The sequence below is a fragment of the Equus caballus genome, chromosome 10, assembly GCF_041296265.1.
Source record: "Equus caballus isolate H_3958 breed thoroughbred chromosome 10, TB-T2T, whole genome shotgun sequence".
Taxonomy (NCBI): domain Eukaryota; kingdom Metazoa; phylum Chordata; class Mammalia; order Perissodactyla; family Equidae; genus Equus; species Equus caballus.
The window spans coordinates 33,612,260-33,747,753 of record NC_091693.1 but is presented as its reverse complement, the minus strand read 5'-3'; positions in this window follow the sequence as shown (position 1 = coordinate 33,747,753).

The window sequence follows — 135,494 nt, the reverse complement described above, 5'->3', positions numbered from 1 at the left end:
TCTGGCGTAGCCGGCAGGTGATTTTGCGTGTCCGGCAATGGTTCCGGCGAGTCGAGCCGGTGGTTCCGGCGTGTCCGGCAGGTGGATCTGGCGTACCCGACAGGTGATTTTGGCGTGTCCGGCAGGTGTTTCTGGCGAGTCGAGCAGGTGGGTCCGGCATGCTCGGCAGGTGCTTCCGGCGTGTCCGGCACGTGGTTCTGGTGTGTCTGAGAGCTGGTTCTGGCATGTCCGGCAGATGATTCCGGAGTGTCCACCAAGTGGTTCTGGTATACACGGCAGGTGATTTTGGCGTGTCAGGAAGGTGGTTCCGGCTAGTTGAGCAGGTGGATCAGGCGTGCTCGCCAGGGGGTTCAGGCGGGTCTGGCAGGTAGTTTCAGTGTGTTCGGGGAGTGGTTCCGGCATCTCAGGCACATGATTCTGACACTTCTGATAGGTGGTTCCGGCTGTCCCAACAGGTGTTTCCGGAGTGTCCGCCAAGTGGTTCTGGCGTAGCTGGCAGGTGATGTTGGCGTGACCGGCAGGTGGTTCCAGCAAGCCCGGCAGGTGATTGCGGAGTGTCTGCCGAGTGGTTCTGGCGTAGCCGGCAGGTGATTTTGGCGTGTCCAGCAGGTGGTTTTGGCGAGTCGAGCATGTGGTTCTGGCGTGCTCGGCAGGTGCTTCCGGTGTCATTGGCATGCGGTTCCGGCATGTCTGAGAGGTGGTTCCGCCATGCCCGGCAGGTGATTCCGGAGTGTTCGCCAAGTGGTTCTGGCGTAGCCGGCAGGTGATTTTGCGTGTCCGGCAATGGTTCCGGCAAGTCGAGCCAGTGGTTCCGGCGTGTCCGGCAGGTGGTTCCGGCATGTCCAGCAGGTGGTTCCTGCGAGCTCAGCAGGTGCTTCCGGTCTGTCTGGCATGTGGTTGTGGCACGTCTGAGAGATGGTTCCGGCATGCCCGGCAGGTGATTCCGGAGTGTCCGGCATGTGGTTCTGGCACCTCTGAGAGGTGGTTCCGGCATGCCCGGCAGGTGATTCAGGAGTCTCCGGCATGTGGTTCTGGCACCTCTGAGAGGTAGTTCCGGAACGCCTGGCATGTGATTCCGGAGTGTCTGCCGAGTGGTTCTGGCATAGCCGGCAGTTGATTTTGGCGTGTCAACTAGGTGGTTCTGGGGAGTGGATCAGCTGGTTCCGGTATACTCGACAGGTGGTACCGGCGTGAACAGAACATGGTTCTGGCAAGTCTGAGAGGTGGTTCCGGCATGCCCGACAGGTGATTCCGGAGTGTCCGCCAAGTGTTTCTGGCGTACCCGGCAGGTGATTTTGGCATGTCCGACAGGTGTTTCTTGCGAGTCGAGCAGGTGGCTCAGGCATGCTCAGCTGGTGCTTGCGGCGTCTCAGGCACGTGGTTCTGGTGTGTCTGAGAGCTGGTTCTGGCATGTCCGGCAGATGATTCCGGAGTGTCCACCAAGTGGTTCTGGTATACACGGCAGGTGATTTTGGCGTGTCAGGAAGGTGGTTCCGGCTAGTTGAGCAGGTGGATCAGGCGTGCTCGCCAGGGGGTTCAGGCGGGTCTGGCAGGTAGTTTCAGTGTGTTCGGGGAGTGGTTCCGGCATCTCAGGCACATGATTCTGACACTTCTGATAGGTGGTTCCGGCTGTCCCAACAGGTGTTTCCGGAGTGTCCGCCAAGTGGTTCTGGCGTAGCTGGCAGGTGATGTTGGCGTGACCGGCAGGTGGTTCCAGCAAGCCCGGCAGGTGATTGCGGAGTGTCTGCCGAGTGGTTCTGGCGTAGCCGGCAGGTGATTTTGGCGTGTCCAGCAGGTGGTTTTGGCGAGTCGAGCATGTGGTTCTGGCGTGCTCGGCAGGTGCTTCCGGTGTCATTGGCATGCGGTTCCGGCATGTCTGAGAGGTGGTTCCGCCATGCCCGGCAGGTGATTCCGGAGTGTTCGCCAAGTGGTTCTGGCGTAGCCGGCAGGTGATTTTGCGTGTCCGGCAATGGTTCCGGCAAGTCGAGCCAGTGGTTCCGGCGTGTCCGGCAGGTGGTTCCGGCATGTCCAGCAGGTGGTTCAGGCGAGCTCAGCAGTTGCTTCCGGTCTGTCTGGCATGTGGTTGTGGCACGTCTGAGAGATGGTTCCGGCATGCCCGGCAGGTGATTCCGGAGTGTCCGGCATGTGGTTCTGGCACCTCTGAGAGGTGGTTCCGGCATGCCCGGCAGGTGATTCAGGAGTCTCCGGCATGTGGTTCTGGCACCTCTGAGAGGTAGTTCCGGAACGCCTGGCATGTGATTCCGGAGTGTCTGCCGAGTGGTTCTGGCATAGCCGGCAGTTGATTTTGGCGTGTCAACTAGGTGGTTCTGGGGAGTGGATCAGCTGGTTCCGGTATACTCGGCAGGTGGTACCGGCGTGAACAGAACATGGTTCTGGCAAGTCTGAGAGGTGGTTCCGGCATGCCCGACAGGTGATTCCGGAGTGTCCGCCAAGTGTTTCTGGCGTACCCGGCAGGTGATTTTGGCATGTCCGACAGGTGTTTCTTGCGAGTCGAGCAGGTGGCTCAGGCATGCTCAGCTGGTGCTTCCGGCGTCTCAGGCACGTGGTTCTGGTGTGTCTGAGAGCTGGTTCTGGCATGTCCGGCAGATGATTCCGGAGTGTCCACCAAGTGGTTCTGGTATACCTGGCAGGTGATTTTGGCGTGTCAGGAAGGTGGTTCCGGCTAGTTGAGCAGGTGGATCAGGCGTGCTCGCCAGGGGGTTCAGGCGGGTCTGGCAGGTGGTTTCGGTGTGTTCTGGGTGTGGTTCAGGAATCTCAGGCACATGGTAATGGCACGTTTGAGAGGTGGTTCCGGCCGGCCCGACAGGTGTTTCCGGACTGTCTGCCAAGTGGTTCTGGTGTAGCTGGCAGGTGATGTTGGCGTGACCGGCAGGTGGTTCCAGCAAGCCCGGCAGGTGATTGCGGAGTGTCTGCCGAGTGGTTCTGGCGTAGCCGGCAGGTGATTTTGCATGTCCGGCGGTGGTTCCGGCGAGTCGAGCCGGTGGTTCCGGCGTGTCCGGCAGGTGGTTCCGGTCTGTCCGGCAGGTGGTTCTGGCGTGTCCGGCACGAGGTTCTGGCACGTCTGAGAGGTGGTTCCGGCATGGCCGACAGGTGATTCCGGAGTGTCCGCCACGTGGTTCTGGCGTACCCGGCAGGTGATTTTGGCGTTTCTGGCAGGTGTTTCTTGCAAGTCGAGCATGTGGCTCAGGCATGCTCAGCTGGTGCTTCCGGCGTGTCCGGCACGTGGTTCTGGTGTGTCTGAGAGCTGGTTCTGGCATGTCTGGCAGATGATTCTGGAGTGTCCACCAAGTGGTTCTGGCATACCCGGCAGGTGATTTTGTCCTGTCAGGTACTTGGTTCCGGCGAGTCGAACAGGTGGTTCCGGCGTGCTCGAGTGGAGCTTCCGGTGTCATTGTCACGTGGTTCTGGCATGTCTGAGAGGTGGTTCCGGCATGCCGGGCAGGTGATTCAGGAGTGTCGTGTAAGTGGTTCTGGTGTAGCCGGCAGTTCCTTTTGGCGTGTCCGGCACGTGGGTCCAGCGAGTCGAGCAGGTGGTTCCGGCGTGCTCGGCAGGTGGTCCAGGCGTGTCCGGCAGGTGGTTCCAGTCTGTCCAGGACGTGGTTCCAGCGTCTCTGGCACGTGGTTCTGGTGTGTCTGAGAGCTGGTTCTGGCATGTCCGGCAGAGATTCCGGAGTGTCCGTCAAGTGCTTCTGGCATGCCCGGCAGGTGATTTTGGCGTGTGAGGTACGTGATTCGGGCGAGTCGAGCAGGTGGTTCCGGCATGTCTGGTAGGTGGTTTCGGTGTGTTCGGGCTGTGGTTCCGGCATCTCATGCACATGGTTCTGTCACGTCTCAGATATCGTTCCGGCCGGCCCGACAGGTGTTTCTGCAGTGTCCGCCAAGTGGTTCCGGCGTAGTTGGCAGGTGATTTTGGCATGACCGGCAGGTGGTTCCAGCAAGCCCGGCAGGTGATTGCGAAGTGTTCACCAACTGGTTGTGGCGTAGACGGCAGGTGATTTTTGCGTCTCCGGCAGGTGGTTCTGGTGAGTCGAGCAGGAGGTTCCTGCGTGCTCGGCAGGTGCTTCCGGTGTCATTGGCACGTGGTTCTGGCATGTCCGAGAGGTGGTTCCGGCATGCCCGGCCGGTGATTACAGAGTGTTCGCCAAGTGGTTCTGGCGTAGCCGGCAGGTGATTTTGCCATGTCCGGCATGTGGTTCCAGAGAGTCGAGCATGTGGTTCCGGCGTGCTCGACAATTGGTTCAGGCAGGTCCGGCAGAGGGTTCCGGTCTGTCCGGGAGGTGGTTCCGGCGTGTCCGGCATTGGTTCCGGCACGTCTGAGAGGTGGTTCTATCATGCCCGGCAGGTGATTCAGAGAGTCCACCACGTGGTTTTGGCGTAGCCGGCAGGTGATTTTGGCGTGTCCGGCAGGTTTTTCAGGCGAGTTGAGCAGGTGCTTCCGGCATGCCCAAAAGCTGATTCCGGTGTGTCCGGTAGGTGGTTCCGGCGTGTACGGCACGTGGTTCTGGTACGTCTCAGAGGTGGTTGCGCATGCCCAACAGGCGATTCTGGACAGTCCGCCACGTGGTTCTGGCACGTCTGAGAGGTGGTTCCAGCATGCCCGGCAGGTCATCCCGGAGAGTCCTCCAAGTGGTTCTGGCATAGCCCGCAGGTGTTTTTGGCGAGTCCGGCAGGTGGTTCCGTCGTGCTCGGCAGGTGGTTCAGGCGTGGCCGGCAGGTGGTTCCAGTCTGTCCAGGACGTGTTTCCAGCTTGTGCGGCACGTGATTCTGGTACGTCTGAGAGGTGGTTATTGCATGCCCGGCAGGTGATTCCGGACTGTCCGCCAGGTGGTTCTCGCATAGCCAGCTGTTGATTTTGACCTGTCTGGCAGGTGGTTCCGGCGAGTCGAGCAGGTGGCTCCGGCGTGCTCGGCAGGTGTTTCCGGCATGTCTGGCTGGTGGTTCTGGTCTGTCCAGTAGGTCGTTCCGGCATGTCCGGCACGTGCTTCTGGCACTTCTGAGAGGTGGTTCCGCCACGGCTGGCAGGTGATTCCGGACTGTCCCCCAGGTGGTTCTGGCATAGCCAGCAGTTGATATTGGCCTGTCCGGCATGTGGTTCCGGCGAGTCGAGCAGCTGGCTGTGGCGTGTTCGGCAGGTGGTTCCGGCGTGTCTGGCAGGTGGTTCCGTTCTGTCCGATAGTTCGTTCCGGCATGTCCGGCACGTGCTTCTGGCACGTGTGAGAGGTGGTTCTGGCATGCCAGGCAGGTGATTCCGGAGTGTCGGGTAAGTGGTTCTGGCGTAGCCGGCAGCTCATTTTGGCGTGTCAGGCATGTGGGTCCTGCGAGTCAAGCAGGTGGTTCTGGTGTGCTCAGCAGGTGGTCCAGGCGTGCCCGGCAGGTGGTTCCGGTCTTACGGGGAGGGGCATCCGGCATGTCCGGCACGTTGTTCCGGCACGTCTGAGAGGTGGTTCTATGATGCCCGGCAGGTGATTCCAGAGAGTCCACCAAGTGGTTTTGGCGTAGCCGGCAGGTGATTTTGGCATGTCTGGCAGGTGGTTCAGACGAGTTGAGCAGGTGGTTCCGGCGTGCTCGCCAAGTGGTTCTGGCGTAGCCGGCAGGTGATTTTGGCATGTCTGGCAGGTGGTTCAGACGAGTTGAGCAGGTGCTTCCGGAGTGCTCGCCATGTGGTTCTGGCGTAGCCGGCAGGTGATTTCGCATGTCCGGTGGTGTTTCCGGCGTGTCGAGCCGGTGGTTCCGGCGTGTCCGTCAGGTGTTTGCCGTGTGTCCGGCAGGTGGTTCCGTCGAGTCGAGCAGCTGGCTGTGGTGTGTTCGGCAGGTGGTTCCGGCGTGTCTGGCAGGTGGTTCTGTTCTGTCCGATAGGTCGTTCCGGCATGTCTGGCACGTGCTCCTGGCACGTCTGAGAGGTGGTTCTGGCATGCCAGGCAGGAGATTCCGGAGTGTCGGGTAAGTGGTTCTGCTGTAGCCGGCAGTTCATTTTGGCGTGTCCGGCACGTGGGTCCTGCGAGTCGAGCAGGTGGTTCCGGCGTGCTCGGCAGGTGGTCCAGGCGTGTCCGGAAGGTGGTTCCAGACTCTCCAGGACGTGGTTCCAGCGTGTCCGGCACACGGTTTTGTTACGTTTGAGAGGTGGCTTCTGCACGCACGGCAGGTCATTCCGGACTGTAGGCCAGGTGGTTCCCGCATAGCCAGCTGTTGATTTTGGCCTGTCTGGCGGGTGGTTCCTACGAGTCGAGCAGGTGGTTCCGGCTTGTCTGTCAGGTGGTTCAGGTCTGTCCGGTATGTGTTTCCGGCGTGTCCGGCACGTGCTTCCGGCACGTCTGAGTGGTGGTTCCGGCATGCGCGGCAGGTGGTTCCGGTCTGTCCAGCAGGTGCTTCCGGCGTGTCAGGCACGTGATTCTGGTGTGTCTGAGATCTGGTTCTGGCATGTCCGGCAGATGATTCCGGAGTGTTCGCCAAGTGGTTCTGGCGTAGCCGGCAGGTGATTTTGCGTGTCCGGCAATGGTTCCGGCGAGTCGAGCCGGTGGTTCCGGCGTGTCCGGCAGGTGGATCTGGCGTACCCGACAGGTGATTTTGGCGTGTCCGGCAGGTGTTTCTGGCGAGTCGAGCAGGTGGGTCCGGCATGCTCGGCAGGTGCTTCCGGCGTGTCCGGCACGTGGTTCTGGTGTGTCTGAGAGCTGGTTCTGGCATGTCCGGCAGATGATTCCGGAGTGTCCACCAAGTGGTTCTGGTATACACGGCAGGTGATTTTGGCGTGTCAGGAAGGTGGTTCCGGCTAGTTGAGCAGGTGGATCAGGCGTGCTCGCCAGGGGGTTCAGGCGGGTCTGGCAGGTAGTTTCAGTGTGTTCGGGGAGTGGTTCCGGCATCTCAGGCACATGATTCTGACACTTCTGATAGGTGGTTCCGGCTGTCCCAACAGGTGTTTCCGGAGTGTCCGCCAAGTGGTTCTGGCGTAGCTGGCAGGTGATGTTGGCGTGACCGGCAGGTGGTTCCAGCAAGCCCGGCAGGTGATTGCGGAGTGTCTGCCGAGTGGTTCTGGCGTAGCCGGCAGGTGATTTTGGCGTGTCCAGCAGGTGGTTTTGGCGAGTCGAGCATGTGGTTCTGGCGTGCTCGGCAGGTGCTTCCGGTGTCATTGGCATGCGGTTCCGGCATGTCTGAGAGGTGGTTCCGCCATGCCCGGCAGGTGATTCCGGAGTGTTCGCCAAGTGGTTCTGGCGTAGCCGGCAGGTGATTTTGCGTGTCCGGCAATGGTTCCGGCAAGTCGAGCCAGTGGTTCCGGCGTGTCCGGCAGGTGGTTCCGGCATGTCCAGCAGGTGGTTCCTGCGAGCTCAGCAGGTGCTTCCGGTCTGTCTGGCATGTGGTTGTGGCACGTCTGAGAGATGGTTCCGGCATGCCCGGCAGGTGATTCCGGAGTGTCCGGCATGTGGTTCTGGCACCTCTGAGAGGTGGTTCCGGCATGCCCGGCAGGTGATTCAGGAGTCTCCGGCATGTGGTTCTGGCACCTCTGAGAGGTAGTTCCGGAACGCCTGGCATGTGATTCCGGAGTGTCTGCCGAGTGGTTCTGGCATAGCCGGCAGTTGATTTTGGCGTGTCAACTAGGTGGTTCTGGGGAGTGGATCAGCTGGTTCCGGTATACTCGGCAGGTGGTACCGGCGTGAACAGAACATGGTTCTGGCAAGTCTGAGAGGTGGTTCCGGCATGCCCGACAGGTGATTCCGGAGTGTCCGCCAAGTGTTTCTGGCGTACCCGGCAGGTGATTTTGGCATGTCCGACAGGTGTTTCTTGCGAGTCGAGCAGGTGGCTCAGGCATGCTCAGCTGGTGCTTGCGGCGTCTCAGGCACGTGGTTCTGGTGTGTCTGAGAGCTGGTTCTGGCATGTCCGGCAGATGATTCCGGAGTGTCCACCAAGTGGTTCTGGTATACCTGGCAGGTGATTTTGGCGTGTCAGGAAGGTGGTTCCGGCTAGTTGAGCAGGTGGATCAGGCGTGCTCGCCAGGGGGTTCAGGCGGGTCTGGCAGGTGGTTTCGGTGTGTTCTGGGTGTGGTTCAGGAATCTCAGGCACATGGTAATGGCACGTTTGAGAGGTGGTTCAGGCCGGCCCGACAGGTGTTTCCGGACTGTCTGCCAAGTGGTTCTGGTGTAGCTGGCAGGTGATGTTGGCGTGACCGGCAGCTGGTTCCAGCAAGCCCGGCAGGTGATTGCGGAGTGTCTGCCGAGTGGTTCTGGCGTAGCCGGCAGGTGATTTTGCATGTCCGGCGGTGGTTCCGGCGAGTCGAGCCGGTGGTTCCGGCGTGTCCGGCAGGTGGTTCCGGTCTGTCCGGCAGGTGGTTCTGGCGTGTCCGGCACGAGGTTCTGGCACGTCTGAGAGGTGGTTCCGGCATGGCCGACAGGTGATTCCGGAGTGTCCGCCACGTGGTTCTGGCGTACCCGGCAGGTGATTTTGGCGTTTCTGGCAGGTGTTTCTTGCAAGTCGAGCATGTGGCTCAGGCATGCTCAGCTGGTGCTTCCGGCGTGTCCGGCACGTGGTTCTGGTGTGTCTGAGAGCTGGTTCTGGCATGTCTGGCAGATGATTCTGGAGTGTCCACCAAGTGGTTCTGGCATACCCGGCAGGTGATTTTGTCCTGTCAGGTACTTGGTTCCGGCGAGTCGAACAGGTGGTTCCGGCGTGCTCGAGTGGAGCTTCCGGTGTCATTGTCACGTGGTTCTGGCATGTCTGAGAGGTGGTTCCGGCATGCCGGGCAGGTGATTCAGGAGTGTCGTGTAAGTGGTTCTGGTGTAGCCGGCAGTTCCTTTTGGCGTGTCCGGCACGTGGGTCCAGCGAGTCGAGCAGGTGGTTCCGGCGTGCTCGGCAGGTGGTCCAGGCGTGTCCGGCAGGTGGTTCCAGTCTGTCCAGGACGTGGTTCCAGCGTCTCTGGCACGTGGTTCTGGTGTGTCTGAGAGCTGGTTCTGGCATGTCCGGCAGAGATTCCGGAGTGTCCGTCAAGTGCTTCTGGCATGCCCGGCAGGTGATTTTGGCGTGTGAGGTACGTGATTCGGGCGAGTCGAGCAGGTGGTTCCGGCATGTCTGGTAGGTGGTTTCGGTGTGTTCGGGCTGTGGTTCCGGCATCTCATGCACATGGTTCTGTCACGTCTCAGATATCGTTCCGGCCGGCCCGACAGGTGTTTCTGCAGTGTCCGCCAAGTGGTTCCGGCGTAGTTGGCAGGTGATTTTGGCATGACCGGCAGGTGGTTCCAGCAAGCCCGGCAGGTGATTGCGAAGTGTTCACCAACTGGTTGTGGCGTAGACGGCAGGTGATTTTTGCGTCTCCGGCAGGTGGTTCTGGTGAGTCGAGCAGGAGGTTCCTGCGTGCTCGGCAGGTGCTTCCGGTGTCATTGGCACGTGGTTCTGGCATGTCCGAGAGGTGGTTCCGGCATGCCCGGCCGGTGATTACAGAGTGTTCGCCAAGTGGTTCTGGCGTAGCCGGCAGGTGATTTTGCCATGTCCGGCATGTGGTTCCAGAGAGTCGAGCATGTGGTTCCGGCGTGCTCGACAATTGGTTCAGGCAGGTCCGGCAGAGGGTTCCGGTCTGTCCGGGAGGTGGTTCCGGCGTGTCCGGCATTGGTTCCGGCACGTCTGAGAGGTGGTTCTATCATGCCCGGCAGGTGATTCAGAGAGTCCACCACGTGGTTTTGGCGTAGCCGGCAGGTGATTTTGGCGTGTCCGGCAGGTTTTTCAGGCGAGTTGAGCAGGTGCTTCCGGCATGCCCAAAAGCTGATTCCGGTGTGTCCGGTAGGTGGTTCCGGCGTGTACGGCACGTGGTTCTGGTACGTCTCAGAGGTGGTTGCGCATGCCCAACAGGCGATTCTGGACAGTCCGCCACGTGGTTCTGGCACGTCTGAGAGGTGGTTCCAGCATGCCCGGCAGGTCATCCCGGAGAGTCCTCCAAGTGGTTCTGGCATAGCCCGCAGGTGTTTTTGGCGAGTCCGGCAGGTGGTTCCGTCGTGCTCGGCAGGTGGTTCAGGCGTGGCCGGCAGGTGGTTCCAGTCTGTCCAGGACGTGTTTCCAGCTTGTGCGGCACGTGATTCTGGTACGTCTGAGAGGTGGTTATTGCATGCCCGGCAGGTGATTCCGGACTGTCCGCCAGGTGGTTCTCGCATAGCCAGCTGTTGATTTTGACCTGTCTGGCAGGTGGTTCCGGCGAGTCGAGCAGGTGGCTCCGGCGTGCTCGGCAGGTGTTTCCGGCATGTCTGGCTGGTGGTTCTGGTCTGTCCAGTAGGTCGTTCCGGCATGTCCGGCACGTGCTTCTGGCACTTCTGAGAGGTGGTTCCGCCACGGCTGGCAGGTGATTCCGGACTGTCCCCCAGGTGGTTCTGGCATAGCCAGCAGTTGATATTGGCCTGTCCGGCATGTGGTTCCGGCGAGTCGAGCAGCTGGCTGTGGCGTGTTCGGCAGGTGGTTCCGGCGTGTCTGGCAGGTGGTTCCGTTCTGTCCGATAGTTCGTTCCGGCATGTCCGGCACGTGCTTCTGGCACGTGTGAGAGGTGGTTCTGGCATGCCAGGCAGGTGATTCCGGAGTGTCGGGTAAGTGGTTCTGGCGTAGCCGGCAGCTCATTTTGGCGTGTCAGGCATGTGGGTCCTGCGAGTCAAGCAGGTGGTTCTGGTGTGCTCAGCAGGTGGTCCAGGCGTGCCCGGCAGGTGGTTCCGGTCTTACGGGGAGGGGCATCCGGCATGTCCGGCACGTTGTTCCGGCACGTCTGAGAGGTGGTTCTATGATGCCCGGCAGGTGATTCCAGAGCGTCCACCAAGTGGTTTTGGCGTAGCCGGCAGGTGATTTTGGCATGTCTGGCAGGTGGTTCAGACGAGTTGAGCAGGTGGTTCCGGCGTGCTCGCCAAGTGGTTCTGGCGTAGCCGGCAGGTGATTTTGGCATGTCTGGCAGGTGGTTCAGACGAGTTGAGCAGGTGCTTCCGGAGTGCTCGCCATGTGGTTCTGGCGTAGCCGGCAGGTGATTTCGCATGTCCGGTGGTGTTTCCGGCGTGTCGAGCCGGTGGTTCCGGCGTGTCCGTCAGGTGTTTGCCGTGTGTCCGGCAGGTGGTTCCGTCGAGTCGAGCAGCTGGCTGTGGTGTGTTCGGCAGGTGGTTCCGGCGTGTCTGGCAGGTGGTTCTGTTCTGTCCGATAGGTCGTTCCGGCATGTCTGGCACGTGCTCCTGGCACGTCTGAGAGGTGGTTCTGGCATGCCAGGCAGGAGATTCCGGAGTGTCGGGTAAGTGGTTCTGCTGTAGCCGGCAGTTCATTTTGGCGTGTCCGGCACGTGGGTCCTGCGAGTCGAGCAGGTGGTTCCGGCGTGCTCGGCAGGTGGTCCAGGCGTGTCCGGAAGGTGGTTCCAGACTCTCCAGGACGTGGTTCCAGCGTGTCCGGCACACGGTTTTGTTACGTTTGAGAGGTGGCTTCTGCACGCACGGCAGGTCATTCCGGACTGTAGGCCAGGTGGTTCCCGCATAGCCAGCTGTTGATTTTGGCCTGTCTGGCGGGTGGTTCCTACGAGTCGAGCAGGTGGTTCCGGCTTGTCTGTCAGGTGGTTCAGGTCTGTCCGGTATGTGTTTCCGGCGTGTCCGGCACGTGCTTCCGGCACGTCTGAGTGGTGGTTCCGGCATGCGCGGCAGGTGGTTCCGGTCTGTCCAGCAGGTGCTTCCGGCGTGTCAGGCACGTGATTCTGGTGTGTCTGAGATCTGGTTCTGGCATGTCCGGCAGATGATTCCGGAGTGTTCGCCAAGTGGTTCTGGCGTAGCCGGCAGGTGATTTTGCGTGTCCGGCAATGGTTCCGGCGAGTCGAGCCGGTGGTTCCGGCGTGTCCGGCAGGTGGATCTGGCGTACCCGACAGGTGATTTTGGCGTGTCCGGCAGGTGTTTCTGGCGAGTCGAGCAGGTGGGTCCGGCATGCTCGGCAGGTGCTTCCGGCGTGTCCGGCACGTGGTTCTGGTGTGTCTGAGAGCTGGTTCTGGCATGTCCGGCAGATGATTCCGGAGTGTCCACCAAGTGGTTCTGGTATACACGGCAGGTGATTTTGGCGTGTCAGGAAGGTGGTTCCGGCTAGTTGAGCAGGTGGATCAGGCGTGCTCGCCAGGGGGTTCAGGCGGGTCTGGCAGGTAGTTTCAGTGTGTTCGGGGAGTGGTTCCGGCATCTCAGGCACATGATTCTGACACTTCTGATAGGTGGTTCCGGCTGTCCCAACAGGTGTTTCCGGAGTGTCCGCCAAGTGGTTCTGGCGTAGCTGGCAGGTGATGTTGGCGTGACCGGCAGGTGGTTCCAGCAAGCCCGGCAGGTGATTGCGGAGTGTCTGCCGAGTGGTTCTGGCGTAGCCGGCAGGTGATTTTGGCGTGTCCAGCAGGTGGTTTTGGCGAGTCGAGCATGTGGTTCTGGCGTGCTCGGCAGGTGCTTCCGGTGTCATTGGCATGCGGTTCCGGCATGTCTGAGAGGTGGTTCCGCCATGCCCGGCAGGTGATTCCGGAGTGTTCGCCAAGTGGTTCTGGCGTAGCCGGCAGGTGATTTTGCGTGTCCGGCAATGGTTCCGGCAAGTCGAGCCAGTGGTTCCGGCGTGTCCGGCAGGTGGTTCCGGCATGTCCAGCAGGTGGTTCCTGCGAGCTCAGCAGGTGCTTCCGGTCTGTCTGGCATGTGGTTGTGGCACGTCTGAGAGATGGTTCCGGCATGCCCGGCAGGTGATTCCGGAGTGTCCGGCATGTGGTTCTGGCACCTCTGAGAGGTGGTTCCGGCATGCCCGGCAGGTGATTCAGGAGTCTCCGGCATGTGGTTCTGGCACCTCTGAGAGGTAGTTCCGGAACGCCTGGCATGTGATTCCGGAGTGTCTGCCGAGTGGTTCTGGCATAGCCGGCAGTTGATTTTGGCGTGTCAACTAGGTGGTTCTGGGGAGTGGATCAGCTGGTTCCGGTATACTCGGCAGGTGGTACCGGCGTGAACAGAACATGGTTCTGGCAAGTCTGAGAGGTGGTTCCGGCATGCCCGACAGGTGATTCCGGAGTGTCCGCCAAGTGTTTCTGGCGTACCCGGCAGGTGATTTTGGCATGTCCGACAGGTGTTTCTTGCGAGTCGAGCAGGTGGCTCAGGCATGCTCAGCTGGTGCTTGCGGCGTCTCAGGCACGTGGTTCTGGTGTGTCTGAGAGCTGGTTCTGGCATGTCCGGCAGATGATTCCGGAGTGTCCACCAAGTGGTTCTGGTATACCTGGCAGGTGATTTTGGCGTGTCAGGAAGGTGGTTCCGGCTAGTTGAGCAGGTGGATCAGGCGTGCTCGCCAGGGGGTTCAGGCGGGTCTGGCAGGTGGTTTCGGTGTGTTCTGGGTGTGGTTCAGGAATCTCAGGCACATGGTAATGGCACGTTTGAGAGGTGGTTCCGGCCGGCCCGACAGGTGTTTCCGGACTGTCTGCCAAGTGGTTCTGGTGTAGCTGGCAGGTGATGTTGGCGTGACCGGCAGGTGGTTCCAGCAAGCCCGGCAGGTGATTGCGGAGTGTCTGCCGAGTGGTTCTGGCGTAGCCGGCAGGTGATTTTGCATGTCCGGCGGTGGTTCCGGCGAGTCGAGCCGGTGGTTCCGGCGTGTCCGGCAGGTGGTTCCGGTCTGTCCGGCAGGTGGTTCTGGCGTGTCCGGCACGAGGTTCTGGCACGTCTGAGAGGTGGTTCCGGCATGGCCGACAGGTGATTCCGGAGTGTCCGCCACGTGGTTCTGGCGTACCCGGCAGGTGATTTTGGCGTTTCTGGCAGGTGTTTCTTGCAAGTCGAGCATGTGGCTCAGGCATGCTCAGCTGGTGCTTCCGGCGTGTCCGGCACGTGGTTCTGGTGTGTCTGAGAGCTGGTTCTGGCATGTCTGGCAGATGATTCTGGAGTGTCCACCAAGTGGTTCTGGCATACCCGGCAGGTGATTTTGTCCTGTCAGGTACTTGGTTCCGGCGAGTCGAACAGGTGGTTCCGGCGTGCTCGAGTGGTGCTTCCGGTGTCATTGTCACGTGGTTCTGGCATGTCTGAGAGGTGGTTCCGGCATGCCGGGCAGGTGATTCAGGAGTGTCGTGTAAGTGGTTCTGGTGTAGCCGGCAGTTCCTTTTGGCGTGTCCGGCACGTGGGTCCAGCGAGTCGAGCAGGTGGTTCCGGCGTGCTCGGCAGGTGGTCCAGGCGTGTCCGGCAGGTGGTTCCAGTCTGTCCAGGACGTGGTTCCAGCGTCTCTGGCACGTGGTTCTGGTGTGTCTGAGAGCTGGTTCTGGCATGTCCGGCAGAGATTCCGGAGTGTCCGTCAAGTGCTTCTGGCATGCCCGGCAGGTGATTTTGGCGTGTGAGGTACGTGATTCGGGCGAGTCGAGCAGGTGGATCCGGCATGTCTGGTAGGTGGTTTCGGTGTGTTCGGGCTGTGGTTCCGGCATCTCATGCACATGGTTCTGTCACGTCTCAGATGTCGTTCCGGCCGGCCCGACAGGTGTTTCTGCAGTGTCCGCCAAGTGGTTCCGGCGTAGTTGGCAGGTGATTTTGGCATGACCGGCAGGTGGTTCCAGCAAGCCCGGCAGGTGATTGCGAAGTGTTCACCAACTGGTTGTGGCGTAGACGGCAGGTGATTTTTGCGTCTCCGGCAGGTGGTTCTGGTGAGTCGAGCAGGAGGTTCCTGCGTGCTCGGCAGGTGCTTCCGGTGTCATTGGCACGTGGTTCTGGCATGTCCGAGAGGTGGTTCCGGCATGCCCGGCCGGGGATTACAGAGTGTTCGCCAAGTGGTTCTGGCGTAGCCGGCAGGTGATTTTGCCATGTCCGGCATGTGGTTCCGGCGTGCTCGACAATTGGTTCAGGCAGGTCCGGCAGAGGGTTCCGGTCTGTCCGGGAGGTGGTTCCGGCGTGTCCGGCATTGGTTCCGGCACGTCTGAGAGGTGGTTCTATCATGCCCGGCAGGTGATTCAGAGAGTCCACCACGTGGTTTTGGCGTAGCCGGCAGGTGATTTTGGCGTGTCCGGCAGGTTTTTCAGGCGAGTTGAGCAGGTGCTTCCGGCATGCCCGAAAGCTGATTCCGGTGTGTCCGGTAGGTGGTTCCGGCGTGTACGGCACGTGGTTCTGGTACGTCTCAGAGGTGGTTGCGCATGCCCAACAGGCGATTCTGGACAGTCCGCCACGTGGTTCTGGCACGTCTGAGAGGTGGTTCCAGCATGCCCGGCAGGTCATCCCGGAGAGTCCTCCAAGTGGTTCTGGCATAGCCCGCAGGTGTTTTTGGCGAGTCCGGCAGGTGGTTCCGTCGTGCTCGGCAGGTGGTTCAGGCGTGGCCGGCAGGTGGTTCCAGTCTGTCCAGGACGTGTTTCCAGCTTGTGCGGCACGTGATTCTGGTACGTCTGAGAGGTGGTTATTGCATGCCCGGCAGGTGATTCCGGACTGTCCGCCAGGTGGTTCTCGCATAGCCAGCTGTTGATTTTGACCTGTCTGGCAGGTGGTTCCGGCGAGTCGAGCAGGTGGCTCCGGCGTGCTCGGCAGGTGTTTCCGGCATGTCTGGCTGGTGGTTCTGGTCTGTCCAGTAGGTCGTTCCGGCATGTCCGGCACGTGCTTCTGGCACTTCTGAGAGGTGGTTCCGCCACGGCTGGCAGGTGATTCCGGACTGTCCCCCAGGTGGTTCTGGCATAGCCAGCAGTTGATATTGGCCTGTCCGGCATGTGGTTCCGGCGAGTCGAGCAGCTGGCTGTGGCGTGTTCGGCAGGTGGTTCCGGTCTTACGGGGAGGGGGATCCGGCGTGTCCGGCACGTTGTTCCGGCACGTCTGAGAGGTGGTTCTATGATGCCCGGCAGGTGATTCCAGAGAGTCCACCAAGTGGTTCTGGTGTAGCCGGCAGGTGATTTTTGCATGTCCAGCAGTTGGGACTGGTGAGTCAAGCACGTGGTTCTGGTGAGTGTTTCCTGTGTTTCCGGTCTGTCCAGGAGATGGTTCCGGCCTGTCCGGCACGTGCTTCTGGCACTTCTGAGAGGTTGTGCTGGCATGCCCGGCAGGGGATTCCGGAGTGTCCGCCAATTGGTTCTGGCGTAGCCGGCAGGTGATTTTGGCGTGTCCAGCAGGTGGTTTTGGCGAGTCGAGCAGGTGGTTCTGGCGTGCTCGGCAGGTGCTTCCGGTGTCATTGGCATGCGGTTCCGGCATGTCTGAGAGGTGGTTCCGCCATGCCCGGCAGGTGATTCCGGAGTGTTCGCCAAGTGGTTCTGGCATAGCCGGCAGGTGATTTTGCGTGTCCGGCAATGGTTCAGGCGAGTCGAGCCGGTGGTTCCGGCGTGTCCGGCAGGTGGTTCCGGCATGTCCAGCAGGTGGTTCCGGCGAGCTCAGCAGGTGCTTCCGGTCTCTCCGGCACGTGGTTGTGGCACGTCTGAGAGATGGTTCCGGCATGCCCGGCAGGTGATTCCGGAGTGTCCGGCATGTGGTTCTGGCACCTCTGAGAGGTGGTTCCGGCATGCACGGCAGGTCGTTCCGGAGTGTCTGCCGAGTGGTTCTGGCGTAGCCGGCAGGTGATTCTGGCGTGTCCAGCAGGTGGTTCTGGGGAGTGGATCAGGTGGTTCCGGCATACTCGGCAGGTGGTACCGGCGTGTCTGGAACATGGTTCTGGCAAGTCTGAGAGGTGGTTCCGGCATGCCCGGCAGGAGATTCCGGAGTGTTCGCCAAGTGGTTCTGGCGTAGCCGGCAGGTGATTTTGCATGTCCGGCGTTGGTTCCGGCGAGTCGAGCCGGTGGTTCCGGCGTGTCCGGCAGGTGGTTCCGGCATGTCCAGCAGGTGGTTCCGGCGAGCTCGGCAGGTGCTTCCGGTCTCTCCGGCACGTGGTTGTGGCACGTCTGAGAGATGGTTCCGGCATGCCCGGCAGGTGATTCCGGAGTTTCCGGCATGTGGTTCTGGCACCTCTGAGAGGTGGTTCCGGCATGCCCAGCAGGTGGTTCCGGAGTGTCTGCCGAGTGGTTCTGGCGTAGCCGGCAGGTGATTCTGGCGTGTCCAGCACGTGGTTCTGGGGAGTAGATAAGGTGGTTCCGGCATACTCGGCAGGTGGTACCGGCGTGTCTGGAGCATGGTTCTGGCAAGTCTGAGAGGTGGTTCCGGCATGCCCGGCAGGTGATTCCGGAGTGTTCGCCAAGTGGTTCTGGCGTAGCCGGCAGGTGATTTTGCATGTCCGGCGGTGGTTCCGGCGAGTCGAGCCGGTGGTTCCGGCATGTTCGGCAGGTGGTTCCGGTCTGTCCAGCAGGTGGTTCTGGTGTGTCCGGCACGAGGTTCTGACACGTCTGAGAGGTTGTGTCGCCATTCACTTCACGTGATTCCGGCTTGTCCGCCAAGTGGTTCTAGTGTAGCGGGCAGGTGATTTTGGCGTGTCCGGCAGGTGGGACCGGTGAGTCAAGCAGGTGGTTCCGGCGAGTGTTTCCTGTGTTTCCGGTCTGTCCGGGAGATGGTTCCGGCCTGTCCGGCACGTGCTTCTGGCACTTCTGAGAGGTTGTGCTGGCATGCCCGGCAGGTGATTCTGGAGTGTCCGCCAAGTGGTTCTGGCGTAGCCGGCAGGTGATATCGGTGTGTCCGGCAGGTGGTTCTGGGGAGTGGATCAGGAACTTCCGGCATTCTCGGCATGTGCTTCCGCCGTCTCCAGCATGTGGTTTTGGCACCTCTGAGAGGTGGTTCCAGCATGCCCGGCAGGTGATTCCGGAGTGTCCGACAGGTGGTTGTGGCGTAACCCGCAGGTGTTTCTGGTGTGTCCGGCAGGTGGCTCTGGTGAGTCGAGCAGGTGGTTCCGGCGTGCTCGGCAGGTGGTTCCGGCAGGTCCGGCAGGTGTTTGCCGTCTGTCCATGACGTGGTTCCGGCATGCCCGCAAGGTGATTCTGGAGTGTCCACCAAGTGGTTTTGGCGTAGCCGGCATATGATTTTGGCCTGTGAGGCAGGTGGTTCCGGCATGTCCAGCAGGTGGTTCCGGCGAGCTCGGCAGGTGCTTCCGGTCTCTCCGGCACGTGGTTGTGGCACGTCTGAGAGATGGTTCCGGCATGCCCGGCAGGTGATTCCGGAGTGTCCGGCATGTGGTTCTGGCACCTCTGAGAGGTGGTTCCGGCATGCCCGGCAGGTGATTCAGGAGTCTCCGGCATGTGGTTCTGGCACCTCTGAGAGGTAGTTCCGGAACGCCTGGCATGTGATTCCGGAGTGTCTGCCGAGTGGTTCTGGCATAGCCGGCAGTTGATTTTGGCGTGTCAACTAGGTGGTTCTGGGGAGTGGATCAGCTGGTTCCGGTATACTCGGCAGGTGGTACCGGCGTGAACAGAACATGGTTCTGGCAAGTCTGAGAGGTGGTTCCGGCATGCCCGACAGGTGATTCCGGAGTGTCCGCCAAGTGTTTCTGGCGTACCCGGCAGGTGATTTTGGCATGTCCGACAGGTGTTTCTTGCGAGTCGAGCAGGTGGCTCAGGCATGCTCAGCTGGTGCTTCCGGCGTCTCAGGCACGTGGTTCTGGTGTGTCTGAGAGCTGGTTCTGGCATGTCCGGCAGATGATTCCGGAGTGTCCACCAAGTGGTTCTGGTATACCTGGCAGGTGATTTTGGCGTGTCAGGAAGGTGGTTCCGGCTAGTTGAGCAGGTGGATCAGGCGTGCTCGCCAGGGGGTTCAGGCGGGTCTGGCAGGTGGTTTCGGTGTGTTCTGGGTGTGGTTCAGGAATCTCAGGCACATGGTAATGGCACGTTTGAGAGGTGGTTCCGGCCGGCCCGACAGGTGTTTCCGGACTGTCTGCCAAGTGGTTCTGGTGTAGCTGGCAGGTGATGTTGGCGTGACCGGCAGCTGGTTCCAGCAAGCCCGGCAGGTGATTGCGGAGTGTCTGCCGAGTGGTTCTGGCGTAGCCGGCAGGTGATTTTGCATGTCCGGCGGTGGTTCCGGCGAGTCGAGCCGGTGGTTCCGGCGTGTCCGGCAGGTGGTTCCGGTCTGTCCGGCAGGTGGTTCTGGCGTGTCCGGCACGAGGTTCTGGCACGTCTGAGAGGTGGTTCTGGCATGCCCGACAGGTGATTCCGGAGTGTCCGCCACGTGGTTCTGGCGTTCCCGGCAGGTGATTTTGGCGTTTCTGGCAGGTGTTTCTTGCAAGTCGAGCATGTGGCTCAGGCATGCTCAGCGGTTGCTTCCGGCGTGTCCGGCACGTGGTTCTGGTGTGTCTGAGAGCTGGTTCTGGCATGTCTGGCAGATGATTCTGGAGTGTCCACCAAGTGGTTCTGGCATACGCGGCAGGTGATTTTGTCCTGTCAAGTACTTGGTTCCGACGAGTCGAACAGGTGGTTCCGGCGTGCTCGAGTGGTGCTTCCGGTGTCATTGTCACGTGGTTCTGGCATGTCTGAGAGGTGGTTCCGGCATGCCGGGCAGGTGATTCAGGAGTGTCGTGTAAGTGGTTCTGGTGTAGCCGGCAGTTCCTTTTGGCGTGTCCGGCACGTGGGTACTGAAAGTCGAGCAGGTGGTTCCGGCGTGCTCGGCAGCTGGTCCAGGCGTGTCCGGCAGGTGGTTCCAGTCTGTCCAGGACGTGGTTCCAGCGTCTCTGGCACGTGGTTCTGGTGTGTCTGAGAGCTCGTTCTGGCATGTCCGGCAGAGATTCCGGAGTGTCCGTCAAGTGCTTCTGGCATGCCCGGCAGGTGATTTTGGCGTGTGAGGTGTGTGATTCGGGCGAGTCGAGCAGGTGGTTCCGGCATGTCTGGTAGGTGGTTTCGGTGTGTTCGGGCTGTGGTTCCGGCATCTCATGCACATGGTTCTGTCACGTCTCAGATGTCGTTCCGGCCGGCCCGACAGGTGTTTCTGCAGTGTCCGCCAAGTGGTTCCGGCGTAGTTGGCAGGTGATTTTGGCATGACCGGCAGGTGGTTCCAGCAAGCCCGGCAGGTGATTGCGAAGTGTTCACCAACTGGTTGTGGCGTAGACGGCAGGTGATTTTTGCGTCTCCGGCAGGTGGTTCTGGTGAGTCGAGCAGGAGGTTCCTGCGTGCTCGGCAGGTGCTTCCGGTGTCATTGGCACGTGGTTCTGGCATGTCCGAGAGGTGGTTCCGGCATGCCCGGCCGGTGATTACAGAGTGTTCGCCAAGTGGTTCTGGCGTATCCGGCAGGTGATTTTGCCATGTCCGGCATGTGGTTCCAGAGAGTCGAGCATGTGGTTCCAGCGTGCTCAACAATTGGTTCAGGCAGGTCCGGCAGAGGGTTCCGGTCTGTCCGGGAGGTGGTTCCGGCGTGTCCGGCATTGGTTCCGGCACGTCTGAGAGGTGGTTCTATCATGCGCGGCAGGTGATTCAGAGAGTCCACCACGTGGTTTTGGCGTAGCCGGCAGGTGATTTTGGCGTGTCCGGCAGTTTTTTCAGGCGAGTTGAGCAGGTGCTTCCGGCATGCCCGAAAGCTGATTCCGGTGTGTCCGGTAGGTGGTTCCGGCGTGTACGGCACGTGGTTCTGGTACGTCTCAGAGGTGGTTGCGCATGCCCAACAGGCGATTCTGGACAGTCCGCCACGTGGTTCTGGCACGTCTGAGAGGTGGTTCCAGCATGCCCGGCAGGTCATCCCGGAGAGTCCTCCAAGTGGTTCTGGCATAGCCCGCAGGTGTTTTTGGCGAGTCCGGCAGGTGGTTCCGTCGTGCTCGGCAGGTGGTTCAGGCGTGGCCGGCAGGTGGTTCCAGTCTGTCCAGGACGTGTTTCCAGCTTGTGCGGCACGTGATTCTGGTACGTCTGAGAGGTGGTTATTGCATGCCCGGCAGGTGATTCCGGACTGTCCGCCAGGTGGTTCTCGCATAGCCAGCTGTTGATTTTGACCTGTCTGGCAGGTGGTTCCGGCGAGTCGAGCAGGTGGCTCCGGCGTGCTCGGCAGGTGTTTCCGGCATGTCTGGCTGGTGGTTCTGGTCTGTCCAGTAGGTCGTTCCGGCATGTCCGGCACGTGCTTCTGGCACTTCTGAGAGGTGGTTCCGCCACGGCTGGCAGGTGATTCCGGACTGTCCCCCAGGTGGTTCTGGCATAGCCAGCAGTTGATATTGGCCTGTCCGGCATGTGGTTCCAGCGAGTCGAGCAGCTGGCTGTGGCGTGTTCGGCAGGTGGTTCCGGCGTGTCTGGCAGGTGGTTCCGTTCTGTCCGATAGTTCGTTCCGGCATGTCCGGCACGTGCTTCTGGCACGTGTGAGAGGTGGTTCTGGCATGCCAGGCAGGTGATTCCGGAGTGTCGGGTAAGTGGTTCTGGCGTAGCCGGCAGCTCATTTTGGCGTGTCAGGCATGTGGGTCCTGCGAGTCAAGCAGGTGGTTCTGGTGTGCTCGGCAGGTGGTCCAGGCGTGCCCGGCAGGTGGTTCCGGTCTTACGGGGAGGGGGATCCGGCGTGTCCGGCACGTTGTTCCGGCACGTCTGAGAGGTGGTTCTATGATGCCCGGCAGGTGATTCCAGAGAGTCCACCAAGTGGTTCTGGTGTAGCCGGCAGGTGATTTTTGCATGTCCAGCAGTTGGGACTGGTGAGTCAAGCACGTGGTTCTGGCGAGTGTTTCCTGTGTTTCCGGTCTGTCCAGGAGATGGTTCCGGCCTGTCCGGCACGTGCTTCTGGCACTTCTGAGAGGTTGTGCTGGCATGCCCGGCAGGGGATTCCGGAGTGTCCGCCAATTGGTTCTGGCGTGGCCGGCAGGTGATTTTGGCGTGTCCAGCAGGTGGTTTTGGCGAGTCGAGCAGGTGGTTCTGGCGTGCTCGGCAGGTGCTTCCGGTGTCATTGGCATGCGGTTCCGGCATGTCTGAGAGGTGGTTCCGCCATGCCCGGCAGGTGATTCCGGAGTGTTCGCCAAGTGGTTCTGGCGTAGCTGGCAGGTGATTTTGCGTGTCCGGCAATGGTTCCGGCGAGTCGAGCCGGTGGTTCCGGCGTGTCCGGCAGGTGGTTCCGGCATGTCCAGCAGGTGGTTCCGGCGAGCTCAGCAGGTGCTCCCGGTCTCTCCGGCACGTGGTTGTGGCACGTCTGAGAGATGGTTCCGGCATGCCCGGCAGGTGATTCCGGAGTGTCCGGCATGTGGTTCTGGCACCTCTGAGAGGTGGTTCCGGCATGCACGGCAGGTCGTTCCGGAGTGTCTGCCGAGTGGTTCTGGCGTAGCCGGCAGGTGATTCTGGCGTGTCCAGCAGGTGGTTCTGGGGAGTGGATCAGGTGGTTCCGGCATACTCGGCAGGTGGTACCGGCGTGTCTGGAACATGGTTCTGGCAAGTCTGAGAGGTGGTTCCGGCATGCCCGGCAGGTGATTCCGGAGTGTTCGCCAAGTGGTTCTGGCGTAGCCGGCAGGTGATTTTGCATGTCCGGCGGTGGTTCCGGCGAGTCGAGCCGGTGGTTCCGGCATGTCCGGCAGGTGGTTCCGGTCTGTCCAGCAGGTGGTTCTGGTGTGTCCGGCACGAGGTTCTGACACGTCTGAGAGGTTGTGTCGCCATTCACTTAAAGGGATTCCGGCTTGTCCGCCAAGTGGTTCTAGTGTAGCGGGCAGGTGATTTTGGCGTGTCCGGCAGGTGGGACCGGTGAGTCAAGCAGGTGGTTCCGGCGAGTGTTTCCTGTGTTTCCGGTCTGTCCAGGAGATGGTTCCGGCCTGTCCGGCACGTGCTTCTGGCACTTCTGAAAGGTTGTGCTGGCGTGCCCGGCAGGTGATTCTGGAGTGTCCGCCAAGTGGTTCTGGCGTAGCCGGCAGGTGATATCGGTGTGTCCGGCAGGTGGTTCTGGGGAGTGGATCAGGAACTTCCGGCATTCTCAGCATGTGCTTCCGCCGTCTCCAGCATGTGTTGTGGCACCTCTGAGAGGCGGTTCCAGCATGCCCGGCAGGTGATTCCGGAGTGTCCGACAGGTGGTTGTGGCGTAACCCGCAGGTGTTTCTGGTGTGTCCGGCAGGTGGCTCTGGTGAGTCGAGCAGGTGGTTCCGGCGTGCTCGGCAGGTGGTTCCGGCAGGTCCGGCAGGTGTTTGCCGTCTGTCCATGACGTGGTTCCGGCATGCCCGCAAGGTGATTCTGGAGTGTCCACCAAGTGGTTTTGGCGTAGCCGGCATATGATTTTGGCCTGTGAGGCAGTTGGTTCCGGCATGTCCAGCAGGTGGTTCCGGCGAGCTCGGCAGGTGCTTCCGGTCTCTCCGGCACGTGGTTGTGGCACGTCTGAGAGATGGTTCCGGCATGCCCGGCAGGTGATTCCGGAGTGTCCGGCATGTGGTTCTGGCACCTCTGAGAGGTGGTTCCGGCATGCCCGGCAGGTGATTCAGGAGTCTCCGGCATGTGGTTCTGGCACCTCTGAGAGGTAGTTCCGGAACGCCTGGCATGTGATTCCGGAGTGTCTGCCGAGTGGTTCTGGCATAGCCGGCAGTTGATTTTGGCGTGTCAACTAGGTGGTTCTGGGGAGTGGATCAGCTGGTTCCGGTATACTCGGCAGGTGGTACCGGCGTGAACAGAACATGGTTCTGGCAAGTCTGAGAGGTGGTTCCGGCATGCCCGACAGGTGATTCCGGAGTGTCCGCCAAGTGTTTCTGGCGTACCCGGCAGGTGATTTTGGCATGTCCGACAGGTGTTTCTTGCGAGTCGAGCAGGTGGCTCAGGCATGCTCAGCTGGTGCTTGCGGCGTCTCAGGCACGTGGTTCTGGTGTGTCTGAGAGCTGGTTCTGGCATGTCCGGCAGATGATTCCGGAGTGTCCACCAAGTGGTTCTGGTATACCTGGCAGGTGATTTTGGCGTGTCAGGAAGGTGGTTCCGGCTAGTTGAGCAGGTGGATCAGGCGTGCTCGCCAGGGGGTTCAGGCGGGTCTGGCAGGTGGTTTCGGTGTGTTCTGGGTGTGGTTCAGGAATCTCAGGCACATGGTAATGGCACGTTTGAGAGGTGGTTCCGGCCGGCCCGACAGGTGTTTCCGGACTGTCTGCCAAGTGGTTCTGGTGTAGCTGGCAGGTGATGTTGGCGTGACCGGCAGGTGGTTCCAGAAAGCCCGGCAGGTGATTGCGGAGTGTCTGCCGAGTGGTTCTGGCGTAGCCGGCAGGTGATTTTCCATGTCCGGCGGTGGTTCCGGCGAGTCGAGCCGGTGGTTCCGGCGTGCTCGAGTGGTGCTTCCGGTGTCATTGTCACGTGGTTCTGGCATGTCTGAGAGGTGGTTCCGGCATGCCGGGCAGGTGATTCAGGAGTGTCATGTAAGTGGTTCTGGTGTAGCCGGCAGATCCTTTTGGCGTGTCCGGCACGTGGGTACTGAAAGTCGAGCAGGTGGTTCCGGCGTGCTCGGCAGGTGGTCCAGGCGTGTCCGGCAGGTGGTTCCAGTCTGTCCAGGATGTGGTTCCAGCGTCTCTGGCACGTCGTTCTGGTGTGTCTGAGAGCTGGTTCTGGCATGTCCGGCAGAGATTCCGGAGTGTCCCTCAAGTGCTTCTGGCATGCCCGGCAGGTGATTTTGGCGTGTGAGGTACGTGATTCGGGCGAGTCGAGCAGGTGGTTCCGGCATGTCTGGTAGGTGGTTTCGGTGTGTTCGGGCTGTGGTTCCGGCATCTCATGCACATGGTTCTGTCACGTCTCAGATGTCGTTCCGGCCGGCCCGACAGGTGTTTCTGCAGTGTCCGCCAAGTGGTTCCGGCGTAGTTGGCAGGTGATTTTGGCATGACCGGCAGGTGGTTCCAGCAAGCCCGGCAGGTGATTGCGAAGTGTTCACCAACTGGTTGTGGCGTAGACGGCAGGTGATTTTTGCGTCTCCGGCAGGTGGTTCTGGTGAGTCGAGCAGGAGGTTCCTGCGTGCTCGGCAGGTGCTTCCGGTGTCATTGGCACGTGGTTCTGGCATGTCCGAGAGGTGGTTCCGGCATGCCCGGCCGGGGATTACAGAGTGTTCGCCAAGTGGTTCTGGCGTAGCCGGCAGGTGATTTTGCCATGTCCGGCATGTGGTTCCAGAGAGTCGAGCATGTGGTTCCGGCGTGCTCGACAATTGGTTCAGGCAGGTCCGGCAGAGGGTTCCGGTCTGTCCGGGAGGTGGTTCCGGCGTGTCCGGCATTGGTTCCGGCACGTCTGAGAGGTGGTTCTATCATGCCCGGCAGGTGATTCAGAGAGTCCACCACGTGGTTTTGGCGTAGCCGGCAGGTGATTTTGGCGTGTCCGGCAGGTTTTTCAGGCGAGTTGAGCAGGTGCTTCCGGCATGCCCGAAAGCTGATTCCGGTGTGTCCGGTAGGTGGTTCCGGCGTGTACGGCACGTGGTTCTGGTACGTCTCAGAGGTGGTTGCGCATGCCCAACAGGCGATTCTGGACAGTCCGCCACGTGGTTCTGGCACGTCTGAGAGGTGGTTCCAGCATGCCCGGCAGGTCATCCCGGAGAGTCCTCCAAGTGGTTCTGGCATAGCCCGCAGGTGTTTTTGGCGAGTCCGGCAGGTGGTTCAGGCGTGGCCGGCAGGTGGTTCCAGTCTGTCCAGGACGTGTTTCCAGCTTGTGCGGCACGTGATTGTGGTACGTCTGAGAGGTGGTTATTGCATGCCCGGCAGGTGATTCCGGACTGTCCGCCAGGTGGTTCTCGCATAGCCAGCTGTTGATTTTGACCTGTCTGGCAGGTGGTTCCGGCGAGTCGAGCAGGTGGCTCCGGCGTGCTCGGCAGGTGTTTCCGGCATGTCTGGCTGGTGGTTCTGGTCTGTCCAGTAGGTCGTTCCGGCATGTCCGGCACGTGCTTCTGGCACTTCTGAGAGGTGGTTCCGCCACGGCTGGCAGGTGATTCCGGACTGTCCCCCAGGTGGTTCTGGCATAGCCAGCAGTTGATATTGGCCTGTCCGGCATGTGGTTCCGGCGAGTCGAGCAGCTGGCTGTGGCGTGCTCGGCAGGTGGTTCCGGCGTGTCTGGCAGGTGGTTCCGTTCTGTCCGATAGTTCGTTCCGGCATGTCCGGCACGTGCTTCTGGCACGTGTGAGAGGTGGTTCTGGCATGCCAGGCAGGTGATTCCGGAGTGTCGGGTAAGTGGTTCTGGCGTAGCCGGCAGCTCATTTTGGCGTGTCAGGCATGTGGGTCCTGCGAGTCAAGCAGGTGGTTCTGGTGTGCTCGGCAGGTGGTCCAGGCGTGCCCGGCAGGTGGTTCCGGTCTTACGGGGAGGGGGATCCGGCGTGTCCGGCACGTTGTTCCGGCACGTCTGAGAGGTGGTTCTATGATGCCCGGCAGGTGATTCCAGAGAGTCCACCAAGTGGTTTTGGCGTAGCCGGCAGGTGATTTTGGCATGTCTGGCAGGTGGTTCAGACGAGTTGAGCAGGTGGTTCCGGCGTGCTCGCCAAGTGGTTCTGGCGTAGCCGGCAGGTGATTTTGGCATGTCTGGCAGGTGGTTCAGACGAGTTGAGCAGGTGCTTCCGGAGTGCTCGCCATGTGGTTCTGGCGTAGCCGGCAGGTGATTTCGCATGTCCGGTGGTGTTTCCAGCGTGTCGAGCCGGTGGTTCCGGCGTGTCCGTCAGGTGTTTGCCGTGTGTCCGGCAGGTGGTTCTGTCGAGTCGAGCAGCTGGCTGTGGTGTGTTCGGCAGGTGGTTCCGGCGTGTCTGGCAGGTGGTTCTGTTCTGTCCGATAGGTCGTTCCGGCATGTCTGGCACGTGCTCCTGGCACGTCTGAGAGGTGGTTCTGGCATGCCAGGCAGGAGATTCCGGAGTGTCGGGTAAGTGGTTCTGCTGTAGCCGGCAGTTCATTTTGGCGTGTCCGGCACGTGGGTCCTGCGAGTCGAGCAGGTGGTTCCGGCGTGCTCGGCAGGTGGTCCAGGCGTGTCCGGAAGGTGGTTCCAGACTGTCCAGGACGTGGTTCCAGCGTGTCCGGCACACGGTTTTGTTACGCCTGAGAGGTGGCTTCTGCATGCACGGCAGGTGATTCCGGACTGTAGGCCAGGTGGTTCCCGCATAGCCAGCTGTTGATTTTGGCCTGTCTGGCGGGTGGTTCCTACGAGTCGAGCAGGTGGTTCCGGCTTGTCTGTCAGGTGGTTCCGGTCTGTCCGGTATGTGTTTCCGGCGTGTCCGGCACGTGCTTCTGGCACGTCTGAGTGGTGGTTCCGGCATGCGCGGCAGGTGATTCCGGAGTGTCCGCCAGGTGGATCTGGCGTACCCTACAGGTGATTTTGGCGTGTCCGGCAGGTGTTTCTGGCGAGTCGAGCAGGTGGGTCCGGCATGCTCGGCAGGTGCTTCCGGCGTGTCCGGCACGTGATTCCGGTGTGTCTGAGAGCTGGTTCTGGCATGTCCGGCAGATGATTCTGGAGTGTTCGCCAAGTGGTTCTGGCGTAGCCGGCAGGTGATTTTGCGTGTCCGGCAATGGTTCCGGGGAGTCGAGCCGGTGGTTCCGGCGTGTCTGGCAGGTGGTTCCGGCATGTCAAGCAGGTGGTTCAGGCGAGCTCAGCAGGTGCTTCCGGTCTCTCCGGCATGTGGTTGTGGCACGTCTGAGAGATGGTTCCGGCATGCCCGGCAGGTGATTCCGGAGTGTCCGGCATGTGGTTCTGGCACCTCTGAGAGGTGGTTCCGGCATGCCCAGCAGGTGATTCAGGAGTCTCCGGCATGTGGTTCTGGCACCTCTGAGAGGTAGTTCCGGAACGCCTGGCATGTGATTCCGGAGTGTCTGCCGAGTGGTTCTGGCATAGCCGGCAGTTGATTTTGGCGTGTCAACTAGGTGGTTCTGGGGAGTGGATCAGCTGGTTCCGGTATACTCGGCAGGTGGTACCGGCGTGAACAGAACATGGTTCTGGCAAGTCTGAGAGGTGGTTCCGGCATGCCCGACAGGTGATTCCGGAGTGTCCGCCAAGTGTTTCTGGCGTACCCGGCAGGTGATTTTGGCATGTCCGACAGGTGTTTCTTGCGAGTCGAGCAGGTGGCTCAGGCATGCTCAGCTGGTGCTTGCGGCGTCTCAGGCACGTGGTTCTGGTGTGTCTGAGAGCTGGTTCTGGCATGTCCGGCAGATGATTCCGGAGTGTCCACCAAGTGGTTCTGGTATACCTGGCAGGTGATTTTGGCGTGTCAGGAAGGTGGTTCCGGCTAGTTGAGCAGGTGGATCAGGCGTGCTCGCCAGGGGGTTCAGGCGGGTCTGGCAGGTGGTTTCGGTGTGTTCTGGGTGTGGTTCAGGAATCTCAGGCACATGGTAATGGCACGTTTGAGAGGTGGTTCCGGCCGGCCCGACAGGTGTTTCCGGACTGTCTGCCAAGTGGTTCTGGTGTAGCTGGCAGGTGATGTTGGCGTGACCGGCAGCTGGTTCCAGCAAGCCCGGCAGGTGATTGCGGAGTGTCTGCCGAGTGGTTCTGGCGTAGCCGGCAGGTGATTTTGCATGTCCGGCGGTGGTTCCGGCGAGTCGAGCCGGTGGTTCCGGCGTGTCCGGCAGGTGGTTCCGGTCTGTCCGGCAGGTGGTTCTGGCGTGTCCGGCACGAGGTTCTGGCACGTCTGAGAGGTGGTTCCGGCATGGCCGACAGGTGATTCCGGAGTGTCCGCCACGTGGTTCTGGCGTACCCGGCAGGTGATTTTGGCGTTTCTGGCAGGTGTTTCTTGCAAGTCGAGCATGTGGCTCAGGCATGCTCAGCTGGTGCTTCCGGCGTGTCCGGCACGTGGTTCTGGTGTGTCTGAGAGCTGGTTCTGGCATGTCTGGCAGATGATTCTGGAGTGTCCACCAAGTGGTTCTGGCATACCCGGCAGGTGATTTTGTCCTGTCAGGTACTTGGTTCCGGCGAGTCGAACAAGTGGTTCCGGCGTGCTCGAGTGGTGCTTCCGGTGTCATTGTCACGTGGTTCTGGCATGTCTGAGAGGTGGTTCCGGCATGCCGGGCAGGTGATTCAGGAGTGTCGTGTAAGTGGTTCTGGTGTAGCCGGCAGTTCCTTTTGGCGTGTCCGGCACGTGGGTACTGAAAGTCGAGCAGGTGGTTCCGGCGTGCTCGGCAGGTGGTTCCGGCATGTCAAGCAGGTGGTTCCGGCGAGCTCAGCAGGTGCTTCCGGTCTCTCCGGCACGTGGTTGTGGCACGTCTGAGAGATGGTTCCGGCATGCCCGGCAGGTGATTCAGGAGTGTCCGGCATGTGGTTCCGGCACCTCTGAGAGGTGGTTCCGGCATGCCCGGCAGGTGATTCCGGATTGTCCGGCATGTGGTTCTGGCACCTCTGAGAGTTGGTTCCAGCATGCCCGGCAGGTCGTTCCGGAGTGTCTGCCGAGTGGTTCTGGCGTAGCCGGCAGGTGATTCTGGCGTGTCCAGCAGGTGGTTCTGGGGAGGGGATCAGGTGGTTCCGGCATACTCGGCAGGTGGTACCGGCGTGTCCGGAACATGGTTCTGGCAAGTCTGAGAGGTGGTTCCGGCATGCCCTGCAGGTGATTACGGAGAGTTCGCCAAGTGGTTCTGGCGTAGCCGGCAGGTGATTTTGCATGTCCGGCGGTGGTTCCGGCGAGTCGAGCCGGTGGTTCCGGCATGTCCGGCAGGTGGTTCCGGTCTGTCCAGCAGGTGGTTCTGGTGTGTCCGGCACGAGGTTCTGACACTTCTGAGAGGTTGTGTCGCCATTCACTTAAAGGGATTCCGGCTTGTCCGCCAAGTGGTTCTAGTGTAGCGGGCAGGTGATTTTGGCGTGTCCGGCAGGTGGGACCGGTGAGTCAAGCAGGTGGTTCCGGCGAGTGTTTCCTGTGTTTCCGGTCTGTCCGGGAGATGGTTCCGGCCTGTCCGGCACGTGCTTCTGGCACTTCTGAGAGGTTGTGCTGGCATGCCCGGCAGGTGATTCTGGAGTGTCCGCCAAGTGGTTCTGGCGTAGCCGGCAGGTGATATCGGTGTGTCCGGCAGGTGGTTCTGGGGAGTGGATCAGGAACTTCCGGCATTCTCGGCATGTGCTTCCGCCGTCTCCAGCATGTGTTGTGGCACCTCTGAGAGGCGGTTCCAGCATGCCCGGCAGGTGATTCCGGAGTGTCCGACAGGTGGTTGTGGCGTAACCCGCAGGTGTTTCTGGTGTGTCCGGCAGGTGGCTCTGGTGAGTCGAGCAGGTGGTTCCGGCGTGCTCGGCAGGTGGTTCCGGCAGGTCCGGCAGGTGTTTGCCGTCTGTCCATGACGTGGTTCCGGCATGCCCGCAAGGTGATTCTGGAGTGTCCACCAAGTGGTTTTGGCGTAGCCGGCATATGATTTTGGCCTGTGAGGCAGTTGGTTCCGGCATGTCCAGCAGGTGGTTCCGGCGAGCTCGGCAGGTGCTTCCGGTCTCTCCGGCACGTGGTTGTGGCACGTCTGAGAGATGGTTCCGGCATGCCCGGCAGGTGATTCCGGAGTGTCCGGCATGTGGTTCTGGCACCTCTGAGAGGTGGTTCCGGCATGCCCGGCAGGTGATTCAGGAGTCTCCGGCATGTGGTTCTGGCACCTCTGAGAGGTAGTTCCGGAACGCCTGGCATGTGATTCCGGAGTGTCTGCCGAGTGGTTCTGGCATAGCCGGCAGTTGATTTTGGCGTGTCAACTAGGTGGTTCTGGGGAGTGGATCAGCTGGTTCCGGTATACTCGGCAGGTGGTACCGGCGTGAACAGAACATGGTTCTGGCAAGTCTGAGAGGTGGTTCCGGCATGCCCGACAGGTGATTCCGGAGTGTCCGCCAAGTGTTTCTGGCGTACCCGGCAGGTGATTTTGGCATGTCCGACAGGTGTTTCTTGCGAGTCGAGCAGGTGGCTCAGGCATGCTCAGCTGGTGCTTGCGGCGTCTCAGGCACGTGGTTCTGGTGTGTCTGAGAGCTGGTTCTGGCATGTCCGGCAGATGATTCCGGAGTGTCCACCAAGTGGTTCTGGTATACCTGGCAGGTGATTTTGGCGTGTCAGGAAGGTGGTTCCGGCTAGTTGAGCAGGTGGATCAGGCGTGCTCGCCAGGGGGTTCAGGCGGGTCTGGCAGGTGGTTTCGGTGTGTTCTGGGTGTGGTTCAGGAATCTCAGGCACATGGTAATGGCACATTTGAGAGGTGGTTCCGGCCGGCCCGACAGGTGTTTCCGGACTGTCTGCCAAGTGGTTCTGGTGTAGCTGGCAGGTGATGTTGGCGTGACCGGCAGGTGGTTCCGGAAAGCCCGGCAGGTGATTGCGGAGTGTCTGCCGAGTGGTTCTGGCGTAGCCGGCAGGTGATTTTCCATGTCCGGCGGTGGTTCCGGCGAGTCGAGCCGGTGGTTCCGGCGTGCTCGAGTGGTGCTTCCGGTGTCATTGTCACGTGGTTCTGGCATGTCTGAGAGGTGGTTCCGGCATGCCGGGCAGGTGATTCAGGAGTGTCATGTAAGTGGTTCTGGTGTAGCCGGCAGATCCTTTTGGCGTGTCCGGCACGTGGGTACTGAAAGTCGAGCAGGTGGTTCCGGCGTGCTCGGCAGGTGGTCCAGGCGTGTCCGGCAGGTGGTTCCAGTCTGTCCAGGATGTGGTTCCAGCGTCTCTGGCAAGTCGTTCTGGTGTGTCTGAGAGCTGGTTCTGGCATGTCCGGCAGAGATTCCGGAGTGTCCCTCAAGTGCTTCTGGCATGCCCGGCAGGTGATTTTGGCGTGTGAGGTACGTGATTCGGGCGAGTCGAGCAGGTGGTTCCGGCATGTCTGGTAGGTGGTTTCGGTGTGTTCGGGCTGTGGTTCCGGCATCTCATGCACATGGTTCTGTCACGTCTCAGATGTCGTTCCGGCCGGCCCGACAGGTGTTTCTGCAGTGTCCGCCAAGTGGTTCCGGCGTAGTTGGCAGGTGATTTTGGCATGACCGGCAGGTGGTTCCAGCAAGCCCGGCAGGTGATTGCGAAGTGTTCACCAACTGGTTGTGTCGTAGACGGCAGGTGATTTTTGCGTCTCCGGCAGGTGGTTCTGGTGAGTCGAGCAGGAGGTTCCTGCGTGCTCGGCAGGTGCTTCCGGTGTCATTGGCACGTGGTTCTGGCATGTCCGAGAGGTGGTTCCGGCATGCCCGGCCGGGGATTACAGAGTGTTCGCCAAGTGGTTCTGGCGTAGCCGGCAGGTGATTTTGCCATGTCCGGCATGTGGTTCCAGAGAGTCGAGCATGTGGTTCCGGCGTGCTCGACAATTGGTTCAGGCAGGTCCGGCAGAGGGTTCCGGTCTGTCCGGGAGGTGGTTCCGGCGTGTCCGGCATTGGTTCCGGCACGTCTGAGAGGTGGTTCTATCATGCCCGGCAGGTGATTCAGAGAGTCCACCACGTGGTTTTGGCGTAGCCGGCAGGTGATTTTGGCGTGTCCGGCAGGTTTTTCAGGCGAGTTGAGCAGGTGCTTCCGGCATGCCCGAAAGCTGATTCCGGTGTGTCCGGTAGGTGGTTCCGGCGTGTACGGCACGTGGTTCTGGTACGTCTCAGAGGTGGTTGCGCATGCCCAACAGGCGATTCTGGACAGTCCGCCACGTGGTTCTGGCACGTCTGAGAGGTGGTTCCAGCATGCCCGGCAGGTCATCCCGGAGAGTCCTCCAAGTGGTTCTGGCATAGCCCGCAGGTGTTTTTGGCGAGTCCGGCAGGTGGTTCCGTCGTGCTCGGCAGGTGGTTCAGGCGTGGCCGGCAGGTGGTTCCAGTCTGTCCAGGACGTGTTTCCAGCTTGTGCGGCACGTGATTCTGGTACGTCTGAGAGGTGGTTATTGCATGCCCGGCAGGTGATTCCGGACTGTCCGCCAGGTGGTTCTCGCATAGCCAGCTGTTGATTTTGACCTGTCTGGCAGGTGGTTCCGGCGAGTCGAGCAGGTGGCTCCGGCGTGCTCGGCAGGTGTTTCCGGCATGTCTGGCTGGTGGTTCTGGTCTGTCCAGTAGGTCGTTCCGGCATGTCCGGCACGTGCTTCTGGCACTTCTGAGAGGTGGTTCCGCCACGGCTGGCAGGTGATTCCGGACTGTCCCCCAGGTGGTTCTGGCATAGCCAGCAGTTGATATTGGCCTGTCCGGCATGTGGTTCCGGCGAGTCGAGCAGCTGGCTGTGGCGTGTTCGGCAGGTGGTTCCGGCGTGTCTGGCAGGTGGTTCCGTTCTCTCCGATAGTTCGTTCCGGCATGTCCGGCACGTGCTTCTGGCACGTGTGAGAGGTGGTTCTGGCATGCCAGGCAGGTGATTCCGGAGTGTCGGGTAAGTGGTTCTGGCGTAGCCGGCAGCTCATTTTGGCGTGTCAGGCATGTGGGTCCTGCGAGTCAAGCAGGTGGTTCTGGTGTGCTCAGCAGGTGGTCCAGGCGTGCCCGGCAGGTGGTTCCGGTCTTACGGGGAGGGGCATCCGGCATGTCCGGCACGTTGTTCCGGCACGTCTGAGAGGTGGTTCTATGATGCCCGGCAGGTGATTCCAGAGAGTCCACCAAGTGGTTTTGGCGTAGCCGGCAGGTGATTTTGGCATGTCTGGCAGGTGGTTCAGACGAGTTGAGCAGGTGGTTCCGGCGTGCTCGCCAAGTGGTTCTGGCGTAGCCGGCAGGTGATTTTGGCATGTCTGGCAGGTGGTTCAGACGAGTTGAGCAGGTGCTTCCGGAGTGCTCGCCATGTGGTTCTGGCGTAGCCGGCAGGTGATTTCGCATGTCCGGTGGTGTTTCCGGCGTGTCGAGCCGGTGGTTCCGGCGTGTCCGTCAGGTGTTTGCCGTGTGTCCGGCAGGTGGTTCTGTCGAGTCGAGCAGCTGGCTGTGGTGTGTTCGGCAGGTGGTTCCGGCGTGTCTGGCAGGTGGTTCTGTTCTGTCCGATAGGTCGTTCCGGCATGTCCGGCACGTGCTCCTGGCACGTCTGAGAGGTGGTTCTGGCATGCCAGGCAGGAGATTCCGGAGTGTCGGGTAAGTGGTTCTGCTGTAGCCGGCAGTTCATTTTGGCGTGTCCGGCACGTGGGTCCTGCGAGTCGAGCAGGTGGTTCCGGCGTGCTCGGCAGGTGGTCCAGGCGTGTCCGGAAGGTGGTTCCAGACTGTCCAGGACGTGGTTCCAGCGTGTCCGGCACACGGTTTTGTTACGCCTGAGAGGTGGCTTCTGCATGCACGGCAGGTGATTCCGGACTGTAGGCCAGGTGGTTCCCGCATAGCCAGCTGTTGATTTTGGCCTGTCTGGCGGGTGGTTCCTACGAGTCGAGCAGGTGGTTCCGGCTTGTCTGTCAGGTGGTTCCGGTCTGTCCGGTATGTGTTTCCGGCGTGTCCGGCACGTGCTTCCGGCACGTCTGAGTGGTGGTTCCGGCATGCGCGGCAGGTGATTCCGGAGTGTCCGCCAGGTGGATCTGGCGTACCCTACAGGTGATTTTGGCGTGTCCGGCAGGTGTTTCTGGCGAGTCGAGCAGGTGGGTCCGGCATGCTCGGCAGGTGCTTCCGGCGTGTCCGGCACGTGATTCCGGTGTGTCTGAGAGCTGGTTCTGGCATGTCCGGCAGATGATTCTGGAGTGTTCGCCAAGTGGTTCTGGCGTAGCCGGCAGGTGATTTTGCGTGTCCGGCAATGGTTCCGGGGAGTCGAGCCGGTGGTTCCGGCGTGTCTGGCAGGTGGTTCCGGCATGTCAAGCAGGTGGTTCAGGCGAGCTCAGCAGGTGCTTCCGGTCTCTCCGGCATGTGGTTGTGGCACGTCTGAGAGATGGTTCCGGCATGCCCGGCAGGTGATTCCGGAGTGTCCGGCATGTGGTTCTGGCACCTCTGAGAGGTGGTTCCGGCATGCCCAGCAGGTGATTCAGGAGTCTCCGGCATGTGGTTCTGGCACCTCTGAGAGGTAGTTCTGGAACGCCTGGCATGTGATTCTGGAGTGTCTGCCGAGTGGTTCTGGCATAGCCGGCAGTTGATTTTGGCGTGTCAACTAGGTGGTTCTGGGGAGTGGATCAGCTGGTTCCGGTATACTCGGCAGGTGGTACCGGCGTGAACAGAACATGGTTCTGGCAAGTCTGAGAGGTGGTTCCGGCATGCCCGACAGGTGATTCCGGAGTGTCCGCCAAGTGTTTCTGGCGTACCCGGCAGGTGATTTTGGCATGTCCGACAGGTGTTTCTTGCGAGTCGAGCAGGTGGCTCAGGCATGCTCAGCTGGTGCTTGCGGCGTCTCAGGCACGTGGTTCTGGTGTGTCTGAGAGCTGGTTCTGGCATGTCCGGCAGATGATTCCGGAGTGTCCACCAAGTGGTTCTGGTATACCTGGCAGGTGATTTTGGCGTGTCAGGAAGGTGGTTCCGGCTAGTTGAGCAGGTGGATCAGGCGTGCTCGCCAGGGGGTTCAGGCGGGTCTGGCAGGTGGTTTCGGTGTGTTCTGGGTGTGGTTCAGGAATCTCAGGCACATGGTAATGGCACGTTTGAGAGGTGGTTCCGGCCGGCCCGACAGGTGTTTCCGGACTGTCTGCCAAGTGGTTCTGGTGTAGCTGGCAGGTGATGTTGGCGTGACCGGCAGCTGGTTCCAGCAAGCCCGGCAGGTGATTGCGGAGTGTCTGCCGAGTGGTTCTGGCGTAGCCGGCAGGTGATTTTGCATGTCCGGCGGTGGTTCCGGCGAGTCGAGCCGGTGGTTCCGGCGTGTCCGGCAGGTGGTTCCGGTCTGTCCGGCAGGTGGTTCTGGCGTGTCCGGCACGAGGTTCTGGCACGTCTGAGAGGTGGTTCCGGCATGGCCGACAGGTGATTCCGGAGTGTCCACCAAGTGGTTCTGGTATACCTGGCAGGTGATTTTGGCGTGTCAGGAAGGTGGTTCCGGCTAGTTGAGCAGGTGGATCAGGCGTGCTCGCCAGGGGGTTCAGGCGGGTCTGGCAGGTGGTTTCGGTGTGTTCGGGCTGTGGTTCCGGCATCTCATGCACATGGTTCTGTCACGTCTCAGATGTCGTTCCGGCCGGCCCGACAGGTGTTTCTGCAGTGTCCGCCAAGTGGTTCCGGCGTAGTTGGCAGGTGATTTTGGCATGACCGGCAGGTGGTTCCAGCAAGCCCGGCAGGTGATTGCGAAGTGTTCACCAACTGGTTGTGGCGTAGACGGCAGGTGATTTTTGCGTCTCCGGCAGGTGGTTCTGGTGAGTCAAGCAGGAGGTTCCTGCGTGCTCGGCAGGTGCTTCCGGTGTCATTGGCACGTGGTTCTGGCATGTCCGAGAGGTGGTTCCGGCATGCCCGGCCGGGGATTACAGAGTGTTCGCCAAGTGGTTCTGGCGTAGCCGGCAGGTGATTTTGCCATGTCCGGCATGTGGTTCCAGAGAGTCGAGCATGTGGTTCCGGCGTGCTCGACAATTGGTTCAGGCAGGTCCGGCAGAGGGTTCCGGTCTGTCCGGGAGGTGGTTCCGGCGTGTCCGGCATTGGTTCCGGCACGTCTGAGAGGTGGTTCTATCATGCCCGGCAGGTGATTCAGAGAGTCCACCACGTGGTTTTGGCGTAGCCGGCAGGTGATTTTGGCGTGTCCGGCAGGTTTTTCAGGCGAGTTGAGCAGGTGCTTCCGGCATGCCCGAAAGCTGATTCCGGTGTGTCCGGTAGGTGGTTCCGGCGTGTACGGCACGTGGTTCTGGTACGTCTCAGAGGTGGTTGCGCATGCCCAACAGGCGATTCTGGACAGTCCGCCACGTGGTTCTGGCACGTCTGAGAGGTGGTTCCAGCATGCCCGGCAGGTCATCCCGGAGAGTCCTCCAAGTGGTTCTGGCATAGCCCGCAGGTGTTTTTGGCGAGTCCGGCAGGTGGTTCCGTCGTGCTCGGCAGGTGGTTCAGGCGTGGCCGGCAGGTGGTTCCAGTCTGTCCAGGACGTGTTTCCAGCTTGTGCGGCACGTGATTCTGGTACGTCTGAGAGGTGGTTATTGCATGCCCGGCAGGTGATTCCGGACTGTCCGCCAGGTGGTTCTCGCATAGCCAGCTGTTGATTTTGACCTGTCTGGCAGGTGGTTCCGGCGAGTCGAGCAGGTGGCTCCGGCGTGCTCGGCAGGTGTTTCCGGCATGTCTGGCTGGTGGTTCTGGTCTGTCCAGTAGGTCGTTCCGGCATGTCCGGCACGTGCTTCTGGCACTTCTGAGAGGTGGTTCCGCCACGGCTGGCAGGTGATTCCGGACTGTCCCCCAGGTGGTTCTGGCATAGCCAGCAGTTGATATTGGCCTGTCCGGCATGTGGTTCCGGCGAGTCGAGCAGCTGGCTGTGGCGTGTTCGGCAGGTGGTTCCGGCGTGTCTGGCAGGTGGTTCCGTTCTCTCCGATAGTTCGTTCCGGCATGTCCGGCACGTGCTTCTGGCACGTGTGAGAGGTGGTTCTGGCATGCCAGGCAGGTGATTCCGGAGTGTCGGGTAAGTGGTTCTGGCGTAGCCGGCAGCTCATTTTGGCGTGTCAGGCATGTGGGTCCTGCGAGTCAAGCAGGTGGTTCTGGTGTGCTCAGCAGGTGGTCCAGGCGTGCCCGGCAGGTGGTTCCGGTCTTACGGGGAGGGGCATCCGGCATGTCCGGCACGTTGTTCCGGCACGTCTGAGAGGTGGTTCTATGATGCCCGGCAGGTGATTCCAGAGAGTCCACCAAGTGGTTTTGGCGTAGCCGGCAGGTGATTTTGGCATGTCTGGCAGGTGGTTCAGACGAGTTGAGCAGGTGGTTCCGGCGTGCTCGCCAAGTGGTTCTGGCGTAGCCGGCAGGTGATTTTGGCATGTCTGGCAGGTGGTTCAGACGAGTTGAGCAGGTGCTTCTGGAGTGCTCGCCATGTGGTTCTGGGGTAGCCGGCAGGTGATTTCGCATGTCCGGTGGTGTTTCCGGCGTGTCGAGCCGGTGGTTCCGGCGTGTCCGTCAGGTGTTTGCCGTGTGTCCGGCAGGTGGTTCCGTCGAGTCGAGCAGCTGGCTGTGGTGTGTTCGGCAGGTGGTTCCGGCGTGTCTGGCAGGTGGTTCTGTTCTGTCCGATAGGTCGTTCCGGCATGTCTGGCACGTGCTCCTGGCACGTCTGAGAGGTGGTTCTGGCATGCCAGGCAGGAGATTCCGGAGTGTCGGGTAAGTGGTTCTGCTGTAGCCGGCAGTTCATTTTGGCGTGTCCGGCACGTGGGTCCTGCGAGTCGAGCAGGTGGTTCCGGCGTGCTCGGCAGGTGGTCCAGGCGTGTCCGGAAGGTGGTTCCAGACTCTCCAGGATGTGGTTCCAGCGTGTCCGGCACACGGTTTTGTTACGTTTGAGAGGTGGCTTCTGCACGCACGGCAGGTCATTCCGGACTGTAGGCCAGGTGGTTCCCGCATAGCCAGCTGTTGATTTTGGCCTGTCTGGCGGGTGGTTCCTACGAGTCGAGCAGGTGGTTCCGGCTTGTCTGTCAGGTGGTTCAGGTCTGTCCGGTATGTGTTTCCGGCGTGTCCGGCACGTGCTTCCGGCACGTCTGAGTGGTGGTTCCGGCATGCGCGGCAGGTGGTTCCGGTCTGTCCAGCAGGTGCTTCCGGCGTGTCAGGCACGTGATTCTGGTGTGTCTGAGATCTGGTTCTGGCATGTCCGGCAGATGATTCCGGAGTGTTCGCCAAGTGGTTCTGGCGTAGCCGGCAGGTGATTTTGCGTGTCCGGCAATGGTTCCGGCGAGTCGAGCCGGTGGTTCCGGCGTGTCCGGCAGGTGGATCTGGCGTACCCGACAGGTGATTTTGGCGTGTCCGGCAGGTGTTTCTGGCGAGTCGAGCAGGTGGGTCCGGCATGCTCGGCAGGTGCTTCCGGCGTGTCCGGCACGTGGTTCTGGTGTGTCTGAGAGCTGGTTCTGGCATGTCCGGCAGATGATTCCGGAGTGTCCACCAAGTGGTTCTGGTATACACGGCAGGTGATTTTGGCGTGTCAGGAAGGTGGTTCCGGCTAGTTGAGCAGGTGGATCAGGCGTGCTCGCCAGGGGGTTCAGGCGGGTCTGGCAGGTAGTTTCGGTGTGTTCGGGGAGTGGTTCCGGCATCTCAGGCACATGATTCTGACACTTCTGAGAGGTGGTTCCGGCTGTCCCAACAGGTGTTTCCGGAGTGTCCGCCAAGTGGTTCTGGCGTAGCTGGCAGGTGATGTTGGCGTGACCGGCAGGTGGTTCCAGCAAGCCCGGCAGGTGATTGCGGAGTGTCTGCCGAGTGGTTCTGGCGTAGCCGGCAGGTGATTTTGGCGTGTCCAGCAGGTGGTTTTGGCGAGTCGAGCATGTGGTTCTGGCGTGCTCGGCAGGTGCTTCCGGTGTCATTGGCATGCGGTTCCGGCATGTCTGAGAGGTGGTTCCGCCATGCCCGGCAGGTGATTCCGGAGTGTTCGCCAAGTGGTTCTGGCGTAGCCGGCAGGTGATTTTGCGTGTCCGGCAATGGTTCCGGCAAGTCGAGCCAGTGGTTCCGGCGTGTCCGGCAGGTGGTTCCGGCATGTCCAGCAGGTGGTTCCTGCGAGCTCAGCAGGTGCTTCCGGTCTGTCTGGCATGTGGTTGTGGCACGTCTGAGAGATGGTTCCGGCATGCCCGGCAGGTGATTCCGGAGTGTCCGGCATGTGGTTCTGGCACCTCTGAGAGGTGGTTCCGGCATGCCCGGCAGGTGATTCAGGAGTCTCCGGCATGTGGTTCTGGCACCTCTGAGAGGTAGTTCCGGAACGCCTGGCATGTGATTCCGGAGTGTCTGCCGAGTGGTTCTGGCATAGCCGGCAGTTGATTTTGGCGTGTCAACTAGGTGGTTCTGGGGAGTGGATCAGCTGGTTCCGGTATACTCGGCAGGTGGTACCGGCGTGAACAGAACATGGTTCTGGCAAGTCTGAGAGGTGGTTCCGGCATGCCCGACAGGTGATTCCGGAGTGTCCGCCAAGTGTTTCTGGCGTACCCGGCAGGTGATTTTGGCATGTCCGACAGGTGTTTCTTGCGAGTCGAGCAGGTGGCTCAGGCATGCTCAGCTGGTGCTTCCGGCGTCTCAGGCACGTGGTTCTGGTGTGTCTGAGAGCTGGTTCTGGCATGTCCGGCAGATGATTCCGGAGTGTCCACCAAGTGGTTCTGGTATACCTGGCAGGTGATTTTGGCGTGTCAGGAAGGTGGTTCCGGCTAGTTGAGCAGGTGGATCAGGCGTGCTCGCCAGGGGGTTCAGGCGGGTCTGGCAGGTGGTTTCGGTGTGTTCTGGGTGTGGTTCAGGAATCTCAGGCACATGGTAATGGCACGTTTGAGAGGTGGTTCCGGCCGGCCCGACAGGTGTTTCCGGACTGTCTGCCAAGTGGTTCTGGTGTAGCTGGCAGGTGATGTTGGCGTGACCGGCAGCTGGTTCCAGCAAGCCCGGCAGGTGATTGCGGAGTGTCTGCCGAGTGGTTCTGGCGTAGCCGGCAGGTGATTTTGCATGTCCGGCGGTGGTTCCGGCGAGTCGAGCCGGTGGTTCCGGCGTGTCCGGCAGGTGGTTCCGGTCTGTCCGGCAGGTGGTTCTGGCGTGTCCGGCACGAGGTTCTGGCACGTCTGAGAGGTGGTTCCGGCATGGCCGACAGGTGATTCCGGAGTGTCCGCCACGTGGTTCTGGCGTACCCGGCAGGTGATTTTGGCGTTTCTGGCAGGTGTTTCTTGCAAGTCGAGCATGTGGCTCAGGCATGCTCAGCTGGTGCTTCCGGCGTGTCCGGCACGTGGTTCTGGTGTGTCTGAGAGCTGGTTCTGGCATGTCTGGCAGATGATTCTGGAGTGTCCACCAAGTGGTTCTGGCATACCCGGCAGGTGATTTTGTCCTGTCAGGTACTTGGTTCCGGCGAGTCGAACAGGTGGTTCCGGCGTGCTCGAGTGGTGCTTCCGGTGTCATTGTCACGTGGTTCTGGCATGTCTGAGAGGTGGTTCCGGCATGCCGGGCAGGTGATTCAGGAGTGTCGTGTAAGTGGTTCTGGTGTAGCCGGCAGTTCCTTTTGGCGTGTCCGGCACGTGGGTACTGAAAGTCGAGCAGGTGGTTCCGGCGTGCTCGGCAGGTGGTTCCGGCATGTCAAGCAGGTGGTTCCGGCGAGCTCAGCAGGTGCTTCCGGTCTCTCCGGCACGTGGTTGTGGCACGTCTGAGAGATGGTTCCGGCATGCCCGGCAGGTGATTCCGGATTGTCCGGCATGTGGTTCTGGCACCTCTGAGAGGTGGTTCCGGCATGCCCGGCAGGTCGTTCCGGAGTGTCTGCCGAGTGGTTCTGGCGTAGCCGGCAGGTGATTCTGGCGTGTCCAGCAGGTGGTTCTGGGGAGTGGATCAGGTGGTTCCGGCATACTCGGCAGGTGGTACCGGCGTGTCCGGAACATGGTTCTGGCAAGTCTGAGAGGTGGTTCCGGCATGCCCGGCAGGTGATTACGGAGAGTTCGCCAAGTGGTTCTGGCGTAGCCGGCAGGTGATTTTGCATGTCCGGCGGTGGTTCCGGCGAGTCGAGCCGGTGGTTCCGGCATGTCCGGCAGGTGGTTCCGGTCTGTCCAGCAGGTGGTTCTGGTGTGTCCGGCACGAGGTTCTGACACTTCTGAGAGGTTGTGTCGCCATTCACTTCACGTGATTCCGGCTTGTCCGCCAAGTGGTTCTAGTGTAGCGGGCAGGTGATTTTGGCGTGTCCGGCAGGTGGGACCGGTGAGTCAAGCAGGTGGTTCCGGCGAGTGTTTCCTGTGTTTCCGGTCTGTCCGGGAGATGGTTCCGGCCTGTCCGGCACGTGCTTCTGGCACTTCTGAGAGGTTGTGCTGGCATGCCCGGCAGGTGATTCTGGAGTGTCCGCCAAGTGGTTCTGGCGTAGCCGGCAGGTGATATCGGTGTGTCCGGCAGGTGGTTCTGGGGAGTGGATCAGGAACTTCCGGCATTCTCGGCATGTGCTTCCGCCGTCTCCAGCATGTGTTGTGGCACCTCTGAGAGGCGGTTCCAGCATGCCCGGCAGGTGATTCCGGAGTGTCCGACAGGTGGTTGTGGCGTAACCCGCAGGTGTTTCTGGTGTGTCCGGCAGGTGGCTCTGGTGAGTCGAGCAGGTGGTTCCGGCGTGCTCGGCAGGTGGTTCCGGCAGGTCCGGCAGGTGTTTGCCGTCTGTCCATGACGTGGTTCCGGCATGCCCGCAAGGTGATTCTGGAGTGTCCACCAAGTGGTTTTGGCGTAGCCGGCATATGATTTTGGCCTGTGAGGCAGTTGGTTCCGGCATGTCCAGCAGGTGGTTCCGGCGAGCTCGGCAGGTGCTTCCGGTCTCTCCGGCACGTGGTTGTGGCACGTCTGAGAGATGGTTCCGGCATGCCCGGCAGGTGATTCCGGAGTGTCCGGCATGTGGTTCTGGCACCTCTGAGAGGTGGTTCCGGCATGCCCGGCAGGTGATTCAGGAGTCTCCGGCATGTGGTTCTGGCACCTCTGAGAGGTAGTTCCGGAACGCCTGGCATGTGATTCCGGAGTGTCTGCCGAGTGGTTCTGGCATAGCCGGCAGTTGATTTTGGCGTGTCAACTAGGTGGTTCTGGGGAGTGGATCAGCTGGTTCCGGTATACTCGGCAGGTGGTACCGGCGTGAACAGAACATGGTTCTGGCAAGTCTGAGAGGTGGTTCCGGCATGCCCGACAGGTGATTCCGGAGTGTCCGCCAAGTGTTTCTGGCGTACCCGGCAGGTGATTTTGGCATGTCCGACAGGTGTTTCTTGCGAGTCGAGCAGGTGGCTCAGGCATGCTCAGCTGGTGCTTGCGGCGTCTCAGGCACGTGGTTCTGGTGTGTCTGAGAGCTGGTTCTGGCATGTCCGGCAGATGATTCCGGAGTGTCCACCAAGTGGTTCTGGTATACCTGGCAGGTGATTTTGGCGTGTCAGGAAGGTGGTTCCGGCTAGTTGAGCAGGTGGATCAGGCGTGCTCGCCAGGGGGTTCAGGCGGGTCTGGCAGGTGGTTTCGGTGTGTTCTGGGTGTGGTTCAGGAATCTCAGGCACATGGTAATGGCACATTTGAGAGGTGGTTCCGGCCGGCCCGACAGGTGTTTCCGGACTGTCTGCCAAGTGGTTCTGGTGTAGCTGGCAGGTGATGTTGGCGTGACCGGCAGGTGGTTCCAGAAAGCCCGGCAGGTGATTGCGGAGTGTCTGCCGAGTGGTTCTGGCGTAGCCGGCAGGTGATTTTGCATGTCCGGCGGTGGTTCCGGCGAGTCGAGCCGGTGGTTCCGGCGTGCTCGAGTGGTGCTTCCGGTGTCATTGTCACGTGGTTCTGGCATGTCTGAGAGGTGGTTCCGGCATGCCGGGCAGGTGATTCAGGAGTGTCATGTAAGTGGTTCTGGTGTAGCCGGCAGATCCTTTTGGCGTGTCCGGCACGTGGGTACTGAAAGTCGAGCAGGTGGTTCCGGCGTGCTCGGCAGGTGGTCCAGGCGTGTCCGGCAGGTGGTTCCAGTCTGTCCAGGATGTGGTTCCAGCGTCTCTGGCACGTCGTTCTGGTGTGTCTGAGATCTGGTTCTGGCATGTCCGGCAGAGATTCCGGAGTGTCCCTCAAGTGCTTCTGGCATGCCCGGCAGGTGATTTTGGCGTGTGAGGTACGTGATTCGGGCGAGTCGAGCAGGTGGTTCCGGCATGTCTGGTAGGTGGTTTCGGTGTGTTCGGGCTGTGGTTCCGGCATCTCATGCACATGGTTCTGTCACGTCTCAGATGTCGTTCCGGCCGGCCCGACAGGTGTTTCTGCAGTGTCCGCCAAGTGGTTCCGGCGTAGTTGGCAGGTGATTTTGGCATGACCGGCAGGTGGTTCCAGCAAGCCCGGCAGGTGATTGCGAAGTGTTCACCAACTGGTTGTGGCGTAGACGGCAGGTGATTTTTGCGTCTCCGGCAGGTGGTTCTGGTGAGTCGAGCAGGAGGTTCCTGCGTGCTCGGCAGGTGCTTCCGGTGTCATTGGCACGTGGTTCTGGCATGTCCGAGAGGTGGTTCCGGCATGCCCGGCCGGGGATTACAGAGTGTTCGCCAAGTGGTTCTGGCGTAGCCGGCAGGTGATTTTGCCATGTCCGGCATGTGGTTCCAGAGAGTCGAGCATGTGGTTCCGGCGTGCTCGACAATTGGTTCAGGCAGGTCCGGCAGAGGGTTCCGGTCTGTCCGGGAGGTGGTTCCGGCGTGTCCGGCATTGGTTCCGGCACGTCTGAGAGGTGGTTCTATCATGCCCGGCAGGTGATTCAGAGAGTCCACCACGTGGTTTTGGCGTAGCCGGCAGGTGATTTTGGCGTGTCCGGCAGGTTTTTCAGGCGAGTTGAGCAGGTGCTTCCGGCATGCCCGAAAGCTGATTCCGGTGTGTCCGGTAGGTGGTTCCGGCGTGTACGGCACGTGGTTCTGGTACGTCTCAGAGGTGGTTGCGCATGCCCAACAGGCGATTCTGGACAGTCCGCCACGTGGTTCTGGCACGTCTGAGAGGTGGTTCCAGCATGCCCGGCAGGTCATCCCGGAGAGTCCTCCAAGTGGTTCTGGCATAGCCCGCAGGTGTTTTTGGCGAGTCCGGCAGGTGGTTCCGTCGTGCTCGGCAGGTGGTTCAGGCGTGGCCGGCAGGTGGTTCCAGTCTGTCCAGGACGTGTTTCCAGCTTGTGCGGCACGTGATTCTGGTACGTCTGAGAGGTGGTTATTGCATGCCCGGCAGGTGATTCCGGACTGTCCGCCAGGTGGTTCTCGCATAGCCAGCTGTTGATTTTGACCTGTCTGGCAGGTGGTTCCGGCGAGTCGAGCAGGTGGCTCCGGCGTGCTCGGCAGGTGTTTCCGGCATGTCTGGCTGGTGGTTCTGGTCTGTCCAGTAGGTCGTTCCGGCATGTCCGGCACGTGCTTCTGGCACTTCTGAGAGGTGGTTCCGCCACGGCTGGCAGGTGATTCCGGACTGTCCCCCAGGTGGTTCTGGCATAGCCAGCAGTTGATATTGGCCTGTCCGGCATGTGGTTCCGGCGAGTCGAGCAGCTGGCTGTGGCGTGTTCGGCAGGTGGTTCCGGCGTGTCTGGCAGGTGGTTCCGTTCTCTCCGATAGTTCGTTCCGGCATGTCCGGCACGTGCTTCTGGCACGTGTGAGAGGTGGTTCTGGCATGCCAGGCAGGTGATTCCGGAGTGTCGGGTAAGTGGTTCTGGCGTAGCCGGCAGCTCATTTTGGCGTGTCAGGCATGTGGGTCCTGCGAGTCAAGCAGGTGGTTCTGGTGTGCTCAGCAGGTGGTCCAGGCGTGCCCGGCAGGTGGTTCCGGTCTTACGGGGAGGGGCATCCGGCATGTCCGGCACGTTGTTCCGGCACGTCTGAGAGGTGGTTCTATGATGCCCGGCAGGTGATTCCAGAGAGTCCACCAAGTGGTTTTGGCGTAGCCGGCAGGTGATTTTGGCATGTCTGGCAGGTGGTTCAGACGAGTTGAGCAGGTGGTTCCGGCGTGCTCGCCAAGTGGTTCTGGCGTAGCCGGCAGGTGATTTTGGCATGTCTGGCAGGTGGTTCAGACGAGTTGAGCAGGTGCTTCCGGAGTGCTCGCCATGTGGTTCTGGCGTAGCCGGCAGGTGATTTCACATGTCCGGTGGTGTTTCCGGCGTGTCGAGCCGGTGGTTCCGGCGTGTCCGTCAGGTGTTTGCCGTGTGTCCGGCAGGTGGTTCTGTCGAGTCGAGCAGCTGGCTGTGGTGTGTTCGGCAGGTGGTTCCGGCGTGTCTGGCAGGTGGTTCTGTTCTGTCCGATAGGTCGTTCCGGCATGTCCGGCACGTGCTCCTGGCACGTCTGAGAGGTGGTTCTGGCATGCCAGGCAGGAGATTCCGGAGTGTCGGGTAAGTGGTTCTGCTGTAGCCGGCAGTTCATTTTGGCGTGTCCGGCACGTGGGTCCTGCGAGTCGAGCAGGTGGTTCCGGCGTGCTCGGCAGGTGGTCCAGGCGTGTCCGGAAGGTGGTTCCAGACTGTCCAGGACGTGGTTCCAGCGTGTCCGGCACACGGTTTTGTTACGCCTGAGAGGTGGCTTCTGCATGCACGGCAGGTGATTCCGGACTGTAGGCCAGGTGGTTCCCGCATAGCCAGCTGTTGATTTTGGCCTGTCTGGCGGGTGGTTCCTACGAGTCGAGCAGGTGGTTCCGGCTTGTCTGTCAGGTGGTTCCGGTCTGTCCGGTATGTGTTTCCGGCGTGTCCGGCACGTGCTTCCGGCACGTCTGAGTGGTGGTTCCGGCATGCGCGGCAGGTGATTCCGGAGTGTCCGCCAGGTGGATCTGGCGTACCCTACAGGTGATTTTGGCGTGTCCGGCAGGTGTTTCTGGCGAGTCGAGCAGGTGGGTCCGGCATGCTCGGCAGGTGCTTCCGGCGTGTCCGGCACGTGATTCCGGTGTGTCTGAGAGCTGGTTCTGGCATGTCCGGCAGATGATTCTGGAGTGTTCGCCAAGTGGTTCTGGCGTAGCCGGCAGGTGATTTTGCGTGTCCGGCAATGGTTCCGGGGAGTCGAGCCGGTGGTTCCGGCGTGTCTGGCAGGTGGTTCCGGCATGTCAAGCAGGAGGTTCAGGCGAGCTCAGCAGGTGCTTCCGGTCTCTGCGGCATGTGGTTGTGGCACGTCTGAGAGATGGTTCCGGCATGCCCGGCAGGTGATTCCGGAGTGTCCGGCATGTGGTTCTGGCACCTCTGAGTGGTGGTTCCGGCATGCCCAGCAGGTGATTCAGGAGTCTCCGGCATGTGGTTCTGGCACCTCTGAGAGGTAGTTCCGGAACGCCTGGCATGTGATTCCGGAGTGTCTGCCGAGTGGTTCTGGCATAGCCGGCAGTTGATTTTGGCGTGTCAACTAGGTGGTTCTGGGGAGTGGATCAGCTGGTTCCGGTATACTCGGCAGGTGGTACCGTTGTGAACAGAACATGGTTCTGGCAAGTCTGAGAGGTGGTTCCGGCATGCCCGACAGGTGATTCCGGAGTGTCCGCCAAGTGTTTCTGGCGTACCCGGCAGGTGATTTTGGCATGTCCGACAGGTGTTTCTTGCGAGTCGAGCAGGTGGCTCAGGCATGCTCAGCTGGTGCTTGCGGCGTCTCAGGCACGTGGTTCTGGTGTGTCTGAGAGCTGGTTCTGGCATGTCCGGCAGATGATTCCGGAGTGTCCACCAAGTGGTTCTGGTATACCTGGCAGGTGATTTTGGCGTGTCAGGAAGGTGGTTCCGGCTAGTTGAGCAGGTGGATCAGGCGTGCTCGCCAGGGGGTTCAGGCGGGTCTGGCAGGTGGTTTCGGTGTGTTCTGGGTGTGGTTCAGGAATCTCAGGCACATGGTAATGGCACGTTTGAGAGGTGGTTCCGGCCGGCCCGACAGGTGTTTCCGGACTGTCTGCCAAGTGGTTCTGGTGTAGCTGGCAGGTGATGTTGGCGTGACCGGCAGCTGGTTCCAGCAAGCCCGGCAGGTGATTGCGGAGTGTCTGCCGAGTGGTTCTGGCGTAGCTGGCAGGTGATTTTGCATGTCCGGCGGTGGTTCCGGCGAGTCGAGCCGGTGGTTCCGGCGTGTCCGGCAGGTGGTTCCGGTCTGTCCGGCAGGTGGTTCTGGCGTGTCCGGCACGAGGTTCTGGCACGTCTGAGAGGTGGTTCCGGCATGGCCGACAGGTGATTCCGGAGTGTCCGCCACGTGGTTCTGGCGTACCCGGCAGGTGATTTTGGCGTTTCTGGCAGGTGTTTCTTGCAAGTCGAGCATGTGGCTCAGGCATGCTCAGCTGGTGCTTCCGGCGTGTCCGGCACGTGGTTCTGGTGTGTCTGAGAGCTGGTTCTGGCATGTCTGGCAGATGATTCTGGAGTGTCCACCAAGTGGTTCTGGCATACCCGGCAGGTGATTTTGTCCTGTCAGGTACTTGGTTCCGGCGAGTCGAACAGGTGGTTCCGGCGTGCTCGAGTGGTGCTTCCGGTGTCATTGTCACGTGGTTCTGGCATGTCTGAGAGGTGGTTCCGGCATGCCGGGCAGGTGATTCAGGAGTGTCGTGTAAGTGGTTCTGGTGTAGCCGGCAGTTCCTTTTGGCGTGTCCGGCACGTGGGTACTGAAAGTCGAGCAGGTGGTTCCGGCGTGCTCGGCAGGTGGTTCCGGCATGTCAAGCAGGTGGTTCCGGCGAGCTCAGCAGGTGCTTCCGGTCTCTCCGGCACGTGGTTGTGGCACGTCTGAGAGATGGTTCCGGCATGCCCGGCAGGTGATTCCGGATTGTCCGGCATGTGGTTCTGGCACCTCTGAGAGTTGGTTCCAGCATGCCCGGCAGGTCGTTCCGGAGTGTCTGCCGAGTGGTTCTGGCGTAGCCGGCAGGTGATTCTGGCGTGTCCAGCAGGTGGTTCTGGGGAGTGGATCAGGTGGTTCCGGCATACTCGGCAGGTGGTACCGGCGTGTCCGGAACATGGTTCTGGCAAGTCTGAGAGGTGGTTCCGGCATGCCCGGCAGGTGATTACGGAGAGTTCGCCAAGTGGTTCTGGCGTAGCCGGCAGGTGATTTTGCATGTCCGGCGGTGGTTCCGGCGAGTCGAGCCGGTGGTTCCGGCATGTCCGGCAGGTGGTTCCGGTCTGTCCAGCAGGTGGTTCTGGTGTGTCCGGCACGAGGTTCTGACACTTCTGAGAGGTTGTGTCGCCATTCACTTCACGTGATTCCGGCTTGTCCGCCAAGTGGTTCTAGTGTAGCGGGCAGGTGATTTTGGCGTGTCCGGCAGGTGGGACCGGTGAGTCAAGCAGGTGGTTCCGGCGAGTGTTTCCTGTGTTTCCGGTCTGTCCGGGAGATGGTTCCGGCCTGTCCGGCACGTGCTTCTGGCACTTCTGAGAGGTTGTGCTGGCATGCCCGGCAGGTGATTCTGGAGTGTCCGCCAAGTGGTTCTGGCGTAGCCGGCAGGTGATATCGGTGTGTCCGGCAGGTGGTTCTGGGGAGTGGATCAGGAACTTCCGGCATTCTCGGCATGTGCTTCCGCCGTCTCCAGCATGTGTTGTGGCACCTCTGAGAGGCGGTTCCAGCATGCCCGGCAGGTGATTCCGGAGTGTCCGACAGGTGGTTGTGGCGTAACCCGCAGGTGTTTCTGGTGTGTCCGGCAGGTGGCTCTGGTGAGTCGAGCAGGTGGTTCCGGCGTGCTCGGCAGGTGGTTCCGGCAGGTCCGGCAGGTGTTTGCCGTCTGTCCATGACGTGGTTCCGGCATGCCCGCAAGGTGATTCTGGAGTGTCCACCAAGTGGTTTTGGCGTAGCCGGCATATGATTTTGGCCTGTGAGGCAGTTGGTTCCGGCATGTCCAGCAGGTGGTTCCGGCGAGCTCGGCAGGTGCTTCCGGTCTCTCCGGCACGTGGTTGTGGCACGTCTGAGAGATGGTTCCGGCATGCCCGGCAGGTGATTCCGGAGTGTCCGGCATGTGGTTCTGGCACCTCTGAGAGGTGGTTCCGGCATGCCCGGCAGGTGATTCAGGAGTCTCCGGCATGTGGTTCTGGCACCTCTGAGAGGTAGTTCCGGAACGCCTGGCATGTGATTCCGGAGTGTCTGCCGAGTGGTTCTGGCATAGCCGGCAGTTGATTTTGGCGTGTCAACTAGGTGGTTCTGGGGAGTGGATCAGCTGGTTCCGGTATACTCGGCAGGTGGTACCGGCGTGAACAGAACATGGTTCTGGCAAGTCTGAGAGGTGGTTCCGGCATGCCCGACAGGTGATTCCGGAGTGTCCGCCAAGTGTTTCTGGCGTACCCAGCAGGGGATTTTGGCATGTCCGACAGGTGTTTCTTGCGAGTCGAGCAGGTGGCTCAGGCATGCTCAGCTGGTGCTTGCGGCGTCTCAGGCACGTGGTTCTGGTGTGTCTGAGAGCTGGTTCTGGCATGTCCGGCAGATGATTCCGGAGTGTCCACCAAGTGGTTCTGGTATACCTGGCAGGTGATTTTGGCGTGTCAGGAAGGTGGTTCCGGCTAGTTGAGCAGGTGGATCAGGCGTGCTCGCCAGGGGGTTCAGGCGGGTCTGGCAGGTGGTTTCGGTGTGTTCTGGGTGTGGTTCAGGAATCTCAGGCACATGGTAATGGCACATTTGAGAGGTGGTTCCGGCCGGCGCGACAGGTGTTTCCGGACTGTCTGCCAAGTGGTTCTGGTGTAGCTGGCAGGTGATGTTGGCGTGACCGGCAGGTGGTTCCAGAAAGCCCGGCAGGTGATTGCGGAGTGTCTGCCGAGTGGTTCTGGCGTAGCCGGCAGGTGATTTTGCATGTCCGGCGGTGGTTCCGGCGAGTCGAGCCGGTGGTTCCGGCGTGCTCGAGTGGTGCTTCCGGTGTCATTGTCACGTGGTTCTGGCATGTCTGAGAGGTGGTTCCGGCATGCCGGGCAGGTGATTCAGGAGTGTCATGTAAGTGGTTCTGGTGTAGCCGGCAGATCCTTTTGGCGTGTCCGGCACGTGGGTACTGAAAGTCGAGCAGGTGGTTCCGGCGTGCTCGGCAGGTGGTCCAGGCGTGTCCGGCAGGTGGTTCCAGTCTGTCCAGGACGTGGTTCCAGCGTCTCTGACACGTGGTTCTGGTGTGTCTGAGAGCTGGTTCTGGCATGTCCGGCAGAGATTCCGGAGTGTCCGTCAAGTGCTTCTGGCATGCCCGGCAGGTGATTTTGGCGTGTGAGGTACGTGATTCGGGCGAGTCGAGCAGGTGGTTCCGGCATGTCTGGTAGGTGGTTTCGGTGTGTTCGGGCTGTGGTTCCGGCATCTCATGCACATGGTTCTGTCACGTCTCAGATGTCGTTCCGGCCGGCCCGACAGGTGTTTCTGCAGTGTCCGCCAAGTGGTTCCGGCGTAGTTGGCAGGTGATTTTGGCATGACCGGCAGGTGGTTCCAGCAAGCCCGGCAGGTGATTGCGAAGTGTTCACCAACTGGTTGTGGCGTAGACGGCAGGTGATTTTTGCGTCTCCGGCAGGTGGTTCTGGTGAGTCGAGCAGGAGGTTCCTGCGTGCTCGGCAGGTGCTTCCGGTGTCATTGGCACGTGGTTCTGGCATGTCCGAGAGGTGGTTCCGGCATGCCCGGCCGGTGATTACAGAGTGTTCGCCAAGTGGTTCTGGCGTAGCCGGCAGGTGATTTTGCCATGTCCGGCATGAGGTTCCAGAGAGTCGAGCATGTGGTTCCGGCGTGCTCGACAATTGGTTCAGGCAGGTCCGGCAGAGGGTTCCGGTCTGTCCGGGAGGTGGTTCCGGCGTGTCCGGCATTGGTTCCGGCACGTCTGAGAGGTGGTTCTATCATGCCCGGCAGGTGATTCAGAGAGTCCACCACGTGGTTTTGGCGTAGCCGGCAGGTGATTTTGGCGTGTCCAGCAGGTTTTTCAGGCGAGTTGAGCAGGTGCTTCCGGCATGCCCGAAAGCTGATTCCGGTGTGTCCGGTAGGTGGTTCCGGCGTGTACGGCACGTGGTTCTGGTACGTCTCAGAGGTGGTTGCGCATGCCCAACAGGCGATTCTGGACAGTCCGCCACGTGGTTCTGGCACGTCTGAGAGGTGGTTCCAGCATGCCCGGCAGGTCATCCCGGAGAGTCCTCCAAGTGGTTCTGGCATAGCCCGCAGGTGGTTTTGGCGAGTCCGGCAGGTGGTTCCGTCGTGCTCGGCAGGTGGTTCAGGCGTGGCCGGCAGGTGGTTCCAGTCTGTCCAGGACGTGTTTCCAGCTTGTGCGGCACGTGATTCTGGTACGTCTGAGAGGTGGTTATTGCATGCCCGGCAGGTGATTCCGGACTGTCCGCCAGGTGGTTCTCGCATAGCCAGCTGTTGATTTTGACCTGTCTGGCAGGTGGTTCCGGCGAGTCGAGCAGGTGACTCCGGCGTGCTCGGCAGGTGTTTCCGGCATGTCTGGCTGGTGGTTCTGGTCTGTCCAGTAGGTCGTTCCGGCATGTCCGGCACGTGCTTCTGGCACTTCTGAGAGGTGGTTCCGCCACGGCTGGCAGGTGATTCCGGACTGTCCCCCAGGTGGTTCTGGCATAGCCAGCAGTTGATATTGGCCTGTCCGGCATGTGGTTCCGGCGAGTCGAGCAGCTGGCTGTGGCGTGTTCGGCAGGTGGTTCCGGCGTGTCTGGCAGGTGGTTCCGTTCTGTCCGATAGTTCGTTCCGGCATGTCCGGCACGTGCTTCTGGCACGTGTGAGAGGTGGTTCTGGCATGCCAGGCAGGTGATTCCGGAGTGTCGGGTAAGTGGTTCTGGCGTAGCCGGCAGCTCATTTTGGCGTGTCAGGCATGTGGGTCCTGCGAGTCAAGCAGGTGGTTCTGGTGTGCTCAGCAGGTGGTCCAGGCGTGCCCGGCAGGTGGTTCCGGTCTTACGGGGAGGGGCATCCGGCATGTCCGGCACGTTGTTCCGGCACGTCTGAGAGGTGGTTCTATGATGCCCGGCAGGTGATTCCAGAGAGTCCACCAAGTGGTTTTGGCGTAGCCGGCAGGTGATTTTGGCATGTCTGGCAGGTGGTTCAGACGAGTTGAGCAGGTGGTTCCGGCGTGCTCGCCAAGTGGTTCTGGCGTAGCCGGCAGGTGATTTTGGCATGTCTGGCAGGTGGTTCAGACGAGTTGAGCAGGTGCTTCCGGAGTGCTCGCCATGTGGTTCTGGCGTAGCCGGCAGGTGATTTCGCATGTCCGGTGGTGTTTCCGGCGTGTCGAGCCGGTGGTTCCGGCGTGTCCGTCAGGTGTTTGCCGTGTGTCCAGCAGGTGGTTCTGTCGAGTCGAGCAGCTGGCTGTGGTGTGTTCGGCAGGTGGTTCCGGCGTGTCTGGCAGGTGGTTCTGTTCTGTCCGATAGGTCGTTCCGGCATGTCCGGCACGTGCTCCTGGCACGTCTGAGAGGTGGTTCTGGCATGCCAGGCAGGAGATTCCGGAGTGTCGGGTAAGTGGTTCTGCTGTAGCCGGCAGTTCATTTTGGCGTGTCCGGCACGTGGGTCCTGCGAGTCGAGCAGGTGGTTCCGGCGTGCTCGGCAGGTGGTCCAGGCGTGTCCGGAAGGTGGTTCCAGACTGTCCAGGACGTGGTTCCAGCGTGTCCGGCACACGGTTTTGTTACGCCTGAGAGGTGGCTTCTGCATGCACGGCAGGTCATTCCGGACTGTAGGCCAGGTGGTTCCCGCATAGCCAGCTGTTGATTTTGGCCTGTCTGGCGGGTGGTTCCTACAAGTCGAGCAGGTGGTTCCGGCTTGTCTGTCAGGTGGTTCCGGTCTGTCCGGTATGTGTTTCCGGCGTGTCCGGCACGTGCTTCCGGCACGTCTGAGTGGTGGTTCCGGCATGCGCGGCAGGTGATTCCGGAGTGTCCGCCAGGTGGATCTGGCGTACCCTACAGGTGATTTTGGCGTGTCCGGCAGGTGTTTCTGGCAAGTCGAGCAGGTGGGTCCGGCATGCTCGGCAGGTGCTTCCGGCGTGTCCGGCACGTGATTCCGGTGTGTCTGAGAGCTGGTTCTGGCATGTCCGGCAGATGATTCTGGAGTGTTCGCCAAGTGGTTCTGGCGTAGCCGGCAGGTGATTTTGCGTGTCCGGCAATGGTTCCGGGGAGTCGAGCCGGTGGTTCCGGCGTGTCTGGCAGGTGGTTCCGGCATGTCAAGCAGGTGGTTCAGGCGAGCTCAGCAGGTGCTTCCGGTCTCTCCGGCATGTGGTTGTGGCACGTCTGAGAGATGGTTCCGGCATGCCCGGCAGGTGATTCCGGAGTGTCCGGCATGTGGTTCTGGCACCTCTGAGAGGTGGTTCCGGCATGCCCAGCAGGTGATTCAGGAGTCTCCGGCATGTGGTTCTGGCACCTCTGAGAGGTAGTTCCGGAACGCCTGGCATGTGATTCCGGAGTGTCTGCCGAGTGGTTCTGGCATAGCCGGCAGTTGATTTTGGCGTGTCAACTAGGTGGTTCTGGGGAGTGGATCAGCTGGTTCCGGTATACTCGGCAGGTGTTACCGGCGTGAACAGAACATGGTTCTGGCAAGTCTGAGAGGTGGTTCCGGCATGCCCGACAGGTGATTCCGGAGTGTCCGCCAAGTGTTTCTGGCGTACCCGGCAGGTGATTTTGGCATGTCCGACAGGTGTTTCTTGCGAGTCGAGCAGGTGGCTCAGGCATGCTCAGCTGGTGCTTGCGGCGTCTCAGGCACGTGGTTCTGGTGTGTCTGAGAGCTGGTTCTGGCATGTCCGGCAGATGATTCCGGAGTGTCCACCAAGTGGTTCTGGTATACCTGGCAGGTGATTTTGGCGTGTCAGGAAGGTGGTTCCGGCTAGTTGAGCAGGTGGATCAGGCGTGCTCGCCAGGGGGTTCAGGCGGGTCTGGCAGGTGGTTTCGGTGTGTTCTGGGTGTGGTTCAGGAATCTCAGGCACATGGTAATGGCACGTTTGAGAGGTGGTTCCGGCCGGCCCGACAGGTGTTTCCGGACTGTCTGCCAAGTGGTTCTGGTGTAGCTGGCAGGTGATGTTGGCGTGACCGGCAGCTGGTTCCAGCAAGCCCGGCAGGTGATTGCGGAGTGTCTGCCGAGTGGTTCTGGCGTAGCCGGCAGGTGATTTTGCATGTCCGGCGGTGGTTCCGGCGAGTCGAGCCGGTGGTTCCGGCGTGTCCGGCAGGTGGTTCCGGTCTGTCCGGCAGGTGGTTCTGGCGTGTCCGGCACGAGGTTCTGGCACGTCTGAGAGGTGGTTCCGGCATGGCCGACAGGTGATTCCGGAGTGTCCGCCACGTGGTTCTGGCGTACCCGGCAGGTGATTTTGGCGTTTCTGGCAGGTGTTTCTTGCAAGTCGAGCATGTGGCTCAGGCATGCTCAGCTGGTGCTTCCGGCGTGTCCGGCACGTGGTTCTGGTGTGTCTGAGAGCTGGTTCTGGCATGTCTGGCAGATGATTCTGGAGTGTCCACCAAGTGGTTCTGGCATACCCGGCAGGTGATTTTGTCCTGTCAGGTACTTGGTTCCGGCGAGTCGAACAGGTGGTTCCGGCGTGCTCGAGTGGTGCTTCCGGTGTCATTGTCACGTGGTTCTGGCATGTCTGAGAGGTGGTTCCGGCATGCAGGGCAGGTGATTCAGGAGTGTCGTGTAGGTGGTTCTGGTGTAGCCGGCAGTTCCTTTTGGCGTGTCCGGCACGTGGGTACTGAAAGTCGAGCAGGTGGTTCCGGCGTGCTCGGCAGGTGGTTCCGGCATGTCAAGCAGGTGGTTCCGGCGAGCTCAGCAGGTGCTTCCGGTCTCTCCGGCACGTGGTTGTGGCACGTCTGAGAGATGGTTCCGGCATGCCCGGCAGGTGATTCAGGAGTGTCCGGCATGTGGTTCCGGCACCTCTGAGAGGTGGTTCCGGCATGCCCGGCCGGTGGTTCCGGAGTGTCTGCCGAGTGGTTTTGGCGTAGCCGGCAGGTGATTCTGGCATGTCCAGCAGGTGGTTCTGGGGAGGGGATCAGGTGGTTCCGGCATACTCGGCAGGTGGTACCGGCGTGTCCGGAACATGGTTCTGGCAAGTCTGAGAGGTGGTTCCGGCATGCCCGGCAGGTGATTCCGGAGTGTTCGCCAAGTGGTTCTGGCGTAGATGGCAGGTGATTTTGCATGTCCGGCGGTGGTTCCGGCGAGTCGAGCCGGTGGTTCCGGCATGTCCGGCAGGTGGTTCCGGTCTGTCCAGCAGGTGTTTCTGGTGTGTCCGGCACGAGGTTCTGACACGTCTGAGAGGTTGTGTCGCCATTCACTTCACGTGATTCCGGCTTGTCCGCCAAGTGGTTCTAGTGTAGCGGGCAGGTGATTTTGGCGTGTCCGGCAGGTGGGACCGGGGAGTCAAGCAGGTGGTTCCGGCGAGTGTTTCCTGTGTTTCCGGTCTGTCCGGGAGATGGTTCCGGCCTGTCCGGCACGTGCTTCTGGCACTTCTGAGAGGTTGTGCTGGCATGCCCGGCAGGTGATTCTGGAGTGTCCGCCAAGTGGTTCTGGCGTAGCCGGCAGGTGATATCGGTGTGTCCGGCAGGTGGTTCTGGGGAGTGGATCAGGAACTTCCGGCATTCTCGGCATGTGCTTCCGCCGTCTCCAGCGTGTGGTTGTGGCACCTCTGAGAGGTGGTTCCAGCATGCCCGGCAGGTGATTCCGGAGTGTCCGACAGGTGGTTGTGGCGTAACCCGCAGGTGTTTCTGGTGTGTCCGGCAGGTGGCTCTGGTGAGTCGAGCAGGTGGTCCGGCGTGCTCGGCAGGTGGTTCCGGCAGGTCCGGCAGGTGTTTGCCGTCTGTCCATGACGTGGTTCCGGCATGCCCGCAAGGTGATTCTGGAGTGTCCACCAAGTGGTTTTGGCGTAGCCGGCATATGATTTTGGCCTGTGAGGCAGGTGGTTCCGGCATGTCCAGCAGGTGGTTCCGGCGAGCTCGGCAGGTGCTTCCGGTCTCTCCGGCACGTGGTTGTGGCACGTCTGAGAGATGGTTCCGGCATGCCCGGCAGGTGATTCCGGAGTGTCCGGCATGTGGTTCTGGCACCTCTGAGAGGTGGTTCCGGCATGCCCGGCAGGTGATTCAGGAGTCTCCGGCATGTGGTTCTGGCACCTCTGAGAGGTAGTTCCGGAACGCCTGGCATGTGATTCCGGAGTGTCTGCCGAGTGGTTCTGGCATAGCCGGCAGTTGATTTTGGCGTGTCAACTAGGTGGTTCTGGGGAGTGGATCAGCTGGTTCCGGTATACTCGGCAGGTGGTACCGGCGTGAACAGAACATGGTTCTGGCAAGTCTGAGAGGTGGTTCCGGCATGCCCGACAGGTGATTCCGGAGTGTCCGCCAAGTGTTTCTGGCGTACCCGGCAGGTGATTTCGGCATGTCCGACAGGTGTTTCTTGCGAGTCGAGCAGGTGGCTCAGGCATGCTCAGCTGGTGCTTGCGGCGTCTCAGGCACGTGGTTCTGGTGTGTCTGAGAGCTGGTTCTGGCATGTCCGGCAGATGATTCCGGAGTGTCCACCAAGTGGTTCTGGTATACCTGGCAGGTGATTTTGGCGTGTCAGGAAGGTGGTTCCGGCTAGTTGAGCAGGTGGATCAGGCGTGCTCGCCAGGGGGTTCAGGCGGGTCTGGCAGGTGGTTTCGGTGTGTTCTGGGTGTGGTTCAGGAATCTCAGGCACATGGTAATGGCACGTTTGAGAGGTGGTTCCGGCCGGCCCGACAGGTGTTTCCGGACTGTCTGCCAAGTGGTTCTGGTGTAGCTGGCAGGTGATGTTGGCGTGACCGGCAGCTGGTTCCAGCAAGCCCGGCAGGTGATTGCGGAGTGTCTGCCGAGTGGTTCTGGCGTAGCCGGCAGGTGATTTTGCATGTCCGGCGGTGGTTCCGGCGAGTCGAGCCGGTGGTTCCGGCGTGTCTGGCAGGTGGTTCCGGTCTGTCCGGCAGGTGGTTCTGGCGTGTCCGGCAGGAGGTTCTGGCACGTCTGAGAGGTGGTTCCGGCATGGCCGACAGGTGATTCCGGAGTGTCCGCCACGTGGTTCTGGCGTACCCGGCAGGTGATTTTGGCGTTTCTGGCAGGTGTTTCTTGCAAGTCGAGCATGTGGCTCAGGCATGCTCAGCTGGTGCTTCCGGCGTGTCCGGCACGTGGTTCTGGTGTGTCTGAGAGCTGGTTCTGGCATGTCTGGCAGATGATTCTGGAGTGTCCACCAAGTGGTTCTGGCATACCCGGCAGGTGATTTTGTCCTGTCAGGTACTTGGTTCCGGCGAGTCGAACAGGTGGTTCCGGCGTGCTCGAGTGGTGCTTCCGGTGTCATTGTCACGTGGTTCTGGCATGTCTGAGAGGTGGTTCCGGCATGCCGGGCAGGTGTTTCAGGAGTGTCGTGTAAGTGGTTCTGGTGTAGCCGGCAGTTCCTTTTGGCGTGTCCGGCACGTGGGTACTGAAAGTCGAGCAGGTGGTTCCGGCGTGCTCGGCAGGTGGTTCCGGCATGTCAAGCAGGTGGTTCCGGCGAGCTCAGCAGGTGCTTCCGGTCTCTCCGGCACGTGGTTGTGGCACGTCTGAGAGATGGTTCCGGCATGCCCGGCAGGTGATTCCGGATTGTCCAGCATGTGGTTCTGGCACCTCTGAGAGGTGGTTCCGGCATGCCCGGCAGGTCGTTCCGGAGTGTCTGCCGAGTGGTTCTGGCGTAGCCGGCAGGTGATTCTGGCGTGTCCAGCAGGTGGTTCTGGGGAGTGGATCAGGTGGTTCCGGCATACTCGGCAGGTGGTACCGGCGTGTCCGGAACATGGTTCTGGCAAGTCTGAGAGGTGGTTCCGGCATGCCCGGCAGGTGATTACGGAGAGTTCGCCAAGTGGTTCTGGCGTAGCCGGCAGGTGATTTTGCATGTCCGGCGGTGGTTCCGGCGAGTCGAGCCGGTGGTTCCGGCATGTCCGGCAGGTGGTTCCGGTCTGTCCAGCAGGTGGTTCTGGTGTGTCCGGCACGAGGTTCTGACACGTCTGAGAGGTTGTGTCGCCATTCACTTCACGTGATTCCGGCGTGTCCGCCAAGTGGTTCTAGTGTAGCGGGCAGGTGATTTTGGCGTGTCCGGCAGGTGGGACCGGTGAGTCAAGCAGGTGGTTCCGGCGAGTGTTTCCTGTGTTTCCGGTCTGTCCGGGAGATGGTTCCGGCCTGTCCGGCACGTGCTTCTGGCACTTCTGAGAGGTTGTGCTGGCATGCCCGGCAGGTGATTCTGGAGTGTCCGCCAAGTGGTTCTGGCGTAGCCGGCAGGTGATATCGGTGTGTCCGGCAGGTGGTTCTGGGGAGTGGATGAGGAACTTCCGGCATTCTCGGCATGTGCTTCCGCCGTCTCCAGCATGTGTTGTGGCACCTCTGATAGGCGGTTCCAGCATGCCCGGCAGGTGATTCCGGAGTGTCCGACAGGTGGTTGTGGCGTAACCCGCAGGTGTTTCTGGTGTGTCCGGCAGGTGGCTCTGGTGAGTCGAGCAGGTGGTTCCGGCGTGCTCGGCAGGTGGTTCCGGCAGGTCCGGCAGGTGTTTGCCGTCTGTCCATGACGTGGTTCCGGCATGCCCGCAAGGTGATTCTGGAGTGTCCACCAAGTGGTTTTGGCGTAGCCGGCATATGATTTTGGCCTGTGAGGCAGTTGGTTCCGGCATGTCCAGCAGGTGGTTCCGGCGAGCTCGGCAGGTGCTTCCGGTCTCTCCGGCACGTGGTTGTGGCACGTCTGAGAGATGGTTCCGGCATGCCCGGCAGGTGATTCCGGAGTGTCCGGCATGTGGTTCTGGCACCTCTGAGAGGTGGTTCCGGCATGCCCGGCAGGTGATTCAGGAGTCTCCGGCATGTGGTTCTGGCACCTCTGAGAGGTAGTTCCGGAACGCCTGGCATGTGATTCCAGAGTGTCTGCCGAGTGGTTCTGGCATAGCCGGCAGTTGATTTTGGCGTGTCAACTAGGTGGTTCTGGGGAGTGGATCAGCTGGTTCCGGTATACTCAGCAGGTGGTACCGGCGTGAACAGAACATGGTTCTGGCAAGTCTGAGAGGTGGTTCCGGCATGCCCGACAGGTGATTCCGGAGTGTCCGCCAAGTGTTTCTGGCGTACCCGGCAGGTGATTTTGGCATGTCCGACAGGTGTTTCTTGCGAGTCGAGCAGGTGGCTCAGGCATGCTCAGCTGGTGCTTCCGGCGTCTCAGGCACGTGGTTCTGGTGTGTCTGAGAGCTGGTTCTGGCATGTCCGGCAGATGATTCCGGAGTGTCCACCAAGTGGTTCTGGTATACCTGGCAGGTGATTTTGGCGTGTCAGGAAGGTGGTTCCGGCTAGTTGAGCAGGTGGATCAGGCGTGCTCGCCAGGGGGTTCAGGCGGGTCTGGCAGGTGGTTTCGGTGTGTTCTGGGTGTGGTTCAGGAATCTCAGGCACATGGTAATGGCACGTTTGAGAGGTGGTTCCGGCCGGCCCGACAGGTGTTTCCGGACTGTCTGCCAAGTGGTTCTGGTGTAGCTGGCAGGTGATGTTGGCGTGACAAGCAGGTGGTTCGAGAAAGCCCGGCAGGTGATTGCGGAGTGTCTGCCGAGTGGTTCTGGCGTAGCCGGCAGGTGATTTTCCATGTCCGGCGGTGGTTCCGGCGAGTCGAGCCGGTGGTTCCGGCGTGCTCGAGTGGTGCTTCCGGTGTCATTGTCACGTGGTTCTGGCATGTCTGAGAGGTGGTTCCGGCATGCCGGGCAGGTGATTCAGGAGTGTCATGTAAGTGGTTCTGGTGTAGCCGGCAGATCCTTTTGGCGTGTCCGGCACGTGGGTACTGAAAGTCGAGCAGGTGGTTCCGGCGTGCTCGGCAGGTGGTCCAGGCGTGTCCGGCATGTGGTTCCAGTCTGTCCAGGACGTGGTTCCAGCGTCTCTGACACGTGGTTCTGGTGTGTCTGAGAGCTGGTTCTGGCATGTCCGGCAGAGATTCCGGAGTGTCCGTCAAGTGCTTCTGGCATGCCCGGCAGGTGATTTTGGCGTGTGAGGTACGTGATTCGGGCGAGTCGAGCAGGTGGTTCCGGCATGTCTGGTAGGTGGTTTCGGTGTGTTCGGGCTGTGGTTCCGGCATCTCATGCACATGGTTCTGTCACGTCTCAGATGTCGTTCCGGCCGGCCCGACAGGTGTTTCTGCAGTGTCCGGCAAGTGGTTCCGGCGTAGTTGGCAGGTGATTTTGGCATGACCGGCAGGTGGTTCCAGCAAGCCCGGCAGGTGATTGCGAAGTGTTCACCAACTGGTTGTGGCGTAGACGGCAGGTGATTTTTGCGTCTCCGGCAGGTGGTTCTGGTGAGTCGAGCAGGAGGTTCCTGCGTGCTCGGCAGGTGCTTCCGGTGTCATTGGCATGTGGTTCTGGCATGTCCGAGAGGTGGTTCCGGCATGCCCGGCCGGTGATTACAGAGTGTTCGCCAAGTGGTTCTGGCGTAGCCGGCAGGTGATTTTGCCATGTCCGGCATGAGGTTCCAGAGAGTCGAGCATGTGGTTCCGGCGTGCTCGACAATTGGTTCAGGCAGGTCCGGCAGAGGGTTCCGGTCTGTCCGGGAGGTGGTTCCGGCGTGTCCGGCATTGGTTCCGGCACGTCTGAGAGGTGGTTCTATCATGCCTGGCAGGTGATTCAGAGAGTCCACCACGTGGTTTTGGCGTAGCTGGCAGGTGATTTTGGCGTGTCCGGCAGGTTTTTCAGGCGAGTTGAGCAGGTGCTTCTGGCATGCCCGAAAGCTGATTCCGGTGTGTCCGGTAGGTGGTTCCGGCGTGTACGGCACGTGGTTCTGGTACGTCTCAGAGGTGGTTGCGCATGCCCAACAGGCGATTCTGGACAGTCCGCCACGTGGTTCTGGCACGTCTGAGAGGTGGTTCCAGCATGCCCGGCAGGTCATCCCGGAGAGTCCTCCAAGTGGTTCTGGCATAGCCCGCAGGTGTTTTTGGCGAGTCCGGCAGGTGGTTCCGTCGTTCTCGGCAGGTGGTTCAGGCGTGGCCGGCAGGTGGTTCCAGTCTGTCCAGGACGTGTTTCCAGCTTGTGCGGCACGTGATTCTGGTACGTCTGAGAGGTGGTTATTGCATGCCCGGCAGGTGATTCCGGACTGTCCGCCAGGTGGTTCTCGCATAGCCAGCTGTTGATTTTGACCTGTCTGGCAGGTGGTTCCGGCGAGTCGAGCAGGTGGCTCCGGCGTGCTCGGCAGTTGTTTCCGGCATGTCTGGCTGGTGGTTCTGGTCTGTCCAGTAGGTCGTTCCGGCATGTCCGGCACGTGCTTCTGGCACTTCTGAGAGGTGGTTCCGCCACGGCTGGCAGGTGATTCCGGACTGTCCCCCAGGTGGTTCTGGCATAGCCAGCAGTTGATATTGGCCTGTCCGGCATGTGGTTCCGGCGAGTCGAGCAGCTGGCTGTGGCGTGTTCGGCAGGTGGTTCCGGCGTGTCTGGCAGGTGGTTCCGTTCTGTCCGATAGTTCGTTCCGGCATGTCCGGCACGTGCTTCTGGCACGTGTGAGAGGTGGTTCTGGCATGCCAGGCAGGTGATTCCGGAGTGTCGGGTAAGTGGTTCTGGCGTAGCCGGCAGCTCATTTTGGCGTGTCAGGCATGTGGGTCCTGCGAGTCAAGCAGGTGGTTCTGGTGTGCTCAGCAGGTGGTCCAGGCGTGCCCGGCAGGTGGTTCCGGTCTTACGGGGAGGGTCATCCGGCATGTCTGGCACGTTGTTCCGGCACGTCTGAGAGGTGGTTCTATGATGCCCGGCAGGTGATTCCAGAGAGTCCACCAAGTGGTTCTGGCGTAGCCGGCAGGTGATTTCGCATGTCCGGTGGTGTTTCCGGCGTGTCGAGCCGGTGGTTCCGGCGTGTCCGTCAGGTGTTTGCCGTGTGTCCGGCAGGTGGTTCTGTCGAGTCGAGCAGCTGGCTGTGGTGTGTTCGGCAGGTTGTTCCGGCGTGTCTGGCAGGTGGTTCTGTTCTGTCCGATAGGTCGTTCCGGCATGTCTGGCACGTGCTCCTGGCACGTCTGAGAGGTGGTTCTGGCATGCCAGGCAGGAGATTCCGGAGTGTCGGGTAAGTGGTTCTGCTGTAGCCGGCAGTTCATTTTGGCGTGTCCGGCACGTGGGTCCTGCGAGTCGAGCAGGTGGTTCCGGCGTGCTCGGCAGGTGGTCCAGGCGTGTCCGGAAGGTGGTTCCAGACTCTCCAGGACGTGGTTCCAGCGTGTCCGGCACACGGTTTTGTTACGTTTGAGAGGTGGCTTCTGCACGCACGGCAGGTCATTCTGGACTGTAGGCCAGGTGGTTCCCGCATAGCCAGCTGTTGATTTTGGCCTGTCTGGCGGGTGGTTCCTACGAGTCGAGCAGGTGGTTCCGGCTTGTCTGTCAGGTGGTTCAGGTCTGTCCGGTATGTGTTTCCGGCGTGTCCGGCACGTGCTTCCGGCACGTCTGAGTGGTGGTTCCGGCATGCGCGGCAGGTGGTTCCGGTCTGTCCAGCAGGTGCTTCCGGCGTGTCAGGCACGTGATTCTGGTGTGTCTGAGATCTGGTTCTGGCATGTCCGGCAGATGATTCCGGAGTGTTCGCCAAGTGGTTCTGGCGTAGCCGGCAGGTGATTTTGCGTGTCCGGCAATGGTTCCGGCGAGTCGAGCCGGTGGTTCCGGCGTGTCCGGCAGGTGGATCTGGCGTACCCGACAGGTGATTTTGGCGTGTCCGGCAGGTGTTTCTGGCGAGTCGAGCAGGTGGGTCCGGCATGCTCGGCAGGTGCTTCCGGCGTGTCCGGCACGTGGTTCTGGTGTGTCTGAGAGCTGGTTCTGGCATGTCCGGCAGATGATTCCGGAGTGTCCACCAAGTGGTTCTGGTATACACGGCAGGTGATTTTGGCGTGTCAGGAAGGTGGTTCCGGCTAGTTGAGCAGGTGGATCAGGCGTGCTCGCCAGGGGGTTCAGGCGGGTCTGGCAGGTAGTTTCGGTGTGTTCGGGGAGTGGTTCCGGCATCTCAGGCACATGATTCTGACACTTCTGATAGGTGGTTCCGGCTGTCCCAACAGGTGTTTCCGGAGTGTCCGCCAAGTGGTTCTGGCGTAGCTGGCAGGTGATGTTGGCGTGACCGGCAGGTGGTTCCAGCAAGCCCGGCAGGTGATTGCGGAGTGTCTGCCGAGTGGTTCTGGCGTAGCCGGCAGGTGATTTTGGCGTGTCCAGCAGGTGGTTTTGGCGAGTCGAGCAGGTGGTTCTGGCGTGCTCGGCAGGTGCTTCCGGTGTCATTGGCATGCGGTTCCGGCATGTCCGAGAGGTGGTTCCGCCATGCCCGGCAGGTGATTCCGGAGTGTTCGCCAAGTGGTTCTGGCGTAGCCGGCAGGTGATTTTGCGTGTCCGGCAATGGTTCCGGCAAGTCGAGCCAGTGGTTCCGGCGTGTCCGGCAGGTGGTTCCGGCATGTCCAGCAGGTGGTTCCTGCGAGCTCAGCAGGTGCTTCCGGTCTGTCTGGCATGTGGTTGTGGCACGTCTGAGAGATGGTTCCGGCATGCCCGGCAGGTGATTCCGGAGTGTCCGGCATGTGGTTCTGGCACCTCTGAGAGGTGGTTCCGGCATGCCCGGCAGGTGGTTCCGGAGTGTCTGCCGAGTGGTTCTGGCGTAGCTGGCAGGTGATTCTGGCGTGTCCAGCAGGTGGTTCTGGGGAGTGGATCAGGTGGTTCCGGCATACTCGGCAGGTGGCACCGGCGTGTCTGGAACATGGTTCTGGCAAGTCTGAGAGGTGGTTCCGGCATGCCCGCAAGGTGATTCTGGAGTGTCCACCAAGTGGTTTTGGCGTAGCCGACATATGATTTTGGCCTGTGAGGCAGGTGGTTCCGGCATGTCCAGCAGGTGGTTCCGGCGAGCTCGGCAGGTGCTTCCGGTCTCTCCGGCACGTGGTTGTGGCACGTCTGAGAGATGGTTCCGGCATGCCCGGCAGGTGATTCCGGAGTGTCCGGCATGTGGTTCTGGCACCTCTGAGAGGTGGTTCCGGCATGCCCGGCAGGTGATTCAGGAGTCTCCGGCATGTGGTTCTGGCACCTCTGAGAGGTAGTTCCGGAACGCCTGGCATGTGATTCCGGAGTGTCTGCCGAGTGGTTCTGGCATAGCCGGCAGTTGATTTTGGCGTGTCAACTAGGTGGTTCTGGGGAGTGGATCAGCTGGTTCCGGTATACTCGGCAGGTGGTACCGGCGTGAACAGAACATGGTTCTGGCAAGTCTGAGAGGTGGTTCCGGCATGCCCGACAGGTGATTCCGGAGTGTCCGCCAAGTGTTTCTGGCGTACCCGGCAGGTGATTTTGGCATGTCCGACAGGTGTTTCTTGCGAGTCGAGCAGGTGGCTCAGGCATGCTCAGCTGGTGCTTCCGGCGTCTCAGGCACGTGGTTCTGGTGTGTCTGAGAGCTGGTTCTGGCATGTCCGGCAGATGATTCCGGAGTGTCCACCAAGTGGTTCTGGTATACCTGGCAGGTGATTTTGGCGTGTCAGGAAGGTGGTTCCGGCTAGTTGAGCAGGTGGATCAGGCGTGCTCGCCAGGGGGTTCAGGCGGGTCTGGCAGGTGGTTTCGGTGTGTTCTGGGTGTGGTTCAGGAATCTCAGGCACATGGTAATGGCACGTTTGAGAGGTGGTTCCGGCCGGCCCGACAGGTGTTTCCGGACTGTCTGCCAAGTGGTTCTGGTGTAGCTGGCAGGTGATGTTGGCGTGACCGGCAGGTGGTTCCAGCAAGCCCGGCAGGTGATTGCGGAGTGTCTGCCGAGTGGTTCTGGCGTAGCCGGCAGGTGATTTTGCATGTCCGGCGGTGGTTCCGGCGAGTCGAGCCGGTGGTTCCGGCGTGTCCGGCAGGTGGTTCCGGTCTGTCCGGCAGGTGGTTCTGGCGTGTCCGGCAGGAGGTTCTGGCACGTCTGAGAGGTGGTTCCGGCATGGCCGACAGGTGATTCCGGAGTGTCCGCCACGTGGTTCTGGCGTACCCGGCAGGTGATTTTGGCGTTTCTGGCAGGTGTTTCTTGCAAGTCGAGCATGTGGCTCAGGCATGCTCAGCTGGTGCTTCCGGCGTGTCCGGCACGTGGTTCTGGTGTGTCTGAGAGCTGGTTCTGGCATGTCTGGCAGATGATTCTGGAGTGTCCACCAAGTGGTTCTGGCATACCCGGCAGGTGATTTTGTCCTGTCAGGTACTTGGTTCCGGCGAGTCGAACAGGTGGTTCCGGCGTGCTCGAGTGGTGCTTCCGGTGTCATTGTCACGTGGTTCTGGCATGTCTGAGAGGTGGTTCCGGCATGCCGGGCAGGTGATTCAGGAGTGTCGTGTAAGTGGTTCTGGTGTAGCCGGCAGTTCCTTTTGGCGTGTCCGGCACGTGGGTACTGAAAGTCGAGCAGGTGGTTCCGGCGTGCTCGGCAGGTGGTCCAGGCGTGTCCGGCAGGTGGTTCCAGTCTGTCCAGGACGTGGTTCCAGCGTCTCTGGCACGTGGTTCTGGTGTGTCTGAGAGCTGGTTCTGGCATGTCCGGCAGAGATTCCGGAGTGTCCGTCAAGTGCTTCTGGCATGCCCGGCAGGTGATTTTGGCGTGTGAGGTACGTGATTCGGGCGAGTCGAGCAGGTGGTTCCGGCATGTCTGGTAGGTGGTTTCGGTGTGTTCGGGCTGTGGTTCCGGCATCTCATGCACATGGTTCTGTCACGTCTCAGATGTCGTTCCGGCCGGCCCGACAGGTGTTTCTGCAGTGTCCGCCAAGTGGTTCCGGCGTAGTTGGCAGGTGATTTTGGCATGACCGGCAGGTGGTTCCAGCAAGCCCGGCAGGTGATTGCGAAGTGTTCACCAACTGGTTGTGGCGTAGACGGCAGGTGATTTTTGCGTCTCCGGCAGGTGGTTCTGGTGAGTCGAGCAGGAGGTTCCTGCGTGCTCGGCAGGTGCTTCCGGTGTCATTGGCACGTGGTTCTGGCATGTCCGAGAGGTGGTTCCGGCATGCCCGGCCGGTGATTACAGAGTGTTCGCCAAGTGGTTCTGGCGTAGCCGGCAGGTGATTTTGCCATGTCCGGCATGTGGTTCCAGAGAGTCGAGCATGTGGTTCCGGCGTGCTCGACAATTGGTTCAGGCAGGTCCGGCAGAGGGTTCCGGTCTGTCCGGGAGGTGGTTCCGGCGTGTCCGGCATTGGTTCCGGCACGTCTGAGAGGTGGTTCTATCATGCCCGGCAGGTGATTCAGAGAGTCCACCACGTGGTTTTGGCGTAGCCGGCAGGTGATTTTGGCGTGTCCGGCAGGTTTTTCAGGCGAGTTGAGCAGGTGCTTCCGGCATGCCCGAAAGCTGATTCCGGTGTGTCCGGTAGGTGGTTCCGGCGTGTACGGCACGTGGTTCTGGTACGTCTCAGAGGTGGTTGCGCATGCCCAACAGGCGATTCTGGACAGTCCGCCACGTGGTTCTGGCACGTCTGAGAGGTGGTTCCAGCATGCCCAGCAGGTCATCCCGGAGAGTCCTCCAAGTGGTTCTGGCATAGCCCGCAGGTGTTTTTGGCGAGTCCGGCAGGTGGTTCCGTCGTGCTCGGCAGGTGGTTCAGGCGTGGCCGGCAGGTGGTTCCAGTCTGTCCAGGACGTGTTTCCAGCTTGTGCGGCACGTGATTCTGGTACGTCTGAGAGGTGGTTATTGCATGCCCGGCAGGTGATTCCGGACTGTCCGCCAGGTGGTTCTCGCATAGCCAGCTGTTGATTTTGACCTGTCTGGCAGGTGGTTCCGGCGAGTCGAGCAGGTGGCTCCGGCGTGCTCGGCAGGTGTTTCCGGCATGTCTGGCTGGTGGTTCTGGTCTGTCCAGTAGGTCGTTCCGGCATGTCCGGCACGTGCTTCTGGCACTTCTGAGAGGTGGTTCCGCCACGGCTGGCAGGTGATTCCGGACTGTCCCCCAGGTGGTTCTGGCATAGCCAGCAGTTGATATTGGCCTGTCCGGCATGTGGTTCCGGCGAGTCGAGCAGCTGGCTGTGGCGTGTTCGGCAGGTGGTTCCGGCGTGTCTGGCAGGTGGTTCCGTTCTGTCCGATAGTTCGTTCCGGCATGTCCGGCACGTGCTTCTGGCACGTGTGAGAGGTGGTTCTGGCATGCCAGGCAGGTGATTCCGGAGTGTCGGGTAAGTGGTTCTGGCGTAGCCGGCAGCTCATTTTGGCGTGTCAGGCATGTGGGTCCTGCGAGTCAAGCAGGTGGTTCTGGTGTGCTCAGCAGGTGGTCCAGGCGTGCCCGGCAGGTGGTTCCGGTCTTACGGGGAGGGGCATCCGGCATGTCCGGCACGTTGTTCCGGCACGTCTGAGAGGTGGTTCTATGATGCCCGGCAGGTGATTCCAGAGAGTCCACCAAGTGGTTTTGGCGTAGCCGGCAGGTGATTTTGGCATGTCTGGCAGGTGGTTCAGACGAGTTGAGCAGGTGGTTCCGGCGTGCTCGCCAAGTGGTTCTGGCGTAGCCGGCAGGTGATTTTGGCATGTCTGGCAGGTGGTTCAGACGAGTTGAGCAGGTGCTTCCGGAGTGCTCGCCATGTGGTTCTGGCGTAGCCGGCAGGTGATTTCGCATGTCCGGTGGTGTTTCCGGCGTGTCGAGCCGGTGGTTCCGGCGTGTCCGTCAGGTGTTTGCCGTGTGTCCGGCAGGTGGTTCTGTCGAGTCGAGCAGCTGGCTGTGGTGTGTTCGGCAGGTGGTTCCGGCGTGTCTGGCAGGTGGTTCTGTTCTGTCCGATAGGTCGTTCCGGCATGTCCGGCACGTGCTCCTGGCACGTCTGAGAGGTGGTTCTGGCATGCCAGGCAGGAGATTCCGGAGTGTCGGGTAAGTGGTTCTGCTGTAGCCGGCAGTTCATTTTGGCGTGTCCGGCACGTGGGTCCTGCGAGTCGAGCAGGTGGTTCCGGCGTGCTCGGCAGGTGGTCCAGGCGTGTCCGGAAGGTGGTTCCAGACTGTCCAGGACGTGGTTCCAGCGTGTCCGGCACACGGTTTTGTTACGCCTGAGAGGTGGCTTCTGCATGCACGGCAGGTGATTCCGGACTGTAGGCCAGGTGGTTCCCGCATAGCCAGCTGTTGATTTTGGCCTGTCTGGCGGGTGGTTCCTACGAGTCGAGCAGGTGGTTCCGGCTTGTCTGTCAGGTGGTTCAGGTCTGTCCGGTATGTGTTTCCGGCGTGTCCGGCACGTGCTTCCGGCACGTCTGAGTGGTGGTTCCGGCATGCGTGGCAGGTGATTCCGGAGTGTCCGCCAGGTGGATCTGGCGTACCCTACAGGTGATTTTGGCGTGTCCGGCAGGTGTTTCTGGCGAGTCGAGCAGGTGGGTCCGGCATGCTCGGCAGGTGCTTCCGGCGTGTCCGGCACGTGATTCCGGTGTGTCTGAGAGCTGGTTCTGGCATGTCCGGCAGATGATTCTGGAGTGTTCGCCAAGTGGTTCTGGCGTAGCCGGCAGGTGATTTTGCGTGTCCGGCAATGGTTCCGGGGAGTCGAGCCGGTGGTTCCGGCGTGTCTGGCAGGTGGTTCCGGCATGTCAAGCAGGTGGTTCAGGCGAGCTCGGCAGGTGCTTCCGGTCTCTCCGGCATGTGGTTGTGGCACGTCTGAGAGATGGTTCCGGCATGCCCGGCAGGTGATTCCGGAGTGTCCGGCATGTGGTTCTGGCACCTCTGAGAGGTGGTTCCGGCATGCCCAGCAGGTGATTCAGGAGTCTCCGGCATGTGGTTCTGGCACCTCTGAGAGGTAGTTCCGGAACGCCTGGCATGTGATTCCGGAGTGTCTGCCGAGTGGTTCTGGCATAGCCGGCAGTTGATTTTGGCGTGTCAACTAGGTGGTTCTGGGGAGTGGATCAGCTGGTTCCGGTATACTCGGCAGGTGGTACCGGCGTGAACAGAACATGGTTCTGGCAAGTCTGAGAGGTGGTTCCGGCATGCCCGACAGGTGATTCCGGAGTGTCCGCCAAGTGTTTCTGGCGTACCCGGCAGGTGATTTTGGCATGTCCGACAGGTGTTTCTTGCGAGTCGAGCAGGTGGCTCAGGCATGCTCAGCTGGTGCTTGCGGCGTCTCAGGCACGTGGTTCTGGTGTGTCTGAGAGCTGGTTCTGGCATGTCCGGCAGATGATTCCGGAGTGTCCACCAAGTGGTTCTGGTATACCTGGCAGGTGATTTTGGCGTGTCAGGAAGGTGGTTCCGGCTAGTTGAGCAGGTGGATCAGGCGTGCTCGCCAGGGGGTTCAGGCGGGTCTGGCAGGTGGTTTCGGTGTGTTCTGGGTGTGGTTCAGGAATCTCAGGCACATGGTAATGGCACGTTTGAGAGGTGGTTCCGGCCGGCCCGACAGGTGTTTCCGGACTGTCTGCCAAGTGGTTCTGGTGTAGCTGGCAGGTGATGTTGGCGTGACCGGCAGGTGGTTCCAGCAAGCCCGGCAGGTGATTGCGGAGTGTCTGCCGAGTGGTTCTGGCGTAGCCGGCAGGTGATTTTGCATGTCCGGCGGTGGTTCCGGCGAGTCGAGCCGGTGGTTCCGGCGTGTCCGGCAGGTGGTTCCGGTCTGTCCGGCAGGTGGTTCTGGCGTGTCCGGCACGAGGTTCTGGCACGTCTGAGAGGTGGTTCCGGCATGGCCGACAGGTGATTCCGGAGTGTCCGCCACGTGGTTCTGGCGTACCCGGCAGGTGATTTTGGCGTTTCTGGCAGGTGTTTCTTGCAAGTCGAGCATGTGGCTCAGGCATGCTCAGCAGGTGCTTCCGGCGTGCCCGGCACGTGGTTCTGGTGTGTCTGAGAGCTGGTTCTGGCATGTCTGGCAGATGATTCTGGAGTGTCCACCAAGTGGTTCTGGCATACCCGGCAGGTGATTTTGTCCTGTCAGGTACTTGGTTCCGGCGAGTCGAACAGGTGGTTCCGGCGTGCTCGAGTGGTGCTTCCGGTGTCATTGTCACGTGGTTCTGGCATGTCTGAGAGGTGGTTCCGGCATGCCGGGCAGGTGATTCAGGAGTGTCGTGTAAGTGGTTCTGGTGTAGCCGGCAGTTCCTTTTGGCGTGTCCGGCACGTGGGTACTGAAAGTCGAGCAGGTGGTTCCGGCGTGCTCGGCAGGTGGTTCCGGCATGTCAAGCAGGTGGTTCCGGCGAGCTCAGCAGGTGCTTCCGGTCTCTCCGGCACGTGGTTGTGGCACGTCTGAGAGATGGTTCCGGCATGCCCGGCAGGTGATTCAGGAGTGTCCGGCATGTGGTTCCGGCACCTCTGAGAGGTGGTTCCGGCATGCCCGGCCGGTGGTTCCGGAGTGTCTGCCGAGTGGTTTTGGCGTAGCCGGCAGGTGATTCTGGCATGTCCAGCAGGTGGTTCTGGGGAGGGGATCAGGTGGTTCCGGCATACTCGGCAGGTGGTACCGGCGTGTCCGGAACATGGTTCTGGCAAGTCTGAGAGGTGGTTCCGGCATGCCCGGCAGGTGATTCCGGAGTGTTCGCCAAGTGGTTCTGGCGTAGCCGGCAGGTGAGTTTGCATGTCCGGCGGTGGTTCCGGCGAGTCGAGCCGGTGGTTCCGGCATGTCCGGCAGGTGGTTCCGGTCTGTCCAGCAGGTGGTTCTGGTGTGTCCGGCACGAGGTTCTGACACGTCTGAGAGGTTGTGTCGCCATTCACTTCACGTGATTCCGGCTTGTCCGCCAAGTGGTTCTAGTGTAGCGGGCAGGTGATTTTGGCGTGTCCGGCAGGTGGGACCGGTGAGTCAAGCAGGTGGTTCCGGCGAGTGTTTCCTGTGTTTCCGGTCTGTCCGGGAGATGGTTCCGGCCTGTCCGGCACGTGCTTCTGGCACTTCTGAGAGGTTGTGCTGGCATGCCCGGCAGGTGATTCTGGAGTGTCCGCCAAGTGGTTCTGGCGTAGCCGGCAGGTGATATCGGTGTGTCCGGCAGGTGGTTCTGGGGAGTGGATCAGGAACTTCCGGCATTCTCGGCATGTGCTTCCGCCGTCTCCAGCGTGTGGTTGTGGCACCTCTGAGAGGTGGTTCCAGCATGCCCGGCAGGTGATTCCGGAGTGTCCGACAGGTGGTTGTGGCGTAACCCGCAGGTGTTTCTGGTGTGTCCGGCAGGTGGCTCTGGTGAGTCGAGCAGGTGGTTCCGGCGTGCTCGGCAGGTGGTTCCGGCAGGTCCAGCAGGTGTTTGCCGTCTGTCCATGACGTGGTTCCGGCATGCCCGCAAGGTGATTCTGGAGTGTCCACCAAGTGGTTTTGGCGTAGCTGGCATATGATTTTGGCCTGTGAGACAGGTGGTTCCGGCATGTCCAGCAGGTGGTTCCGGCGAGCTCAGCAGGTGCTTCCGGTCTCTCCGGCACGTGGTTGTGGCACGTCTGAGAGGTGGTTCCGGCATGCCCGGCAGGTGATTCCGGAGTGTCCGGCATGTGGTTCTGGCACCTCTGAGAGGTGGTTCCGGCATGCCCGGCAGGTGATTCAGGAGTCTCCGGCATGTGGTTCTGGCACCTCTGAGAGGTAGTTCCGGAACGCCTGGCATGTGATTCCGGAGTGTCTGCCGAGTGGTTCTGGCATAGCCGGCAGTTGATTTTGGCGTGTCAACTAGGTGGTTCTGGGGAGTGGATCAGCTGGTTCCGGTATACTCGGCAGGTGGTACCGGCGTGAACAGAACATGGTTCTGGCAAGTCTGAGAGGTGGTTCCGGCATGCCCGACAGGTGATTCCGGAGTGTCCGCCAAGTGTTTCTGGCGTACCCGGCAGGTGATTTTGGCATGTCCGACAGGTGTTTCTTGCGAGTCGAGCAGGTGGCTCAGGCATGCTCAGCTGGTGCTTCCGGCGTCTCAGGCACGTGGTTCTGGTGTGTCTGAGAGCTGGTTCTGGCATGTCCGGCAGATGATTCCGGAGTGTCCACCAAGTGGTTCTGGTATACCTGGCAGGTGATTTTGGCGTGTCAGGAAGGTGGTTCCGGCTAGTTGAGCAGGTGGATCAGGCGTGCTCGCCAGGGGGTTCAGGCGGGTCTGGCAGGTGGTTTCGGTGTGTTCTGGGTGTGGTTCAGGAATCTCAGGCACATGGTAATGGCACGTTTGAGAGGTGGTTCCGGCCGGCCCGACAGGTGTTTCCGGACTGTCTGCCAAGTGGTTCTGGTGTAGCTGGCAGGTGATGTTGGCGTGACCGGCAGCTGGTTCCAGCAAGCCCGGCAGGTGATTGCGGAGTGTCTGCCGAGTGGTTCTGGCGTAGCCGGCAGGTGATTTTGCATGTCCGGCGGTGGTTCCGGCGAGTCGAGCCGGTGGTTCCGGCGTGTCCGGCAGGTGGTTCCGGTCTGTCCGGCAGGTGGTTCTGGCGTGTCCGGCACGAGGTTCTGGCACGTCTGAGAGGTGGTTCCGGCATGGCCGACAGGTGATTCCGGAGTGTCCGCCACGTGGTTCTGGCGTACCCGGCAGGTGATTTTGGCGTTTCTGGCAGGTGTTTCTTGCAAGTCGAGCATGTGGCTCAGGCATGCTCAGCTGGTGCTTCCGGTGTGTCCGGCACGTGGTTCTGGTGTGTCTGAGAGCTGGTTCTGGCATGTCTGGCAGATGATTCTGGAGTGTCCACCAAGTGGTTCTGGCATACCCGGCAGGTGATTTTGTCCTGTCAGGTACTTGGTTCCGGCGAGTCGAACAGGTGGTTCCGGCGTGCTCGAGTGGTGCTTCCGGTGTCATTGTCACGTGGTTCTGGCATGTCTGAGAGGTGGTTCCGGCATGCCGGGCAGGTGTTTCAGGAGTGTCGTGTAAGTGGTTCTGGTGTAGCCGGCAGTTCCTTTTGGCGTGTCCGGCACGTGGGTACTGAAAGTCGAGCAGGTGGTTCCGGCGTGCTCGGCAGGTGGTTCCGGCATGTCAAGCAGGTGGTTCCGGCGAGCTCAGCAGGTGCTTCCGGTCTCTCCGGCACGTGGTTGTGGCACGTCTGAGAGATGGTTCCGGCATGCCCGGCAGGTGATTCCGGAGTGTCCAGCATGTGGTTCTGGCACCTCTGAGAGGTGGTTCCGGCATGCCCGGCAGGTCGTTCCGGAGTGTCTGCCGAGTGGTTCTGGCGTAGCCGGCAGGTGATTCTGGCGTGTCCAGCAGGTGGTTCTGGGGAGTGGATCAGGTGGTTCCGGCATACTCGGCAGGTGGTACCGGCGTGTCCGGAACATGGTTCTGGCAAGTCTGAGAGGTGGTTCCGGCATGCCCGGCAGGTGATTACGGAGAGTTCGCCAAGTGGTTCTGGCGTAGCCGGCAGGTGATTTTGCATGTCCGGCGGTGGTCCCGGCGAGTCGAGCCGGTGGTTCCGGCATGTCCGGCAGGTGGTTCCGGTCTGTCCAGCAGGTGGTTCTGGTGTGTCCGGCACGAGGTTCTGACACGTCTGAGAGGTTGTGTCGCCATTCACTTCACGTGATTCCGGCTTGTCCGCCAAGTGGTTCTAGTGTAGCGGGCAGGTGATTTTGGCGTGTCCGGCAGGTGGGACCGGTGAGTCAAGCAGGTGGTTCCGGCGAGTGTTTCCTGTGTTTCCGGTCTGTCCGGGAGATGGTTCCGGCCTGTCCGGCACGTGCTTCTGGCACTTCTGAGAGGTTGTGCTGGCATGCCCGGCAGGTGATTCTGGAGTGTCCGCCAAGTGGTTCTGGCGTAGCCGGCAGGTGATATCGGTGTGTCCGGCAGGTGGTTCTGGGGAGTGGATCAGGAACTTCCGGCATTCTCGGCATGTGCTTCCGCCGTCTCCAGCGTGTGGTTGTGGCACCTCTGAGAGGTGGTTCCAGCATGCCCGGCAGGTGATTCCGGAGTGTCCGACAGGTGGTTGTGGCGTAACCCGCAGGTGTTTCTGGTGTGTCCGGCAGGTGGCTCTGGTGAGTCGAGCAGGTGGTTCCGGCGTGCTCGGCAGGTGGTTCCGGCAGGTCCAGCAGGTGTTTGCCGTCTGTCCATGACGTGGTTCCGGCATGCCCGCAAGGTGATTCTGGAGTGTCCACCAAGTGGTTTTGGCGTAGCCGGCATATGATTTTGGCCTGTGAGACAGGTGGTTCCGGCATGTCCAGCAGGTGGTTCCGGCGAGCTCAGCAGGTGCTTCCGGTCTCTCCGGCACGTGGTTGTGGCACGTCTGAGAGATGGTTCCGGCATGCCCGGCAGGTGATTCCGGAGTGTCCGGCATGTGGTTCTGGCACCTCTGAGAGGTGGTTCCGGCATGCCCGGCAGGTGATTCAGGAGTCTCCGGCATGTGGTTCTGGCACCTCTGAGAGGTAGTTCCGGAACGCCTGGCATGTGATTCCGGAGTGTCTGCCGAGTGGTTCTGGCATAGCCGGCAGTTGATTTTGGCGTGTCAACTAGGTGGTTCTGGGGAGTGGATCAGCTGGTTCCGGTATACTCGGCAGGTGGTACCGGCGTGAACAGAACATGGTTCTGGCAAGTCTGAGAGGTGGTTCCGGCATGCCCGACAGGTGATTCCGGAGTGTCCGCCAAGTGTTTCTGGCGTACCCGGCAGGTGATTTTGGCATGTCCGACAGGTGTTTCTTGCGAGTCGAGCAGGTGGCTCAGGCATGCTCAGCTGGTGCTTCCGGCGTCTCAGGCACGTGGTTCTGGTGTGTCTGAGAGCTGGTTCTGGCATGTCCGGCAGATGATTCCGGAGTGTCCACCAAGTGGTTCTGGTATACCTGGCAGGTGATTTTGGCGTGTCAGGAAGGTGGTTCCGGCTAGTTGAGCAGGTGGATCAGGCGTGCTCGCCAGGGGGTTCAGGCGGGTCTGGCAGGTGGTTTCGGTGTGTTCTGGGTGTGGTTCAGGAATCTCAGGCACATGGTAATGGCACGTTTGAGAGGTGGTTCCGGCCGGCCCGACAGGTGTTTCCGGACTGTCTGCCAAGTGGTTCTGGTGTAGCTGGCAGGTGATGTTGGCGTGACCGGCAGCTGGTTCCAGCAAGCCCGGCAGGTGATTGCGGAGTGTCTGCCGAGTGGTTCTGGCATAGCCGGCAGGTGATTTTGCATGTCCGGCGGTGGTTCCGGCGAGTCGAGCCGGTGGTTCCGGCGTGTCCGGCAGGTGGTTCCGGTCTGTCCGGCAGGTGGTTCTGGCGTGTCCGGCACGAGGTTCTGGCACGTCTGAGAGGTGGTTCCGGCATGGCCGACAGGTGATTCCGGAGTGTCCGCCACGTGGTTCTGGCATACCCGGCAGGTGATTTTGGCGTTTCTGGCAGGTGTTTCTTGCAAGTCGAGCATGTGGCTCAGGCATTCTCAGCTGGTGCTTCCGGTGTGTCCGGCACGTGGTTCTGGTGTGTCTGAGAGCTGGTTCTGGCATGTCTGGCAGATGATTCTGGAGTGTCCACCAAGTGGTTCTGGCATACCCGGCAGGTGATTTTGTCCTGTCAGGTACTTGGTTCCGGCGAGTCGAACAGGTGGTTCCGGCGTGCTCGAGTGGTGCTTCCGGTGTCATTGTCACGTGGTTCTGGCATGTCTGAGAGGTGGTTCCGGCATGCCGGGCAGGTGTTTCAGGAGTGTCGTGTAAGTGGTTCTGGTGTAGCCGGCAGTTCCTTTTGGCGTGTCCGGCACGTGGGTACTGAAAGTCGAGCAGGTGGTTCCGGCGTGCTCGGCAGGTGGTTCCGGCATGTCAAGCAGGTGGTTCCGGCGAGCTCAGCAGGTGCTTCCGGTCTCTCCGGCACGTGGTTGTGGCACGTCTGAGAGATGGTTCCGGCATTCCCGGCAGGTGATTCCGGAGTGTCCGGCATGTGGTTCTGGCACCTCTGAGAGGTGGTTCCGGCATGCCCGGCAGGTGATTCAGGAGTCTCCGGCATGTGGTTCTGGCACCTCTGAGAGGTAGTTCCGGAACGCCTGGCATGTGATTCCGGAGTGTCTGCCGAGTGGTTCTGGCATAGCCGGCAGTTGATTTTGGCGTGTCAACTAGGTGGTTCTGGGGAGTGGATCAGCTGGTTCCGGTATACTCGGCAGGTGGTACCGGCGTGAACAGAACATGGTTCTGGCAAGTCTGAGAGGTGGTTCCGGCATGCCCGACAGGTGATTCCGGAGTGTCCGCCAAGTGTTTCTGGCGTACCCGGCAGGTGATTTTGGCATGTCCGACAGGTGTTTCTTGCGAGTCGAGCAGGTGGCTCAGGCATGCTCAGCTGGTGCTTGCGGCGTCTCAGGCACGTGGTTCTGGTGTGTCTGAGAGCTGGTTCTGGCATGTCCGGCAGATGATTCCGGAGTGTCCACCAAGTGGTTCTGGTATACCTGGCAGGTGATTTTGGCGTGTCAGGAAGGTGGTTCCGGCTAGTTGAGCAGGTGGATCAGGCGTGCTCGCCAGGGGGTTCAGGCGGGTCTGGCAGGTGGTTTCGGTGTGTTCTGGGTGTGGTTCAGGAATCTCAGGCACATGGTAATGGCACGTTTGAGAGGTGGTTCCGGCCGGCCCGACAGGTGTTTCCGGACTGTCTGCCAAGTGGTTCTGGTGTAGCTGGCAGGTGATGTTGGCGTGACCGGCAGCTGGTTCCAGCAAGCCCGGCAGGTGATTGCGGAGTGTCTGCCGAGTGGTTCTGGCGTAGCCGGCAGGTGATTTTGCATGTCCGGCGGTGGTTCCGGCGAGTCGAGCCGGTGGTTCCGGCGTGTCCGGCAGGTGGTTCCGGTCTGTCCGGCAGGTGGTTCTGGCGTGTCCGGCACGAGGTTCTGGCACGTCTGAGAGGTGGTTCCGGCATGGCCGACAGGTGATTCCGGAGTGTCTGCCACGTGGTTCTGGCGTACCCGGCAGGTGATTTTGGCGTTTCTGGCAGGTGTTTCTTGCAAGTCGAGCATGTGGCTCAGGCATGCTCAGCTGGTGCTTCCGGTGTGTCCGGCACGTGGTTCTGGTGTGTCTGAGAGCTGGTTCTGGCATGTCTGGCAGATGATTCTGGAGTGTCCACCAAGTGGTTCTGGCATACCCGGCAGGTGATTTTGTCCTGTCAGGTACTTGGTTCCGGCGAGTCGAACAGGTGGTTCCGGCGTGCTCGAGTGGTGCTTCCGGTGTCATTGTCACGTGGTTCTGGCATGTCTGAGAGGTGGTTCCGGCATGCCGGGCAGGTGTTTCAGGAGTGTCGTGTAAGTGGTTCTGGTGTAGCCGGCAGTTCCTTTTGGCGTGTCCGGCACGTGGGTACTGAAAGTCGAGCAGGTGGTTCCGGCGTGCTCGGCAGGTGGTTCCGGCATGTCAAGCAGGTGGTTCCGGCGAGCTCAGCAGGTGCTTCCGGTCTCTCCGGCACGTGGTTGTGGCACGTCTGAGAGATGGTTCCGGCATGCCCGGCAGGTGATTCCGGAGTGTCCGGCATGTGGTTCTGGCACCTCTGAGAGGTGGTTCCGGCATGCCCGGCAGGTGATTCAGGAGTCTCCGGCATGTGGTTCTGGCACCTCTGAGAGGTAGTTCCGGAACGCCTGGCATGTGATTCCGGAGTGTCTGCCGAGTGGTTCTGGCATAGCCGGCAGTTGATTTTGGCGTGTCAACTAGGTGGTTCTGGGGAGTGGATCAGCTGGTTCCGGTATACTCGGCAGGTGGTACCGGCGTGAACAGAACATGGTTCTGGCAAGTCTGAGAGGTGGTTCCGGCATGCCCGACAGGTGATTCCGGAGTGTCCGCCAAGTGTTTCTGGCGTACCCGGCAGGTGATTTTGGCATGTCCGACAGGTGTTTCTTGCGAGTCGAGCAGGTGGCTCAGGCATGCTCAGCTGGTGCTTGCGGCGTCTCAGGCACGTGGTTCTGGTGTGTCTGAGAGCTGGTTCTGGCATGTCCGGCAGATGATTCCGGAGTGTCCACCAAGTGGTTCTGGTATACCTGGCAGGTGATTTTGGCGTGTCAGGAAGGTGGTTCCGGCTAGTTGAGCAGGTGGATCAGGCGTGCTCGCCAGGGGGTTCAGGCGGGTCTGGCAGGTGGTTTCGGTGTGTTCTGGGTGTGGTTCAGGAATCTCAGGCACATGGTAATGGCACGTTTGAGAGGTGGTTCCGGCCGGCCCGACAGGTGTTTCCGGACTGTCTGCCAAGTGGTTCTGGTGTAGCTGGCAGGTGATGTTGGCGTGACCGGCAGCTGGTTCCAGCAAGCCCGGCAGGTGATTGCGGAGTGTCTGCCGAGTGGTTCTGGCGTAGCCGGCAGGTGATTTTGCATGTCCGGCGGTGGTTCCGGCGAGTCGAGCCGGTGGTTCCGGCGTGTCCGGCAGGTGGTTCCGGTCTGTCCGGCAGGTGGTTCTGGCGTGTCCGGCACGAGGTTCTGGCACGTCTGAGAGGTGGTTCCGGCATGGCCGACAGGTGATTCCGGAGTGTCTGCCACGTGGTTCTGGCGTACCCGGCAGGTGATTTTGGCGTTTCTGGCAGGTGTTTCTTGCAAGTCGAGCATGTGGCTCAGGCATGCTCAGCTGGTGCTTCCGGTGTGTCCGGCACGTGGTTCTGGTGTGTCTGAGAGCTGGTTCTGGCATGTCTGGCAGATGATTCTGGAGTGTCCACCAAGTGGTTCTGGCATACCCGGCAGGTGATTTTGTCCTGTCAGGTACTTGGTTCCGGCGAGTCGAACAGGTGGTTCCGGCGTGCTCGAGTGGTGCTTCCGGTGTCATTGTCACGTGGTTCTGGCATGTCTGAGAGGTGGTTCCGGCATGCCGGGCAGGTGTTTCAGGAGTGTCGTGTAAGTGGTTCTGGTGTAGCCGGCAGTTCCTTTTGGCGTGTCCGGCACGTGGGTACTGAAAGTCGAGCAGGTGGTTCCGGCGTGCTCGGCAGGTGGTTCCGGCATGTCAAGCAGGTGGTTCCGGCGAGCTCAGCAGGTGCTTCCGGTCTCTCCGGCACGTGGTTGTGGCACGTCTGAGAGATGGTTCCGGCATGCCCGGCAGGTGATTCCGGATTGTCCAGCATGTGGTTCTGGCACCTCTGAGAGGTGGTTCCGGCATGCCCGGCAGGTCGTTCCGGAGTGTCTGCCGAGTGGTTCTGGCGTAGCCGGCAGGTGATTCTGGCGTGTCCAGCAGGTGGTTCTGGGGAGTGGATCAGGTGGTTCCGGCATACTCGGCAGGTGGTACCGGCGTGTCCGGAACATGGTTCTGGCAAGTCTGAGAGGTGGTTCCGGCATGCCCGGCAGGTGATTACGGAGAGTTCGCCAAGTGGTTCTGGCGTAGCCGGCAGGTGATTTTGCATGTCCGGCGGTGGTTCCGGCGAGTCGAGCCGGTGGTTCCGGCATGTCCGGCAGGTGGTTCCGGTCTGTCCAGCAGGTGGTTCTGGTGTGTCCGGCACGAGGTTCTGACACGTCTGAGAGGTTGTGTCGCCATTCACTTCACGTGATTCCGGCGTGTCCGCCAAGTGGTTCTAGTGTAGCGGGCAGGTGATTTTGGCGTGTCCGGCAGGTGGGACCGGTGAGTCAAGAAGGTGGTTCCGGCGAGTGTTTCCTGTGTTTCCGGTCTGTCCGGGAGATGGTTCCGGCCTGTCCGGCACGTGCTTCTGGCACTTCTGAGAGGTTGTGCTGGCATGCCCGGCAGGTGATTCTGGAGTGTCCGCCAAGTGGTTCTGGCGTAGCCGGCAGGTGATATCGGTGTGTCCGGCAGGTGGTTCTGGGGAGTGGATGAGGAACTTCCGGCATTCTTGGCATGTGCTTTCGCCGTCTCCAGCATGTGTTGTGGCACCTCTGATAGGCGGTTCCAGCATGCCCGGCAGGTGATTCCGGAGTGTCCGACAGGTGGTTGTGGCGTAACCCGCAGGTGTTTCTGGTGTGTCCGGCAGGTGGCTCTGGTGAGTCGAGCAGGTGGTTCCGGCGTGCTCGGCAGGTGGTTCCGGCAGGTCCGGCAGGTGTTTGCCGTCTGTCCATGACGTGGTTCCGGCATGCCCGCAAGGTGATTCTGGAGTGTCCACCAAGTGGTTTTGGCGTAGCCGGCATATGATTTTGGCCTGTGAGGCAGTTGGTTCCGGCATGTCCAGCAGGTGGTTCCGGCGAGCTCGGCAGGTGCTTCCGGTCTCTCCGGCACGTGGTTGTGGCACGTCTGAGAGATGGTTCCGGCATGCCCGGCAGGTGATTCCGGAGTGTCCGGCATGTGGTTCTGGCACCTCTGAGAGGTGGTTCCGGCATGCCCGGCAGGTGATTCAGGAGTCTCCGGCATGTGGTTCTGGCACCTCTGAGAGGTAGTTCCGGAACGCCTGGCATGTGATTCCAGAGTGTCTGCCGAGTGGTTCTGGCATAGCCGGCAGTTGATTTTGGCGTGTCAACTAGGTGGTTCTGGGGAGTGGATCAGCTGGTTCCGGTATACTCAGCAGGTGGTACCGGCGTGAACAGAACATGGTTCTGGCAAGTCTGAGAGGTGGTTCCGGCATGCCCGACAGGTGATTCCGGAGTGTCCGCCAAGTGTTTCTGGCGTACCCGGCAGGTGATTTTGGCATGTCCGACAGGTGTTTCTTGCGAGTCGAGCAGGTGGCTCAGGCATGCTCAGCTGGTGCTTCCGGCGTCTCAGGCACGTGGTTCTGGTGTGTCTGAGAGCTGGTTCTGGCATGTCCGGCAGATGATTCCGGAGTGTCCACCAAGTGGTTCTGGTATACCTGGCAGGTGATTTTGGCGTGTCAGGAAGGTGGTTCCGGCTAGTTGAGCAGGTGGATCAGGCGTGCTCGCCAGGGGGTTCAGGCGGGTCTGGCAGGTGGTTTCGGTGTGTTCTGGGTGTGGTTCAGGAATCTCAGGCACATGGTAATGGCACGTTTGAGAGGTGGTTCCGGCCGGCCCGACAGGTGTTTCCGGACTGTCTGCCAAGTGGTTCTGGTGTAGCTGGCAGGTGATGTTGGCGTGACCAGCAGGTGGTTCCAGAAAGCCCGGCAGGTGATTGCGGAGTGTCTGCCGAGTGGTTCTGGCGTAGCCGGCAGGTGATTTTGCATGTCCGGCGGTGGTTCCGGCGAGTCGAGCCGGTGGTTCCGGCGTGCTCGAGTGGTGCTTCCGGTGTCATTGTCACGTGGTTCTGGCATGTCTGAGAGGTGGTTCCGGCATGCCGGGCAGGTGATTCAGGAGTGTCATGTAAGTGGTTCTGGTGTAGCCGGCAGATCCTTTTGGCGTGTCCGGCACGTGGGTACTGAAAGTCGAGCAGGTGGTTCTGGCGTGCTCGGCAGGTGGTCCAGGCGTGTCCGGCATGTGGTTCCAGTCTGTCCAGGACGTGGTTCCAGCGTCTCTGACACGTGGTTCTGGTGTGTCTGAGAGCTGGTTCTGGCATGTCCGGCAGAGATTCCGGAGTGTCCGTCAAGTGCTTCTGGCATGCCCGGCAGGTGATTTTGGCGTGTGAGGTACGTGATTCGGGCGAGTCGAGCAGGTGGTTCCGGCATGTCTGGTAGGTGGTTTCGGTGTGTTCGGGCTGTGGTTCCGGCATCTCATGCACATGGTTCTGTCACGTCTCAGATGTCGTTCCGGCCGGCCCGACAGGTGTTTCTGCAGTGTCCGCCAAGTGGTTCCGGCGTAGTTGGCAGGTGATTTTGGCATGACCGGCAGGTGGTTCCAGCAAGCCCGGCAGGTGATTGCGAAGTGTTCACCAACTGGTTGTGGCGTAGACGGCAGGTGATTTTTGCGTCTCCGGCAGGTGGTTCTGGTGAGTCGAGCAGGAGGTTCCTGCGTGCTCGGCAGGTGCTTCCGGTGTCATTGGCACGTGGTTCTGGCATGTCCGAGAGGTGGTTCCGGCATGCCCGGCCGGGGATTACAGAGTGTTCGCCAAGTGGTTCTGGCGTAGCCGGCAGGTGATTTTGCCATGTCCGGCATGTGGTTCCAGAGAGTCGAGCATGTGGTTCCGGCGTGCTCGACAATTGGTTCAGGCAGGTCCGGCAGAGGGTTCCGGTCTGTCCGGGAGGTGGTTCCGGCGTGTCCGGCATTGGTTCCGGCACGTCTGAGAGGTGGTTCTATCATGCCCGGCAGGTGATTCAGAGAGTCCACCACGTGGTTTTGGCGTAGCCGGCAGGTGATTTTGGCGTGTCCGGCAGGTTTTTCAGGCGAGTTGAGCAGGTGCTTCCGGCATGCCCGAAAGCTGATTCCGGTGTGTCCGGTAGGTGGTTCCGGCGTGTACGGCACGTGGTTCTGGTACGTCTCAGAGGTGGTTGCGCATGCCCAACAGGCGATTCTGGACAGTCCGCCACGTGGTTCTGGCACGTCTGAGAGGTGGTTCCAGCATGCCCGGCAGGTCATCCCGGAGAGTCCTCCAAGTGGTTCTGGCATAGCCCGCAGGTGTTTTTGGCGAGTCCGGCAGGTGGTTCCGTCGTGCTCGGCAGGTGGTTCAGGCGTGGCCGGCAGGTGGTTCCAGTCTGTCCAGGACGTGTTTCCAGCTTGTGCGGCACGTGATTCTGGTACGTCTGAGAGGTGGTTATTGCATGCCCGGCAGGTGATTCCGGACTGTCCGCCAGGTGGTTCTCGCATAGCCAGCTGTTGATTTTGACCTGTCTGGCAGGTGGTTCCGGCGAGTCGAGCAGGTGGCTCCGGCGTGCTCGGCAGGTGTTTCCGGCATGTCTGGCTGGTGGTTCTGGTCTGTCCAGTAGGTCGTTCCGGCATGTCCGGCACGTGCTTCTGGCACTTCTGAGAGGTGGTTCCGCCACGGCTGGCAGGTGATTCCGGACTGTCCCCCAGGTGGTTCTGGCATAGCCAGCAGTTGATATTGGCCTGTCCGGCATGTGGTTCCGGCGAGTCGAGCAGCTGGCTGTGGCGTGTTCGGCAGGTGGTTCCGGCGTGTCTGGCAGGTGGTTCCGTTCTGTCCGATAGTTCGTTCCGGCATGTCCGGCACGTGCTTCTGGCACGTGTGAGAGGTGGTTCTGGCATGCCAGGCAGGTGATTCCGGAGTGTCGGGTAAGTGGTTCTGGCGTAGCCGGCAGCTCATTTTGGCGTGTCAGGCATGTGGGTCCTGCGAGTCAAGCAGGTGGTTCTGGTGTGCTCAGCAGGTGGTCCAGGCGTGCCCGGCAGGTGGTTCCGGTCTTACGGGGAGGGGCATCCGGCATGTCCGGCACGTTGTTCCGGCACGTCTGAGAGGTGGTTCTATGATGCCCGGCAGGTGATTCCAGAGAGTCCACCAAGTGGTTTTGGCGTAGCCGGCAGGTGATTTTGGCATGTCTGGCAGGTGGTTCAGACGAGTTGAGCAGGTGGTTCCGGCGTGCTCGCCAAGTGGTTCTGGCGTAGCCGGCAGGTGATTTTGGCATGTCTGGCAGGTGGTTCAGACGAGTTGAGCAGGTGCTTCTGGAGTGCTCGCCATGTGGTTCTGGCGTAGCCGGCAGGTGATTTCGCATGTCCGGTGGTGTTTCCGGCGTGTCGAGCCGGTGGTTCCGGCGTGTCCGTCAGGTGTTTGCCGTGTGTCCGGCAGGTGGTTCCGTCGAGTCGAGCAGCTGGCTGTGGTGTGTTCGGCAGGTGGTTCCGGCGTGTCTGGCAGGTGGTTCTGTTCTGTCCGATAGGTCGTTCCGGCATGTCTGGCACGTGCTCCTGGCACGTCTGAGAGGTGGTTCTGGCATGCCAGGCAGGAGATTCCAGAGTGTCGGGTAAGTGGTTCTGCTGTAGCCGGCAGTTCATTTTGGCGTGTCCGGCACGTGGGTCCTGCGAGTCGAGCAGGTGGTTCCGGCGTGCTCGGCAGGTGGTCCAGGCGTGTCCGGAAGGTGGTTCCAGACTCTCCAGGACGTGGTTCCAGCGTGTCCGGCACACGGTTTTGTTACGTTTGAGAGGTGGCTTCTGCACGCACGGCAGGTCATTCCGGACTGTAGGCCAGGTGGTTCCCGCATAGCCAGCTGTTGATTTTGGCCTGTCTGGCGGGTGGTTCCTACGAGTCGAGCAGGTGGTTCCGGCTTGTCTGTCAGGTGGTTCAGGTCTGTCCGGTATGTGTTTCCGGCGTGTCCGGCACGTGCTTCCGGCACGTCTGAGTGGTGGTTCCGGCATGCGCGGCAGGTGGTTCCGGTCTGTCCAGCAGGTGCTTCCGGCGTGTCAGGCACGTGATTCTGGTGTGTCTGAGATCTGGTTCTGGCATGTCCGGCAGATGATTCCGGAGTGTTCGCCAAGTGGTTCTGGCGTAGCCGGCAGGTGATTTTGCGTGTCCGGCAATGGTTCCGGCGAGTCGAGCCGGTGGTTCCGGCGTGTCCGGCAGGTGGATCTGGCGTACCCGACAGGTGATTTTGGCGTGTCCGGCAGGTGTTTCTGGCGAGTCGAGCAGGTGGTTCCGGCATGCTCGGCAGGTGCTTCCGGCGTGTCCGGCACGTGGTTCTGGTGTGTCTGAGAGCTGGTTCTGGCATGTCCGGCAGATGATTCCGGAGTGTCCACCAAGTGGTTCTGGTATACACGGCAGGTGATTTTGGCGTGTCAGGAAGGTGGTTCCGGCTAGTTGAGCAGGTGGATCAGGCGTGCTCGCCAGGGGGTTCAGGCGGGTCTGGCAGGTAGTTTCGGTGTGTTCGGGGAGTGGTTCCGGCATCTCAGGCACATGATTCTGACACTTCTGATAGGTGGTTCCGGCTGTCCCAACAGGTGTTTCCGAAGTGTCCGCCAAGTGGTTCTGGCGTAGCTGGCAGGTGATGTTGGCGTGACCGGCAGGTGGTTCCAGCAAGCCCGGCAGGTTATTGCGGAGTGTCTGCCGAGTGGTTCTGGCGTAGCCGGCAGGTGATTTTGGCGTGTCCAGCAGGTGGTTTTGGCGAGTCGAGCAGGTGGTTCTGGCGTGCTCGGCAGGTGCTTCCGGTGTCATTGGCATGCGGTTCCGGCATGTCTGAGAGGTGGTTCCGCCATGCCCGGCAGGTGATTCCAGAGTGTTCGCCAAGTGGTTCTGGCGTAGCCGGCAGGTGATTTTGCGTGTCCGGCAATGGTTCCGGCAAGTCGAGCCAGTGGTTCCGGCGTGTCCGGCAGGTGGTTCCGGCATGTCCAGCAGGTGGTTCCTGCGAGCTCAGCAGGTGCTTCCGGTCTGTCTGGCATGTGGTTGTGGCACGTCTGAGAGATGGTTCCGGCATGCCCGGCAGGTGATTCCGGAGTGTCCGGCATGTGGTTCTGGCACCTCTGAGAGGTGGTTCCGGCATGCCCGGCAGGTGGTTCCGGAGTGTCTGCCGAGTGGTTCTGGCGTAGCTGGCAGGTGATTCTGGCGTGTCCAGCAGGTGGTTCTGGGGAGTGGATCAGGTGGTTCCGGCATACTCGGCAGGTGGTACCGGCGTGTCTGGAACATGGTTCTGGCAAGTCTGAGAGGTGGTTCCGGCATGCCCGCAAGGTGATTCTGGAGTGTCCACCAAGTGGTTTTGGCGTAGCCGGCATATGATTTTGGCCTGTGAGGCAGGTGGTTCCGGCATGTCCAGCAGGTGGTTCCGGCGAGCTCGGCAGGTGCTTCCGGCCTCTCCGGCATGTGGTTGTGGCACGTCTGAGAGATGGTTCCGGCATGCCCGGCAGGTGATTCCGGAGTGTCCGGCATGTGGTTCTGGCACCTCTGAGAGGTGGTTCCGGCATGCCCGGCAGGTGATTCAGGAGTCTCCGGCATGTGGTTCTGGCACCTCTGAGAGGTAGTTCCGGAACGCCTGGCATGTGATTCCGGAGTGTCTGCCGAGTGGTTCTGGCATAGCCGGCAGTTGATTTTGGCGTGTCAACTAGGTGGTTCTGGGGAGTGGATCAGCTGGTTCCGGTATACTCGGCAGGTGGTACCGGCGTGAACAGAACATGGTTCTGGCAAGTCTGAGAGGTGGTTCCGGCATGCCCGACAGGTGATTCCGGAGTGTCCGCCAAGTGTTTCTGGCGTACCCGGCAGGTGATTTTGGCATGTCCGACAGGTGTTTCTTGCGAGTCGAGCAGGTGGCTCAGGCATGCTCAGCTGGTGCTTGCGGCGTCTCAGGCACGTGGTTCTGGTGTGTCTGAGAGCTGGTTCTGGCATGTCCGGCAGATGATTCCGGAGTGTCCACCAAGTGGTTCTGGTATACCTGGCAGGTGATTTTGGCGTGTCAGGAAGGTGGTTCCGGCTAGTTGAGCAGGTGGATCAGGCGTGCTCGCCAGGGGGTTCAGGCGGGTCTGGCAGGTGGTTTCGGTGTGTTCTGGGTGTGGTTCAGGAATCTCAGGCACATGGTAATGGCACGTTTGAGAGGTGGTTCCGGCCGGCCCGACAGGTGTTTCCGGACTGTCTGCCAAGTGGTTCTGGTGTAGCTGGCAGGTGATGTTGGCGTGACCGGCAGGTGGTTCCAGCAAGCCCGGCAGGTGATTGCGGAGTGTCTGCCGAGTGGTTCTGGCGTAGCCGGCAGGTGATTTTGCATGTCCGGCGGTGGTTCCGGCGAGTCGAGCCGGTGGTTCCGGCGTGTCCGGCAGGTGGTTCCGGTCTGTCCGGCAGGTGGTTCTGGCGTGTCCGGCACGAGGTTCTGGCACGTCTGAGAGGTGGTTCCGGCATGGCCGACAGGTGATTCCGGAGTGTCCGCCACGTGGTTCTGGCGTACCCGGCAGGTGATTTTGGCGTTTCTGGCAGGTGTTTCTTGCAAGTCGAGCATGTGGCTCAGGCATGCTCAGCAGGTGCTTCCGGCGTGCCCGGCACGTGGTTCTGGTGTGTCTGAGAGCTGGTTCTGGCATGTCTGGCAGATGATTCTGGAGTGTCCACCAAGTGGTTCTGGCATACCCGGCAGGTGATTTTGTCCTGTCAGGTACTTGGTTCCGGCGAGTCGAACAGGTGGTTCCGGCGTGCTCGAGTGGTGCTTCCGGTGTCATTGTCACGTGGTTCTGGCATGTCTGAGAGGTGGTTCCGGCATGCCGGGCAGGTGATTCAGGAGTGTCGTGTAAGTGGTTCTGGTGTAGCCGGCAGTTCCTTTTGGCGTGTCCGGCACGTGGGTACTGAAAGTCGAGCAGGTGGTTCCGGCGTGCTCGGCAGGTGGTCCAGGCGTGTCCGGCAGGTGGTTCCAATCTGTCCAGGACGTGGTTCCAGCGTCTCTGGCACGTGGTTCTGGTGTGTCTGAGAGCTGGTTCTGGCATGTCCGGCAGAGATTCCGGAGTGTCCGTCAAGTGCTTCTGGCATGCCCGGCAGGTGATTTTGGCGTGTGAGGTACGTGATTCGGGCGAGTCGAGCAGGTGGTTCCGGCATGTCTGGTAGGTGGTTTCGGTGTGTTCGGGCTGTGGTTCCGGCATCTCATGCACATGGTTCTGTCACGTCTCAGATGTCGTTCCGGCCGGCCCGACAGGTGTTTCTGCAGTGTCCGCCAAGTGGTTCCGGCGTAGTTGGCAGGTGATTTTGGCATGACCGGCAGGTGGTTCCAGCAAGCCCGGCAGGTGATTGCGAAGTGTTCACCAACTGGTTGTGGCGTAGACGGCAGGTGATTTTTGCGTCTCCGGCAGGTGGTTCTGGTGAGTCGAGCAGGAGGTTCCTGCGTGCTCGGCAGGTGCTTCCGGTGTCATTGGCACGTGGTTCTGGCATGTCCGAGAGGTGGTTCCGGCATGCCCGGCCGGGGATTACAGAGTGTTCGCCAAGTGGTTCTGGCGTAGCCGGCAGGTGATTTTGCCATGTCCGGCATGTGGTTCCAGAGAGTCGAGCATGTGGTTCCGGCGTGCTCGACAATTGGTTCAGGCAGGTCCGGCAGAGGGTTCCGGTCTGTCCGGGAGGTGGTTCCGGCGTGTCCGGCATTGGTTCCGGCACGTCTGAGAGGTGGTTCTATCATGCCCGGCAGGTGATTCAGAGAGTCCACCACGTGGTTTTGGCGTAGCCGGCAGGTGATTTTGGCGTGTCCGGCAGGTTTTTCAGGCGAGTTGAGCAGGTGCTTCCGGCATGCCCGAAAGCTGATTCCGGTGTGTCCGGTAGGTGGTTCCGGCGTGTACGGCACGTGGTTCTGGTACGTCTCAGAGGTGGTTGCGCATGCCCAACAGGCGATTCTGGACAGTCCGCCACGTGGTTCTGGCACGTCTGAGAGGTGGTTCCAGCATGCCCGGCAGGTCATCCCGGAGAGTCCTCCAAGTGGTTCTGGCATAGCCCGCAGGTGATTTGGGCATGTCCGGCAGGTGGTTCCGTCGTGCTCGGCAGGTGGTTCAGGCGTGGCCGGCAGGTGGTTCCAGTCTGTCCAGTACGTGTTTCCAGGTTGTCCGGCACGTGGTTCTGGTACATCTGAGAGGTTGTTCCGCCATGGTGGGCAGGTGATTCCGGACTGTCCCCCAGGTGGTTCTGGCATAGCCAGAAGTTGATATTGGCGTGTCCGGCAGGTGGTTCCGTCGAGTCGAGCAGCTGGCTGTGGTGTGTTCGGCAGGTGGTTCCGGCGTGTCTGGCAGGTGGTTCTGGTCTGTCCGATAGTTCGTTCCGGCATGTCCGGCACGTGCTCCTGGCACGTCTGCGAGGTGGTTCTGGCATGGCAGGCAGGAGATTCCGGAGTGTCTGACAGGTGGTTGTGGCGTAACCCGCAGGTGTTTCTGGTGTGTCCGGCAGGTGGCTCTGGTGAGTCGAGCAGTTGGTTCCGGCGTGCTCGGCAGGTGGTTCCGGCAGGTCCGGCAGGTGTTTGCCGTCTGTCCATGACGTGGTTCCGGCATGCCCGCAAGGTGATTCTGGAGTGTCCACCAAGTGGTTTTGGCGTAGCCGGCATATGATTTTGGCCTGTGAGGCAGGTGGTTCCGGCATGTCCAGCAGGTGGTTCCGGCGAGCTCGACAGGTGCTTCCGGTCTCTCCGGCACGTGGTTGTGGCACGTCTGAGAGATGGTTCCGGCATGCCCGGCAGGTGATTCCGGAGTGTCCGGCATGTGGTTCTGGCACCTCTGAGAGGTGGTTCCGGCATGCCCGGCAGGTGATTCAGGAGTCTCCGGCATGTGGTTCTGGCACCTCTGAGAGGTAGTTCCGGAACGCCTGGCATGTGATTCCGGAGTGTCTGCCGAGTGGTTCTGGCATAGCCGGCAGTTGATTTTGGCGTGTCAACTAGGTGGTTCTGGGGAGTGGATCAGCTGGTTCCGGTATACTCGGCAGGTGGTACCGGCGTGAACAGAACATGGTTCTGGCAAGTCTGAGAGGTGGTTCCGGCATGCCCGACAGGTGATTCCGGAGTGTCCGCCAAGTGTTTCTGGCGTACCCGGCAGGTGATTTTGGCATGTCCGACAGGTGTTTCTTGCGAGTCGAGCAGGTGGCTCAGGCATGCTCAGCTGGTGCTTCCGGCGTCTCAGGCACGTGGTTCTGGTGTGTCTGAGAGCTGGTTCTGGCATGTCCGGCAGATGATTCCGGAGTGTCCACCAAGTGGTTCTGGTATACCTGGCAGGTGATTTTGGCGTGTCAGGAAGGTGGTTCCGGCTAGTTGAGCAGGTGGATCAGGCGTGCTCGCCAGGGGGTTCAGGCGGGTCTGGCAGGTGGTTTCGGTGTGTTCTGGGTGTGGTTCAGGAATCTCAGGCACATGGTAATGGCACGTTTGAGAGGTGGTTCCGGCCGGCCCGACAGGTGTTTCCGGACTGTCTGCCAAGTGGTTCTGGTGTAGCTGGCAGGTGATGTTGGCGTGACCAGCAGGTGGTTCCAGAAAGCCCGGCAGGTGATTGCGGAGTGTCTGCCGAGTGGTTCTGGCGTAGCCGGCAGGTGATTTTGCATGTCCGGCGGTGGTTCCGGCGAGTCGAGCCGGTGGTTCCGGCGTGCTCGAGTGGTGCTTCCGGTGTCATTGTCACGTGGTTCTGGCATGTCTGAGAGGTGGTTCCGGCATGCCGGGCAGGTGATTCAGGAGTGTCATGTAAGTGGTTCTGGTGTAGCCGGCAGATCCTTTTGGCGTGTCCGGCACGTGGGTACTGAAAGTCGAGCAGGTGGTTCTGGCGTGCTCGGCAGGTGGTCCAGGCGTGTCCGGCATGTGGTTCCAGTCTGTCCAGGACGTGGTTCCAGCGTCTCTGACACGTGGTTCTGGTGTGTCTGAGAGCTGGTTCTGGCATGTCCGGCAGAGATTCCGGAGTGTCCGTCAAGTGCTTCTGGCATGCCCGGCAGGTGATTTTGGCGTGTGAGATACGTGATTCGGGCGAGTCGAGCAGGTGGTTCCGGCATGTCTGGTAGGTGGTTTCGGTGTGTTCGGGCTGTGGTTCCGGCATCTCATGCACATGGTTCTGTCACGTCTCAGATGTCGTTCCGGCCGGCCCGACAGGTGTTTCTGCAGTGTCCGCCAAGTGGTTCCGGCGTAGTTGGCAGGTGATTTTGGCATGACCGGCAGGTGGTTCCAGCAAGCCCGGCAGGTGATTGCGAAGTGTTCACCAACTGGTTGTGGCGTAGACGGCAGGTGATTTTTGCGTCTCCGGCAGGTGGTTCTGGTGAGTCGAGCAGGAGGTTCCTGCGTGCTCGGCAGGTGCTTCCGGTGTCATTGGCACGTGGTTCTGGCATGTCCGAGAGGTGGTTCCGGCATGCCCGGCCGGGGATTACAGAGTGTTCGCCAAGTGGTTCTGGCGTAGCCGGCAGGTGATTTTGCCATGTCCGGCATGTGGTTCCAGAGAGTCGAGCATGTGGTTCCGGCGTGCTCGACAATTGGTTCAGGCAGGTCCGGCAGAGGGTTCCGGTCTGTCCGGGAGGTGGTTCCGGCGTGTCCGGCATTGGTTCCGGCACGTCTGAGAGGTGGTTCTATCATGCCCGGCAGGTGATTCAGAGAGTCCACCACGTGGTTTTGGCGTAGCCGGCAGGTGATTTTGGCGTGTCCGGCAGGTTTTTCAGGCGAGTTGAGCAGGTGCTTCCGGCATGCCCGAAAGCTGATTCCGGTGTGTCCGGTAGGTGGTTCCGGCGTGTACGGCACGTGGTTCTGGTACGTCTCAGAGGTGGTTGCGCATGCCCAACAGGCGATTCTGGACAGTCCGCCACGTGGTTCTGGCACGTCTGAGAGGTGGTTCCAGCATGCCCGGCAGGTCATCCCGGAGAGTCCTCCAAGTGGTTCTGGCATAGCCCGCAGGTGTTTTTGGCGAGTCCGGCAGGTGGTTCCGTCGTGCTCGGCAGGTGGTTCAGGCGTGGCCGGCAGGTGGTTCCAGTCTGTCCAGGACGTGTTTCCAGCTTGTGCGGCACGTGATTCTGGTACGTCTGAGAGGTGGTTATTGCATGCCCGGCAGGTGATTCCGGACTGTCCGCCAGGTGGTTCTCGCATAGCCAGCTGTTGATTTTGACCTGTCTGGCAGGTGGTTCCGGCGAGTCGAGCAGGTGGCTCCGGCGTGCTCGGCAGGTGTTTCCGGCATGTCTGGCTGGTGGTTCTGGTCTGTCCAGTAGGTCGTTCCGGCATGTCCGGCACGTGCTTCTGGCACTTCTGAGAGGTGGTTCCGCCACGGCTGGCAGGTGATTCCGGACTGTCCCCCAGGTGGTTCTGGCATAGCCAGCAGTTGATATTGGCCTGTCCGGCATGTGGTTCCGGCGAGTCGAGCAGCTGGCTGTGGCGTGTTCGGCAGGTGGTTCCGGCGTGTCTGGCAGGTGGTTCCGTTCTGTCCGATAGTTCGTTCCGGCATGTCCGGCACGTGCTTCTGGCACGTGTGAGAGGTGGTTCTGGCATGCCAGGCAGGTGATTCCGGAGTGTCGGGTAAGTGGTTCTGGCGTAGCCGGCAGCTCATTTTGGCGTGTCAGGCATGTGGGTCCTGCGAGTCAAGCAGGTGGTTCTGGTGTGCTCAGCAGGTGGTCCAGGCGTGCCCGGCAGGTGGTTCCGGTCTTACGGGGAGGGGCATCCGGCATGTCCGGCACGTTGTTCCGGCACGTCTGAGAGGTGGTTCTATGATGCCCGGCAGGTGATTCCAGAGAGTCCACCAAGTGGTTTTGGCGTAGCCGGCAGGTGATTTTGGCATGTCTGGCAGGTGGTTCAGACGAGTTGAGCAGGTGGTTCCGGCGTGCTCGCCAAGTGGTTCTGGCGTAGCCGGCAGGTGATTTTGGCATGTCTGGCAGGTGGTTCAGACGAGTTGAGCAGGTGCTTCTGGAGTGCTCGCCATGTGGTTCTGGCGTAGCCGGCAGGTGATTTCGCATGTCCGGTGGTGTTTCCGGCGTGTCGAGCCGGTGGTTCCGGCGTGTCCGTCAGGTGTTTGCCGTGTGTCCGGCAGGTGGTTCCGTCGAGTCGAGCAGCTGGCTGTGGTGTGTTCGGCAGGTGGTTCCGGCGTGTCTGGCAGGTGGTTCTGTTCTGTCCGATAGGTCGTTCCGGCATGTCTGGCACGTGCTCCTGGCACGTCTGAGAGGTGGTTCTGGCATGCCAGGCAGGAGATTCCAGAGTGTCGGGTAAGTGGTTCTGCTGTAGCCGGCAGTTCATTTTGGCGTGTCCGGCACGTGGGTCCTGCGAGTCGAGCAGGTGGTTCCGGCGTGCTCGGCAGGTGGTCCAGGCGTGTCCGGAAGGTGGTTCCAGACTCTCCAGGACGTGGTTCCAGCGTGTCCGGCACACGGTTTTGTTACGTTTGAGAGGTGGCTTCTGCACGCACGGCAGGTCATTCCGGACTGTAGGCCAGGTGGTTCCCGCATAGCCAGCTGTTGATTTTGGCCTGTCTGGCGGGTGGTTCCTACGAGTCGAGCAGGTGGTTCCGGCTTGTCTGTCAGGTGGTTCAGGTCTGTCCGGTATGTGTTTCCGGCGTGTCCGGCACGTGCTTCCGGCACGTCTGAGTGGTGGTTCCGGCATGCGCGGCAGGTGGTTCCGGTCTGTCCAGCAGGTGCTTCCGGCGTGTCAGGCACGTGATTCTGGTGTGTCTGAGATCTGGTTCTGGCATGTCCGGCAGATGATTCCGGAGTGTTCGCCAAGTGGTTCTGGCGTAGCCGGCAGGTGATTTTGCGTGTCCGGCAATGGTTCCGGCGAGTCGAGCCGGTGGTTCCGGCGTGTCCGGCAGGTGGATCTGGCGTACCCGACAGGTGATTTTGGCGTGTCCGGCAGGTGTTTCTGGCGAGTCGAGCAGGTGGTTCCGGCATGCTCGGCAGGTGCTTCCGGCGTGTCCGGCACGTGGTTCTGGTGTGTCTGAGAGCTGGTTCTGGCATGTCCGGCAGATGATTCCGGAGTGTCCACCAAGTGGTTCTGGTATACACGGCAGGTGATTTTGGCGTGTCAGGAAGGTGGTTCCGGCTAGTTGAGCAGGTGGATCAGGCGTGCTCGCCAGGGGGTTCAGGCGGGTCTGGCAGGTAGTTTCGGTGTGTTCGGGGAGTGGTTCCGGCATCTCAGGCACATGATTCTGACACTTCTGATAGGTGGTTCCGGCTGTCCCAACAGGTGTTTCCGAAGTGTCCGCCAAGTGGTTCTGGCGTAGCTGGCAGGTGATGTTGGCGTGACCGGCAGGTGGTTCCAGCAAGCCCGGCAGGTTATTGCGGAGTGTCTGCCGAGTGGTTCTGGCGTAGCCGGCAGGTGATTTTGGCGTGTCCAGCAGGTGGTTTTGGCGAGTCGAGCAGGTGGTTCTGGCGTGCTCGGCAGGTGCTTCCGGTGTCATTGGCATGCGGTTCCGGCATGTCTGAGAGGTGGTTCCGCCATGCCCGGCAGGTGATTCCAGAGTGTTCGCCAAGTGGTTCTGGCGTAGCCGGCAGGTGATTTTGCGTGTCCGGCAATGGTTCCGGCAAGTCGAGCCAGTGGTTCCGGCGTGTCCGGCAGGTGGTTCCGGCATGTCCAGCAGGTGGTTCCTGCGAGCTCAGCAGGTGCTTCCGGTCTGTCTGGCATGTGGTTGTGGCACGTCTGAGAGATGGTTCCGGCATGCCCGGCAGGTGATTCCGGAGTGTCCGGCATGTGGTTCTGGCACCTCTGAGAGGTGGTTCCGGCATGCCCGGCAGGTGGTTCCGGAGTGTCTGCCGAGTGGTTCTGGCGTAGCTGGCAGGTGATTCTGGCGTGTCCAGCAGGTGGTTCTGGGGAGTGGATCAGGTGGTTCCGGCATACTCGGCAGGTGGTACCGGCGTGTCTGGAACATGGTTCTGGCAAGTCTGAGAGGTGGTTCCGGCATGCCCGCAAGGTGATTCTGGAGTGTCCACCAAGTGGTTTTGGCGTAGCCGGCATATGATTTTGGCCTGTGAGGCAGGTGGTTCCGGCATGTCCAGCAGGTGGTTCCGGCGAGCTCGGCAGGTGCTTCCGGTCTCTCCGGCATGTGGTTGTGGCACGTCTGAGAGATGGTTCCGGCATGCCCGGCAGGTGATTCCGGAGTGTCCGGCATGTGGTTCTGGCACCTCTGAGAGGTGGTTCCGGCATGCCCGGCAGGTGATTCAGGAGTCTCCGGCATGTGGTTCTGGCACCTCTGAGAGGTAGTTCCGGAACGCCTGGCATGTGATTCCGGAGTGTCTGCCGAGTGGTTCTGGCATAGCCGGCAGTTGATTTTGGCGTGTCAACTAGGTGGTTCTGGGGAGTGGATCAGCTGGTTCCGGTATACTCGGCAGGTGGTACCGGCGTGAACAGAACATGGTTCTGGCAAGTCTGAGAGGTGGTTCCGGCATGCCCGACAGGTGATTCCGGAGTGTCCGCCAAGTGTTTCTGGCGTACCCGGCAGGTGATTTTGGCATGTCCGACAGGTGTTTCTTGCGAGTCGAGCAGGTGGCTCAGGCATGCTCAGCTGGTGCTTGCGGCGTCTCAGGCACGTGGTTCTGGTGTGTCTGAGAGCTGGTTCTGGCATGTCCGGCAGATGATTCCGGAGTGTCCACCAAGTGGTTCTGGTATACCTGGCAGGTGATTTTGGCGTGTCAGGAAGGTGGTTCCGGCTAGTTGAGCAGGTGGATCAGGCGTGCTCGCCAGGGGGTTCAGGCGGGTCTGGCAGGTGGTTTCGGTGTGTTCTGGGTGTGGTTCAGGAATCTCAGGCACATGGTAATGGCACGTTTGAGAGGTGGTTCCGGCCGGCCCGACAGGTGTTTCCGGACTGTCTGCCAAGTGGTTCTGGTGTAGCTGGCAGGTGATGTTGGCGTGACCGGCAGGTGGTTCCAGCAAGCCCGGCAGGTGATTGCGGAGTGTCTGCCGAGTGGTTCTGGCGTAGCCGGCAGGTGATTTTGCATGTCCGGCGGTGGTTCCGGCGAGTCGAGCCGGTGGTTCCGGCGTGTCCGGCAGGTGGTTCCGGTCTGTCCGGCAGGTGGTTCTGGCGTGTCCGGCACGAGGTTCTGGCACGTCTGAGAGGTGGTTCCGGCATGGCCGACAGGTGATTCCGGAGTGTCCGCCACGTGGTTCTGGCGTACCCGGCAGGTGATTTTGGCGTTTCTGGCAGGTGTTTCTTGCAAGTCGAGCATGTGGCTCAGGCATGCTCAGCAGGTGCTTCCGGCGTGCCCGGCACGTGGTTCTGGTGTGTCTGAGAGCTGGTTCTGGCATGTCTGGCAGATGATTCTGGAGTGTCCACCAAGTGGTTCTGGCATACCCGGCAGGTGATTTTGTCCTGTCAGGTACTTGGTTCCGGCGAGTCGAACAGGTGGTTCCGGCGTGCTCGAGTGGTGCTTCCGGTGTCATTGTCACGTGGTTCTGGCATGTCTGAGAGGTGGTTCCGGCATGCCGGGCAGGTGATTCAGGAGTGTCGTGTAAGTGGTTCTGGTGTAGCCGGCAGTTCCTTTTGGCGTGTCCGGCACGTGGGTACTGAAAGTCGAGCAGGTGGTTCCGGCGTGCTCGGCAGGTGGTCCAGGCGTGTCCGGCAGGTGGTTCCAATCTGTCCAGGACGTGGTTCCAGCGTCTCTGGCACGTGGTTCTGGTGTGTCTGAGAGCTGGTTCTGGCATGTCCGGCAGAGATTCCGGAGTGTCCGTCAAGTGCTTCTGGCATGCCCGGCAGGTGATTTTGGCGTGTGAGGTACGTGATTCGGGCGAGTCGAGCAGGTGGTTCCGGCATGTCTGGTAGGTGGTTTCGGTGTGTTCGGGCTGTGGTTCCGGCATCTCATGCACATGGTTCTGTCACGTCTCAGATGTCGTTCCGGCCGGCCCGACAGGTGTTTCTGCAGTGTCCGCCAAGTGGTTCCGGCGTAGTTGGCAGGTGATTTTGGCATGACCGGCAGGTGGTTCCAGCAAGCCCGGCAGGTGATTGCGAAGTGTTCACCAACTGGTTGTGGCGTAGACGGCAGGTGATTTTTGCGTCTCCGGCAGGTGGTTCTGGTGAGTCGAGCAGGAGGTTCCTGCGTGCTCGGCAGGTGCTTCCGGTGTCATTGGCACGTGGTTCTGGCATGTCCGAGAGGTGGTTCCGGCATGCCCGGCCGGGGATTACAGAGTGTTCGCCAAGTGGTTCTGGCGTAGCCGGCAGGTGATTTTGCCATGTCCGGCATGTGGTTCCAGAGAGTCGAGCATGTGGTTCCGGCGTGCTCGACAATTGGTTCAGGCAGGTCCGGCAGAGGGTTCCGGTCTGTCCGGGAGGTGGTTCCGGCGTGTCCGGCATTGGTTCCGGCACGTCTGAGAGGTGGTTCTATCATGCCCGGCAGGTGATTCAGAGAGTCCACCACGTGGTTTTGGCGTAGCCGGCAGGTGATTTTGGCGTGTCCGGCAGGTTTTTCAGGCGAGTTGAGCAGGTGCTTCCGGCATGCCCGAAAGCTGATTCCGGTGTGTCCGGTAGGTGGTTCCGGCGTGTACGGCACGTGGTTCTGGTACGTCTCAGAGGTGGTTGCGCATGCCCAACAGGCGATTCTGGACAGTCCGCCACGTGGTTCTGGCACGTCTGAGAGGTGGTTCCAGCATGCCCGGCAGGTCATCCCGGAGAGTCCTCCAAGTGGTTCTGGCATAGCCCGCAGGTGATTTGGGCATGTCCGGCAGGTGGTTCCGTCGTGCTCGGCAGGTGGTTCAGGCGTGGCCGGCAGGTGGTTCCAGTCTGTCCAGTACGTGTTTCCAGGTTGTCCGGCACGTGGTTCTGGTACATCTGAGAGGTTGTTCCGCCATGGTGGGCAGGTGATTCCGGACTGTCCCCCAGGTGGTTCTGGCATAGCCAGAAGTTGATATTGGCGTGTCCGGCAGGTGGTTCCGTCGAGTCGAGCAGCTGGCTGTGGTGTGTTCGGCAGGTGGTTCCGGCGTGTCTGGCAGGTGGTTCTGGTCTGTCCGATAGTTCGTTCCGGCATGTCCGGCACGTGCTCCTGGCACGTCTGCGAGGTGGTTCTGGCATGCCAGGCAGGAGATTCCGGAGTGTCTGACAGGTGGTTGTGGCGTAACCCGCAGGTGTTTCTGGTGTGTCCGGCAGGTGGCTCTGGTGAGTCGAGCAGTTGGTTCCGGCGTGCTCGGCAGGTGGTTCCGGCAGGTCCGGCAGGTGTTTGCCGTCTGTCCATGACGTGGTTCCGGCATGCCCGCAAGGTGATTCTGGAGTGTCCACCAAGTGGTTTTGGCGTAGCCGGCATATGATTTTGGCCTGTGAGGCAGGTGGTTCCGGCATGTCCAGCAGGTGGTTCCGGCGAGCTCGGCAGGTGCTTCCGGTCTCTCCGGCACGTGGTTGTGGCACGTCTGAGAGATGGTTCCGGCATGCCCGGCAGGTGATTCCGGAGTGTCCGGCATGTGGTTCTGGCACCTCTGAGAGGTGGTTCCGGCATGCCCGGCAGGTGATTCAGGAGTCTCCGGCATGTGGTTCTGGCACCTCTGAGAGGTAGTTCCGGAACGCCTGGCATGTGATTCCGGAGTGTCTGCCGAGTGGTTCTGGCATAGCCGGCAGTTGATTTTGGCGTGTCAACTAGGTGGTTCTGGGGAGTGGATCAGCTGGTTCCGGTATACTCGGCAGGTGGTACCGGCGTGAACAGAACATGGTTCTGGCAAGTCTGAGAGGTGGTTCCGGCATGCCCGACAGGTGATTCCGGAGTGTCCGCCAAGTGTTTCTGGCGTACCCGGCAGGTGATTTTGGCATGTCCGACAGGTGTTTCTTGCGAGTCGAGCAGGTGGCTCAGGCATGCTCAGCTGGTGCTTCCGGCGTCTCAGGCACGTGGTTCTGGTGTGTCTGAGAGCTGGTTCTGGCATGTCCGGCAGATGATTCCGGAGTGTCCACCAAGTGGTTCTGGTATACCTGGCAGGTGATTTTGGCGTGTCAGGAAGGTGGTTCCGGCTAGTTGAGCAGGTGGATCAGGCGTGCTCGCCAGGGGGTTCAGGCGGGTCTGGCAGGTGGTTTCGGTGTGTTCTGGGTGTGGTTCAGGAATCTCAGGCACATGGTAATGGCACGTTTGAGAGGTGGTTCCGGCCGGCCCGACAGGTGTTTCCGGACTGTCTGCCAAGTGGTTCTGGTGTAGCTGGCAGGTGATGTTGGCGTGACCGGCAGCTGGTTCCAGCAAGCCCGGCAGGTGATTGCGGAGTGTCTGCCGAGTGGTTCTGGCGTAGCCGGCAGGTGATTTTGCATGTCCGGCGGTGGTTCCGGCGAGTCGAGCCGGTGGTTCCGGTCTGTCCGGCAGGTGGTTCTGGCGTGTCCGGCACGAGGTTCTGGCACGTCTGAGAGGTGGTTCCGGCATGGCCGACAGGTGATTCCGGAGTGTCCGCCACGTGGTTCTGGCGTACCCGGCAGGTGATTTTGGCGTTTCTGGCAGGTGTTTCTTGCAAGTCGAGCATGTGGCTCAGGCATGCTCAGCAGGTGCTTCCGGCGTGTCCGGCACGTGGTTCTGGTGTGTCTGAGAGCTGGTTCTGGCATGTCTGGCAGATGATTCTGGAGTGTCCACCAAGTGGTTCTGGCATACCCGGCAGGTGATTTTGTCCTGTCAGGTACTTGGTTCCGGCGAGTCGAACAGGTGGTTCCGGCGTGCTCGAGTGGTGCTTCCGGTGTCATTGTCACGTGGTTCTGGCATGTCTGAGAGGTGGTTCCGGCATGCCGGGCAGGTGATTCAGGAGTGTCGTGTAAGTGGTTCTGGTGTAGCCGGCAGTTCCTTTTGGCATGTCCGGCACGTGGGTACTGAAAGTCGAGCAGGTGGTTCCGGCGTGCTCGGCAGGTGGTCCAGGCGTGTCCGGCAGGTGGTTCCAATCTGTCCAGGACGTGGTTCCAGCGTCTCTGGCACGTGGTTCTGGTGTGTCTGAGAGCTGGTTCTGGCATGTCCGGCAGAGATTCCGGAGTGTCCGTCAAGTGCTTCTGGCATGCCCGGCAGGTGATTTTGGCGTGTGAGGTACGTGATTCGGGCGAGTCGAGCAGGTGGTTCCGGCATGTCTGGTAGGTGGTTTCGGTGTGTTCGGGCTGTGGTTCCGGCATCTCATGCACATGGTTCTGTCACGTCTCAGATGTCGTTCCGGCCGGCCCGACAGGTGTTTCTGCAGTGTCCGCCAAGTGGTTCCGGCGTAGTTGGCAGGTGATTTTGGCATGACCGGCAGGTGGTTCCAGCAAGCCCGGCAGGTGATTGCGAAGTGTTCACCAACTGGTTGTGGCGTAGACGGCAGGTGATTTTTGCGTCTCCGGCAGGTGGTTCTGGTGAGTCGAGCAGGAGGTTCCTGCGTGCTCGGCAGGTGCTTCCGGTGTCATTGGCACGTGGTTCTGGCATGTCCGAGAGGTGGTTCCGGCATGCCCGGCCGGTGATTACAGAGTGTTCGCCAAGTGGTTCTGGCGTAGCCGGCAGGTGATTTTGCCATGTCCGGCATGTGGTTCCAGAGAGTCGAGCATGTGGTTCCGGCGTGCTCGACAATTGGTTCAGGCAGGTCCGGCAGAGGGTTCCGGTCTGTCCGGGAGGTGGTTCCGGCGTGTCCGGCATTGGTTCCGGCACGTCTGAGAGGTCGTTCTATCATGCCCGGCAGGTGATTCAGAGAGTCCACCACGTGGTTTTGGCGTAGCCGGCAGGTGATTTTGGCGTGTCCGGCAGGTTTTTCAGGCGAGTTGAGCAGGTGCTTCCGGCATGCCCGAAAGCTGATTCCGGTGTGTCCGGTAGGTGGTTCCGGCGTGTACGGCACGTGGTTCTGGTACGTCTCAGAGGTGGTTGCGCATGCCCAACAGACGATTCTGGACAGTCCGCCACGTGGTTCTGGCACGTCTGAGAGGTGGTTCCAGCATGCCCGGCAGGTCATCCCGGAGAGTCCTCCAAGTGGTTCTGGCATAGCCCACAGGTGTTTTTGGCGAGTCCGGCAGGTGGTTCCGTCGTGCTCGGCAGGTGGTTCAGGCGTGGCCGGCAGGTGGTTCCAGTCTGTCCAGGACGTGTTTCCAGCTTGTGCGGCACGTGATTCTGGTACGTCTGAGAGGTGGTTATTGCATGCCCGGCAGGTGATTCCGGACTGTCCGCCAGGTGGTTCTCGCATAGCCAGCTGTTGATTTTGACCTGTCTGGCAGGTGGTTCCGGCGAGTCGAGCAGGTGGCTCCGGCGTGCTCGGCAGGTGTTTCCGGCATGTCTGGCTGGTGGTTCTGGTCTGTCCAGTAGGTCGTTCCGGCATGTCCGGCACGTGCTTCTGGCACTTCTGAGAGGTGGTTCCGCCACGGCTGGCAGGTGATTCCGGACTGTCCCCCAGGTGGTTCTGGCATAGCCAGCAGTTGATATTGGCCTGTCCGGCATGTGGTTCCGGCGAGTCGAGCAGCTGGCTGTGGCGTGTTCGGCAGGTGGTTCCGGCGTGTCTGGCAGGTGGTTCCGTTCTGTCCGATAGTTCGTTCCGGCATGTCCGGCACGTGCTTCTGGCACGTGTGAGAGGTGGTTCTGGCATGCCAGGCAGGTGATTCCGGAGTGTCGGGTAAGTGGTTCTGGCGTAGCCGGCAGCTCATTTTGGCGTGTCAGGCATGTGGGTCCTGCGAGTCAAGCAGGTGGTTCTGGTGTGCTCGGCAGGTGGTCCAGGCGTGCCCGACAGGTGGTTCCGGTCTTACGGGGAGGGGGATCCGGCGTGTCCGGCACGTTGTTCCGGCACGTCTGAGAGGTGGTTCTATGATGCCCGGCAGGTGATTCCAGAGAGTCCACCAAGTGGTTCTGGTGTAGCCGGCAGGTGATTTTTGCGTGTCCAGCAGTTGGGACTGGTGAGTCAAGCACGTGGTTCCGGCGAGTGTTTCCTGTGTTTCCGGTCTGTCCAGGAGATGGTTCCGGCCTGTCCGGCACGTGCTTCTGGCACTTTTGAGAGGTTGTGCTGGCATGCCCGGCAGGGGATTCCGGAGTGTCCGCCAATTGGTTCTGGCGTAGCCGGCAGGTGATTTTGCCAAGTCCAGCATGTGGTTCCAGCAAGTCGAGCATGTGGTTCCGGCGTGCTCGACAGTTGGCTCAGGCAGGTCCGGCAGGTGGTTCCTGCGTGTCCGGCACGTGGTTCCGGCTCGTCTGAGAGGTGGTTCTATCATGCCCGGCAGGTGATTCCAGAGAGTCCACCAAGTGGTTTTGGCGTAGCCGGCAGGTGATTTTGGCGTGTCCCGCAGGTGGTTCAGGCGACTTGAGCAGGTGGTTCCGACGTGCTCGGCAGGTGCTTCCGGCGTCTCCGGCACGTGTTTCTGGCACAGCTGACATGTGGTTCCGGCATGCCCAAAAGGTGATTCCGGTGTGTCCGGTAGGTGGTTCTGGCGTGTACGGCACGTGGTTCTGGTACGTCTCAGAGGTGGTTGCGCATGCCCAACAGGCGATTCTGGACAGTCAGCCACGTGGTTCTGGCACGTCTGAGAGGTGGTTCCAGCATTCCCGGCAGGTCATCCCGGAGAGTCCTCCAAGTGGTTCTGGCATAGCCCGCAGGTGATTTGGGCATGTCCGGCAGGTGGTTCCGTCGTGCTCGGCAGGAGGTTCAGGCGTGGCCGGCAGGTGGTTCCAGTCTGTCTAGTACGTGTTTCCAGGTTGTCCGGCACGTGGTTCTGGTACATCTGAGAGGTTGTTCCGCCATGGTGGGCAAGTGATTCCGGACTGTCCCCCAGGTGGTTCTGGCATAGCCAGAAGTTGATATGGGCATGTCCGGCAGGTGGTTCCGTCGAGTCGAGCAGCTGGCTGTGGTGTGTTCGGCAGGTGGTTCCGGCGTGTCTGGCAGGTGGTTCCGATCTGTCCGATAGGTCGTTCCGGCATGTCCGGCACGTGCTTCTGGCATGTGTGAGAGGTGGTTCTGGCATGCCAGGCAGGAGATTCCGGAGTGTCGGGTTAGTGGTTCTGCTGTAGCCGGCAGTTCATTTTGGCGTGTCCGGCACGTGGGTCCTGCGAGTCGAGCAGGTGGTTCCGGCGTGCTCGGCAGGTGGTCCAGGCGTGTCCGGAATGTGGTTCCAGACTGTCCAGGACGTGGTTCCAGCGTGTCCGGCACACGGTTTCGTTACGTCTGAGAGGTGGCTTCTGCATGCACGGCAGGTCACTCCGGACTGTAGGCCAGGTGGTTCCCGCATAGCCAGCTGTTGATTTTGGCCTGTCTGGCGGGTGGTTCCTACGAGTCGAGCAGGTGGTTCCGGCTTGTCTGTCAGGTGGTTCCGGTCTGTCCGGTATGTGTTTCCGGCGTGTCCGGCACGTGCTTCCGGCACGTCTGAGTGGTGGTTCCGGCATGCGCGGCAGGTGATTCCGGAGTGTCCGCCAGGTGGATCTGGCGTACCCGACAGGTGATTTTGGCGTGTCCGGCAGGTGTTTCTGGCGAGTCGAGCTGGTGGGTCCGGCATGCTCGGCAGGTGCTTCCGGCGTGTCCGGCACGTGGTTCTGGTGTGTCTGAGAGCTGGTTCTGGCATGTCTGGCAGATGATTCCGGAGTGTCCACCAAGTGGTTCTGGTATACACGGCAGGTGATTTCGGCGTGTTAGGAAGGTGGTTCCGGCTAGTTGAGCAGGTGGATCAGGCGTGCTCGCCAGGGGGTTCAGGCGGGTCTGGCAGGTGGTTTCGGTGTGTTCGGGGAGTGGTTCCGGCATCTCAGGCACATGATTCTGACACGTCTGAGAGGTGGTTCCGGCCGTCCCAACAGGTGTTTCCGGAGTGTCCGCCAAGTGGTTCTGGCGTAGCTGGCAGGTGATGTTGGCGTGACCGGCAGGTGGTTCCAGCAAACCCGGCAGGTGACTGCAGAGTGTCTGCCGAGTGGTTCTGGCGTAGCCGGCAGGTGATTTTGGCGTGTCCAGCAGGTGGTTTTGGCGAGTCGAGCAGGTGGTTCTGGCGTGCTCGGCAGGTGCTTCCGGTGTCATTGGCATGCGGTTCCGGCATGTCTGAGAGGTGGTTCCGCCATGCCCGGCAGGTGATTCCGGAGTGTTCGCCAAGTGGTTCTGGCGTAGCCGGCAGGTGATTTTGCGTGTCCGGCAATGGTTCCGGCGAGTCGAGCCGGTGGTTCCGGCGTGTCCGGCAGGTGGTTCCGGCATGTCCAGCAGGTGGTTCTGGTGTGTCCGTCACGAGGTTCTGACACGTCTGAGAGGTTGTGTCGCCATTCACTTCACGTGATTCCGGCTTGTCCGCCAAGTGGTTCTAGTGTAGCGGGCAGGTGATTTTGGCATGTCCGGCAGGTGGGACCGGTGAGTCAAGCAGGTGGTTCCGGCGAGTGTTTCCTGTGTTTCCGGTCTGTCCGGGAGATGGTTCTGGACTGTCCGGAACGTGCTTCTGGCACTTCTGAGAGGTTGTGCTGGCATGCCCGGCAGGTGATTCTGGAGTGTCCGCCAAGTGGTTCTGGCGTAGCCGGCAGGTGATATCGGTGTGTCCGGCAGGTGGTTCTGGGGAGTGGATCAGGAACTTCCGGCATTCTCGGCATGTGCTTCCGCCGTCTCCAGCATGTGGTTTTGGCACCTCTGAGAGGTGGTTCCAGCATGCCCGGCAGGTGATTCCGGAGTGTCCGACAGGTGGTTGTGGCGTAACCCGCAGGTGTTTCTGGTGTGTCCGGCAGGTGGCTCTGGTGAGTCGAGCAGGTGGTTCCGGCGTGCTCGGCAGGTGGTTCCGGCAGGTCCGGCAGGTGTTTGCCGTCTGTCCATGACGTGGTTCCGGCATGCCCGCAAGGTGATTCTGGAGTGTCCACCAAGTGGTTTTGGCGTAGCCGGCATATGATTTTGGCCTGTGAGGCAGGTGGTTCCGGCATGTCCAGCAGGTGGTTCCGGCGAGCTCGGCAGGTGCTTCCGGTCTCTCCGGCACGTGGTTGTGGCACGTCTGAGAGGTGGTTCCGGCATGCCCGGCAGGTGATTCCGGAGTGTCCGGCATGTGGTTCTGGCACCTCTGAGAGGTGGTTCCGGCATGCCCGGCAGGTGATTCAGGAGTCTCCGGCATGTGGTTCTGGCACCTCTGAGAGGTAGTTCCGGAACGCCTGGCATGTGATTCCGGAGTGTCTGCCGAGTGGTTCTGGCATAGCCGGCAGTTGATTTTGGCGTGTCAACTAGGTGGTTCTGGGGAGTGGATCAGCTGGTTCCGGTATACTCGGCAGGTGGTACCGGCGTGAACAGAACATGGTTCTGGCAAGTCTGAGAGGTGGTTCCGGCATGCCCGACAGGTGATTCCGGAGTGTCCGCCAAGTGTTTCTGGCGTACCCGGCAGGTGATTTTGGCATGTCCGACAGGTGTTTCTTGCGAGTCGAGCAGGTGGCTCAGGCATGCTCAGCTGGTGCTTCCGGCGTCTCAGGCACGTGGTTCTGGTGTGTCTGAGAGCTGGTTCTGGCATGTCCGGCAGATGATTCCGGAGTGTCCACCAAGTGGTTCTGGTATACACGGCAGGTGATTTCGGCGTGTCAGGAAGGTGGTTCCGGCTAGTTGAGCAGGTGGATCAGGCGTGCTCGCCAGGGGGTTCAGGCGGGTCTGGCAGGTGGTTTCGGTGTGTTCTGGGTGTGGTTCAGGAATCTCAGGCACATGGTAATGGCACGTTTGAGAGGTGGTTCCGGCCGGCCCGACAGGTGTTTCCGGACTGTCTGCCAAGTGGTTCTGGTGTAGCTGGCAGGTGATGTTGGCGTGACCGGCAGGTGGTTCCAGCAAGCCCGGCAGGTGATTGCGGAGTGTCTGCCGAGTGGTTCTGGCGTAGCCGGCAGGTGATTTTGCATGTCCGGCGGTGGTTCCAGCGAGTCGAGCCGGTGGTTCCGGTCTGTCCGGCAGGTGGTTCTGGCGTGTCCGGCACGAGGTTCTGGCACGTCTGAGAGGTGGTTCCGGCATGGCCGACAGGTGATTCCGGAGTGTCCGCCACGTGGTTCTGGCGTACCCGGCAGGTGATTTTGGCGTTTCTGGCAGGTGTTTCTTGCAAGTCGAGCATGTGGCTCAGGCATGCTCAGCAGGTGCTTCCGGCGTGTCCGGCACGTGGTTCTGGTGTGTCTGAGAGCTGGTTCTGGCATGTCTGGCAGATGATTCTGGAGTGTCCACCAAGTGGTTCTGGCATACCCGGCAGGTGATTTTGTCCTGTCAGGTACTTGGTTCCGGCGAGTCGAACAGGTGGTTCCGGCGTGCTCGAGTGGTGCTTCCGGTGTCATTGTCACGTGGTTCTGGCATGTCTGAGAGGTGGTTCCGGCATGCCGGGCAGGTGATTCAGGAGTGTCGTGTAAGTGGTTCTGGTGTAGCCGGCAGTTCCTTTTGGCATGTCCGGCACGTGGGTACTGAAAGTCGAGCAGGAGGTTCCGGCGTGCTCGGCAGGTGGTCCAGGCGTGTCCGGCAGGTGGTTCCAGTCTGTCCAGGACGTGGTTCCAGCGTCTCTGGCACGTGGTTCTGGTGTGTCTGAGAGCTGGTTCTGGCATGTCCGGCAGAGATTCCGGAGTGTCCGTCAAGTGCTTCTGGCATGCCCGGCAGGTGATTTTGGCGTGTGAGGTACGTGATTCGGGCGAGTCGAGCAGGTGGTTCCGGCATGTCTGGTAGGTGGTTTCGGTGTGTTCGGGCTGTGGTTCCGGCATCTCATGCACATGGTTCTGTCACGTCTCAGATGTCGTTCCGGCCGGCCCGACAGGTGTTTCTGCAGTGTCCGCCAAGTGGTTCCGGCGTAGTTGGCAGGTGATTTTGGCATGACCGGCAGGTGGTTCCAGCAAGCCCGGCAGGTGATTGCGAAGTGTTCACCAACTGGTTGTGGCGTAGACGGCAGGTGATTTTTGCGTCTCCGGCAGGTGGTTCTGGTGAGTCGAGCAGGAGGTTCCTGCGTGCTCGGCAGGTGCTTCCGGTGTCATTGGCACGTGGTTCTGGCATGTCCGAGAGGTGGTTCCGGCATGCCCGGCCGGTGATTACAGAGTGTTCGCCAAGTGGTTCTGGCGTAGCCGGCAGGTGATTTTGCCATGTCCGGCATGTGGTTCCAGAGAGTCGAGCATGGGGTTCCGGCGTGCTCGACAATTGGTTCAGGCAGGTCCGGCAGAGGGTTCCGGTCTGTCCGGGAGGTGGTTCCGGCGTGTCCGGCATTGGTTCCGGCACGTCTGAGAGGTGGTTCTATCATGCCCGGCAGGTGATTCAGAGAGTCCACCACGTGGTTTTGGCGTAGCCGGCAGGTGATTTTGGCGTGTCCGGCAGGTTTTTCAGGCGAGTTGAGCAGGTGCTTCCGGCATGCCCGAAAGCTGATTCCGGTGTGTCCGGTAGGTGGTTCCGGCGTGTACGGCACGTGGTTCTGGTACGTCTCAGAGGTGGTTGCGCATGCCCAACAGACGATTCTGGACAGTCCGCCACGTGGTTCTGGCACGTCTGAGAGGTGGTTCCAGCATGCCCGGCAGGTCATCCCGGAGAGTCCTCCAAGTGGTTCTGGCATAGCCCACAGGTGTTTTTGGCGAGTCCGGCAGGTGGTTCCGTCGTGCTCGGCAGGTGGTTCAGGCGTGGCCGGCAGGTGGTTCCAGTCTGTCCAGGACGTGTTTCCAGCTTGTGCGGCACGTGATTCTGGTACGTCTGAGAGGTGGTTATTGCATGCCCGGCAGGTGATTCCGGACTGTCCGCCAGGTGGTTCTCGCATAGCCAGCTGTTGATTTTGACCTGTCTGGCAGGTGGTTCCGGCGAGTCGAGCAGGTGGCTCCGGCGTGCTCGGCAGGTGTTTCCGGCATGTCTGGCTGGTGGTTCTGGTCTGTCCAGTAGGTCGTTCCGGCATGTCCGGCACGTGCTTCTGGCACTTCTGAGAGGTGGTTCCGCCACGGCTGGCAGGTGATTCCGGACTGTCCCCCAGGTGGTTCTGGCATAGCCAGCAGTTGATATTGGCCTGTCCGGCATGTGGTTCCGGCGAGTCGAGCAGCTGGCTGTGGCGTGTTCGGCAGGTGGTTCCGGCGTGTCTGGCAGGTGGTTCCGTTCTGTCCGATAGTTCGTTCCGGCATGTCCGGCACGTGCTTCTGGCACGTGTGAGAGGTGGTTCTGGCATGCCAGGCAGGTGATTCCGGAGTGTCGGGTAAGTGGTTCTGGCGTAGCCGGCAGCTCATTTTGGCGTGTCAGGCATGTGGGTCCTGCGAGTCAAGCAGGAGGTTCTGGTGTGCTCGGCAGGTGGTCCAGGCGTGCCCGACAGGTGGTTCCGGTCTTACGGGGAGGGGGATCCGGCGTGTCCGGCACGTTGTTCCGGCACGTCTGAGAGGTGGTTCTATGATGCCCGGCAGGTGATTCCAGAGAGTCCACCAAGTGGTTCTGGTGTAGCCGGCAGGTGATTTTTGCGTGTCCAGCAGTTGGGACTGGTGAGTCAAGCACGTGGTTCCGGCGAGTGTTTCCTGTGTTTCCGGTCTGTCCAGGAGATGGTTCCGGCCTGTCCGGCACGTGCTTCTGGCACTTTTGAGAGGTTGTGCTGGCATGCCCGGCAGGGGATTCCGGAGTGTCCGCCAATTGGTTCTGGCGTAGCCGGCAGGTGATTTTGCCAAGTCCAGCATGTGGTTCCAGCAAGTCGAGCATGTGGTTCCGGCGTGCTCGACAGTTGGCTCAGGCAGGTCCGGCAGGTGGTTCCTGCGTGTCCGGCACGTGGTTCCGGCTCGTCTGAGAGGTGGTTCTATCATGCCCGGCAGGTGATTCCAGAGAGTCCACCAAGTGGTTTTGGCGTAGCCGGCAGGTGATTTTGGCGTGTCCCGCAGGTGGTTCAGGCGACTTGAGCAGGTGGTTCCGACGTGCTCGGCAGGTGCTTCCGGCGTCTCCGGCACGTGTTTCTGGCACAGCTGACATGTGGTTCCGGCATGCCCAAAAGGTGATTCCGGTGTGTCCGGTAGGTGGTTCTGGCGTGTACGGCACGTGGTTCTGGTACGTCTCAGAGGTGGTTGCGCATGCCCAACAGGCGATTCTGGACAGTCAGCCACGTGGTTCTGGCACGTCTGAGAGGTGGTTCCAGCATGCCCGGCAGGTCATCCCGGAGAGTCCTCCAAGTGGTTCTGGCATAGCCCGCAGGTGATTTGGGCATGTCCGGCAGGTGGTTCCGTCGTGCTCGGCAGGAGGTTCAGGCGTGGCCGGCAGGTGGTTCCAGTCTGTCTAGTACGTGTTTCCAGGTTGTCCGGCACGTGGTTCTGGTACATCTGAGAGGTTGTTCCGCCATGGTGGGCAAGTGATTCCGGACTGTCCCCCAGGTGGTTCTGGCATAGCCAGAAGTTGATATGGGCATGTCCGGCAGGTGGTTCCGTCGAGTCGAGCAGCTGGCTGTGGTGTGTTCGGCAGGTGGTTCCGGCGTGTCTGGCAGGTGGTTCCGATCTGTCCGATAGGTCGTTCCGGCATGTCCGGCACGTGCTTCTGGCATGTGTGAGAGGTGGTTCTGGCATGCCAGGCAGGAGATTCCGGAGTGTCGGGTTAGTGGTTCTGCTGTAGCCGGCAGTTCATTTTGGCGTGTCCGGCACGTGGGTCCTGCGAGTCGAGCAGGTGGTTCCGGCGTGCTCGGCAGGTGGTCCAGGCGTGTCCGGAATGTGGTTCCAGACTGTCCAGGACGTGGTTCCAGCGTGTCCGGCACACGGTTTCGTTACGTCTGAGAGGTGGCTTCTGCATGCACGGCAGGTCACTCCGGACTGTAGGCCAGGTGGTTCCCGCATAGCCAGCTGTTGATTTTGGCCTGTCTGGCGGGTGGTTCCTACGAGTCGAGCAGGTGGTTCCGGCTTGTCTGTCAGGTGGTTCCGGTCTGTCCGGTATGTGTTTCCGGCGTGTCCGGCACGTGCTTCCGGCACGTCTGAGTGGTGGTTCCGGCATGCGCGGCAGGTGATTCCGGAGTGTCCGCCAGGTGGATCTGGCGTACCCGACAGGTGATTTTGGCGTGTCCGGCAGGTGTTTCTGGCGAGTCGAGCTGGTGGGTCCGGCATGCTCGGCAGGTGCTTCCGGCGTGTCCGGCACGTGGTTCTGGTGTGTCTGAGAGCTGGTTCTGGCATGTCTGGCAGATGATTCCGGAGTGTCCACCAAGTGGTTCTGGTATACACGGCAGGTGATTTCGGCGTGTTAGGAAGGTGGTTCCGGCTAGTTGAGCAGGTGGATCAGGCGTGCTCGCCAGGGGGTTCAGGCGGGTCTGGCAGGTGGTTTCGGTGTGTTCGGGGAGTGGTTCCGGCATCTCAGGCACATGATTCTGACACGTCTGAGAGGTGGTTCCGGCCGTCCCAACAGGTGTTTCCGGAGTGTCCGCCAAGTGGTTCTGGCGTAGCTGGCAGGTGATGTTGGCGTGACCGGCAGGTGGTTCCAGCAAACCCGGCAGGTGACTGCAGAGTGTCTGCCGAGTGGTTCTGGCGTAGCCGGCAGGTGATTTTGGCGTGTCCAGCAGGTGGTTTTGGCGAGTCGAGCATGTGGTTCTGGCGTGCTCGGCAGGTGCTTCCGGTGTCATTGGCATGCGGTTCCGGCATGTCTGAGAGGTGGTTCCGCCATGCCCGGCAGGTGATTCCGGAGTGTTCGCCAAGTGGTTCTGGCGTAGCCGGCAGGTGATTTTGCGTGTCCGGCAATGGTTCCGGCGAGTCGAGCCGGTGGTTCCGGCGTGTCCGGCAGGTGGTTCCGGCATGTCCAGCAGGTGGTTCTGGTGTGTCCGTCACGAGGTTCTGACACGTCTGAGAGGTTGTGTCGCCATTCACTTCACGTGATTCCGGCTTGTCCGCCAAGTGGTTCTAGTGTAGCGGGCAGGTGATTTTGGCATGTCCGGCAGGTGGGACCGGTGAGTCAAGCAGGTGGTTCCGGCGAGTGTTTCCTGTGTTTCCGGTCTGTCCGGGAGATGGTTCTGGACTGTCCGGAACGTGCTTCTGGCACTTCTGAGAGGTTGTGCTGGCATGCCCGGCAGGTGATTCTGGAGTGTCCGCCAAGTGGTTCTGGCGTAGCCGGCAGGTGATATCGGTGTGTCCGGCAGGTGGTTCTGGGGAGTGGATCAGGAACTTCCGGCATTCTCGGCATGTGCTTCCGCCGTCTCCAGCATGTGGTTTTGGCACCTCTGAGAGGTGGTTCCAGCATGCCCGGCAGGTGATTCCGGAGTGTCCGACAGGTGGTTGTGGCATAACCCGCAGGTGTTTCTGGTGTGTCCGGCAGGTGGCTCTGGTGAGTCGAGCAGGTGGTTCCGGCGTGCTCGGCAGGTGGTTCCGGCAGGTCCGGCAGGTGTTTGCCGTCTGTCCATGACGTGGTTCCGGCATGCCCGCAAGGTGATTCTGGAGTGTCCACCAAGTGGTTTTGGCGTAGCCGACATATGATTTTGGCCTGTGAGGCAGGTGGTTCCGGCATGTCCAGCAGGTGGTTCCGGCGAGCTCGGCAGGTGCTTCCGGTCTCTCCGGCACGTGGTTGTGGCACGTCTGAGAGGTGGTTCCGGCATGCCCGGCAGGTGATTCCGGAGTGTCCGGCATGTGGTTCTGGCACCTCTGAGAGGTGGTTCCGGCATGCCCGGCAGGTGATTCAGGAGTCTCCGGCATGTGGTTCTGGCACCTCTGAGAGGTAGTTCCGGAACGCCTGGCATGTGATTCCGGAGTGTCTGCCGAGTGGTTCTGGCATAGCCGGCAGTTGATTTTGGCGTGTCAACTAGGTGGTTCTGGGGAGTGGATCAGCTGGTTCCGGTATACTCGGCAGGTGGTACCGGCGTGAACAGAACATGGTTCTGGCAAGTCTGAGAGGTGGTTCCGGCATGCCCGACAGGTGATTCCGGAGTGTCCGCCAAGTGTTTCTGGCGTACCCGGCAGGTGATTTTGGCATGTCCGACAGGTGTTTCTTGCGAGTCGAGCAGGTGGCTCAGGCATGCTCAGCTGGTGCTTCCGGCGTCTCAGGCACGTGGTTCTGGTGTGTCTGAGAGCTGGTTCTGGCATGTCCGGCAGATGATTCCGGAGTGTCCACCAAGTGGTTCTGGTATACCTGGCAGGTGATTTTGGCGTGTCAGGAAGGTGGTTCCGGCTAGTTGAGCAGGTGGATCAGGCGTGCTCGCCAGGGGGTTCAGGCGGGTCTGGCAGGTGGTTTCGGTGTGTTCTGGGTGTGGTTCAGGAATCTCAGGCACATGGTAATGGCACGTTTGAGAGGTGGTTCCGGCCGGCCCGACAGGTGTTTCCGGACTGTCTGCCAAGTGGTTCTGGTGTAGCTGGCAGGTGATGTTGGCGTGACCGGCAGGTGGTTCCAGCAAGCCCGGCAGGTGATTGCGGAGTGTCTGCCGAGTGGTTCTGGCGTAGCCGGCAGGTGATTTTGCATGTCCGGCGGTGGTTCCGGCGAGTCGAGCCGGTGGTTCCGGTCTGTCCGGCAGGTGGTTCTGGCGTGTCCGGCACGAGGTTCTGGCACGTCTGAGAGGTGGTTCCGGCATGGCCGACAGGTGATTCCGGAGTGTCCGCCACGTGGTTCTGGCGTACCCGGCAGGTGATTTTGGCGTTTCTGGCAGGTGTTTCTTGCAAGTCGAGCATGTGGCTCAGGCATGCTCAGCAGGTGCTTCCGGCGTGTCCGGCACGTGGTTCTGGTGTGTCTGAGAGCTGGTTCTGGCATGTCTGGCAGATGATTCTGGAGTGTCCACCAAGTGGTTCTGGCATACCCGGCAGGTGATTTTGTCCTGTCAGGTACTTGGTTCCGGCGAGTCGAACAGGTGGTTCCGGCGTGCTCGAGTGGTGCTTCCGGTGTCATTGTCACGTGGTTCTGGCATGTCTGAGAGGTGGTTCCGGCATGCCGGGCAGGTGATTCAGGAGTGTCGTGTAAGTGGTTCTGGTGTAGCCGGCAGTTCCTTTTGGCATGTCCGGCACGTGGGTACTGAAAGTCGAGCAGGAGGTTCCGGCGTGCTCGGCAGGTGGTCCAGGCGTGTCCGGCAGGTGGTTCCAGTCTGTCCAGGACGTGGTTCCAGCGTCTCTGGCACGTGGTTCTGGTGTGTCTGAGAGCTGGTTCTGGCATGTCCGGCAGAGATTCCGGAGTGTCCGTCAAGTGCTTCTGGCATGCCCGGCAGGTGATTTTGGCGTGTGAGGTACGTGATTCGGGCGAGTCGAGCAGGTGGTTCCGGCATGTCTGGTAGGTGGTTTCGGTGTGTTCGGGCTGTGGTTCCGGCATCTCATGCACATGGTTCTGTCACGTCTCAGATGTCGTTCCGGCCGGCCCGACAGGTGTTTCTGCAGTGTCCGCCAAGTGGTTCCGGCGTAGTTGGCAGGTGATTTTGGCATGACCGGCAGGTGGTTCCAGCAAGCCCGGCAGGTGATTGCGAAGTGTTCACCAACTGGTTGTGGCGTAGACGGCAGGTGATTTTTGCGTCTCCGGCAGGTGGTTCTGGTGAGTCGAGCAGGAGGTTCCTGCGTGCTCGGCAGGTGCTTCCGGTGTCATTGGCACGTGGTTCTGGCATGTCCGAGAGGTGGTTCCGGCATGCCCGGCCGGGGATTACAGAGTGTTCGCCAAGTGGTTCTGGCGTAGCCGGCAGGTGATTTTGCCATGTCCGGCATGTGGTTCCAGAGAGTCGAGCATGTGGTTCCGGCGTGCTCGACAATTGGTTCAGGCAGGTCCGGCAGAGGGTTCCGGTCTGTCCGGGAGGTGGTTCCGGCGTGTCCGGCATTGGTTCCGGCACGTCTGAGAGGTGGTTCTATCATGCCCGGCAGGTGATTCAGAGAGTCCACCACGTGGTTTTGGCGTAGCCGGCAGGTGATTTTGGCGTGTCCGGCAGGTTTTTCAGGCGAGTTGAGCAGGTGCTTCCGGCATGCCCGAAAGCTGATTCCGGTGTGTCCGGTAGGTGGTTCCGGCGTGTACGGCACGTGGTTCTGGTACGTCTCAGAGGTGGTTGCGCATGCCCAACAGGCGATTCTGGACAGTCCGCCACGTGGTTCTGGCACGTCTGAGAGGTGGTTCCAGCATGCCCGGCAGGTCATCCCGGAGAGTCCTCCAAGTGGTTCTGGCATAGCCCGCAGGTGTTTTTGGCGAGTCCGGCAGGTGGTTCCGTCGTGCTCGGCAGGTGGTTCAGGCGTGGCCGGCAGGTGGTTCCAGTCTGTCCAGGACGTGTTTCCAGCTTGTGCGGCACGTGATTCTGGTACGTCTGAGAGGTGGTTATTGCATGCCCGGCAGGTGATTCCGGACTGTCCGCCAGGTGGTTCTCGCATAGCCAGCTGTTGATTTTGACCTGTCTGGCAGGTGGTTCCGGCGAGTCGAGCAGGTGGCTCCGGCGTGCTCGGCAGGTGTTTCCGGCATGTCTGGCTGGTGGTTCTGGTCTGTCCAGTAGGTCGTTCCGGCATGTCCGGCACGTGCTTCTGGCACTTCTGAGAGGTGGTTCCGCCACGGCTGGCAGGTGATTCCGGACTGTCCCCCAGGTGGTTCTGGCATAGCCAGCAGTTGATATTGGCCTGTCCGGCATGTGGTTCCGGCGAGTCGAGCAGCTGGCTGTGGCGTGTTCGGCAGGTGGTTCCGGCGTGTCTGGCAGGTGGTTCCGTTCTGTCCGATAGTTCGTTCCGGCATGTCCGGCACGTGCTTCTGGCACGTGTGAGAGGTGGTTCTGGCATGCCAGGCAGGTGATTCCGGAGTGTCGGGTAAGTGGTTCTGGCGTAGCCGGCAGCTCATTTTGGCGTGTCAGGCATGTGGGTCCTGCGAGTCAAGCAGGTGGTTCTGGTGTGCTCAGCAGGTGGTCCAGGCGTGCCCGGCAGGTGGTTCCGGTCTTACGGGGAGGGGCATCCGGCATGTCCGGCACGTTGTTCCGGCACGTCTGAGAGGTGGTTCTATGATGCCCGGCAGGTGATTCCAGAGAGTCCACCAAGTGGTTTTGGCGTAGCCGGCAGGTGATTTTGGCATGTCTGGCAGGTGGTTCAGACGAGTTGAGCAGGTGGTTCCGGCGTGCTCGCCAAGTGGTTCTGGCGTAGCCGGCAGGTGATTTTGGCATGTCTGGCAGGTGGTTCAGACGAGTTGAGCAGGTGCTTCCGGAGTGCTCGCCATGTGGTTCTGGCGTAGCCGGCAGGTGATTTCGCATGTCCGGTGGTGTTTCCGGCGTGTCGAGCCGGTGGTTCCGGCGTGTCCGTCAGGTGTTTGCCGTGTGTCCGGCAGGTGGTTCCGTCGAGTCGAGCAGCTGGCTGTGGTGTGTTCGGCAGGTGGTTCCGGCGTGTCTGGCAGGTGGTTCTGTTCTGTCCGATAGGTCGTTCCGGCATGTCCGGCACGTGCTCCTGGCACGTCTGAGAGGTGGTTCTGGCATGCCAGGCAGGAGATTCCGGAGTGTCGGGTAAGTGGTTCTGCTGTAGCCGGCAGTTCATTTTGGCGTGTCCGGCACGTGGGTCCTGCGAGTCAAGCAGGTGGTTCCGGCGTGCTCGGCAGGTGGTCCAGGCGTGTCCGGAAGGTGGTTCCAGACTCTCCAGGACGTGGTTCCAGCGTGTCCGGCACACGGTTTTGTTACGTTTGAGAGGTGGCTTCTGCACGCACGGCAGGTCATTCCGGACTGTAGGCCAGGTGGTTCCCGCATAGCCAGCTGTTGATTTTGGCCTGTCTGGCGGGTGGTTCCTACGAGTCGAGCAGGTGGTTCCGGCTTGTCTGTCAGGTGGTTCAGGTCTGTCCGGTATGTGTTTCCGGCGTGTCCGGCACGTGCTTCCGGCACGTCTGAGTGGTGGTTCCGGCATGCGCGGCAGGTGGTTCCGGTCTGTCCAGCAGGTGCTTCCGGCGTGTCAGGCACGTGATTCTGGTGTGTCTGAGATCTGGTTCTGGCATGTCCGGCAGATGATTCCGGAGTGTTCGCCAAGTGGTTCTGGCGTAGCCGGCAGGTGATTTTGCGTGTCCGGCAATGGTTCCGGCGAGTCGAGCCGGTGGTTCCGGCGTGTCCGGCAGGTGGATCTGGCGTACCCGACAGGTGATTTTGGCGTGTCCGGCAGGTGTTTCTGGCGAGTCGAGCAGGTGGGTCCGGCATGCTCGGCAGGTGCTTCCGGCGTGTCCGGCACGTGGTTCTGGTGTGTCTGAGAGCTGGTTCTGGCATGTCCGGCAGATGATTCCGGAGTGTCCACCAAGTGGTTCTGGTATACACGGCAGGTGATTTTGGCGTGTCAGGAAGGTGGTTCCGGCTAGTTGAGCAGGTGGATCAGGCGTGCTCGCCAGGGGGTTCAGGCGGGTCTGGCAGGTAGTTTCGGTGTGTTCGGGGAGTGGTTCCGGCATCTCAGGCACATGATTCTGACACTTCTGAGAGGTGGTTCCGGCTGTCCCAACAGGTGTTTCCGGAGTGTCCGCCAAGTGGTTCTGGCGTAGCTGGCAGGTGATGTTGGCGTGACCGGCAGGTGGTTCCAGCAAGCCCGGCAGGTGATTGCGGAGTGTCTGGCGAGTGGTTCTGGCGTAGCCGGCAGGTGATTTTGGCGTGTCCAGCAGGTGGTTTTGGCGAGTCGAGCATGTGGTTCTGGCGTGCTCGGCAGGTGCTTCCGGTGTCATTGGCATGCGGTTCCGGCATGTCTGAGAGGTGGTTCCGCCATGCCCGGCAGGTGATTCCGGAGTGTTCGCCAAGTGGTTCTGGCGTAGCCGGCAGGTGATTTTGCGTGTCCGGCAATGGTTCCGGCAAGTCGAGCCAGTGGTTCCGGCGTGTCCAGCAGGTGGTTCCGGCATGTCCAGCAGGTGGTTCCGGCGAGCTCAGCAGGTGCTTCCGGTCTGTCTGGCATGTGGTTGTGGCACGTCTGAGAGATGGTTCCGGCATGCCCGGCAGGTGATTCCGGAGTGTCCGGCATGTGGTTCTGGCACCTCTGAGAGGTGGTTCCGGCATGCCCGGCAGGTGATTCAGGAGTCTCCGGCATGTGGTTCTGGCACCTCTGAGAGGTAGTTCCGGAACGCCTGGCATGTGATTCCGGAGTGTCTGCCGAGTGGTTCTGGCATAGCCGGCAGTTGATTTTGGCGTGTCAACTAGGTGGTTCTGGGGAGTGGATCAGCTGGTTCCCGTATACTCGGCAGGTGGTACCGGCGTGAACAGAACATGGTTCTGGCAAGTCTGAGAGGTGGTTCCGGCATGCCCGACAGGTGATTCCGGAGTGTCCGCCAAGTGTTTCTGGCGTACCCGGCAGGTGATTTTGGCATGTCCGACAGGTGTTTCTTGCGAGTCGAGCAGGTGGCTCAGGCATGCTCAGCTGGTGCTTGCGGCGTCTCAGGCACGTGGTTCTGGTGTGTCTGAGAGCTGGTTCTGGCATGTCCGGCAGATGATTCCGGAGTGTCCACCAAGTGGTTCTGGTATACCTGGCAGGTGATTTTGGCGTGTCAGGAAGGTGGTTCCGGCTAGTTGAGCAGGTGGATCAGGCGTGCTCGCCAGGGGGTTCAGGCGGGTCTGGCAGGTGGTTTCGGTGTGTTCTGGGTGTGGTTCAGGAATCTCAGGCACATGGTAATGGCACGTTTGAGAGGTGGTTCCGGCCGGCCCGACAGGTGTTTCCGGACTGTCTGCCAAGTGGTTCTGGTGTAGCTGGCAGGTGATGTTGGCGTGACCGGCAGCTGGTTCCAGCAAGCCCGGCAGGTGATTGCGGAGTGTCTGCCGAGTGGTTCTGGCGTAGCCGGCAGGTGATTTTGCATGTCCGGCGGTGGTTCCGGCGAGTCGAGCCGCTGGTTCCGGCGTGTCCGGCAGGTGGTTCCGGTCTGTCCGGCAGGTGGTTCTGGCGTGTCCGGCACGAGGTTCTGGCACGTCTGAGAGGTGGTTCCGGCATGGCCGACAGGTGATTACGGAGTGTCCGCCACGTGGTTCTGGCGTACCCGGCAGGTGATTTTGGCGTTTCTGGCAGGTGTTTCTTGCAAGTCGAGCATGTGGCTCAGGCATGCTCAGCAGGTGCTTCCGGCGTGTCCGGCACGTGGTTCTGGTGTGTCTGAGAGCTGGTTCTGGCATGTCTGGCAGATGATTCTGGAGTGTCCACCAAGTGGTTCTGGCATACCCGTCAGGTGATTTTGTCCTCTCAAGTACTTGGTTCCGGCGAGTCGAACAGGTGGTTCCGGCGTGCTCGAGTGGTGCTTCCGGTGTCATTGTCACGTGGTTCTGGCATGTCTGAGAGGTGGTTCCGGCATGCCGGGCAGGTGATTCAGGAGTGTCGTGTAAGTGGTTCTGGTGTAGCCGGCAGTTCCTTTTGGCGTGTCCGGCACGTGGGTACTGAAAGTCGAGCAGGTGGTTCCGGCGTGCTCGGCAGGTGGTCCAGGCGTGTCCGGCAGGTGGTTCCAGTCTGTCCAGGACGTGGTTCCAGCGTCTCTGGCACGTGGTTCTGGTGTGTCTGAGAGCTGGTTCTGGCATGTCCGGCAGAGATTCCGGAGTGTCCGTCAAGTGCTTCTGGCATGCCCGGCAGGTGATTTTGGCATGTGAGGTACGTGATTCGGGCGAGTCGAGCAGGTGGTTCCGGCATGTCTGGTAGGTGGTTTCGGTGTGTTCGGGCTGTGGTTCCGGCATCTCATGCACATGGTTCTGTCACGTCTCAGATGTCGTTCCGGCCGGCCCGACAGGTGTTTCTGCAGTGTCCGCCAAGTGGTTCCGGCGTAGTTGGCAGGTGATTTTGGCATGACCGGCAGGTGGTTCCAGCAAGCCCGGCAGGTGATTGCGAAGTGTTCACCAACTGGTTGTGGCGTAGACGGCAGGTGATTTTTGCGTCTCCGGCAGGTGGTTCTGGTGAGTCGAGCAGGAGGTTCCTGCGTGCTCGGCAGGTGCTTCCGGTGTCATTGGCACGTGGTTCTGGCATGTCCGAGAGGTGGTTCCGGCATGCCCGGCCGGGGATTACAGAGTGTTCGCCAAGTGGTTCTGGCGTAGCCGGCAGGTGATTTTGCCATGTCCGGCATGTGGTTCCAGAGAGTCGAGCATGTGGTTCCGGCGTGCTCGACAATTGGTTCAGGCAGGTCCGGCAGAGGGTTCCGGTCTGTCCGGGAGGTGGTTCCGGCGTGTCCGGCATTGGTTCCGGCACGTCTGAGAGGTGGTTCTATCATGCCCGGCAGGTGATTCAGAGAGTCCACCACGTGGTTTTGGCGTAGCCGGCAGGTGATTTTGGCGTGTCCGGCAGGTTTTTCAGGCGAGTTGAGCAGGTGCTTCCGGCATGCCCGAAAGCTGATTCCGGTGTGTCCGGTAGGTGGTTCCGGCGTGTACGGCACGTGGTTCTGGTACGTCTCAGAGGTGGTTGTGCATGCCCAACAGGCGATGCTGGACAGTCCGCCACGTGGTTCTGGCACGTCTGAGAGGTGGTTCCAGCATGCCCGGCAGGTCATCCCGGAGAGTCCTCCAAGTGGTTCTGGCATAGCCCGCAGGTGTTTTTGGCGAGTCCGGCAGGTGGTTCCGTCGTGCTCGGCAGGTGGTTCAGGCGTGGCCGGCAGGTGGTTCCAGTCTGTCCAGGACGTGTTTCCAGCTTGTGCGGCACGTGATTGTGGTACGTCTGAGAGGTGGTTATTGCATGCCCGGCAGGTGATTCCGGACTGTCCGCCAGGTGGTTCTCGCATAGCCAGCTGTTGATTTTGACCTGTCTGGCAGGTGGTTCCGGCGAGTCGAGCAGGTGGCTCCGGCGTGCTCGGCAGGTGTTTCCGGCATGTCTGGCTGGTGGTTCTGGTCTGTCCAGTAGGTCGTTCCGGCATGTCCAGCACGTGCTTCTGGCACTTCTGAGAGGTGGTTCCGCCACGGCTGGCAGGTGATTCCGGACTGTCCCCCAGGTGGTTCTGGCATAGCCAGCAGTTGATATTGGCCTGTCCGGCATGTGGTTCCGGCGAGTCGAGCAGCTGGCTGTGGCGTGTTCGGCAGGTGGTTCCGGCGTGTCTGGCAGGTGGTTCCGTTCTGTCCGATAGTTCGTTCCGGCATGTCCGGCACGTGCTTCTGGCACGTGTGAGAGGTGGTTCTGGCATGCCAGGCAGGTGATTCCGGAGTGTCGGGTAAGTGGTTCTGGCGTAGCCGGCAGCTCATTTTGGCGTGTCAGGCATGTGGGTCCTGCGAGTCAAGCAGGTGGTTCTGGTGTGCTCAGCAGGTGGTCCAGGCGTGCCCGGCAGGTGGTTCCGGTCTTACGGGGAGGGGCATCCGGCATGTCCGGCACGTTGTTCCGGCACGTCTGAGAGGTGGTTCTATGATGCCCGGCAGGTGATTCCAGAGAGTCCACCAAGTGGTTTTGGCGTAGCCGGCAGGTGATTTTGGCATGTCTGGCAGGTGGTTCAGACGAGTTGAGCAGGTGGTTCCGGCGTGCTCGCCAAGTGGTTCTGGCGTAGCCGGCAGGTGATTTTGGCATGTCTGGCAGGTGGTTCAGACGAGTTGAGCAGGTGCTTCTGGAGTGCTCGCCATGTGGTTCTGGCGTAGCCGGCAGGTGATTTCGCATGTCCGGTGGTGTTTCCGGCGTGTCGAGCCGGTGGTTCCGGCGTGTCCGTCAGGTGTTTGCCGTGTGTCCGGCAGGTGGTTCCGTCGAGTCGAGCAGCTGGCTGTGGTGTGTTCGGCAGGTGGTTCCGGCGTGTCTGGCAGGTGGTTCTGTTCTGTCCGATAGGTCGTTCCGGCATGTCTGGCACGTGCTCCTGGCACGTCTGAGAGGTGGTTCTGGCATGCCAGGCAGGAGATTCCGGAGTGTCGGGTAAGTGGTTCTGCTGTAGCCGGCAGTTCATTTTGGCGTGTCCGGCACGTGGGTCCTGCGAGTCGAGCAGGTGGTTCCGGCGTGCTCGGCAGGTGGTCCAGGCGTGTCCGGAAGGTGGTTCCAGACTCTCCAGGACGTGGTTCCAGCGTGTCCGGCACACGGTTTTGTTACGTTTGAGAGGTGGCTTCTGCACGCACGGCAGGTCATTCCGGACTGTAGGCCAGGTGGTTCCCGCATAGCCAGCTGTTGATTTTGGCCTGTCTGGCGGGTGGTTCCTACGAGTCGAGCAGGTGGTTCCGGCTTGTCTGTCAGGTGGTTCAGGTCTGTCCGGTATGTGTTTCCGGCGTGTCCGGCACGTGCTTCCGGCACGTCTGAGTGGTGGTTCCGGCATGCGCGGCAGGTGGTTCCGGTCTGTCCAGCAGGTGCTTCCGGCGTGTCAGGCACGTGATTCTGGTGTGTCTGAGATCTGGTTCTGGCATGTCCGGCAGATGATTCCGGAGTGTTCGCCAAGTGGTTCTGGCGTAGCCGGCAGGTGATTTTGCGTGTCCGGCAATGGTTCCGGCGAGTCGAGCCGGTGGTTCCGGCGTGTCCGGCAGGTGGATCTGGCGTACCCGACAGGTGATTTTGGCGTGTCCGGCAGGTGTTTCTGGCGAGTCGAGCAGGTGGGTCCGGCATGCTCGGCAGGTGCTTCCGGCGTGTCCGGCACGTGGTTCTGGTGTGTCTGAGAGCTGGTTCTGGCATGTCCGGCAGATGATTCCGGAGTGTCCACCAAGTGGTTCTGGTATACACGGCAGGTGATTTTGGCGTGTCAGGAAGGTGGTTCCGGCTAGTTGAGCAGGTGGATCAGGCGTGCTCGCCAGGGGGTTCAGGCGGGTCTGGCAGGTAGTTTCGGTGTGTTCGGGGAGTGGTTCCGGCATCTCAGGCACATGATTCTGACACTTCTGAGAGGTGGTTCCGGCTGTCCCAACAGGTGTTTCCGGAGTGTCCGCCAAGTGGTTCTGGCGTAGCTGGCAGGTGATGTTGGCGTGACCGGCAGGTGGTTCCAGCAAGCCCGGCAGGTGATTGCGGAGTGTCTGCCGAGTGGTTCTGGCGTAGCCGGCAGGTGATTTTGGCGTGTCCAGCAGGTGGTTTTGGCGAGTCGAGCATGTGGTTCTGGCGTGCTCGGCAGGTGCTTCCGGTGTCATTGGCATGCGGTTCCGGCATGTCTGAGAGGTGGTTCCGCCATGCCCGGCAGGTGATTCCGGAGTGTTCGCCACGTGGTTCTGGCGTAGCCGGCAGGTGATTTTGCGTGTCCGGCAAGGGTTCCGGCAAGTCGAGCCAGTGGTTCCGGCGTGTCCGGCAGGTGGTTCCGGCATGTCCAGCAGGTGGTTCCTGCGAGCTCAGCAGGTGCTTCCGGTCTGTCTGGCATGTGGTTGTGGCACGTCTGAGAGATGGTTCCGGCATGCCCGGCAGGTGATTCCGGAGTGTCCGGCATGTGGTTCTGGCACCTCTGAGAGGTGGTTCCGGCATGCCCGGCAGGTGATTCAGGAGTCTCCGGCATGTGGTTCTGGCACCTCTGAGAGGTAGTTCCGGAACGCCTGGCATGTGATTCCGGAGTGTCTGCCGAGTGGTTCTGGCATAGCCGGCAGTTGATTTTGGCGTGTCAACTAGGTGGTTCTGGGGAGTGGATCAGCTGGTTCCGGTATACTCGGCAGGTGGTACCGGCGTGAACAGAACATGGTTCTGGCAAGTCTGAGAGGTGGTTCCGGCATGCCCGACAGGTGATTCCGGAGTGTCCGCCAAGTGTTTCTGGCGTACCCGGCAGGTGATTTTGGCATGTCCGACAGGTGTTTCTTGCGAGTCGAGCAGGTGGCTCAGGCATGCTCAGCTGGTGCTTCCGGCGTCTCAGGCACGTGGTTCTGGTGTGTCTGAGAGCTGGTTCTGGCATGTCCGGCAGATGATTCCGGAGTGTCCACCAAGTGGTTCTGGTATACCTGGCAGGTGATTTTGGCGTGTCAGGAAGGTGGTTCCGGCTAGTTGAGCAGGTGGATCAGGCGTGCTCGCCAGGGGGTTCAGGCGGGTCTGGCAGGTGGTTTCGGTGTGTTCTGGGTGTGGTTCAGGAATCTCAGGCACATGGTAATGGCACGTTTGAGAGGTGGTTCCGGCCGGCCCGACAGGTGTTTCCGGACTGTCTGCCAAGTGGTTCTGGTGTAGCTGGCAGGTGATGTTGGCGTGACCGGCAGGTGGTTCCAGCAAGCCCGGCAGGTGATTGCGGAGTGTCTGCCGAGTGGTTCTGGCGTAGCCGGCAGGTGATTTTGCATGTCCGGCGGTGGTTCCGGCGAGTCGAGCCGGTGGTTCCGGCGTGTCCGGCAGGTGGTTCCGGTCTGTCCGGCAGGTGGTTCTGGCGTGTCCGGCACGAGGTTCTGGCACGTCTGAGAGGTGGTTCCGGCATGGCCGACAGGTGATTCCGGAGTGTCCGCCACGTGGTTCTGGCGTACCCGGCAGGTGATTTTGGCGTTTCTGGCAGGTGTTTCTTGCAAGTCGAGCATGTGGCTCAGGCATGCTCAGCAGGTGCTTCCGGCGTGTCCGGCACGTGGTTCTGGTGTGTCTGAGAGCTGGTTCTGGCATGTCTGGCAGATGATTCTGGAGTGTCCACCAAGTGGTTCTGGCATACCCGTCAGGTGATTTTGTCCTGTCAAGTACTTGGTTCCGGCGAGTCGAACAGGTGGTTCCGGCGTGCTCGAGTGGTGCTTCCGGTGTCATTGTCACGTGGTTCTGGCATGTCTGAGAGGTGGTTCCGGCATGCCGGGCAGGTGATTCAGGAGTGTCGTGTAAGTGGTTCTGGTGTAGCCGGCAGTTCCTTTTGGCGTGTCCGGCACGTGGGTCCAGCGAGTCGAGCAGGTGGTTCCGGCGTGCTCGGCAGGTGGTCCAGGCGTGTCCGGCAGGTGGTTCCAGTCTGTCCAGGACGTGGTTCCAGCGTCTCTGGCACGTGGTTCTGGTGTGTCTGAGAGCTGGTTCTGACATGTCCGGCAGAGATTCCGGAGTGTCCGTCAAGTGCTTCTGGCATGCCCGGCAGGTGATTTTGGCGTGTGAGGTACGTGATTCGGGCGAGTCGAGCAGGTGGTTCCGGCATGTCTGGTAGGTGGTTTCGGTGTGTTCGGGCTGTGGTTCCGGCATCTCATGCACATGGTTCTGTCACGTCTCAGATGTCGTTCCGGCCGGCCCGACAGGTGTTTCTGCAGTGTCCGCCAAGTGGTTCCGGCGTAGTTGGCAGGTGATTTTGGCATGACCGGCAGGTGGTTCCAGCAAGCCCGGCAGGTGATTGCGAAGTGTTCACCAACTGGTTGTGGCGTAGACGGCAGGTGATTTTTGCGTCTCCGGCAGGTGGTTCTGGTGAGTCGAGCAGGAGGTTCCTGCGTGCTCGGCAGGTGCTTCCGGTGTCATTGGCACGTGGTTCTGGCATGTCCGAGAGGTGGTTCCGGCATGCCCGGCCGGGGATTACAGAGTGTTCGCCAAGTGGTTCTGGCGTAGCCGGCAGGTGATTTTGCCATGTCCGGCATGTGGTTCCAGAGAGTCGAGCATGTGGTTCCGGCGTGCTCGACAATTGGTTCAGGCAGGTCCGGCAGAGGGTTCCGGTCTGTCCGGGAGGTGGTTCCGGCGTGTCCGGCATTGGTTCCGGCACGTCTGAGAGGTGGTTCTATCATGCCCGGCAGGTGATTCAGAGAGTCCACCACGTGGTTTTGGCGTAGCCGGCAGGTGCTTTTGGCGTGTCCGGCAGGTTTTTCAGGCGAGTTGAGCAGGTGCTTCCGGCATGCCCGAAAGCTGATTCCGGTGTGTCCGGTAGGTGGTTCCGGCGTGTACGGCACGTGGTTCTGGTACGTCTCAGAGGTGGTTGTGCATGCCCAACAGGCGATTCTGGACAGTCCGCCACGTGGTTCTGGCACGTCTGAGAGGTGGTTCCAGCATGCCCGGCAGGTCATCCCGGAGAGTCCTCCAAGTGGTTCTGGCATAGCCCGCAGGTGTTTTTGGCGAGTCCGGCAGGTGGTTCCGTCGTGCTCGGCAGGTGGTTCAGGCGTGGCCGGCAGGTGGTTCCAGTCTGTCCAGGACGTGTTTCCAGCTTGTGCGGCACGTGATTCTGGTACGTCTGAGAGGTGGTTATTGCATGCCCGGCAGGTGATTCCGGACTGTCCGCCAGGTGGTTCTCGCATAGCCAGCTGTTGATTTTGACCTGTCTGGCAGGTGGTTCCGGCGAGTCGAGCAGGTGGCTCCGGCGTGCTCGGCAGGTGTTTCCGGCATGTCTGGCTGGTGGTTCTGGTCTGTCCAGTAGGTCGTTCCGGCATGTCCGGCACGTGCTTCTGGCACTTCTGAGAGGTGGTTCCGCCACGGCTGGCAGGTGATTCCGGACTGTCCCCCAGGTGGTTCTGGCATAGCCAGCAGTTGATATTGGCCTGTCCGGCATGTGGTTCCGGCGAGTCGAGCAGCTGGCTGTGGCGTGTTCGGCAGGGGGTTCCGGCGTGTCTGGCAGGTGGTTCCGTTCTGTCCGATAGTTCGTTCCGGCATGTCCGGCACGTGCTTCTGGCACGTGTGAGAGGTGGTTCTGGCATGCCAGGCAGGTGATTCCGGAGTGTCGGGTAAGTGGTTCTGGCGTAGCCGGCAGCTCATTTTGGCGTGTCAGGCATGTGGGTCCTGCGAGTCAAGCAGGTGGTTCTGGTGTGCTCGGCAGGTGGTCCAGGCGTGCCCGGCAGGTGGTTCCGGTCTTACGGGGAGGGGCATCCGGCATGTCCGGCACGTTGTTCCGGCACGTCTGAGAGGTGGTTCTATGATGCCCGGCAGGTGATTCCAGAGAGTCCACCAAGTGGTTTTGGCGTAGCCGGCAGGTGATTTTGGCATGTCTGGCAGGTGGTTCAGACGAGTTGAGCAGGTGGTTCCGGCGTGCTCGCCAAGTGGTTCTGGCGTAGCCGGCAGGTGATTTTGGCATGTCTGGCAGGTGGTTCAGACGAGTTGAGCAGGTGCTTCCGGAGTGCTCGCCATGTGGTTCTGGCGTAGCCGGCAGGTGATTTCGCATGTCCGGTGGTGTTTCCGGCGTGTCGAGCCGGTGGTTCCGGCGTGTCCGTCAGGTGTTTGCCGTGTGTCCGGCAGGTGGTTCCGTCGAGTCGAGCAGCTGGCTGTGGTGTGTTCGGCAGGTGGTTCCGGCGTGTCTGGCAGGTGGTTCTGTTCTGTCCGATAGGTCGTTCCGGCATGTCTGGCACGTGCTCCTGGCACGTCTGAGAGGTGGTTCTGGCATGCCAGGCAGGAGATTCCGGAGTGTCGGGTAAGTGGTTCTGCTGTAGCCGGCAGTTCATTTTGGCGTGTCCGGCACGTGGGTCCTGCGAGTCGAGCAGGTGGTTCCGGCGTGCTCGGCAGGTGGTCCAGGCGTGTCCGGAAGGTGGTTCCAGACTCTCCAGGACGTGGTTCCAGCGTGTCCGGCACACGGTTTTGTTACGTTTGAGAGGTGGCTTCTGCACGCACGGCAGGTCATTCCGGACTGTAGGCCAGGTGGTTCCCGCATAGCCAGCTGTTGATTTTGGCCTGTCTGGCGGGTGGTTCCTACGAGTCGAGCAGGTGGTTCCGGCTTGTCTGTCAGGTGGTTCAGGTCTGTCCGGTATGTGTTTCCGGCGTGTCCGGCACGTGCTTCCGGCACGTCTGAGTGGTGGTTCCGGCATGCGCGGCAGGTGGTTCCGGTCTGTCCAGCAGGTGCTTCCGGCGTGTCAGGCACGTGATTCTGGTGTGTCTGAGATCTGGTTCTGGCATGTCCGGCAGATGATTCCGGAGTGTTCGCCAAGTGGTTCTGGCGTAGCCGGCAGGTGATTTTGCGTGTCCGGCAATGGTTCCGGCGAGTCGAGCCGGTGGTTCCGGCGTGTCCGGCAGGTGGATCTGGCGTACCCGACAGGTGATTTTGGCGTGTCCGGCAGGTGTTTCTGGCGAGTCGAGCAGGTGGGTCCGGCATGCTCGGCAGGTGCTTCCGGCGTGTCCGGCACGTGGTTCTGGTGTGTCTGAGAGCTGGTTCTGGCATGTCCGGCAGATGATTCCGGAGTGTCCACCAAGTGGTTCTGGTATACACGGCAGGTGATTTTGGCGTGTCAGGAAGGTGGTTCCGGCTAGTTGAGCAGGTGGATCAGGCGTGCTCGCCAGGGGGTTCAGGCGGGTCTGGCAGGTAGTTTCGGTGTGTTCGGGGAGTGGTTCCGGCATCTCAGGCACATGATTCTGACACTTCTGAGAGGTGGTTCCGGCTGTCCCAACAGGTGTTTCCGGAGTGTCCGCCAAGTGGTTCTGGCGTAGCTGGCAGGTGATGTTGGCGTGACCGGCAGGTGGTTCCAGCAAGCCCGGCAGGTGATTGCGGAGTGTCTGCCGAGTGGTTCTGGCGTAGCCGGCAGGTGATTTTGGCGTGTCCAGCAGGTGGTTTTGGCGAGTCGAGCAGGTGGTTCTGGCGTGCTCGGCAGGTGCTTCCGGTGTCATTGGCATGCGGTTCCGGCATGTCTGAGAGGTGGTTCCGCCATGCCCGGCAGGTGATTCCGGAGTGTTCGCCAAGTGGTTCTGGCGTAGCCGGCAGGTGATTTTGCGTGTCCGGCAATGGTTCCGGCAAGTCGAGCCAGTGGTTCCGGCGTGTCCGGCAGGTGGTTCCGGCATGTCCAGCAGGTGGTTCCTGCGAGCTCAGCAGGTGCTTCCGGTCTGTCTGGCATGTGGTTGTGGCACGTCTGAGAGATGGTTCCGGCATGCCCGGCAGGTGATTCCGGAGTGTCCGGCATGTGGTTCTGGCACCTCTGAGAGGTGGTTCCGGCATGCCCGGCAGGTGATTCAGGAGTCTCCGGCATGTGGTTCTGGCACCTCTGAGAGGTAGTTCCGGAACGCCTGGCATGTGATTCCGGAGTGTCTGCCGAGTGGTTCTGGCATAGCCGGCAGTTGATTTTGGCGTGTCAACTAGGTGGTTCTGGGGAGTGGATCAGCTGGTTCCGGTATACTCGGCAGGTGGTACCGGCGTGAACAGAACATGGTTCTGGCAAGTCTGAGAGGTGGTTCCGGCATGCCCGGCAGGTCATCCCGGAGAGTCCTCCAAGTGGTTCTGGCATAGCCCGCAGGTGTTTTTGGCGAGTCCGGCAGGTGGTTCCGTCGTGCTCGGCAGGTGGTTCAGGCGTGGCCGGCAGGTGGTTCCAGTCTGTCCAGGACGTGTTTCCAGCTTGTGCGGCACGTGATTCTGGTACGTCTGAGAGGTGGTTATTGCATGCCCGGCAGGTGATTCCGGACTGTCCGCCAGGTGGTTCTCGCATAGCCAGCTGTTGATTTTGACCTGTCTGGCAGGTGGTTCCGGCGAGTCGAGCAGGTGGCTCCGGCGTGCTCGGCAGGTGTTTCCGGCATGTCTGGCTGGTGGTTCTGGTCTGTCCAGTAGGTCGTTCCGGCATGTCCGGCACGTGCTTCTGGCACTTCTGAGAGGTGGTTCCGCCACGGCTGGCAGGTGATTCCGGACTGTCCCCCAGGTGGTTCTGGCATAGCCAGCAGTTGATATTGGCCTGTCCGGCATGTGGTTCCGGCGAGTCGAGCAGCTGGCTGTGGCGTGTTCGGCAGGTGGTTCCGGCGTGTCTGGCAGGTGGTTCCGTTCTGTCCGATAGTTCGTTCCGGCATGTCCGGCACGTGCTTCTGGCACGTGTGAGAGGTGGTTCTGGCATGCCAGGCAGGTGATTCCGGAGTGTCGGGTAAGTGGTTCTGGCGTAGCCGGCAGCTCATTTTGGCGTGTCAGGCATGTGGGTCCTGCGAGTCAAGCAGGTGGTTCTGGTGTGCTCAGCAGGTGGTCCAGGCGTGCCCGGCAGGTGGTTCCGGTCTTACGGGGAGGGGCATCCGGCATGTCCGGCACGTTGTTCCGGCACGTCTGAGAGGTGGTTCTATGATGCCCGGCAGGTGATTCCAGAGAGTCCACCAAGTGGTTTTGGCGTAGCCGGCAGGTGATTTTGGCATGTCTGGCAGGTGGTTCAGACGAGTTGAGCAGGTGGTTCCGGCGTGCTCGCCAAGTGGTTCTGGCGTAGCCGGCAGGTGATTTTGGCATGTCTGGCAGGTGGTTCAGACGAGTTGAGCAGGTGCTTCCGGAGTGCTCGCCATGTGGTTCTGGCGTAGCCGGCAGGTGATTTCGCATGTCCGGTGGTGTTTCCGGCGTGTCGAGCCGGTGGTTCCGGCGTGTCCGTCAGGTGTTTGCCGTGTGTCCGGCAGGTGGTTCCGTCGAGTCGAGCAGCTGGCTGTGGTGTGTTCGGCAGGTGGTTCCGGCGTGTCTGGCAGGTGGTTCTGTTCTGTCCGATAGGTCGTTCCGGCATGTCCGGCACGTGCTCCTGGCACGTCTGAGAGGTGGTTCTGGCATGCCAGGCAGGAGATTCCGGAGTGTCGGGTAAGTGGTTCTGCTGTAGCCGGCAGTTCATTTTGGCGTGTCCGGCACGTGGGTCCTGCGAGTCGAGCAGGTGGTTCCGGCGTGCTCGGCAGGTGGTCCAGGCGTGTCCGGAAGGTGGTTCCAGACTCTCCAGGACGTGGTTCCAGCGTGTCCGGCACACGGTTTTGTTACGTTTGAGAGGTGGCTTCTGCACGCACGGCAGGTCATTCCGGACTGTAGGCCAGGTGGTTCCCGCATAGCCAGCTGTTGATTTTGGCCTGTCTGGCGGGTGGTTCCTACGAGTCGAGCAGGTGGTTCCGGCTTGTCTGTCAGGTGGTTCAGGTCTGTCCGGTATGTGTTTCCGGCGTGTCCGGCACGTGCTTCCGGCACGTCTGAGTGGTGGTTCCGGCATGCGCGGCAGGTGGTTCCGGTCTGTCCAGCAGGTGCTTCCGGCGTGTCAGGCACGTGATTCTGGTGTGTCTGAGATCTGGTTCTGGCATGTCCGGCAGATGATTCCGGAGTGTTCGCCAAGTGGTTCTGGCGTAGCCGGCAGGTGATTTTGCGTGTCCGGCAATGGTTCCGGCGAGTCGAGCCGGTGGTTCCGGCGTGTCCGGCAGGTGGATCTGGCGTACCCGACAGGTGATTTTGGCGTGTCCGGCAGGTGTTTCTGGCGAGTCGAGCAGGTGGGTCCGGCATGCTCGGCAGGTGCTTCCGGCGTGTCCGGCACGTGGTTCTGGTGTGTCTGAGAGCTGGTTCTGGCATGTCCGGCAGATGATTCCGGAGTGTCCACCAAGTGGTTCTGGTATACACGGCAGGTGATTTTGGCGTGTCAGGAAGGTGGTTCCGGCTAGTTGAGCAGGTGGATCAGGCGTGCTCGCCAGGGGGTTCAGGCGGGTCTGGCAGGTAGTTTCGGTGTGTTCGGGGAGTGGTTCCGGCATCTCAGGCACATGATTCTGACACTTCTGAGAGGTGGTTCCGGCTGTCCCAACAGGTGTTTCCGGAGTGTCCGCCAAGTGGTTCTGGCGTAGCTGGCAGGTGATGTTGGCGTGACCGGCAGGTGGTTCCAGCAAGCCCGGCAGGTGATTGCGGAGTGTCTGCCGAGTGGTTCTGGCGTAGCCGGCAGGTGATTTTGGCGTGTCCAGCAGGTGGTTTTGGCGAGTCGAGCATGTGGTTCTGGCGTGCTCGGCAGGTGCTTCCGGTGTCATTGGCATGCGGTTCCGGCATGTCTGAGAGGTGGTTCCGCCATGCCCGGCAGGTGATTCCGGAGTGTTCGCCAAGTGGTTCTGGCGTAGCCGGCAGGTGATTTTGCGTGTCCGGCAATGGTTCCGGCAAGTCGAGCCAGTGGTTCCGGCGTGTCCAGCAGGTGGTTCCGGCATGTCCAGCAGGTGGTTCCGGCGAGCTCAGCAGGTGCTTCCGGTCTGTCTGGCATGTGGTTGTGGCACGTCTGAGAGATGGTTCCGGCATGCCCGGCAGGTGATTCCGGAGTGTCCGGCATGTGGTTCTGGCACCTCTGAGAGGTGGTTCCGGCATGCCCGGCAGGTGATTCAGGAGTCTCCGGCATGTGGTTCTGGCACCTCTGAGAGGTAGTTCCGGAACGCCTGGCATGTGATTCCGGAGTGTCTGCCGAGTGGTTCTGGCATAGCCGGCAGTTGATTTTGGCGTGTCAACTAGGTGGTTCTGGGGAGTGGATCAGCTGGTTCCCGTATACTCGGCAGGTGGTACCGGCGTGAACAGAACATGGTTCTGGCAAGTCTGAGAGGTGGTTCCGGCATGCCCGACAGGTGATTCCGGAGTGTCCGCCAAGTGTTTCTGGCGTACCCGGCAGGTGATTTTGGCATGTCCGACAGGTGTTTCTTGCGAGTCGAGCAGGTGGCTCAGGCATGCTCAGCTGGTGCTTGCGGCGTCTCAGGCACGTGGTTCTGGTGTGTCTGAGAGCTGGTTCTGGCATGTCCGGCAGATGATTCCGGAGTGTCCACCAAGTGGTTCTGGTATACCTGGCAGGTGATTTTGGCGTGTCAGGAAGGTGGTTCCGGCTAGTTGAGCAGGTGGATCAGGCGTGCTCGCCAGGGGGTTCAGGCGGGTCTGGCAGGTGGTTTCGGTGTGTTCTGGGTGTGGTTCAGGAATCTCAGGCACATGGTAATGGCACGTTTGAGAGGTGGTTCCGGCCGGCCCGACAGGTGTTTCCGGACTGTCTGCCAAGTGGTTCTGGTGTAGCTGGCAGGTGATGTTGGCGTGACCGGCAGCTGGTTCCAGCAAGCCCGGCAGGTGATTGCGGAGTGTCTGCCGAGTGGTTCTGGCGTAGCCGGCAGGTGATTTTGCATGTCCGGCGGTGGTTCCGGCGAGTCGAGCCGCTGGTTCCGGCGTGTCCGGCAGGTGGTTCCGGTCTGTCCGGCAGGTGGTTCTGGCGTGTCCGGCACGAGGTTCTGGCACGTCTGAGAGGTGGTTCCGGCATGGCCGACAGGTGATTCCGGAGTGTCCGCCACGTGGTTCTGGCGTACCCGGCAGGTGATTTTGGCGTTTCTGGCAGGTGTTTCTTGCAAGTCGAGCATGTGGCTCAGGCATGCTCAGCAGGTGCTTCCGGCGTGTCCGGCACGTGGTTCTGGTGTGTCTGAGAGCTGGTTCTGGCATGTCTGGCAGATGATTCTGGAGTGTCCACCAAGTGGTTCTGGCATACCCGTCAGGTGATTTTGTCCTCTCAAGTACTTGGTTCCGGCGAGTCGAACAGGTGGTTCCGGCGTGCTCGAGTGGTGCTTCCGGTGTCATTGTCACGTGGTTCTGGCATGTCTGAGAGGTGGTTCCGGCATGCCGGGCAGGTGATTCAGGAGTGTCGTGTAAGTGGTTCTGGTGTAGCCGGCAGTTCCTTTTGGCGTGTCCGGCACGTGGGTACTGAAAGTCGAGCAGGTGGTTCCGGCGTGCTCGGCAGGTGGTCCAGGCGTGTCCGGCAGGTGGTTCCAGTCTGTCCAGGACGTGGTTCCAGCGTCTCTGGCACGTGGTTCTGGTGTGTCTGAGAGCTGGTTCTGGCATGTCCGGCAGAGATTCCGGAGTGTCCGTCAAGTGCTTCTGGCATGCCCGGCAGGTGATTTTGGCATGTGAGGTACGTGATTCGGGCGAGTCGAGCAGGTGGTTCCGGCATGTCTGGTAGGTGGTTTCGGTGTGTTCGGGCTGTGGTTCCGGCATCTCATGCACATGGTTCTGTCACGTCTCAGATGTCGTTCCGGCCGGCCCGACAGGTGTTTCTGCAGTGTCCGCCAAGTGGTTCCGGCGTAGTTGGCAGGTGATTTTGGCATGACCGGCAGGTGGTTCCAGCAAGCCCGGCAGGTGATTGCGAAGTGTTCACCAACTGGTTGTGGCGTAGACGGCAGGTGATTTTTGCGTCTCCGGCAGGTGGTTCTGGTGAGTCGAGCAGGAGGTTCCTGCGTGCTCGGCAGGTGCTTCCGGTGTCATTGGCACGTGGTTCTGGCATGTCCGAGAGGTGGTTCCGGCATGCCCGGCCGGGGATTACAGAGTGTTCGCCAAGTGGTTCTGGCGTAGCCGGCAGGTGATTTTGCCATGTCCGGCATGTGGTTCCAGAGAGTCGAGCATGTGGTTCCGGCGTGCTCGACAATTGGTTCAGGCAGGTCCGGCAGAGGGTTCCGGTCTGTCCGGGAGGTGGTTCCGGCGTGTCCGGCATTGGTTCCGGCACGTCTGAGAGGTGGTTCTATCATGCCCGGCAGGTGATTCAGAGAGTCCACCACGTGGTTTTGGCGTAGCCGGCAGGTGATTTTGGCGTGTCCGGCAGGTTTTTCAGGCGAGTTGAGCAGGTGCTTCCGGCATGCCCGAAAGCTGATTCCGGTGTGTCCGGTAGGTGGTTCCGGCGTGTACGGCACGTTTTTCTGGTACGTCTCAGAGGTGGTTGTGCATGCCCAACAGGCGATGCTGGACAGTCCGCCACGTGGTTCTGGCACGTCTGAGAGGTGGTTCCAGCATGCCCGGCAGGTCATCCCGGAGAGTCCTCCAAGTGGTTCTGGCATAGCCCGCAGGTGTTTTTGGCGAGTCCGGCAGGTGGTTCCGTCGTGCTCGGCAGGTGGTTCAGGCGTGGCCGGCAGGTGGTTCCAGTCTGTCCAGGACGTGTTTCCAGCTTGTGCGGCACGTGATTGTGGTACGTCTGAGAGGTGGTTATTGCATGCCCGGCAGGTGATTCCGGACTGTCCGCCAGGTGGTTCTCGCATAGCCAGCTGTTGATTTTGACCTGTCTGGCAGGTGGTTCCGGCGAGTCGAGCAGGTGGCTCCGGCGTGCTCGGCAGGTGTTTCCGGCATGTCTGGCTGGTGGTTCTGGTCTGTCCAGTAGGTCGTTCCGGCATGTCCAGCACGTGCTTCTGGCACTTCTGAGAGGTGGTTCCGCCACGGCTGGCAGGTGATTCCGGACTGTCCCCCAGGTGGTTCTGGCATAGCCAGCAGTTGATATTGGCCTGTCCGGCATGTGGTTCCGGCGAGTCGAGCAGCTGGCTGTGGCGTGTTCGGCAGGTGGTTCCGGCGTGTCTGGCAGGTGGTTCCGTTCTGTCCGATAGTTCGTTCCGGCATGTCCGGCACGTGCTTCTGGCACGTGTGAGAGGTGGTTCTGGCATGCCAGGCAGGTGATTCCGGAGTGTCGGGTAAGTGGTTCTGGCGTAGCCGGCAGCTCATTTTGGCGTGTCAGGCATGTGGGTCCTGCGAGTCAAGCAGGTGGTTCTGGTGTGCTCAGCAGGTGGTCCAGGCGTGCCCGGCAGGTGGTTCCGGTCTTACGGGGAGGGGCATCCGGCATGTCCGGCACGTTGTTCCGGCACGTCTGAGAGGTGGTTCTATGATGCCCGGCAGGTGATTCCAGAGAGTCCACCAAGTGGTTTTGGCGTAGCCGGCAGGTGATTTTGGCATGTCTGGCAGGTGGTTCAGACGAGTTGAGCAGGTGGTTCCGGCGTGCTCGCCAAGTGGTTCTGGCGTAGCCGGCAGGTGATTTTGGCATGTCTGGCAGGTGGTTCAGACGAGTTGAGCAGGTGCTTCCGGAGTGCTCGCCATGTGGTTCTGGCGTAGCCGGCAGGTGATTTCGCATGTCCGGTGGTGTTTCCGGCGTGTCGAGCCGGTGGTTCCGGCGTGTCCGTCAGGTGTTTGCCGTGTGTCCGGCAGGTGGTTCCGTCGAGTCGAGCAGCTGGCTGTGGTGTGTTCGGCAGGTGGTTCCGGCGTGTCTGGCAGGTGGTTCTGTTCTGTCCGATAGGTCGTTCCGGCATGTCTGGCACGTGCTCCTGGCACGTCTGAGAGGTGGTTCTGGCATGCCAGGCAGGAGATTCCGGAGTGTCGGGTAAGTGGTTCTGCTGTAGCCGGCAGTTCATTTTGGCGTGTCCGGCACGTGGGTCCTGCGAGTCGAGCAGGTGGTTCCGGCGTGCTCGGCAGGTGGTCCAGGCGTGTCCGGAAGGTGGTTCCAGACTCTCCAGGACGTGGTTCCAGCGTGTCCGGCACACGGTTTTGTTACGTTTGAGAGGTGGCTTCTGCACGCACGGCAGGTCATTCCGGACTGTAGGCCAGGTGGTTCCCGCATAGCCAGCTGTTGATTTTGGCCTGTCTGGCGGGTGGTTCCTACGAGTCGAGCAGGTGGTTCCGGCTTGTCTGTCAGGTGGTTCAGGTCTGTCCGGTATGTGTTTCCGGCGTGTCCGGCACGTGCTTCCGGCACGTCTGAGTGGTGGTTCCGGCATGCGCGGCAGGTGGTTCCGGTCTGTCCAGCAGGTGCTTCCGGCGTGTCAGGCACGTGATTCTGGTGTGTCTGAGATCTGGTTCTGGCATGTCCGGCAGATGATTCCGGAGTGTTCGCCAAGTGGTTCTGGCGTAGCCGGCAGGTGATTTTGCGTGTCCGGCAATGGTTCCGGCGAGTCGAGCCGGTGGTTCCGGCGTGTCCGGCAGGTGGATCTGGCGTACCCGACAGGTGATTTTGGCGTGTCCGGCAGGTGTTTCTGGCGAGTCGAGCAGGTGGGTCCGGCATGCTCGGCAGGTGCTTCCGGCGTGTCCGGCACGTGGTTCTGGTGTGTCTGAGAGCTGGTTCTGGCATGTCCGGCAGATGATTCCGGAGTGTCCACCAAGTGGTTCTGGTATACACGGCAGGTGATTTTGGCGTGTCAGGAAGGTGGTTCCGGCTAGTTGAGCAGGTGGATCAGGCGTGCTCGCCAGGGGGTTCAGGCGGGTCTGGCAGGTAGTTTCGGTGTGTTCGGGGAGTGGTTCCGGCATCTCAGGCACATGATTCTGACACTTCTGAGAGGTGGTTCCGGCTGTCCCAACAGGTGTTTCCGGAGTGTCCGCCAAGTGGTTCTGGCGTAGCTGGCAGGTGATGTTGGCGTGACCGGCAGGTGGTTCCAGCAAGCCCGGCAGGTGATTGCGGAGTGTCTGCCGAGTGGTTCTGGCGTAGCCGGCAGGTGATTTTGGCGTGTCCAGCAGGTGGTTTTGGCGAGTCGAGCATGTGGTTCTGGCGTGCTCGGCAGGTGCTTCCGGTGTCATTGGCATGCGGTTCCGGCATGTCTGAGAGGTGGTTCCGCCATGCCCGGCAGGTGATTCCGGAGTGTTCGCCAAGTGGTTCTGGCGTAGCCGGCAGGTGATTTTGCGTGTCCGGCAAGGGTTCCGGCAAGTCGAGCCAGTGGTTCCGGCGTGTCCGGCAGGTGGTTCCGGCATGTCCAGCAGGTGGTTCCTGCGAGCTCAGCAGGTGCTTCCGGTCTGTCTGGCATGTGGTTGTGGCACGTCTGAGAGATGGTTCCGGCATGCCCGGCAGGTGATTCCGGAGTGTCCGGCATGTGGTTCTGGCACCTCTGAGAGGTGGTTCCGGCATGCCCGGCAGGTGATTCAGGAGTCTCCGGCATGTGGTTCTGGCACCTCTGAGAGGTAGTTCCGGAACGCCTGGCATGTGATTCCGGAGTGTCTGCCGAGTGGTTCTGGCATAGCCGGCAGTTGATTTTGGCGTGTCAACTAGGTGGTTCTGGGGAGTGGATCAGCTGGTTCCGGTATACTCGGCAGGTGGTACCGGCGTGAACAGAACATGGTTCTGGCAAGTCTGAGAGGTGGTTCCGGCATGCCCGACAGGTGATTCCGGAGTGTCCGCCAAGTGTTTCTGGCGTACCCGGCAGGTGATTTTGGCATGTCCGACAGGTGTTTCTTGCGAGTCGAGCAGGTGGCTCAGGCATGCTCAGCTGGTGCTTCCGGCGTCTCAGGCACGTGGTTCTGGTGTGTCTGAGAGCTGGTTCTGGCATGTCCGGCAGATGATTCCGGAGTGTCCACCAAGTGGTTCTGGTATACCTGGCAGGTGATTTTGGCGTGTCAGGAAGGTGGTTCCGGCTAGTTGAGCAGGTGGATCAGGCGTGCTCGCCAGGGGGTTCAGGCGGGTCTGGCAGGTGGTTTCGGTGTGTTCTGGGTGTGGTTCAGGAATCTCAGGCACATGGTAATGGCACGTTTGAGAGGTGGTTCCGGCCGGCCCGACAGGTGTTTCCGGACTGTCTGCCAAGTGGTTCTGGTGTAGCTGGCAGGTGATGTTGGCGTGACCGGCAGGTGGTTCCAGCAAGCCCGGCAGGTGATTGCGGAGTGTCTGCCGAGTGGTTCTGGCGTAGCCGGCAGGTGATTTTGCATGTCCGGCGGTGGTTCCGGCGAGTCGAGCCGGTGGTTCCGGCGTGTCCGGCAGGTGGTTCCGGTCTGTCCGGCAGGTGGTTCTGGCGTGTCCGGCACGAGGTTCTGGCACGTCTGAGAGGTGGTTCCGGCATGGCCGACAGGTGATTCCGGAGTGTCCGCCACGTGGTTCTGGCGTACCCGGCAGGTGATTTTGGCGTTTCTGGCAGGTGTTTCTTGCAAGTCGAGCATGTGGCTCAGGCATGCTCAGCAGGTGCTTCCGGCGTGTCCGGCACGTGGTTCTGGTGTGTCTGAGAGCTGGTTCTGGCATGTCTGGCAGATGATTCTGGAGTGTCCACCAAGTGGTTCTGGCATACCCGTCAGGTGATTTTGTCCTGTCAAGTACTTGGTTCCGGCGAGTCGAACAGGTGGTTCCGGCGTGCTCGAGTGGTGCTTCCGGTGTCATTGTCACGTGGTTCTGGCATGTCTGAGAGGTGGTTCCGGCATGCCGGGCAGGTGATTCAGGAGTGTCGTGTAAGTGGTTCTGGTGTAGCCGGCAGTTCCTTTTGGCGTGTCCGGCACGTGGGTCCAGCGAGTCGAGCAGGTGGTTCCGGCGTGC